A 144,179-nucleotide genomic window follows, 5' to 3' on the forward strand; every position below is an offset into this window, starting at 1 on the left:
AATCAAGGATGTCAAATCCTGCACTCAGCTATGCAGCACCACGCACTCTCCTTCTCAAAGGCTTGCTGAGCATTACCATGTTGTCGCTCTCCAACAATCTAGCAAGTAACACCTCTAGAATTCCAATTTAATGTTCTAGAATTCTAGAAAGTCTGAATGAAACTTATAAATGCAGGACATAGTTTTCCCTAGCTTTCATTTTTCCACCCACCCAATATAATGTAAATCTGTAACCTTTAAGGGCAGGCATGTTCTTTTACAGTTCCCTAAAGTGTTGTAGCACAGTTTTCTGGGCTGCAGCTCTCCAGATTTGTGCATTTCGGAGAGTTTGTAAAGTGCTGCATTGTGATCTTGAATGATCTCATCGTTGTTTGGTCTGCTTCACTTTTCCTTCAGGAACATACATAGGAGAAAGTGTGTGAAGGCTGGTCAGCTTTCCTTGCTGCTTTTTCCAGATCACAGAGGTCTTAGTCTTCAGAAAACCCCATACATCACAGTTCATCCTAAAGAGATGGTCAAAGATTTTCAGTAGTGGACATTGTCCATTTGAAAGTGAGAGACATGTGTTCATAGTCTCTCCAAACACCCATATGCCACAGTATGATGTCATCCCATGGCTTGTCACCAGCATGGCTAGTCACCATTTTTGGATGCTGGTCCAGATCAAACTGTGAATTTGTCAACAGTAACAGTAGGTTGAAATTTTGCTGCTAAAATCGATCTGTGCTTACCGCAATTTGAATCACTGCCATACAGTGGACAAAGCTGCAAGTGTTGTTGAACATATGGGCACGTGTATGTGCCAGTGTTCAAAGGAAATATCCACAGAGTGGTGCCAAAAGCGAGTTGTACACTGTAAAAAAATAAAAAATGAAAAATAAAAAATAAATCTGTTAACTTTATGGTAAAATATCGGCAACTGTGGTTGCCAGAAATTTACAGTAAAAAAATACAGCAACACTTTACAATAAGGTTCCATTCTCTAACATTAGTTAAAGAGCACCTATTATGGTTTTTAAATGTGCCTAATTTTGTTTTAAAGGTCTCATACAATAGATTTACATGCATTCAAGGTAAAAAAAACACTTTAATTTGCAGCATTACCTTTTTTCCCAGTGTCAAAAACGACTCGTTCAATGATCCGTTCTAAAGGATGCATTCTAAACTCCTCCTTTCAGAGAGACTATTCTACTCTGATTGGTCAGATGTCCCAGTCTGTTGTGATTGGTCTACCACTTAGTGTAGTGTTTGAGGGTGGGTCACAGCTATATAACACACTACATGAAAGGTAATATTTGAAAAACCATAATAGGTGCTCTTTAATGCATCAGGTATCATGAACATAAACAATTAACAACAGATTTTTTCAACCTAGAGATCAGGCTGGATTTTTTTGCATCATTTATTAATCTTTGTTAATGTTACTTAATAAAAATATGATTGTATAAACTTATGTTAACATATTCAACTTTTCATTTTTAAATGTATTCCTATATGTTGAAATTAACATTAACTAAGATTATTAAATGCTTAATAAGTTTTGTTCATCGTTAGTTCATGTTAACTAATGTTGTTAACAAATGAAACCTTATTGTAAAGTGTTACCAAAAATACAATGACCATGTTTCAGGCATTACGGGATGCCATTTTGATGGATGTTTATTTTATAGTTCACTACAGTTTATATTATTAAATAATACAAACTTAATATACTAACCTCCTGGAACTATAAAAAAATCTACTCTTCACTTTAATATTTAGTGTTAAACACTGTAGTAACTACAAAAGGTATGGAGCAAAAATTAATACACATGTATAGATGTTGCACAATGTAACTCACACAAACACAAAATACGATCAGGGAAACACATGTCACACTAAAATAATGCAATAAACATTAACAAAACTACATAAAATATAAACTAGAACACCCCGATATCAAAGAAGAAACATACCTATTTCCATGAAATATAATGAAATGCGATGGGTCACGTAGGGAATTCTGAGAATGCATGATTGCTGTTTTTGATACCAGAACTTTAAAAAAGTTTACTGTAAAAGTACATGTATTCTCTTGTTAAACATAATATGCATTTTTACTATTAATTATAAAGTCATACTTTTCATAGAATCATACTTTTTACAACTAAAATATATTTTATATACACTCACTGAGAACTTTATTAAGAGCACCTATACACCTACTAATTTATGTGATTATCTAATCAGCCAATTATGTGACAGCAGTGCATAAAATCACGCAGATAGAGGTCAGGAGCTTCAGTTAATGTTCACATCAACCATCAGAACGGGGAAAAATATGATCTCAGTGATTTGGACCATGGCATGATTGTTGGTGCCAGACGGGCTGGTTTGAGTATTTCTGTAACTGCTGATCTCCTGGGATTTTCACGCACAACAGTCTCTAGAGTTTACCCAGAATGGTGGCAAAAACAAAACAAAAAAACATCCAGTGAGCAGCATTTCTGTGGATGGAAACACCTTGTTGATGAGAGAGGTCAAAGGAGAATGGCCAGACTGGTTCGAGCTGACAGAAAGGCTACGGTTACTCAGATATCCGCTCTGTACAATGATAGTGAGCAGAATAGCATCTCAGAATGCACAACACGTCAAACCTTGAGTTGGATGGGCTACAACAGCAGAAGACCACGTCAGGCACTTTATTAGGACCATAGTGAGTGTATATCTGTATTTTACTGTAAAATGTATTGTCTTATTAAATATATATATATATATATATATATATATATATATATATATATATATATATATATATATTATATTTACTGTAAATGTTAAGGTAACTACCTGTTAACCAGTTAAGTTATTTTTAGTTTAATTGAAGTAATACAGTCAACAGAAATACATTGTTTATTAACCATATGCCATAAACTAAACCCTAAGCCTAACTGTCAGTGGAGTAAAAATGTCATTGAGCAAAAATGTAAACTTTGAATCACACTCACCATCGTTTATGTGAAACCAATTACTTCTTGGTTCCCACGGGACCAGAACCCATGTCTCAGAGGTTGCTCACACTTAGAGGGAAATGTGTTCACACTTGAATTGATGCACAAATGTATGGTGGGGTATGACACTTGTCAGTTATTAAGCTGAATGGGGTTGATTTCAGTTTCGGAGGCAACATGTCAATTCCTTGTGATTATGGTGTCTGGTCTACAGGTATTCCTGGATGCTTGTATGCTAGTGTTTCCACCGAGCTTCTTAACTAGCTTATCCAGCAAGACCTCCTTTGTCAAAATGCTTCACCAGAAAGACCAACCTGGTCTAAAGCTAGTCTTTTCAGCAGGGATATTGAAGAGTTGGATGTAAAACAGGCCATGTATTTATGTGGGAGCTGAGATTTTATCCAAAGCACTGTAAATGCTATAAATCATTTTGTCAGGACAAGTAATTTTGCTCAGCTGTGGTATATTCCACAAATTTACCCACCTGCACTCCCACCTACACTCACGTGTTGTTCTTCTCCCTCACAGACTATGTTGTTCATAAGAAATGTGCTTTGATGAAAATATTTAGAAGGGAGCCAGGGCAAGTTTGTACTCAAGTGATGTAATCTAAAGAAATGGTTTTCCAAGTATGCAGCATGCTATACAGGCACATGTGTTAGCTGCCAGACAGCAAGAGCCAGAGGTATTTTGGCTCAGGTAGTTTAGCTTGTTGCCAAATTATTCAATAAGACAAGCCAGATTTGATTTATTCAACTGTACACACACACCCCTACACACACCAACTGTAACAGAACTTATCCACCAAAAGGTTGCATGTTAAATTCTGTGGTTAACACAAGCTTGACTCTTAAACCTGCTCTTAAACCTTTTTCAGATAAATCGTTCTGAGGTCAGACTTGTCTAATGTGTCTATAGGTTGTAAATAAAATGACAGTGTAATGCATATTGAAAGTAGTCACTGTATAATGATTTCTGGGTGTATATGACACTCTCTGTCAATGCGGGCAAATTTAAATGCACAATAAAAGCACTGCTATCGGCACCTTGAAAGGCCAAATCAAAGACTAGACTTATGTAGATAAAATGATCCTTTATTTTCCTTTTATGGCATATATAAAGGATGTAGCTATAAAGGACTATATGAATTTATGGCTATAATATTTATAGTGTGGTTAGTTGACATGAAACACATGTGATTTCACAATATGGGTAGTGACAAAGCGATAACACAAAAGTTAGTAAAAATATGATGTGAACCACAGTTTCCACTGGTATATCATTGCTGATAAAGCAAGCAAAATAAAAGTTGCTAAGCGACAACATTTGATATCTTACACTCGTCTTACACAAAGAAAATGACACCAACACACTTCCTTCTCTATGCTTCTTCTTTCGAAGAAAATATTTGCAGTAGCACTCTGCAAAACTGCATATAGCAAGCAAATGGCATAAAAAATGTCAACCATGAAAAGCAATAGATAAAAATAATCACTTTAAAATAAACAGAAGGTTGTCTGAATTGCATTGACATGTGAATGCCGTAACAAAGCTATTATTCCAACCAAATTAATCTAACTATTCACTTGAAACAGGTAAAGTAAGTAAGGGATAAATTAGTGTCAACCAGTTATTTTCGCAAAATAAACCCCCGTGGTTTGACTGTACATTATCACACTTATTACATGGCTACTTATCAAGTAAGTAAATAAATGGAGAGGAAATATTGATTTGATTTACTATTATCTTAGTATGAGAAGAATGAGACTGTGAAGTGCTACAAGAGCTAGAACTAACACAGTTAAAGGAATATTCTGGGTTCAGTACAAGTTAAGCTCAATCGACAGCATTTGTGGCATAATGTTTATTACCACAAAAATAATTTTTTATTTGCCCCTCCTTTTCTTTTAAAAAAGCTAAAATCTGGGTTACAGTGAGGCACTTACAATGTAAGTGAATGGGGCCAATCTGTAAACGTTAAAATACTCACTTCAAAAGTATAGCCAGAAGACATAAACAATATGCGTGTTAACATGATTTTAGTGTGATAAAATCGCTTACTAACCTTTTCTGTGTAAAGTTATAGCCAATTTTACAACTTCGTTGCCATGATGATGTACTGTCAACAAACCCTATAACCCTAAAATGACTGTAAAATGATGATTTAAATAACTTTACAGCTCAAATAATACATGAGTTTTAACAGAAGAATTAATGCTAGTGCTTTTATACAATTATAAGCTTCACATTTCTGCCTTTAAATCCTCCAAAAATGGGCCCCATTCACTTCCATTATAAGTGCCTCACTGCAACTATGATTTTTCAAAATGATTTTTTGTGGTAATCAACATTATGCCACAAATGCTGTCGATTGAGTAGGTCAGTCCGGTGGTGCCCCGGCCTGAAGTGGGCAGGTGAGCAGTGGGACAAGGAGGAGGGCATGGCCGGGCCGTGAGGGTGCACAGCCAGCGCTGAATCAGCTGATCAGCAGGAGAGCGAGATAAAGGGGAGCCGGAGACGGCAGTTCAAGAGAGAAAAAGACACACGTGGCCGCATTGTGTGTGTCTGTTTATGTTTGTTTAAGTTAAGCTTGATTAATTACATTTTATGCTGACTGTTCAGCCAGTTCCCACCTCCTCCTTGTCCATCCTTTATCTGTTACATTCATATTCAGTTCTCTGAACACATGAGGTTGAGATTCACCCTGACTGACCCCAAATTAACTCTCACAGTAATTAACATAGGCAGTGATGTACAGTATACATCTGTTTTAGAACAGCACTTCATTTTCATATGAATGTGAGGAGTCAGTTTAGCAAGTTAAAGAGGCAGGCCTGTGTGAGCTTTGCTATCTCAAAGCTTAGAGCAGAATAAACAGTAGACAGCTGGGCTGGGACAATGGCACCTCAGTTAATGATTAATGCTGTTAATGACCAAATCAAGAAAGCTTGATTCTTTCCAGAACAGTTCACCCACAGCCAGCGATGTGCTGACCCCTTAATGGTCCTTGTCACCGGTCTATGGTAGAAGTGCTTAAAGGGATAGTTCATTCAAAAATGAAAATCCTGTCATAATTTTGTCACAAGGTACTTTTAACTTTCCCAAGGAGGAAGCAGGAGATGGGTAACAATTCAACATGCATTTTTATTTCCCACACAAATTTCCGAATGCTTTCCAGATTCAACACAATGACCACACACGAACACACTGCTGCTTGCAACTCTCCCCTCGAGCGGTCCGGATTGCTCTCAATGCAAACACAAAACAGCTGTTAGAGGTGATTTCCCACAGGTGTCAATCCTTACCATACTCACTCTCTCTGCCTCGCTCTCCACAGACGTCACTCGGCCATGCCCCTATCACCACATACCCCCATTCCCTGACTCAGGCATGGAAGCCATCCAGCCTCCCCACCCATTCCTGGAGAGGAAATCCAAAACAGCTATCTGCGCCCCTGGCCTGTGGACCACCTCAAACTTAAACGGCTGGAGAGCTAGATACCAACGGGTGATCTGCGCATTGGAATCCTTCATGCGATGGAGCCACTGGAGTGGCCGTGGTCTGAACAGAGGTTGAAAGCACATCCCAACAGATAGTACCGGTGGGTGAGGACCGCCCACTTGATGGCCGAACACTCCTTGTCGATTGTGCTATACTTAGTCTCTCTCATCGAGAGCTTGCGACTAATATACAGAACATGGTGTTCCTCCCCCTCCACCATCTGGGACAGTACAGTGCTCAACCCCCTGTCCGATGCGTCCGTCAGCAAGATAAAAGTCAGGAGAGTGCAATAACAGCCCGCCGCAAAGTGTTGCCTTCACTTGCGTGAACGCCTGCTGACACGGCTCCGTTCACTGGACTGGATCTGGTGGCCCCTTTTTAGTAAGATCAGTCAGCATGCCGCGCGGTTGATGCCCGTACAATAATTCAAATGGGGAGAACCCCGTGGAGGCTTGCGGGACCTCTCGAACTGCAAATAATAGGGGCTCGAGCCACTTGCCCCAATTTCGAGCGTCGTTGCATGAACTTACGAATCATATTTTTTTATGTCTGATTAAATCACTCGACCAAGCCGTCCATTTGGGGGTGATAAATGCTGGTCCGAATTGATTTAATCCCCAATAATTCGTACAGTTCGTGTAATGTGCATGACATAAACGTTGTGCCTTGATCAGTGAAGATTTCTTTCAGAATCCCCACTCGTGAGATTATTCTGAAGAGTGCCTCCGCAACACTATGTGCTGAAATGTTGCGCAGAGGCACTGTTTCCGCATTGCGTAGTACACCAGAACCAATACAAAGGGTTTCCAGCATACCATCCGCTCTAATGGCCCGACGAGGTCCATACCAATTCATTCAAAGTGGACCTTGATCAACGGAAGGGGATGCAGTGGTGCTCTTGGGGTGGCCAGCAGATTCACCAGCTGACATTCACACCTTTTGCGAACATCCCTGTGAATGCCCGGTCAATATAAATGGGCCATTAGATGGTTCAGTGTTTTTTCGTGCCCTAAGTGACCCACAATTGGTTTATAATAAGCCGTCTGGAATAACATTTCCCGATGGCTCTTCGGTACTAAGAACTGGGTTGTATCTTCCTTTGTCTGAACATCCTGTATCACTTGATACAACCGATCCTTGATCATTTTCTGGCTGGACGTTGACCATTAATCACTGTCACTTGATCAAAGGCATGCCTAAGGGTCTCGTCTCGTGTCTGCTCCAGAGGGAAATACCCTGCATGGAATCCTCTAAGGCCTGGGGAAGCTGGAACTTCCCCCTCCCTTACGTCATTCTGACGCGGAGCTGACATAGACAGCCCCGGCTCCGCCTCCCCAGCCAGTGAATCGCAAAGCACACCGAGACACTTTGTTACAGGACCGATCCACACAAATTTCCCTCAATAAAGCAGTAAATTCCCACCAATTCATCCCCAAGATTAGTGGATGGGTGAGGCGGGGACTAACCGCAGCCCCTACACTATGCCTTTGTCCCCGAAATTGAATGATAACTGTCACTAACGGGTAATCATGAACATCCCCGTGCACACACCTTACCTTCATCCAAGATTGAATCTCGGATTGAATCAAGCTTTGGTGGAGGTTTTATTGCAACCTGAATCTAAGGTTTGATACATGTACCTCACTGGTATCCGGTACACTCCTGCTCAATCGTGGGTGGCCTTTGGCTCGACGGGGACCTGGACCAATGTCTCCACCTTCATCGTGGGGCATCGGTCCTGGAAATGCTCCAGACCCCCGCAGCTCCAGCAGACCATCCCAGACTTCAGGCCCACACCTTCACCAGCCTGTGGGGAAGAGTGGAGAGGGTTAGGGAAAGCCAGCAGGACGAAAGGCCCACGGGACCGGGGAACCATTTTTGGGGAAGGGATTCCCCGTTCAACGTGTGTTTTTATTTCCCACACAAACTTCCGAATGTTTTCCAGCTTCAACTCAATGACCACACACATGAACACATTGTTGCGTGCAACCCTCTCTCCCCTCTGGTGGTCTGGATTGCCCTTTAAATCCCTCTCCGCTCTCACTGCAAACACAAAACAGCTGTTAGAGGTGATTTCCCACAGGTGTCAATCCTTGCCGCACTCACTCTCTCTGGCTCGCTCTCCACAGATTTCCCTCGGCCATGCCCCCCATCACCACACATTTACTCAACCTCATGTTTTTCGAAACCCATATGGTTTTCTTTCTTCAGTGGAACACAAAGTGAAAGTGAATGGTGACTGAGGCTATCATTCTGTCTAACATCTCGTTTTGTGTTCTACGGAAGAAAGGTTTGGCTTTTTCATGTATAGACATTCACAAAATCATTACAAATAATTGATGAACAGCTGGGTGGCTGATTCTGTATAGCATCGACACAATGCAATTTCATGGAAAGACTGCTAAGAACGTCAATGTAAAACAACAAAAAAACACTATGTTAGCATTGATTATCCGCAATGACAGCTAACGGTTTAAGATATGTGTGATATCCTTGTAATGTTTAGTCCGTGAATGCACAGTCCCCTCGCAAATCATGGACAAATGCCTATTCATGTAAGCGATAACAGATGTGAGGGTCTTATTGAGAGCCAGTGAAAGTGTGTTCTGTATGATGTGTAAAAACACTGTGTTTAGCCGTCCATTTGCAGAGGTGGCAGGTGTTCCTCCTTTCTCCAAAAAGGTTTTTTATGTTCCTCCTCAAGTTAGTTACTTGGTTTCCATGGAAATGCTCAACAGAAAGAGTCTTGTCTTAAGGGGCCTGTGCTGGGAAAGGCTTTCCTAGCTGCATGGACTGGACTTTAGTGAAGAGGGGGAGAAAAAAAAAGATGAAAAATCAATCCAGTATGGAAAACAACAGAGCATTGTCTTTGTGCCTGATGCTAAGATTGAATAGAGATGTTCAGCACAGATGTTTCATATGAGGGATACTGGGCTTTGAATTGTTGTGCTTGTCCTCCATATAGGTTCTCTTTATAAACAATGATAGAAAATTAGTGGCTTATACAATAAACACATGCATGCTTTAGATCGACTTTGGTAACTTGATATATATGAAGTTAAATTACATTATCATTATTTATTAGGTACATTAAAGACACCCACACACAAGCGCCATTGCATAACATGTCAGAGCACATACACTATTCATGTCTCCAACCCAATTTGACATTTTTATGAAAATTTGCAGGAACACCAATCCAGGGCAACAAAGCACTTGAGCTAAATTGCATACAGTAGAATGGACATTGCAGTGGTGGTAGTGGGCTGGATATAATGGTCGTATGGACATTAGCAGATCAGTTTGTGTGGTGGAAGCAGTTAATTTGGCAGATAAGAAACGGTTCCCACCCTTTGTGATCAATAAATTTCCATGTTTTTTCAAAACTTTTCCAGTCGTTTGTGATTTCTAGAAACCAATTTTTAAAAATCATTTTGATTCAGACTGATTCGTGATTGATTCTAATGAATGATTCAGACCGATTGGTGAACCATTTCGAAAGAACGATTTCCTCACAAATCACTATGGCTTGCAAGTTCTACTTCACATAAGCAATAGCTGATAAAAGATTCTAGAGCAGAGTGTAACTAGGCCTGGAAAACAGTTTTTTTTCATGACTATGGGAACCCTGTAGCTTACTTAACCAAATGGGTAATTTGTCTGTCTGCTGTCTTTGGTAGTTTGGTAGTATTAGCCGATCTAGCAAAGGAATAGTGGAAAAAGATATATTGATTAAGGTGTGTGTGTGTTAATTGGTATGGGGCTCCAGTGGTGTGGGTGGATGAAGTCATAGCAGCTAATAAAAGGTGTGAAGGCAAATCAATCATAAAGCACCCTTATGTATTGGTTAACTGTGAATGGGTGAACAAGTGAGTGAGATTGTTGACAGCACTTGCATCTCAGTTTACTTAAACTCTCCGTTTTAGGTACCCAATCCAGCTCTGCAACTTTGAGTAGTTATCGCTGCACTATGTATAATTTGACCTAACTGTATGTTTGACTAACCTGTTTTTATTCACAAGTTAAATAGTGGTTGGGAACAGTTGAAGAGATTTTTAGTATTATTTATTACGTACATTTAGAGTACTTAAAATTATCTGCATAACCGATAAGAGACTTCCACTCTGTGACTGGAGTAGACACTGTGGACAATGGTGTGATAAGAGATCTCTTAAACATGGTTGTGCTGGACCATTTAGAGTTTTGTATGTTAATAGAATAAACATAATTTATAGAAGCTTATGTTTAGCTGACTTAATGATAATGAAATAGGGATGGTGTGTTTAGACATTCTTGTCATACTCTTGAAAACTCTAGCTGTAGCACTGCAAACCAATAAAATTAACATCCAGCCATCAAATAAAGTATTACTGTCGTCTAATGTAGACGGTATAAATGCAGACACGGGAAACATTTTTTCTACAGGTTGATCAATTCTGCAGGTAGGAATTCGATGCCTACAGGTAGGAATACATTTTAATGTCAAACATTTATTTGATAGCCATGCAAGAAGATGCAAAGACACAATACAAATCAAGGATACTGACTACTGTAAGTTAAGTAGTATACCTCGTCTGCATTTCATAACAACTAATTGCATTTCAACACATTAGTAACATTCATACTCCCTTGATGAAATTAAGCTGACTTGTATAGTATGCCATCAGCATAGCAGTATATTACATGCTATTATGTGATGCTTATTATCAGGTTAAAATGTGGAGGTCCTAAGACAGAACCTTGCGGAATGCCATACTCAGCCTTTGTAGGACACTTAATTTGTAACTTTACAGAGATCCAATATATTGGATAACAGGGTTTCCACACCATTTCAACAATACATTTCCATGACTTTTTCTGATTGTGATCACTGGATTTAAAAAATATTTTTTAATAGATTGGCCTTACAAAAATCAATTTCTAGTCTTTTAATATTTATAGTAACTGGAATTTACATGACTTAAGATTTTACTAATTTCCATGACTTTCCAAATTTTCCATGACAGTTTGAACTCTGCCAAAGAGAATTACACCCATTATTTTAGATGTGTTGTATTTTATAGACAGTGTTTTTTTGTTTGTTTTTAGCTAAGTTATTGATAATTTTTAGTGTAGTATTAATTTTCTAGCAAGACCCATTATCCATCAGATAGCATGTTTTAAGAGTAATGCCTTATGATACAGTATGTAATCTCCTTCATTCATAGACGTATGCCAAACATAAGGTTGTTTTATCAATAACCAACCACACGGACACTGTTTGGGTGTGGTCGCCATTTGAAAGCAGTTATTCTGTGCAAGGAGGGGACAGTGAATCAGCTAAGAGTAAGTGAGGGTAACATGAGGACTATCAGGATCACTGTCACAAATGCCGCCTCCATATGTGGCTGAATCTGATTTGAGAAAGCCGATCTGAGAGGCTGCTGTCGGGCCGACTGGTGTCTGGTTAGAAGTGTATGGGGTGGAAAGGTAATCTGGCAGAATGTCACCTGTTCTCCTCTGACCCAACACTGAAAAGAGTGTCTCTCTTACATAGACAGACTGATCCCCATCTGCCACTCACGCTTCTCAAATAACCATAGAGATTGTCATTTAAAAAGCAGTCTGGACCCTTTCATCCAGACTGTGGCGAACATTCTTGTCAACCAGCAATCATCGACAAAGCATATGCACAAAGACACATCCAGCAATTGCACGCAACAAATGACTTATCCAACAAATGAATAGCCTAATGCAATTTTATACAGTCTTGAAATCTACAAATCAACAGCCCAAAGCTGTGGGAAAATAATCTTTCCTAAAGTAATTTACCTGCGTATATTGAATAATCAGATTCAAGATCAAGCTTGCAAAGGCTTGTGTAAAAATGATGACTCAATATGAAAATTATTTGAAAAAAGTAACAAAGACAGGAAAACTTAGCAAAATGTACATATTTAGGTGCTTTTACTAACTTCATTACCACTTTTTCCTTTAGAGTTGATTTAAAAGCATGTGTTTGTTTTCATAAACCATTAAAGCTTTTACTGGGAGACAATTAAAATGCCTTGGTAAGTGATAATTATCTCGACCACAAAATTCCCTTTCATCCTTACACAAAGAGACAAACATAAAAACAGCACACCACAATGCTGTACTAAATCTATCCAAGCATTTCATTTACTCATTCCTTCACTACCTCATAGACATTTAGGCTATCTCTGGGTGTTTTTTCTATCATATTTGATACTGGATCTCCCCCCCCCCCTTTTACATATACATTCACACTCATTTGTATCTTGTTATTTTATGACATCTGTCTCGCACAAACTTTGACCAGAATATGTGTGACTTTCTACTTTTTCAAAATGACTATTTTGGCATGTCTCAAAGGTGAGTTAGCATGCCACACACAAACCAATTGAATTGTTTTGTTTTTCACTGCCTTATAAGCATGTGTATGCATGATAATGTATTCAATCTGGGAAATGGCTCTCAGAGCCCATTTAAAATGAACAATCATGATGCATAAATGTACAGGGAAGCCTTTGCACTTATTGGTTTAGACCCTTTTGTGTGTAATGTGTGTGCTTTGTGATGCAAAAAAGTTGACAAGAGGGGGCCACTCATGGGGAAACTGTATTTGGCAGACAAACCTACTTCAAACTCATCATCTGCCCCCCATGCTGAACGGCTCTCACTCAAATCAACGAGTGTTCATTTTCTCTGATACTCAAGGCAAGTAGATTAATTCACCTCGCCAAACTACAAAGCCCTAGTGTGATAATTAAACTGCAAATGGATGTAATTTAAATAAATATACAGTCTGCAAGTACTACGTGCTGCAAATTGAAAGAGTGAAGCTGCTCATTGAAAACACAGACTGATTACAACACTTTTTATATAAGCATCATATTCTGTGTTTATGGATGACAAAAGAGAGCGCTGATTCAATGTGACATGCACAGCACCTGCAGACTTAATATTTATACAATTAAATCACAGTATTATGGCTTCAATAATCACACAAATATATGTTTGTCTCAAGATGGCGCCGAGTATGGCTGCTGCGTTGCGAGCTCCGACACAACATAGTAATGTTTTGTTTGTTCTGTTCACAATTCTTACATTTTTTGTCTTGGATGTTGTCTGCCTTATTGTCTATGACAGACAAACACTTTTGGACATTGGTTCAGCAATTTCACACCGTAAACCGGACTTCACATTCCTCAATGCCGACCCGCTGTTTACAAACACGCAAGCGGAGCCCTTTGTCTGGGAAGCACGCCCGCGGAAACGCAAAAAGAAAAGGGGAAACAGAGCCAGCGTTCTCATCAGAGTAAGACGCCACGCAAATCGACCCCTGCTACCCACTATTCTTCTGGCAAATGTTCAGTCTCTGGATAACAAGCTCTGCGAGCTGAAAGCGCGGATCTCTTTCCAACGAGATACAAGGGACTGCTGCATTATCTGCCTTACAGAAACTTGGATGTCTGCGGAGATTCCAGACTCAGCCATTGAACCCGCGGGGTTCTCCGTGCACCGAGCGGACAGAGCGAAAGACCTCTCAGGTAAAAGTAGAGGTGGTGGTGTATGTTTTATGATCAACAAATCCTGGTGTGATCAGAGGAACGTTCATTCTATCAAGTCTTTCTGCTCTCCTGATCTGGAATTTCTTATGCTTCTGTGTCGAAAATTCTGGCTACCGAGGGAATTCACAGCGGTCATTATCACTGCTGTGTACATTCCCCCACAAGCCAACACAGACCGGGCACTCAAGGAACTGTATGGGAGTATAAGTGAGCAGGAAACCGCGCACCCTGAGGCTGCGTTCATTGTGACCGGGGACTTTAATAAAGCCAGTTTAAAATCAGTTGCACCAAAATATCACCAGCACATTAGTTTCAACACGCGAGGGGACCAGGTTTTGGACCATTGCTACTCTCCCTTCCGGGATGGCTACAAATCCCTCCCCCGCCCACCATTTGGCAAATCGGACCACTCTTCCATTCTGCTTCTGCCCGCTTACAGGCAGAAATTGAAACAGGAAGCACCCACCCTCAGAACGATCCAGTGCTGGTCGGACCAATCAGACTCTACGCTACAGGACTGTTTTGGTCACATGGACTGGGAGATGTTCCGGTCCGCCTCTGATGACGACATCGAGCTTTACGCTGATAGCGTAATGTGCTTCATCAGAACGTGTGTAGAGGACGTGGTTCCGACCAGAACAGTATGGATCTATCCGAATCAGAAACCTTGGATTAATAGCGATGTTCGCGCGGCACTTAATGTGCGGACCTCCGCTTTTAATTCCGGGAACGCGGAGGAGCATAAACAAGCCAGTTATGCCCAGCAAAACGCCAGTACAGGAGCAAGACTGAAGGACAGTTAACACCAACTCTAGAAGCATGTGGCAGGGAATTAACATCATCACGGACTTTAAAGGGAAAAAAAACTCTGCCATGAACACCGCTGCCTCTCTCCCGGATGAGCTAAATACTTTTTATGCTCGTTTCGAGGGAAATAACACCGCCCTCGCAGAGAGAGCTCTCGCGGCCGAAGCTACAGAGGTTAGTTCACTCTCCGTATCTGTAGCGGATGTAACCCGATCCTTCTGACGGGTGAATATCCGCAAAGCCGCGGGCCCAGACGGCATTCCAGGCCGCATCATCAGAGCGTGCGCGAACCAGCTGGCTGGTGTTTTTACGGACATTGTCAACCTTTCCCTCTCTTTGTCTGTAGTCCCCACATGTTTTAAAACATCCACCATTGTGCCTGTTCCAAAACAATTAAAAATAACTTGTTTAAATGACTGGCGTCCTGTTGCTCTGACCCCCATCATCAGCAAATGCTTTGAGAGACTAATCAGAGACTATATCTGCTCTGTGCTGCCTCCATCACTGGACCCATTGCAGTTTGCTTACCACAACAACCGCTCCACTGAAGATGCCATTGCATCTACAATACACACTGCTCTCTCCCACCTGGAAAAAAAGAAGACTTATGTGACAATGCTGTTTGTAGACTACAGCTCAGCATTCAACACCATAGTGCCCTCCAAGCTAGATGAGAAACTCCGGGCTCTGGGCTTAAACAGCTCGCTGTGCAGCTGGATCCTAGACTTCCTGTCAAGCAGACGCCAGGTGGTTAGAATAGGCAGCAACATCTCCTTATCACTGACCCTCAACACTGGAGCCCCACAGGGCTGTGTTCTCAGCCCACTACTGTATTCCTTGTACACACATGACTGTGTGGCAACACATAGCTCCAATGCCATCATTAAGTTTGCTGATGACACGACAGTGGTAGGTCTGATCACTGACAATGATGAAACAGCTTACAGAGAGGAGGTGCACACTCTGACACACTGGTGTCAGGAGCACAACCTCTCCCTCAACGTCAGTAAGACAAAGGAGCTTGTGGTGGACTTCAGAAGAAAAGACAGAGAACACAGTCCCATCACCATCAATGGAGCACCAGTGGAGAGAGTCAGCAGCTTCAAGTTCCTGGGTGTCCACATCACTGAGGAACTCACATGGTCCATCCACACTGAAGTCGTTGTGAAGAAGGCTCATCAGCGCCTCTTCTTCCTGAGACGGCTGAGGAAGTTTGGAATGAACCGCCACATCCTCACACGGTTCTACACCTGCACTGTAGAGAGCATCCTGACTGGCTGCATCTCCGCCTGGTATGGCAATAGCACCGCCTACAACCGTAAAGCACTGCAAAGGGTGGTGCGAACTGCCAGACACATCATCAGAGGTGAGCTTCCCTCCCTCCAGGAAATATATACAAGGCGGTGTGTGAAAAAAGCTTGGAGGATCATCAGAGACTCCAGCCACCCGAGCCATGGGCTGTTCTCACTGCTACCATCAGGTAGGCGGTATTGCAGCATCAGGACCCGCACCAGCCGACTTCATGATAGCTTCTTCCCCCAAGCAATCAGACTTCTGAACTCTTGATCTCCCACGATCAATACATCAGCACTGCACTTTATTACCCTTACTCTTATATCTCACACCGGACTGTCATAAATTATATTATTATATATTATATTCTCTCTTAATAACTGACTATCAACCGACAGCTGAATGTCAATACAGTACAATACTGTACATTCTATATATACTACATATACTTTTTTATATATTTTATTTTTTATTTTTATTGAATAATGTGTATCTATATAGTGCGTATTGTATACTGTACAGTGTATGTTATTATTTGTATATTGTTGTGTAATTATGTGTATATCAGATGTTGAAATTGTGTTGTGTTAATTTGGTGTTATTGTAAATTGGTACTGTCTCATCACTGTCATGACTGCTATGTTGATCGGAACTGCACCCAAGAATTTCACACAACATTGCACTTGTGTATATGGCTGTATGACAATAAAGTGATTTGATTTGATTTGACACTGAGGCCGAGTTTGAAATGGCATACTGCTCTTACTATTTCTGTGATAGACAGATATGGCAAAAGTAGTAAGAGTAGTATGGGTAGTATGCCATTCCGAACTCAGCATGAGTCATATAACCAAGGTCTTATCCGGAAGTGTGAACTAGCAACCTGGTCTCATAGTGAAAACGTGACTCTATACATTTTTGCAAAACTTGTTATACATGTCTCTAGTTACAGTTCCCTAGAGGCGCTACAACAACTGTGTGTTTTATACACTTTCACTCAAGTCATGATTTAAATGGCTGATTATGACTTTATAAACACTTATTTTTCTCTCTATTACTCAGACCCTGCTATGTTATGATATCGAGACACTTTTACTCTAACACATCTTTTGAAAAATTATACATTTTAATGCTTGTATTACAGACCCATCTACATACGTATATACACTTATTCCAATATGATTACCTCATTGAGCATTGAACTTTGGACTCGGAGGACCGCTGTTCAAAACCAGACAAGAACTCAAGCTGACATGATAGAGTCATAGAAGTGACACAAATTGACGTGGTTGCTTCAGAAAATGTGCTTTTCACTTCGCTTCTGCATTTTAAAACACTATCGGTTAAGGTTAGGTGTTGGTTATGGGTAAGGATGTGTGTTTTGTTAAACTCTCATTTCTCTTTTCGGACACTATTGGTTAAGTTTAGGGTGAAGTTTTAGGTTTGGGAGGTATGTTTTAAAACCTCCATCTAAAATGAAACCTTAAAAATCTTGTCTGATTACAACCTCATTTCGCAAGGTTTTATGCCCCCTGCTGGACATTTCACTTGAAAAGCGCAGACAAAGGTATTATTAAGCACATAATTTCAGTTTTGAAAAAGCGTTGCAATGCTCAAATAAATTTCATGAGACCAGGCTGGAAACTATCATCAAAACAAAGAACCGGAAATGCCTTCATGTCAAAATAAAGCTTGACATGTGAAATTTAAGAAATTGCTACAAAAATGTAATAAACTAATGTTTAGTAAAATGTATTTTATTATTATTATTTTGAACCATATATTACAAGCAAGAGTCATATTGTACTAAATGGAAGTTTTCATCAATGTTTTCATCTATACAGTGATGCTCTGTTTTGCAGCAGTTTATTTGACAAAATAAGATGTTGTGTTTTAGATTATGTTGTGAGGATATTTACTAAAGCACCTCATTAAAAAAATTTTTTTTGTTTTGTTGGAAAGTATCTGTTCTATTTTCATTTGATTTAAATTTGTATTCATTTGATTTGACACAATTTTGATGAAGAAATTGAATTAAACTTCAAACATGGAATTCTGAATAAAATTAAATGGGAAAACTTGGAATTTTGGAATATTAAATGGAATTTAGAATTTATAAAATAAAACTGATTTCATTAGGTCCTACTTAAAGAACTTGAAGCACTCAAAGGAAACATGCTGTTGTTTTAATTGATTATTTACATTGAAATGTTACATTTTAATAGGCTAAAGGAGTATGTTCGATAGCATATCACCTTTTTCTGTGGTATGGAAACTGGTATTGATAATCGTGAAATTGTACTGTATTGGTACCAACTACTGACATTTTGGTATCTTGACAACCCTACATGAGAGTGTACACATCTTAATTATTCATTTAAAAAAAGCTTTCAAACATATTTTTTGTAAGGTAAATGTTTACTTTTTTGAGTCAAATATATCAAGAAGTGTTCTCAGGGTTACTCCATATGACCTGAACAAAAGGTGCCTTTTCATAAAATGTCAGAATATGAATATTTAATGATATGACATTGTACACCGATCAGCCACAACATTAAAACCACCTGCCTAATATTGTGTAGGTCCCCCTCGTGCCGCCAAAACAGAATGCTATTCGGAGATGCGTTACCACCGTGTGGAGACCCACGCTATTTTCCGTGGCATCCACGCACAACTCACCATGCGCCCCACCAAGAGCGAGAACCACACATTATAGTGAACACGAGGAGGTTACCCCATGTGACTCTACCCTCCTTAGCAACCGGGCCAATTTGGTTGCTTAGGAGACCTGGCTGGAGTCACTCAGCACACCATGGATTCGAATTCGCTACTCCAGGGGTGGTAGTCAGCGTCAAAAGTCGGTGAGCTACCCAGGCCCCCTTGGAATTACATTTTTATTTTATTTTTGTTGTCCAAAAAAATGGGGCTTCACTCTTTTTAGTAGAACATAAGCATGTGCTTTGATCCTGAAGGAAAGCGCTGCATCAAACATTCCTTTGATTACATTCCTTGACATGCTAAATACCTTTTTGGCATATATTTAACTATAACATATACAGTTGAAGTCAGAAGTTTACATACACCTTAGCCAAATCCATTTAAACTCAGTTTTTCACAATTCCTGACATTTAATCATAGAAAACATTCCCTGTCTTAGGTCAGTTAGGATCACTACTTTATTTTAAGAATGTGAAATGCCAGAATAATAATAGAGAGGATTATTTATTTCAGCTTTTATTTTTTCATCACATTCCCAGTGAGTCAGAAGTTTACATACACTTTGTTAGTATTTGGTTGTATTGCCTTTAAATTGTTTAACTTGGGTCAAACGTTTTGGGTGGCCTTCCACAAGCTTCTCACAATAAGTTGCTGGTATTTTGGCCCATTCCTCCAGACAGAACTGGTTTGTAGGCCTCGTTGCTCACACACACTTTTTCAGTTCTGCCCACAAATTTTCTATTGGATTGAGGTCAGGGCTTTGTGATGGCCACTCCAAAATCTTTCTGATGGCCACTCCAATACCTTGATTTTATTGTTCTTAAGCCATTTTGCCACAACTTTGGAGGTATGCTTGGGGTCATTGTCCATTTGGAAGACCCATTTGTGACAAAGCTTTAACTTCCTGGCTGATGTCTTGAGATGTTGCTTCAATATATCCACATAAATTTCCTTCCTCATGATGCCATCTATTTTGTGAAGTGCACCAGTCCCTGCTGCAGCAAAGCATCCCCACAACATGATGCTGTCACCCCCTTGCTCTGCAGCTGGGATGGTGTTCTTTGTTGTGCAAGCCTCACCCTTTTTCCTCCTAACATAACGATGGTCATTATGGCCAAACAGTTCAATTTTTGTTTCATCATACCAGAAGACATTTGTCCAAAAAGTAAGATCTTTGTCCACATGTGCACTTGCAAACTGTAGTCTGGCTTTTTTATGGTGGTTTTGGAGCAGTGGATTCTTCCTTGCTGTGCAGCCTTTTAGTTTATGTCGATATAGGACTTGTTTTATGGTGGATATATATACTTGTTTACCTATTTCCTCCAGCATCTTCACAAGGTACTTTGCTGTTGTTCTGGGATTGATTTGGACTTTTCACACCAATCAACGTTCATCTCTAGGAGACAGAATGCATCTCCTTCCCGAGCGGTATGATGGCCGTGTGGTCCCATGATGTTTACAATTGCGTACTATTGTTTGTACAGATGAACATGGTACCTTCAAGTGTTTGGAAATTGCTCCCAAGGATGAACCAGACTTGTGGAGGTCCAAAAAAAATGTTCTGAGGTCTTGGCTGATTTATTTTGATTTTCCCATGATGTCAAGCAAAGAGGCACTGAGTTTGAAGGTAGGCCTTAAAATACATCTACAGGTACACCTCCAATTGACGTTATTAACCATTCTTTTATTTCATTTTAACTAGGGATGGACCAATACCACGCTCATGTACTCGTGCTCGTAAAAATGCTATGATACCAAAAACCGATACTATCTGACGTACGAATGTCATTCCGTAAACATTCAGCACACAAATTAAAGTCACGTCATGTCCTAGTAAGATTATTTAACAGCAAAAGCTCAGATTTCATTAAATAAATATAGAGTTTGCATGTGCAGCACTTTAAATGTGAATGCTTGTGAATGTGTGGAGCCGGTGTTGTGCTGACATAAAGACACAAAGTGCTCATACCTTTAAGAGATCCTTGGCTCATACATGGAAAACACCATCATGAGCATCCAGAGCTCTGTTTGTAGCAGATGACAGCGAGCAGAGCACTAATTCCCTTTGTAGTGTGAGGCACATACAGACTACATATTTATTTAATCAAATAGCAGCCTTTCGCAATTTAATGATCACTTTGAGTCATGTAGCAACTGGCTTTTCCAGATTGAGAAGCTACTGTCATAACATCAGAGCTACTTTTTCAACAACACAAACACTTAAAAATAAAAGCTCCACCAAAATAAAAGCTCAGTTCAAAGGGATAAAAGTACAGCAAAATTAGATCACTACTGTATAATTATGTAATATTCACTATAATACTACAAATAATAATAATAAATCAATAGTAATTGTATTATATTTAAGCAATATCTCACGCTTATGGTCTGTTATGCAGCACTTTATTTGTCAAAAATAACTCCAATGTTGTATTTAGGATTGTGCTGTGAGGTTCTGTATAACAGCACTTCATTTGATAAAAATAATACAATATTATGTTGAAAATTAATTATTTAATTTGATTAAAGTTTTAATGAATTCATTTATTTAAACACCATTTTAATTATAAAATTTAAATAAATTGTTGATATGGAATAATAATAATAATAATAAAATAAAAAAACAGATAATGGACTCGGTATCGGCAAGTACCAAAAAAGAAAGTATTGGTACTCGTACTCATTCTCAAAAAAATGGTATTGGGACATCCCTAGGTCTAACCAGTTACCAACTTATAATCAACAACCTAAAATCAAAAGTTGTATATATTTCCATCGTTTTTTATTCAATGACATCCTTTGCAATGCTTCATGGGATTATAGTCCATGCCTTCATGAAAGACGGTAAGTACACAGTCTTGTACCTTTGTCTTTTTGTCTGATTTTCAAATTCTTTTCTGCCCCAAAACCAAGTTTGTGATGTGATTCACCTCGGAGCTGATTGGATTGGTTCATGGCTTACAACTCTTTTATGAAGGATTTTATTAAAAGTCTATGGAAGAAATGAATGGGAAAAATACTTCCAGAACGCAGGCGGCTGAACAAGTGGGCGGGCACGGTTGGAATGGACCCAACCTTAGCACAGAGTACTGTCACTTTAAAAAGAACGTTATTAACCGTTCTTTTATTTCGTTTTAACCCGTTACCAATTGGAAACGAGGCAGCGGAGCGCCGGATCCGGAAAGAAAAAATTCTGCTCTGTACAAACTGAAATTAAAATTCGTTTTTATTCCCTGTTATTGATCAATAATGTCAACACTGATCAGGTGATCAATTATAGAGCTGTTTAAAAACTAGCCACAAGAAAATCACAGCACAAAACATCCATTGGCACTAAACCACTAAGGACATTGAACATGATCTTTATTATGATACAGGAGCGAGAGCTTATCACTCTACATTCCAAATGCTTTGTTGTTAACAGTTTTCACAGGTTAAACAATATCAATGCTACAAGATTCAAGATATTCAGGTATTGATATGGTTATACAGTATACAGTATTTATAAAAAAAAGTTTTCAATGGATGGGCTAATGCATCTAATAACCTCTCAGCTTCCCACTTCTTTCCCCCTGCGGTGATCCCGTTTTGACACCGAGACAAAAACAAAAAGCAGTGTGAATGGTAAAGAAGCGAGCAGGCAGTGAGAAAGCAAGAGGAGGCGGTGAGCCTTTGTAGTCGGCGAGGAATGCGGAAACGCTCCTGCTCTGTGTCAAACTGCTCTGAAGGGGGTCAAGGCACATTCAGCCAGCGTGGGAAAGCGAGGAGGAGACCGAGCACACACACAGACACACACAAGCACTGCATATTCTTGCATAGATGGGAAAAACATAAAGGGGGAAGGACGGCTGTAGGGGATCGATGAAAATCCGCCACATTTGATCCACTCGGCTTTCTTGAGAGAGTAATCAAACGACCCCTTTCACTTGTTTTGCCCGTTGAGTTGCCGTTGAAGTGGTGTGGTACCGCTGGAAGATGGGGGTTAAACCGTGCACCATCCGACTACCTGTGTGGCCCATTGCAAGGACACTGCGAGAGCTGTGATGTCTGTGGAGACACTGGGAAAGTGAGCGCCGCGTTCTGCAACTTTATGAATGACGCAACTCTCCAGGCGGAATATAATAAACTGGGTAACTATACTGACAAAACGTGTCTACTTTTATCATTTGTATGTTTGTAAATGCGGCTTTACATGCCTATTGGATAAAGGGTTATTAGAGTAATATAAATGAGTGTTGTTTAGATAACGCTGCATAAGTGAATCACTTTGATTTGTGCAAACAAATGCAGGCTGCGAAAGTAATTTAGTTACAGCGATTATTGATATGCCGAGTTAAACAATGAAATCAGTAGACAGCCACGTGCTCGTGTGGTACATAGAAGAGAATGGACAATCTTTGACAATCTTGTCATGAGAATAGGTAATTACAAACACATTTAGCGTTTTCTTATATATATATATATATATATATATATATGTGTGTGCATGTTAGATTCATAATTTGCGCCTAACACAATCGTTTACTGAATGGAAACAAGCTACACCAGACGTACCTGCATGTGTTGACTCGAAGGTTAACAAGTAATTGTGCTTTATTGCTGAGGATTTCAGATGTTGATATATTAACTGCAGTTTACTTTATATATGGTTATAAGGTCGGCAAAAGTTAGACTCTTGAGATTATGAAGGTTGTGATTATGGTGTACGATTCGCGTCTATTATCATTAATTTATATTCAAGTTTTGGTTTAACTCTGATCACATTTGTGTTTACCTCTACTTCCTTTTGTGCTCGCGCTCTACAGGCAGTGCACGTGCCAGCGCCGCTCTCCCAATAATGCCTTTGTGAAATATCCGCGCGCTTGTCACGTTTCGGGATTCCCCGCTGTACCTCGCCTGAGAGAGGAAAATGGACAAAGAGAGCTTGACCCAACAATATGAGCCGGTGGCTGAGATCGGCGAAGGTGCGTACGGAAAGGTGTACAAAGCACGGGATTTGAAGAACGGGGGCCGATTTGTAGCCCTGAAAAGAGTTCGCGTGCAGACCGAAGAAGAGGGAATGCCCCTGTCTACCATCCGCGAGGTGGCAGTATTGAGGCAGTTGGAGTCCTTTGAACATCCCAATGTGGTCAGGTAATAAACAGGGAATGGTGGTCTTGCCGATAAGTGATGCATGGGCGAGGATTTCTACAGTTCATACACACTCAAAGTGTGGGTTGGTTAGTTTATGGTTGAGAACTTCACATGCTTCCTCATGTTGTATCTACTTCCTGTAAAGGCATTTTGCTCTCATAAAACCTTGTTAAAGGGAGATCCCCTACAAAATTTTGAGGCACATATTTGAAGATAACTGTAGTATGTATATATTAGGTGGATTTGCATACATTACGTAGCATTAGGCCCACTCAGTTCTCAGATATTGAAATAGCTCAAGTGTGGGGTGCTCGTTATAAAATATACAAGACTGCGCTAAGAAATTGTGAATTTCTGAATGAAGATCAGCCCTAATTAGTCATAGACAATATATTGGCTATGCCAATTAGTCAGCCAGTATTTGGCCATTTTGTAATGATCTGCATCTCCATCATGCCCACTTGGCCAATTAAAGGTGCACTAAGTAATTTTTTGTTTATGTTGTATTGGATTTACTGACACCTGGGGGCATGGATGCTGCATTATTCAAACGCCATAGCTTTCAGTTATCCATGTCATTGTAGAAGCTCACTATTTACAGATTATTTTAATCCAAGTGTGAAAGTGTCCAATAACAGGGCAGTTACTGAGATTAAAGTTGCTGTAAGCGGTTTTAGCCATTCTACTTCCATGAGACTGAGCCGTTAGTTTAGCCACACCCCCTCTTTCATAAACCCTGTACTCCAAAGGTACCAAATGAGCTTTATTGATACCAACAACATGCAGAAACGGTTGTTAAAAACAAAAGATGCAAAATAGCGCCCTCTGACAACTGTTATGAACAACATGACTTAGAAATGTCAGTAAGTCTCAATAATTAGATGCAACTACAACACTAAGGGAATGTGCAAAATGATTGACAGGTCAAAAGCTTCACTGTCCGCAGTTCACGGACATATTTTTGTTTGCTGTTTATGGAGTCTAGAGCTGTCACAGAGACAGGTGAGATATCTTACAACACTTATTTCATGAATATCTCTCTGGGAGTAGGAACATTTTTTGTGTCCCTTTCCATGAAAAAAATCGCTTACAACACTTTTAAGCGAGTAGAATTTGGCTGGTCATGTGATCCCAACATGGCAGCACACATGAGGGGACTCTGTCCATGTGGAATAAAACTTATTTTATAAGGTTAGTTTTGTGTTTGAAGTCTGGCTGATTTTATACATATGTTTTAAAATTATTATTCATTTCTTAACCTTTGTTAATGAGGTAAAAAATGACTGAGTGCACCTTTTAAGAGTAGTGGTATTATTACCATTTTGTCATTTTCAAAATCTACCAAGTGCTAAGTCTTTAGACCTTAGAACTTTATTCGCTAGGTATATATACAGTTGAAGTCAGAATTTCACATTCACTTATGTTGAAGTCATAAAAACTCATTTTTTAACCACTCCACAGATTTCATATTAGCAAACTATAGTTTTGGCAAGTCGTTTAGGACATCTACTTTGTGCATGACACAAGTAATTTTTCCAATAATTGTTTACTGACAGATTGTTTCACTTTTAATTGACTATATCACAATTCCAGTGGGTCAGAAGTTTACATACACTAAGTTAACTGTTTAAGTTAACCTTTAAGCAGCTTGGAAAATTACAGAAAATTATGTCATGCCTTTAGACAATTAGCCAATTAGCTTCTGATAGGAGGTGTACCTCTGGATGTATTTTAAGGCCTACCTTCAAACTCAGTGCCACAGGTGTGGGAAATTAAACTTTAAATGTCATTTAAGCCTGTGTGTGTCACCTTGTGTGTTTGTAACAAGGACAAACATTCAAGGGTATGTAAACTTTTGATCAGGGCCATTTGGGTGATTTCTGTTATCATTATGATTTAGAAAGGAGCCAAACAACTATGTGATAATAAATGGCTTCATATGATCACTATCATTACATAAAAGACAGTTTCTTTGCATGATCAGTCATATTTTCAAAATCAATGCCAAAATTTCACAATTTCTGCCAGGGTATGCAAACTTTTGAGCACAACTGTATATATATATATATATATATATAAGGATTTTTTTCTTGGTGCATATGAAAACAATACAGACAGTGGTCAAAACACAATTTATCAGCAAAACATACAATTTAAGCCTCTCAATTGAGAAATTCACAGCCAGGTATTGAGAAGTGCAAGAAAGTAACAATGTGCAAGTAAAAATATGTGCAATTATAAACAATAAATACATTTGCAATATGTCTGAAGTACTAATACGAGATGCTACAGTTTGGAAGGTATAATGAATAATGTTCAGAACAAGTGAGGTGATGAGGTCTCCAACAGAGATGACAATGGATAATAAATCTTTTCTGTTTTTGAATATTTTATTGAATTTTGAGGAAATATGTAAAACAACATTGTGACGAGGAGGGTGGGGCTGGTCCATGAGTGTGCACACCCTGACCTCAATCGGGCTAATCAGCCGAGGAGAGGGATAAAGACGATCCGAATGCGGCAGTTCGAGAGAGAGAGCCACACGCAGCTGCCGTGTGTGTTTGTTTGTCTTTTTTTTTTTTTTTTTAACCATCAAAGTAATATTTTAATGAAAAATTAAACAAAAAGACACAAACATAAACACACACACACGGCAGCTGCGTGTGGCTCTCTCTCTCGAACTGCCGCATGCGGCTCGTCTTTATCCCTCTCCTCGGATGATTAGCCCGATTGGGGGCTGGGCATGCACACTCACGGCCCGGCCCCACCCTCCTCCTTGCCACAAACATATTTAAGCTATTTTGTGCATCTCATTTGCTATCTTTAAAATCTATTTGTAGATATCTGCATTATATCGGCCCCCTTGATGTCTGGATGTCAATATCAGCATTGGCCAGTGAAAAAAACATATCTGTCAACCGTTAGCCCAAATCTTTTTCAAGCATAAACATAAGAACTGAGCATCTCTTTAAAGGAATATTCCGGGTTCAGTAGAAGTTAAGCTCAATTGACAGCATTTGCGGCACAATGCTGATTATCACAAACTTACCCCTCCTTTTCTTTAAAATCAAAAATCTTGGTTACAGTGAGGCACTTACAATGGAAGTGAATGGGGCCAATCCGTAAATGTGAAAATACTCACTGTTTCAAAAGTATAGCCACAAGACATAAACAATATGTGAGTAAACATGATTTTAGTGTGATTAAAATTGCTTACTAACCTTTTCTGTGTAAAGTTATAGCCAATTTTACAACTTCATTGCCATGACGATATAATGTCAACAAACACTAAAATGTCAACTTTACAGCTCACATAATGAGTTTTAACAGAAGAATTATTGTAAGTGCTTTTACAAAACTATAAGCTTCACATATCTGCCTTTAAACACTTTAAACAAAAATTTGCCCCATTCACTTCCATAGTAAGTGCCTCACTGTTACACTGATTTTTCTTTCTTCTTTTTTTGTTTTGTTTTTTTTTATAGAAAAAGGATGTCTAAATAATTTTTTGTGGTAATCAGCATCATACCACAAATGCTGTCTATTGAGCTTAACTTGTAACCTGGAATATTCCTTTAATAAGATTATCTAGTTAACCATGTTAGTGTCTTCTCTTTTTGCATTGAAGATGAGTATGTCTCCAAGGAACAGCCATGCGTGTCTGATTGTGTTGATAATTAGATTGTCAAATGCAAATGGTGCCATTGACTCATGCACTTCTCTGACAATTCACCTTCCTGGGTCAACTGAAACAAGAATGATTGTTGACCTTTATGTGCAGATGTCAAACCATTGATGTGCAAATATCAGAATAGTTGGTCATCTTTTCAGCTAAATAGATGCATTTAAATTCCTCATTGTCTGTGTCTACTAGGGCTGAAACGATTAGTCGATGTTATCGACAACGTCGACAATAAAAAAAATTGCTGATAAAAATTTTCGTTGTCGAATAGTTGTTTGATCTCATTTAACGTAACATGAGATCATTTGAAACTAATAATGCTGCGTAAGAGGAGCACGGCAGCTCACGCCTGACTTAGGCGAGGAAGAAAACACAGCTCACAGTCCAGATGTACTCTAAACTTTCCAAACAGCTTCAGGTGATGTAGCTTGCAAAGTATGAGGTAATTATAATGCAAAAATACAAAATAACTAAATACAGAAGCACTCTCGTTGTGGAATAAGCGGAGCCAGATCTGCCGCTCCGCTGAAACAAAACATACCTGTTGAGCATCTTTAAAGGAAACACCCCAGAGTTACATCTTTAATACAGTGATATTTAATGCATTATAGCTTTATTAAAGTTCAAATAATATGGAAGCAGTTCATGTAAATAACTACAAACTCCAAAACTGGCATTTCTCTGTGCAGTCATCGCCGCTTCTATGTCTTTACTGCAGTCGCAGAAGTATAACCAAGTGAAAAAATACACTTATATTTAAGATACATTCTCTTAAAGCAAGTCTAAATGTCTTATATGTTGCTTCTCAAGTAAATATATCTTGTTTTAAGGATTTTTAGACAATTTTAAATGGAAAAGAAGACAAAAACACTTGATAACAATAGGAAAAGTCAAATAATCGTTCTAATAATCATTAGATTAATCGATTATCAAAATAATAGTTAGTTGCATCCTTAGTGTCTACCATCAAGGTCATCTTGTATTGTTTGTGCAGTGTCAATTGATATTTTTAGCTTGGTAACATATGTTAAAATGACTCCCCTGGGTAGGTGGAAAATCTTGTTGTTAGATCATTTTCGTTCTTGCAGCTAATGGATTGATGGCTCAGTTTTAAGAGCTTATCTAGTTCATTCAATTGATGACAGGACTCGTGTCAATGGCTGGCCTTGCTCAAGGCCTAACCTTGCCATTTGCAGTGTGAGAAATGGAGCACTGTGCACTAAAAAGCTGTAGAACATGTACACTTAATTTTTTCATGACTAGTCCAGACAAGGTCTGGATTGCAATTGCAAATTGTTTCGTAATTTGTCCATGGATGCAAATGGATTTGAATCACTATTGTTTGACCATATGTTTGTGAGTGCATATATCTGGGATTTTATCTGCAGAAGAGATATTTTCATAGAGAAAAAGGCAGAAAAGTAAATAGCTCTGAATGGAACACTAAATGGAGTCTCAGTGCTGTGCTGTTAAGGGATGTGGGGCCTGAGAATCCAATAGGGTCAGCAACCTCTTAACCTCTTATAATGAGTATATTATTCATGCCATGTGTTTTGTTTGTTAAGAGGCTTCATTGTGGAAGCACAATCTGGATTCCAGGGGAAGCGCTTCCTGAGAAATTCTGTTTATGATGTCATGGGATCAGATAACACTACTATGAAAGATTATCATCACAGACTAGGGATACCTGTCTTTGACTTCAACTGAACATCAAGGATAATTATCTTTGCAAGAGACATCTAACAATTAGACAGCTCCTCCCATTTTATCTTATTTTGTGATGGAATAAAAGGCACAAATGTGCTTATGTGTTATGCATCTTTGTCCTTGCAGAATGGGTAGTAAACAGTGGGCTTTGGCCCTCCAACATTCAGTTGTTGCTATAATGAGAGATCTTCAGTTATCATGAAACATCATGCCTGTATCTCATTGGTGCTGGGGCAGTGGCTCTAACTTGACTTTGTTCAGAAGGTAGGTTTTGTTAAACTCTTTCGTGCAGGTGTATCATATCATAAAATTGGCTTGTTGGTTTGAGACAAAGTTACTTGGGTCCAGATGATAGAAATGGTCAAGTATGGCATCAAAGGATTACTTTAAAATTAAATTGATTCTTTATGTTGTTCCTAAGGGTCAATGAGGAGGGTCTACTGAAGAGTCAAACTTCTTTCATATATTAATGTAGAAATGTTTGGTACATCAGTGTTACATTATCAGAAGAGTAAAATATGTTTTGGGTCAAACAAGGAAAGATCGTGGAAAGAAGCATCCCACTCTTAGAACTGAATGGTCAGATTTTACTAGAACATATAGAGGCTCTCAAGCAGTCAAGAAGTTGAGGGGTTCAAGCTGAATTTACTGATTATGCCTTTCTTTCATCTAGATTGTTTGACGTATGCACAGTTTCCAGGTCTGACCGGGAAACCAAACTAACTTTGGTCTTTGAACATGTGGACCAAGATTTAACCACATACTTGGAGAAAGCACCTGATCCAGGAGTGCCACCTGAAACTATAAAGGTATCTTCATACCACTGCATTCATCTCAGTATTTACCAGCAATTTAGATTTTTTTTTTGTGTGTGTGTGTGGATTTTCTCCCCTTTTCTCCCCAATTTGGCATGCCCAATTCCCAATGCACTTTAGGTCCTTGTGGTGGCATAGTAACTCACCTCAGTCTGGGTGGCAGTGGACGAATTTCAGTTGCCTCTGCGTCTGAGACCATCAATCCACGCATCTTATAACGTGGCTTGATGAGTGCGTTACCACGGAGACTTAGCGTGTGTGGAGGCGCACGCTATTCTCCGCAGCATCCACTCACAACTCACCACGTGCCCCACCGAGAGCGAGAACCACATTATTGCGACCACGAGGAGGTTAACCCAACGTGACTCTACCCACCCTAGCAACCGGGCCAATTGGTTGCTTAGGAAGCCTGACTGGATTCACTCAGCACACTCTGGATTCGAACTTGCGACTCCAGGTGTGGCAGTCAGCGTCTTTACTTGCTGAGCTACCCAGGCCCCTAGCAATTTTGATTATTTAAAGAAACTGTAACCTCATGCATTTAGATAAGATATGTATATGTACATATTAGATATGACCGCAAAATTGATCAAAGTGTAATACTTGCTCCGGTATGTAATGCCCACTTTTCAGTATGCAATCAATTTACGATTGATAAAACCTAAGTCCTACCCTAAATTTTTCTAATAAAATATGCTAATTCACTTGGAAATAGGCCAGATAATGGAAGTAAAATGGGTTTAAAATATAATTAAATAAAAGAACACCCATTACAAACCGAGTGCAACCTTTAAAAATCAAAACTTGCATTAATTAACGTTTGAAAAAGGTAAACGTTATATTTTGTGCTTTAAATGAGCATCTATCCAAATATTGTTTTTCTATGCTCCAGTTCCTCTTCAAACGACTGTTTAAAAAGATAAAAATAAAGCGAGATTTTATTTGTACTTTAAGGCCCATGAGCAAAAAATGAGTGGTTTGGCCTTCTAAGCAGGCAGATGAAGGATAGAACTCCCTCAGATCACAGAGTCTTGTCCTTTTGATGGGCAGTGCATGTGGTGGATGGGCTTCTAATTAAAGGGCTTGGTGCTTGTGTGCCTCTATTTTCATTCAGCTTTGGCTTTCACCAAAGATTGGCCAAAAGAATGTTGTTTCAGTGTGTGTGTGTGTGTGTAGTGGCTTCCCTCTCAGTGGCTTGCCTGTACAGAATAAACCTGTGAACTGCAAGGGCTTTTCTTCCTTAATGGTTAATAAGTCATTCAGTCCAGATATCATTTTCATTAGTCTAGAAATAATCCTGCAGGCTGACTCTTGTCCTTTTACGTCTATCCGAAAAGGTTTGAGCGGAAATGTTGGATTTTTTTTTGTCCTGATCATCTACTCTCCAGGTAATCTATTTTGATTATTTCCCACATGCTAGTCTTACAAATCCATTCATCATATTTAGCTACCTCTCCCCCTAGGACATCTTACATTGAATGTTGGAATGAATAATATCTCTCTCTTTGTCAGTTGTGCCAAATTGAAATTGAAACAGAAGCTAAGAAAAGTTTTCAAAAGTTAAAAAAGTGACACCTAGGGGGGTTCCTTTGCAAGTTTTGAATATCAGTAAGGATTGTGTATCGAGAGGGACTTTTGAACAACGCAGTCTTGGTTGGAGTCTTTGGTTTGCATGTTAGAAATAAATAAGTGGTTTCTCTGCATTCATCTCAGTAACTGACCTAATCAGACATAATCTTTGGAGTTATAAATAAAAGCATCTCATTTTCTTTTTCTTTCATTAAAATATGGGGAAACCTTAGGATCAAGTCACCAATCAGTGAATATGGATGATAAAGAAAAATGGAAATGGAAACAGTGGCAAAGAAACATTTTTAAAAGTAAAAAAAGTGACACCTAAAAGTATTAGTAAGGATTGTGTATAGAGAGGTTGGAGTCTTTGGTTTTCATTTGAGATTTAATATGTGGTGTCTGTGCATTCATTCCAGTGACTGTTTGTTTGATCTAATCAGACAAGTTTTTTGAGTTATAAATAAAAGACAAATTTTCTTTTCCTTATCATTATGATCAGGTAAAAAAATTGACAGATAATTAGGATCAGGTCACAAATGAACAAAAATAGATGACAAAGATTAAAAAATATATATTTAAAGCTGATGTCATTTTTTTAAAAGTTAAAAATCTTAAAATGCAGAGTCAATCATAAGTAAGCCATCTGTAGGTTAATATTACTTAAAAGTGTAACACTGTGGCTCTGTTGTGCTATTAAAACGAACCGTTTGTTTGAACGGCTCGTTGAGCCGGACATAGCAACGCAGCTCAACCAATGGTGTGAGTTTGGGGTGGGACAATCTGTTTGTTCAACCAATGGAGGACGGGTGAGTTTTCTGGAATCTGCAAATCCATTTGGTGATGCTAGAGGCGCAGAAATAACACACTTCAACTTTGATAGTCATTTCTAATTAATTTATTCAATACACAATATAGTCTTTTTGAGTCAGAATATGTCTGTATGTGCAACCGAAGAACACTTGAATATGCATTAGTGAGTTTTCATTTTGTCAGGCCACACAGACTGCAATTCCCTTTGGGAAACCAGATAACAGACATCAGATGTAGATTGTGGACTCTGTGCGGTCCTCCCAAAGATGCCCAACTAGCTCATTCACCACCCTCCTAAGGACACCAGATTGCAGAGGTCCCAGCCTCCACCCCATTCCAGCCCCCATACTGCCCACTCCTGCCCCATTTCAGACCCACCACATGCTAATTGATGAGAGAGGCCCCGGGAATCAAATGAGCTGGAAGGAGATCAAGCGGCTGGCCCTGTGTTGGGGAGTGCGGCTAGGCTCTCCGGCCCCGCGCCTTCCTGAGTCCTGTCTCTGGTCCATAAAGGAGAGCCTAATGAAGCATGGGGAAGGAATTACACTAACGCTAACTGGCAGATGTCCTGCATTGTGCCTGGGTACAATAAACAATATGGCTGCCTCTCATGAATTAGCATGAGAAAGGGGGGTGCCTTCTGGAAGCTCGGATTTGACTGCTGTTTTTAGGGAGCTTTTTTCTTACACTCTTTCCTCCTCGGCTTTATTTCCTCCTTTTCCAAGAAGAGGTACTTTAGGACAGGTGCTATCAAATCTTTCCTTTGTTTAGAGCCTGAATGCCTCTCAGCGAAGCCTGGTTATTTCTGGTTGGTATTGTTGGTTTAATTTGAGGCATTAATGTTTTAATAGTAAATTTTGGTGGTCCTGTTTTACGAATAGCATGTTCCAACAAAGAAGCGTCTTTTAAAATTAATTCAGATTCCACATGTCGGGTTTGGAGATTCAGATTAGAGATTTCAATTAAAGATTGTGTGACTGGTATGTCAAGGTTGATTTCCACTGAACTAACATTCTTTGTAGAGTAAACTGAAACATTTCAAGCATAATAACCCTTTAAATACCAGCCATTAATCATCTGTAGGTGTGAATGGAATCTGCAACCGCAGAATTCTTCAGAATTTCAAAGAATTCCACAGAATTCGAATGTCCTGTATTCACAAAAATTCTACATGAACCTTGTTCCTTGCATATTTAATGAGGCTTTCAGCTATCATTAAAATTATAGTTCTCTCAGCTCTGTTTTGCCATACTTAAATCTATTCCAAAGATTTTGTCCCCCACAGTCAGTGCAGAAGTCTATGCAGACTCTGTTTGGCCCTGATAATTATATACATAACACATATATAAAAGGTACAAAAGATACCTAATATGTGTTTGGAGTAAGGGAGGAGTGGGTGACATATGTGTGATTACCCTTAGGTCATGCTTAGGTGGTTGTGTACCTTTTCTTTTCACTTGAGAAAAAGTGTGCCAACCGTGGGCCACTTTACACCAAGACCCAGAATAACTGCTTGTTCCACGGCTTGTCTGGGAGGTCATTGCTGGAATGGTATTCAGAAAGGGCACTTGTTTATGCTGGCTACCAGGCAAACAGGCCTCATCTAAAACACACGCGTTCCCTAGTGTGGGCCTCTAGTGGGCATATTGTGAGGACCTCCATCCCCTTCCCCTCGCCTGGTCTGACTTGTGCCATTTGCAGATTTCTGCTTGAGTGTGCGCCCCATTTTTTTTAAGTGGTTTAATCACTCACCAGCTGGTTGGGGAATGAACAGTGCTGTGGGCTCAGATCCATGTCACTTGTGAGGCCTTGGCAGCAGGTTTCTCAGGGGTAGGCTGCCACCGCTTGATACCTCTGCTTTGGAACGAGTCGAGCAGCAACTGGGAGCAAATGCTTCTCGCTCTGCACCCACTCTTAACTTCATTTTATCACCGCGTGTTTGTGTTAGCCCCCTATTTTGGGGGGGGGTCAATATTTCAGAGAATTGCGATATTTTACCTAACAATACCATATTGATATTCTAACATCAAGAATCAATATTTGTAGTTACATTATTCTCATTGATATTGTTGGGATTAAAAGAGATGGACCACCATTAAGAGCAAGTGTGTGAGCACTCTTACAGACACATAAACACTCAGTTATTTCTATTCATTCAAAATGCTTGCATGGAACAAGCTTGTTCTGAGTTAGCATTTTGGATGAATAGTCTATAACTGTTAAGTTGTAAGGATGTCTGAACAAATCCTCCGTACAGCTAGGTTGCAAGGGATTTTGAGTAATTGCGAGCCCACTGACACCAAAGTACGCTATTCCTTTACGTGATTTATTTTAACTGACACTAATGTGCCTATGCTCAATGCCTCTTCTATGGTTTACAAAGATGTAAAGCAGGAAGGTAAGCACTTGTTGCCCAAAGTCCAGTGAAGATGAATGAGAAACAATTGAGTAAAAGGTCACAATGTATTACAACATTGAATCACAATACACAAAAAATAAAGACTCACAAAATAATCATATCACAACCCATATGTCAATATAATATTGTATTTCCAGGTTCCTACTGATTCCCATCCCTAGATCCCAGCACAGCTGCAGTCATTCTCCTGTGTATCTGTATAGTTTCTACCAAAGGAAATGGTATTTAGGCCATTCTCTGCCCGTCCTCTCTTTTTTTCCCCATCCTCTCCTTTTCTTTTTTGAATTAGAAGAATCATGGGACGATTTTATCTTGGCCCATACACTGAGCAAGTCGATTCACAATTAGCAGTGATCCTGGGACAGCTGCAGGGAAGTGGAGGTCTACAGGAATGGAGCCTTACGGCAACATATATTTCCTGCTCTGCCATTATGTTGGTTATCAACATCTGTCCTGCTTCAGCTTTAAAGGGACAGGCTCACTTTTTTTCCCCTGCCCAAGCAACTGGATCTCTAATTACTGGTCAACCATGCAAATATACTGTATGTTAGCTGTTCCTCATAGTTTGTCTTAATCGGTCTTCTTGATATCAATACTATTGCATCTGTTTTGTTCACTTTAAGTTATTAAATGTATTTTGGGCTTATGTATTTGGAATGGCTAAGGTCTTCTGGTCTTGTCTTGGCAGGATATGATGTACCAGCTGCTGCAGGGTCTGGATTTCCTCCACTCTCACCGTGTGGTTCATCGAGATCTCAAGCCTCAAAACATTCTAGTCACCAGTGGAGGACAGATCAAACTGGCTGATTTTGGTCTGGCACGGATCTATAGCTTTCAGATGGCTCTTACTTCTGTGGTGAGTAACGGGGTTGCACACGTTTGTGCCATAGCTAATAGAGGATCAAAATTTTTTACAAAGAGGCCAAATACACACTGCAGCTAAATCCAATTGACACTCTTGACATCCCCACATTCTATTCCATCCTGTTGCACTCCGTATAGTGTCTTGTTTGAACAATACCGTGGTGAGGCAGAGTCTGAACTGCCAAAGTCGTTCCACAACAGAGTTCAGCCGAATACCACAATCTGGGAATATTACTACAGTACAAATAATGTAATTACTGTATTGCCGTAAATACGGCACTACCATTTGAAAAACACTATAGGTACCGCTGGCATTTTGAAACTTAAGTTACGCGGTAGTATCATGGGACCAATATACTATGCAACACTACTCTCCTGTGTGCTTAATCCCATTTTGTATGCACAAGAGTTCAGATATTTACAGGAGTGACAACTGCATTCTGCAAGCAAAAAATTTGAGATCTATCTTTCTCCATCATAGTTGTTCCCTAAATCCCTGTGGTCTTGGGGTAACCCATACATTACCGTCCAGAATGAGCATGCTTTTTAGAATTAACACAACACTGCACCTCTGTTCGACGGCGGGTTTATTATATTTTGCTGGACATAAAGTCTTTGTTCACACTTCAAGGAAAATCAGATTTTGTTCAAAGAGCAAGTTATATGTGGCCAAATCTGATTTGTTTCTGTTCAGACTGGAGTCGCTTTTGCTAGCACATCCACATTAGCAGTCATTGTAACTAGCAAACTTGTGTATGTTCACCATGTGTGAGAGTTTAGCAATAGATGTTTTCATGTGGCCAGTATCCAAATATGAACACATTCGTCACAGATAATGGCTTAAAAAACAGGAGAGGTGGCATATTTACATTTACATTTATGCATTTGGCAGATGCTTTTATCCAAAGCGACTTACAGTGCATTAATTCTATGCATTTTATCAGTTTGTGTGTTTCCTGGGAGTATATTCAATGTTTGTTGCTGCTAGGGTTGACAACTGTCCCATTTAAGCTGTGACGCCCCGGAATTTGGCCAAAATTGCGACGTTCCATTGTCCTGTATTTTAGCGGGCAGTAAAATAGCCCATATTGAAGAAGAGGTCAGACAGCGAGACACTTAAAAGGGGATTGCTGTCCTGTATCTAAGTGCACAAAATGCAAAGTGTCCGGTATTCGCGTGAAACATTCAATACCTTATTGCGTTGTGGTGGCTCACAACCAGTGTGGGTTACCGCACCTTAGCAAATCTCTTTGGGTAGGAAAAGCCACTGTAAAAGAGGTTTGCACTGCTTTGGCTGTCCTGTAACATTTATATGACATATGGGTGCATTCCATTCAGAAGTTATCATTCCTATGCCCTGTTTCCCTAAGACTTTACCTTCCACTGTGACATTTTTTGAGGGCTTAAAGGTGTAGTAAAACGGTCATATTTAACACACTTTAAGTAATTCTTATTGAAAATTAGGTTTGAAACGATCCTACAGCATAGCCATCATTATTGTTTTCCCATCCGAAGTGCCCTGCGAAGGCATCATTTATGCCGTTTGGAACTTATTGTAGGTCTTCTCATCGCAAAACCTGACGTAACAACCCATCGCACACAAGAAATGACAACAAAAAAAACCCACATGAAATCTGATTTGACTGTTCAGACTGAGACTCATTAGCAAAAATCTGATTGTAATCGGATTTCAAACCACCTACAAATGTGGTTTGGATCAGGCTTGTAAAAATCAGATTGTATGTGTTTTTGTCCTGTTCAGAGACAGACTGTAAAAACCTATACTGATTTGAGTCAGATTTTTTTTTCTGCCTTTGTGAACATAGCCTAATACGTCTAAAGTAGCTAATGTTATTTTGGTCAAAAATAGCTAACACTAGGGGTCACATGATGCCATGCAAGAGGCAGACGTGTGAGCGACGAGCTCTGCACACTTTGCTAAATTTTTTATTATTTTCATGTTATAATCTGGTGAATTTTGATACACCCAGTTACACATTTGCTCTTTGATGCAAAACATGGCAAAGAAGTCAAAATCCTCGGGCTCTGGAGACATTAAAAGACACTTACGTGTTCAGGATGAAAGCCCCGACAGGCCTACAGACCGGGGACTCGATTTGGATGGCGCGGCGGGAGAAGGAATCGCATGTCGGTGATGTTGACAAAGATTCTTGCTGACTTGGAGGATCTCGCTGTAATATGTCGATCAATTACGGCGATGGAAATAAAATTCTCTGAACTAGTTACAAAAGTGACTGATGTTGAGAGACGAATCGATTTTTTTTTTAATCTTCGGAGAGGGAATTAACCGCTAATCCGCCCGTGACCAAAGTTGATTTGGAACATCTCCTTGAAAAGCTTGAAGATCTAGAGAATAGAAGCTGCAGGAATAACGTTCAAATTTTTGGAATTCCTGAGCATGAGGTGGGCAGAGATATGGTGAAATTCCTAAACAAGTTTTTCCTGAGTCTGCTCAAAATAACAGACCACAAGCTGGAAATTGAGTGAGCTCACAGAGTCCCAGCTCACAAATTTGCTGAGGGAGATAGGCCCCGATCGATTCTGGCCAGATTTCTGAGATCATCCGATAAAGATCTTGTGTTGCGCCAGGCGAGGAGCAAAGGGAAGCTTTCTTGGAAGAACCATAATATTTTCTTGTTCCCGGACTTTGCGAGTTCGACGAGAGAAATGCGATCGGTTCAAGGAATGTAAGAAACTCTTACATCGGCGAAAAATCACTTTTGCTCTGATGTTTCTGGCCAAACTGAGAATAGAAACGAAGGACGGTCGCAAAGTATTTACATGTCCCAATCAGGCAATGTCTTTATTGAATCAATGGGTGAGTAAAACATTGGGTGTTTCTCATGTGAGTGGGTCGACTCGCTGTACTTACTCTTGAGGAAGCTGGGCGTCATTTTGGCTTCTTTTTTCTTTTTGCGTTGGCTCCGCCTAGCGGCTGGAGCTTGTTCCATTGAATAACACTCCTTTGGAACAGCTGTGGATTAATCTGTTCGTTCTTCGTGCTTATTCCTCCTGCTGGCTGTAGTTTGTTTTGTTGAGTATTTTTACGGAACACTGGAATGACTATGTCATCCATTGAACTCATAACAGCCAGCTCACTGAACATATCTGAACATTTTATATCAGCTGGAATTTGTTTTGTGGAAGATCACACCTTTGAGACAGTTCTGTGAATGAATCTACACATTCTTTGTGTTCATTCTTCCTTTTGGCTGTGTTTATTTGACAAAGTATTTTCTGTTATGTAATTTTGCCTCACAAATTTGTGAGGCAAAATTGTGCAAACTGATGGCAAAGTTGTCGTGGGGGCTCGTGGGCATTCATGGACCTTTTGAGTTTAGAGGGATTGTCGCCGGTTGGTGCTTTCGTGCGTGGGGTTAATGCGCACATTTTTCTTTTTTCTGTTTGTTTTGTTCAGGGGGAAGTTCGGGGTTTGATTGTTTCACTAATGGGGAATGTGGTCTGTATAATTTTGTTTTTGACACACAATTTATTTTTTCTACTATATCAAAATGTCAGATGTTAATATGAGTGTACCATCTCTCTCCACATGGAATGTAAATGGGTTGGGGCACACCATAAAAAGAAGGAAGGTTATTACTTTTCTTAAATGTAAGAAATATGATATAGTGTTTCTTCAAGAAACACATCTCTCCCCGCAGGAAGCTGAAAAATTTGGGAAGATATGGGGTGGACATGTTTTTTTTTTAGTGCTGGCTCAAGTAAGTGTAAGGGAGTCATTATATTGGTAAATAAACATTTACAATTCAAATGTCTCAAACAGACTAAAGATAAATTAGGGAGAGTCATTATTGTTTTTGCTGAAATTCAGGGGCAAAGGTTGATTTTGGCTAATATTTACGCACCTAACGCTGATGATCAGGGCTTTTTTATAGATCTTGAAGGGATGCTGCAAACCGCTGGCACCCCTCATGATATAATATTGGGAGGAGACTTTAATCTTTTGATGGACTCAGTCCTTGATCACAGTGAAGCAAAAGTGTGTATACCGCCTAGAGCAACACTGACGCTTCACATGATGTGTAAAAATCTTGGTCTTATGGATATTTGGAGACTTTTGAACCCATCTGGTATGGACTATACATTTTTTTTCATCAGTCCATAAGATTTATTCTAGAATAGATTTTTTTTTTGATATCCAAATCCCTCATTTCATCTGTTGTGGATTGCTCAATTGGAAACATTTTAGTCTCGGATAACGCCCTGGTGAGTTTAGAGGTGATGCCACATATAGAGAAAAAGAAATCATATAGTTGGCGCCTTAATGTGTCCCTTTTGCAAAATCCTGATTTCAAACAAATGTTAAAGACTGAAATCAATGTTAATATGGAGACCAACTGGTCCTCAGTATCCTCTGTGGGTGTGGCTTGGGAGGCACTTAAGGCGGTTCTTAGGGGCCAGATCATACAGTATGCCTCATTCATCAAAAAATCCAAAGCACGAGAACTCGTGGAGTTGGAAGGAAATATTAAAAGTGCAGAGGCAGAGCTGAAGTGCTGTATGTCAGCTGATGGCCTCAGAGAATTGACCCAATTGAAATATAGATATAATACTATTTTGTCGTGGTAAGTGGAGTTTTGGTTATTCAGGGCTAGACAGTCATACTTTGAGTCAGGTGACAAAGCAGGGAAGCTTTTGGCTAGATATATACAGCAGAGAGAGTATCTTTCTATCTGTCCCTCAGTGAAATCTGCTGGTGGTGAAATTTTTACCTCAGCCATTGATATTAATAATGCCTTTAAAGAGTTCTATCTTGATCTTTATAGTTCCACGTCTTCATCTATTGATGAAGATATTAGAAACTTTGTGGTATGTGTGTATGTATGTATGTGTGTGTCTGTATGTATGTGTATAATTATTTTTTATTTTTTATTATCATCTATGTCTTGATGCTGTTTTTGTATTGTTTTTGTATGGTTGTACACTGGAAGCTCCTGTCACCAAGACAAATTCCTTGTATGTGTAAGCATACTTGGCAATAAAGCTCATTCTGATTCTGATTCTGAACCATTAGATCTTCCTAAACTGACGATTGAGCAAAAAAACTCTCTTGATTCTGAGATAACCTTGGAGGAGCTTGACGAGGTAATTAAGTCCCTACCTACTGGCAAGGCTCCGGGGACAGATGGTTTTGCCGCAGAATTTTTAGATCTTATGCTACAGAACTGGCTCCGCTTTTGTTAGAAGTTTATACTGAATCATTAAAGAATGGAAAACTTCCTCCAACCATGACACAAGCCCGGATCAGTCTGATTCTTAAAAAGGACAAAGATCCAAGTGAGTGTAAAAGTTACCGTCCAATCTCCCTGATCCAACTAGATGTAAAAATATTGTCAAAGATTTTGGCTAACCGATTAAGTAAGGTTATGACTTCTCTTATACATATAGATCAGGTGGGATTTATTCGGGGCCATAGCTCTTCTGATAAAATCGGGCGTCTCATCAATATCATGTGGTCAGTGGTGAATGATCTCGGTCGCTGCCATCTCACTTGACGCCGAAAAGGCATTTGATATGGTAGAATGGGATTATCTTTTTAAGATTTTGGAAATGTATGGATTTGGGAGTACATTTATTGTTTGGATTAAGTTACTTTATAGACACCCTGAAGCAGTGGTACAAATAAATGGATTAATTTCAGATTATTTTACTCTGGATAAGGGCACGGCTGCCCTCTTTCCCCTTTATTGTTCTGTCTTGCCCTGGAACCATTTGCAGCCGCGATAAGAAAGGAGGATGATTTTCAGCAAATTTGTCTGATTTAGTTGGTGTTAATTTTGACCCTTTAATAATAAGATTTTCAAGCGATGTGGGCAGGTGGGCTTCATTACATTTATCAATGATTGGGAAGGTTAATGTTATTAAAATGAACTGTATTCCAAAATTTAACTACCTGCTACAATCTCTCCCGGTAGATGTCCCCCTCTCTTATTTCAAGCAATTTGATAACATAGCGAAGTCCTTAATTTGGAATGGTAAACGTCCCAGATTACACTTCAATAAATTACATTGGCCGATGGACAAAGGTGGGCTAGGCCTACCCAAGATTCTGTTTTATTATTATGCATTCGGTCTCAGACATTTGGCTCATTGGTCGCTTCCACCTGAAAAAGCCCCTCCCTGCTTCTGCACTGAACAAGAACTGCTTGCCCCTATTTTGCCATTGCAAAGCTTTTCCATCAAACTAACCAGAGAATTTAAATCACACCCCATCATTTCACATTTGCACTCAGTATGGACAAAAGTGTCCAGAGTGTTTAACTCTGATAATTATCTAAATGTTGCCTCGAGCCTATGGCTAAACCCCAAACTATGCATTAATAAGTCCCCTTTTTGTTGGTCAGAGTGGATTGCGAGGGGGGTTAATACACTCAGTGATCTTTATGAGAGTGGTGTGATGAGATCCTTTGAAAATTTGGTTCAATATTTTGGGATCCCCAGATCTCAGTTTTTTAGGTATCTTCAGTTACGCCACTTGCTCTGTACTATTTTTGGGAGTAGCATACACCCCCCTAAAGCAGCAGATACTCTAGGAGAGATGATTTCTGCTTTTGGAAAAGGTCATGAGGGATCAGTGTATTACTCCCTGTTAATTCAGAGTCTTGGGGACAGAACTTTGACTTCTCTCAAGAGATTGTGGGAGAAAGATTTGAACTTGGTATTGGAGGAGGGAGTGTGGAATAGGATTCTTAAAAACATAAAGTCTACATCTAGAGATGCAAGGGTCCGTCTGATGCAGTTTAAGATTTTGCATCGATTATATTGGATCCCCTCTAGATTGTATAGGCTGGGTTTAAAAGACACACCCAGCTGTTGGCGTTGCCAGTTGGAGGATGGAGATTTATTACATGCCTTCTGGTCTTGTTCGAAGATTCAAGAGTTTTGGTTGAGAGTCCAGAATTTTGTTTCCGAGGTACTGGGCACTCAGGTTCTGTTTTGTCCCAGACTTTGTCTTGGGCGAAGGGGCAGTTATGGATATAGCTGATGGGTATGTAAAGAGGTGGGTCCTCACCGGCGTGATGATCGGGAGACAGATAATTGTGAGGGGATGGAAGTCGACAGGCGCTCCCTATTTTTATGAACGGTGCACCGAATTGGGCATGGTAGCGTCGTTTGAAGAGATGTCATATAGACGGCTTGGCAATTCGGCTGCATATGATAAGAAATGGGGCAGGTTTTTGGCCTTTTTGGGGGTTGCTCGGTGACGGGCTGTGGAGAGAGACATTTTGTTTGGTTTGGATTGTTTTTTATATATATATTTATTCTTAAGTGTTTCCTTTTAAATGTTTTTTATTTTATTTTTTCTGTATATATATGTGTGGTTATTTTAATTTTGTGTCGGACCACTGGTTGTGTGTAGCGGGGTGGGGTGGGTGGGGGTGTTCAGGGGAAGGGACATATAATTTTATAAATTGATTCAGTGTGTGTATGCTCTGTTTGTGTAATCCTGTTTGTTTGAATCAATAAAAATGTTAATAGAAAAAATAAAAAAAATAAATAGCTAACACGAAATGGGTTAAACTGTTGGCATCCATGTTTCATGTTTAGACCCATGAGTTGCAAATACATCATCGCAATTTCTGGAGTAACTTGTGTATTCTGTACACACGTGGATTGATAATTTAACGGATTCACTCCGTATTTAAATGCAGTTGTCAATTGAAAAACTTTTTAGTGTATACATGGCCAAATAAAATGCCACACAAGTTTATGATATGATGCATTTTGGTTTTCAGGTTGTGTTCACTCTTTTGTGTCTGTTTATCCTTTGTTTTCATCTTGCAGAATCCTTTCATGTATGCAAATAACACATGGCAAGCGCTTTTCAATGTCTACTGTAGCACAGCACAGTACAGTTAATTTTATTATATTTGATATCCCCTTAGTAGGTTTAAGAACATGACATGCAATCATAATGACAAAGAGATCCCTTGAGATGGATATGGGCGATGTCCAATCAGATGTGGTAGTGTTGGAAGGCCACCCATCTGACTTGTGCCTAAAGCAAGCGGATAATGTGTAAAGTGAAACCAGCAGAGGCTGTTCCATGTCTTTGGCCTCGCAAAGTGGTCTAGGCTGAGATGAAATGGATGGAGCGATTGAGTCCGTCAATTCCCTCCTGCCAACCTTTGAAATCACATTCTCTTGAGAAGGGCTCTGATGTCAAAAGAAAGCACATAGCCTTTCAATGGAGATTGTGTCTTTTCTCTTCTTAGAGATCTTTTGGAAAGATGTGCAAATTGTCCTTCCCTATGCAAGTCAGTGCACTGCAAAAATAAACATAATCAGTATTTTTGTTTTCTTTTCCAGTAAAATGTATAAACATCCTTAAAACAAGATAAATTTGCTTAGAAGCAATATTGCATTCGATGTTAAGATTTGTTTTGACAATATTTCTGTGTAATTTTTAGGGAAATGCCAAAAATATTTGCCAATTGGGTGCTGGTAAATTTAAACTTAATTCAATTAATTATGATTCTTATAAAATTTTGCTTCTTAAAGGAATATTCTGGGTCCAATCCAAGTTAAGATCATTCAACAGCATTTGTGGCATACTACTGATTACCACACAAATTTATTTTGATTTGTGCCATTTCTTTAAAAAAAAAAAAAAAAGAAAGCAAAAATCTGGGTTCCAGTGAGGCACTTACAATGGAACTGAATGGGGCCAATCCATAAACCTTAAAATACTCACTATTTCAAAAGTATAGCCACAAGACATAAACAATGTGTGTTAACCTGATTTTAGTGTGATAAAACCGCTTACTAACCTTTTCTGTGTAAAGTTATAGCCAATTTTACAACTTCGTTGCCATGATGATTAAATGCCAACAAACTAAATCCCTAAAAAGACCTTAAAAACGACTATTTCAAGAAATGTATAGCTCAAATAATACACAAGTTTTAACAGAAGAATTAATGTGTGGTGTTATAAAATTATAAGCTTCACATTTTTGTCTTTAAACCCTCCAAAAATTGGCCCCATTCACTTTAATTGTAAGTGCCTCACTGTAACCCAGATTTTTGCTTTTTTTAAAGAAAAGGAGTGACGAGTCAAAATAATTTTTGTGGTATTCAACATTATGCCACAAATACTGTAGATTGAGCTTAACTTGTATTAAACCTGGAATATTCCTTCAAGTCTATGTATCTTATTTAAAGGGTGTTTAAATATTTTTACCGGAAAACAGGACTGAAATACTGATTAAGATAAATGCTTGTGGCTTTTTTTAAATTACATTTGTGTAGGCCAATATTTTATATAGCTGATAGACGATATAAGTTTATACAAATTTTAAACATTTTGTCTAAATGTTTGCAGCAAAATATCTGTCTGTCTGTAGAATCACTCGTATCTAATTATAGTTGTTACGTACCATAGCCTATATCACATGCACGAGAGTGCAAGAGTGTGCTACATTAAACCTCTTTTTTTCACAACTCATTCAGTTTGCAGATTCTGAATGACTACCAGCGCCTTCTGACAGTTGTGTGGTTTCGGTGGTTTAGTTGCTGTGCAAAAAACTCTGTTTCAGTTCTTTAATAAGGGGACTACTGGCTGTTAAGTCGTTAGGCGGTTGAGCCTCTGTAAGTTCACCTGGGAATCCACCACTAGCAAATCTCCCCTCCATCTGAAAAAAAGAGTAATAGATAAGGAGGTGGGGTGAGGGGGGAGGCTGCTTACAGTGAGCATTGACTCTGACTTTCCTGATTAATTTTCCTGTGCTTGCATGGAATCCCCCATCACCCGCCCTTCAAGCTGCTAAAAAAAAATCAATTTCCTCTCTCTCTTGGCAGTTACAGGAATGTCGTTATTGTGTATGTAAATCATTCATTCATTCATACACATGCTGTTATAGCTTAAAACAGACTACTGTTTTAGACACACAGAGGCTGAATCAGGCACCATGCATGAATCAAATATATGTATATGTTTAGCATAAAGGAATATCCCTTTTGAGGGTTTTCTGTGAAGTGCAGAGTTTCATCATTCCTCACTTGATGTTATGGAACTTTTTCACACCATGTACATACGTTAGCACTGCATTTTACCGTATATTGGTAGTTAACATGAAATACTTTTGGGAAGTTGACATGACTTGCGGTGTGACAGACTATACTCCATTTAAAACTGTTTTAAAAAGCATTTTGCTCATATTTTTATAATTATTATGCATGCAGTTTTATGGACTATTTGGAATATTTGTATTCATTTGTCACTGCAGGAATATTTCAAATTTACCAGTGAAGGCCAAAATTTGATTTTTAAATTTGGGCTGGGTTACGATGCAGATTTCCCTATTTAATATGATTCCGATTCACAAGCTCTGGATTATTTTTAATTCCGATTTGATGAGGGAATAACCATTTTTGGGTAAACTTTTCCTTTAAAAGGTAGCATCTCAACACACAAAGCAAGGAGACTTTGTGCACACCAATACATTATACTGTCTGATTGTGTATTGTGGACTATGAAGCTTTACTTTAGTGGCGTCCCCCTCTGTGTTACCCCTCTTCTTCCAACCTGTAAATGAGAAAGAAGCCGAGTGCCTGAGAGCTGGATGGACCACTCATTTGGTGCTACAAGAGGTGGAGATTAGCTTGACCCCAGAAATCTCATGGGTCCATAGCATTGTTGATTGTTCGAATGACTCTGGTCTCCTGGTGGCATTTGTCCACCTCTGATGGACAGCTTAAAGCTGTTGGGCAAAGACACAAAACACAGTAAAAAAAATTGTCCCCCTTTTGGGTGCATTAGCTCCCTTTTATCTCTCCTCTTGTACAGTCAGAAGCCAGGGGAAGTTGCACCTAATACTATGATACAGCGTTGTGAGACATGTAAACTGATACCGTATGAAGCACTGCATCTCTACAGAGAGAGAGAGAGAATTTAATCAAAGAATGTTTAGCCCAAGATGGACCACTTGAATTAAAATGAATGGAATGGAATGCCCAATATGGTGGATGTAGAAAAGGAAGTCCCGCCTTACAGGTAAAAGAGCCAATCAACTCAAAAACGCACATTAGCTGGAACAGCCTGAAAAATAGTGTTTTTTAGTGTGATCTGAGCTAAAGAAGCACAATTTATGATGCCATTGTAGTCAGATTTAACTGCTGATTTGAAGTATGTTTTTTTTTATCGTAATCTTGATCAACCATTTTGGAGATTTTGCTCTTTCCCCATTCAAGCAGAAAGGAGCTGTACAATTGTGCCGCTTTTATCCATAAAAAATAGCTGCCCGGGAGCGTTCCCAAGATGGCAGCCGAGTAGACTGACTTGCCTTGAAAGGGACTTTGATTTAATTGTAATGCTCTGAGGTTGAAATTAATTGCAGCTTCTTCCTTCATACCAAATGGAGTTATTATAGACATGAAGGCAGCTGGGATAGTCCCATGAAAGCGATTACGACTCAAGCAAACATCATGTGCGCCACATTGCGCATGAAATTGGATTTATGAATGCCAGGCAAATGGCTCAAACCATTTATCCGAAGGATTGTTGTAGAGTTTTAAAAACTTTTAAGTGCAAAAGAAACACATTTTGGTCTATTGATTAGGGGTGGGAGAAAAAAAAAAAGACTAAATCATTAAAAAAAAATTTTTTTTAAAAACTATACTGGTTCATCATCATGTATAAAAAATAATATTCATATTTTTTTAATGAATGAATAATTCTGTATATTGATAAAGCATACGCAGGACAAAACATTACAATTAAATAAGTGTTATGCTGTCTGCAACTGCAAAAATGGCATATAGGGCACATCTGCAAGTGGAGGTTATACAAAACAAGGTATACTGTGCAAACAAACATATATTGGTGCCTTAACAGCAAGGCTGAAACAAATCTAAAAACAACCTCAAGATGCATTGAGAATCGTATTGTAATTGCGTCTTTGTGACTCCCTGAATCTAAATCGAATCATGGGGTAAATAAAGAATCCTACCCATACTATTTTTATACTGCATGATTCTAATGATATCAAGTTGAACTTAAAAAACTTTCCACTGTACAAAGCAGAAGGGGTTCTCAAGTCCTTTTATCAGCTTATATTTACTTCCCCAAACCATGTGTAATGGCCTTTCAGAAAAAGCCATCTGCACATTGTATTATCCAAAAGTGCATGAGAACCCACAAGTCTTTGCTGCTTTCACTGGGTTGGAGTAGATTTGCTGTGCAAGTGGTTGACGTGCCTCAAGTTATGCTAAGATAAAAAAGAATCGCACTTTTCCGGCAACCGTTTTCCTACATACCACAAACTTCATAACAGTCTGTGCTGTACGAGTCTTGTGGGCCCTGTCACTTCCTTCCACTCTGATGGTAGAATGAATCCTTTATGTTTGCATCACCTAGCAACCAAAGCTTAGGCTCTTGTTCTCTAACCTAAACCATCCCAGAAGTCAATGCTGATCAAGTTTCACTTAATGTGGATAACAGATAAATTCAGATATGATACAGATAATGTTATTTCTGTGGCTAGCTACGCAGGGGTTACGAATTTGACACCTAAATGGTTGGGGCTCCTATTTCCAAGATGGCACAAACTATTCTATTTTTCAGGAAGCTGATGTTTTTTTCCCCCTTCAAAGCAACTATTTACCAATACCCGTGAGACGCATGCGTTAATGCTGTAACTTCAGCATCACTAGCATCACCAAATGGAATTGTGAAAATAATTGTTTTCAAACAGGTTTCCCAAACAATACCCCCTTCTGATATCAGTTGGGCAAACAGATAGAAAACGGTCCCTAAGGGTCATTCGTTTGTTAATCAGACTACACTGTCTTTCGTGCAGTAGATTCAAACGAACCAGCCCATAAGAGACATTTGTTTGGGAATCGAACTACACTGGTCACCCTGTATGTTTTGTGTTGTTGATTAAAAAACAAAACCGCCCATGAGAGACATTTGTTGGGGAAACATATTATACTGGTGGCCCTGTGTGTTTTGTGTTGTAGATTCAAATGAACTGGTTTGTAAGAGTCATTCATTTGGGAATCAGACTACACTGGTTGTGCTGTGTTGCGTGCTGTAAATTCAGTAGAGGAGCAGTGCTGCAGCTGAACAGTATTTTAGTATGGTTCTCTTTCCGCATCGGTGGAAAAGTGCATGTTTAAGAACCTTTAATTGAACCAAAAGTCATGGAAATCATACAATTCTGGTATTTTATTTATTTTGAAAAATGGAACCAGTTCTGAAAAGAAACAGTTCTTAGTTCCCAACCCTATTAACCACAGGGCTACCACGAATTTTGGTCAACTTACTCAAAAATCGATTGGCCCTATTCAGTGTTTTCATATAGCAGCTTGATCGTGAATAGTAGCTACTTAGGCTGGCAGATGAATGAGATGAGCAAGGCTTTTTTTGACAATCCAAACAGCTTGACAGACAAGGGCCACTGTCCAACAAAGTGATAATGCAATTAACGGTCTGCTCCATCTGTCCTCCCATTAAGCATGTCTGGTCAAATTTCCACTCGGAGTATCATGCATCTTCTAATCTGTCCTGGGTGAAGGCTGTTGTAGATGATGATCATCGTGATGTGAAGACTCACAGATTCACAGCAGATCTTTCATGTTTAAAAGTCCCTGCTCTGACTGAAAATTAAGCAAGGCATCCCTAAACGAGTTTGTAGTTGTTTCAATACACGTGTGGGCAGGGGAAATGACTCATTGTTTGACAGCAGAAATTATTCAAGACCTTTCATGAAATGAGTCTGCTTAATGGGATTTCCATTTTGAGCTCAGCTTCACTGTCCAGTGTAACCAACAGTCACCGTGAGGCTTATCCAATCAGATCTTCCCCTTAAACCAGCATGTAGCCACTTATATTAAAGAGGGATAAGTATGAGTGATTCCCAGAAGAAAATTCTAACAGAAGTGTGACAGATGTCTGAAAGAAGCTTAAAGGCATAGTTCACTCAAAAATGAAAATTCTGTCGTAATTTACTAACCCCTATGCTGTTCCAAACCCGTATTACTTTTTCATCCTCACAAAAGGAGATTTTAGGCAGAATGTTGAGTCACAGTCACCATTGATTTTCATTGCATTATACAATGAAAGGGAATGGTGACTAAGATTGTCATTCTGCCTAATATTCCCTATTTTGCTCCACAAAAGATAGAAATCATATTGTTTTGGAACGGCATAGGGGTGAATTTGTGAGTAAACTATTCCTTTCGTAGTATAGACACTTTTAAACTGTGCTGAAAAGAGAAAATATCTGCTTCATCTGCATCTCTCAGTTGATATTTCAACTTCCTGTCTGTTGTCACAAAACTAATGTTTTGTTTGAAATGTTTGTTGTGTCATGGCAACATAAAGCTTGAATAGTCAAGACAAGTACTCAAATATTTCTTAACACATTGATTAAATTCTCACCAATACTTGGCAGGACCCTCTGTCCCACTCCTACACTTCAAAAGAGCTTCTTCAGTGCTTCTACTAGTTCAAAAGTAGTTTTGTTCATAATAAAAAATATATATATATATTACGTTTTCCAGTAAATATATCTAAACATCCTCGTAAAGGAAAATGAGATTAGATATTACACAGAGTATAATTACCCACATTACCCAATGGCGTAAGAAAAGAAACATTGTTTTCCCTTTGAATTAAGTTTATTTTTTCTACCCTAATGGCAAATAGTTTTTTCTTGTTTTAACCTCCTGAGACCCAAGCGTGACTGCTATGTGAATTTTCCATTCCCCTTTTTGATTTGTAATTAGTAGCCCCTAATTAGTTTTCCTAAAAATGTATGTCCACGTACGTATGTGGACAGTGGGACTAAGTTGAGAAATTTTGAATAATACCAAGCTATAGAAAGTTTTTTTTAATAAAATTTTTTATTATGTTTTCAGGAGTGTTGGTTATTCAAGTTTTTTAGATGATACAGACATTACATCAGAAATTAGCATAAATAATTTTGATTCAAGGTAATGGCAAACATCATCTGCAGCCTGAAACTGAATTTTGACTGGATATTAGGAGTGAATGCACTTAGCTGCATAGGAAATCTATAAGATGCTCCCTTGCTCCTTAATTAGGGAATGACTTAACCTCCAGTGTGCTGTCTGTCTGCACTGATCTCATAACAATTTGAAATGCACCTTATTTTCATCCCAACTCTGTATACAGCCTGTGAAAGCAACATTTTCCAGCTTTTGGATGCATCCATTGATTCTCAGTGTATGGTTCTCAGTTGATATTTTAAGGAAAATTAGCCTATAGTCCACGTACATGGTCATTGTGTTTAACAGCATGCCGTTTTGTGATACATCGATGAAAATGGCATGTCGGATGAAACTAGAGTTTCTACTCTTTTGACTCAAACAGGTTTTAATGTAAAAACTTAATGAGGTTTCTTACCAGATTAAGTTTTGTTGGTGTTTCTTCCAAAGACAAACTCAGCTGAGATCTGTGCCATGTTGTTTTGTCACATGATTCGGTGTGTCAAAAGTTTTACCCTTTAATGACAGCCTAGAGTCTCCTGAACTGAGATCAGTCAGTTTAAAGGGGATATATTATGCAAATCCACTTTTTCATTTTTTTTTTTTTTACATAATTATGTGTCCCCAGTGTGTGTAGACAACCACAAAATATGGTAAAAGACCATCCCTTAATTTCTTTTCCCTATCAATAAAAAACAGTGTCTCAGAATGAGCCGTTCAGGTTTGCAGCTCCTTATGATGTCAAAAGGGGAAAGGTATCGCCTACGGCTGGCGAAGAGATCCGCCCGAGTAGCTTAGATCCACCCTCATTAAAACCTGAGCGAGCAGCACACAGTCCACCATATTTATCTCCTCGCTAGAGCTGCTTGTGCTAACTCGGACTGCTTCATCAATGATTGTCAACGCAAGGCTGGATTTGCTTCAGAGCTAAGGATCAAGGATGGATTGATACCAACTCTCCATGACCCAGCATCAGATTTGCAAGTTGTAAGTTTCGCACTTTATACTTTTTTAATGTTTGCAATTTGGCTTTCTGAATTTGCTTGTTTGTACGTTGCACGAAAAATGCTTGTTGTGAAAACATTGTGCTTTGTGTAACGTAGCAACTAGTCCCTAACTACCTTATTCCATAACAGTGTAGCTGTAGCTCTGTTTCGGTTACGATATAAATTGATTGGTGTCCTCCACAGTCCCGCTTGAGTGGTTATGCAATGAAGATTTTTCGTGTAATAAAACCGGTCATTATTTCAAAAACAATTATGATACGATAGTGGTATTTTCGCTGTTTTTCATATTTCATAACTCGACCTTTGTTATGCACAATACAGTAAGATGATTGACTTAGTGTGTTCTCCGTGTTATTTATACATTTTTAACTGTTTAAGTTCTCCTGCATTGTTGTCACCAGGGTATCCATGGCACCAGCAAGAAAGGCACAGCCCACTTCCAAAAAGGGGTGTGGGGAGCAGCAGCTCCTACAGACTGCTAAAACACTAAAACAGCCCGTTTGGAACAGGGCTACAAAACAGGGGTATTAAGGCATGGTAGAATAAACGATCTGTGAGGTATTTTGAGCTGAAACTTGACAGACACATTCTGGGGACACCTGAGACTTATATTACATTGTGTAAAAAGGGGCATAATATGTCCCCTTTAAATGAAATAAAATTATGCATACCCTATAGCGAATCCAAAATGTAATGTTCACTTATGTGGATGCGCGGGACTCAGGAGGTAAAGCATAAACCTCACTAAAATTTAAGTAAATGCTTCGTGTTTTAAGGATGTTTCGATATTTTTACTGGAAAACAAGACAAAAATACGGAGTAAGAAAATTATTTTTTGCAGTGTGCGTGTTTGATCAATCTTGTGTTCTCCGTTCAAACACAATCAGTTAAGTTATTATCAAAAACAAGACACATTTACTTGCAAAGCACAGTTACATAAGGTATCAAGTCTTGCTTTCAGAGAAATTCCAAAAAAAATTTGTGAGGTTTATGCTTAAAACAACAAAAAACTATTTGCCATTAGGGTAGAAAAAAATAAACTTAATTCAAAGGGAAAACAAGGTTATTTTTCTTATCCCATTGGGTAATGTGGGTAATTATACTCTGTAATATCTAATGTCATTTTGCTTTCCATGTAAATGCATGGTGTTTTAAGGATGTTTAGATATTTTAACTGGAAAACGAGACAAAAACGTTGAGTAAGAAAATGCAGTGTGCGTGTTTGATCAAATAGTTTGTTTCTTAGCAAGACATTCATTGTCCAAATCATAAATATTAATGATGAATTTTTTTTTAGGTTCAGTTGAACTTTGCCAGATTTGCAGAAGAGCCATCATTTGAGCTCAGCGCAGTGGCTTGTTCATTGCCAGACAATGTGTTTCTGCTTTGGACAGACTCAGAGGCAGCGGCATGTCTGGAAAAAGGAAAACATGGCACACAGGAGAGCACGTGCGGCACACCCTGGGAATGTTTAGATATCTCCCCCGGTATTCCAAAAAGGAGAAGGGTGAAAAAAAACCTGCCCTGTATGCTCTAACTCCAGCTGAAAAAGTGGCGGCTTCCAAACACCAACAGACACATAAAGAGTGCCGCAGTCCAATACACGGTGCGAGTCTTATTTGGTATCTGCTGTGTAACCTCTTTTTTTAGCTGTCCTCAGAGAACGGTGAACCCTTGCTCCAGGACATTGTCAGTATTATTTGTTGACGTGCCGTTGGCTGCAGGCCATCCAGGAAAGAGGACTGATTTGGGGGTGCATTGCAGGATCCAATGGCATCTGGATATTAAAGCCTTGCCTGTACCAGAGCAAGAAAAAAAATTACAGCATATATCAGGAATTTTCCAACTAATGATGTGCGGATGTGGTAGCGCTGGGGAAAAGGAGTCTGACTGTGCTTTCTTTGTTCACTCAGAGAGGGCCCCATACAGCATTCCTGTAAGCTCTGCATACTTTGGCAACAGTTGTGGAGGGTTTTTTTCATTACTGTATACAGTTTATGCATGCTGCTTTCTTGTGCCTTTATATATCTTGCTCCAGTCTTGGTCAAACCTGGTAGTATTGTTGCTATTTTAAATGGACCTTTAAAAGAGCAAGGGGAAAACCCTGAATGACTTTCAGGCTTCACAATAATAGTGTTTACAGCCCGTTTGACTGGGAAGCAAAGAATGGCTCGTCCCAAGACAAAACATGGCGGGTGGTAGGAAGGACGGTTTGTTCAGTGTGCAATGGAAGTGTTGCAGTGTGCAAGAACAGCAAACAGTAGTGCAAGAATAGCCTGTTTTTTCAGTCCAACCGGGAGTGTATAATTAAAGGTGAACTCTGTAACTTTGTTGCGAGGACACCTAGCGGCATAGATGCAGCATCATGCAAAAACAGAAGTTACCGACAACTTTTTACAAATACACAATTTGCAGGCAGCCATGATGATATATGTTCTGTGGGTGAAAGCGTCCAATAAAGGGGGTTACAAGATAAAGCGAGTACTATTCGGCTGGTCATGTAATCTCAAATTAATATTTATTTCTGTTTAAAAGTTTAGAATTTAGCACCATTAAGGTAGTGCACCATTAAGGTATTTACTTACCGATACATTTCTGCATCTAAATACAGCTAATAATTTTAGCGGTTTGGTCATTTTAGCTATTTGTTCTATGTCATAGATAAAAAGCATGCAAAGACTCATACGGACATGGCCAATACATGATGTTTAAAGAGAGCTATATAGTCTACACAGAGCTTTCAATAGCTAGCTAATGATATCACTCACCGATCCATTACCAGCTGAATAATGGGTCATCATGGAGACTCATTTTTAGCAAGCAGCATTGTCCTTTGCCATGTTACTGGACTTGCCCCTTTAAAAGTGTCCGGGGGTGGCCTGAAAGAATGCAGATGAACGACTTGTGTTGAAGGGGCTTTTCATCCTTCGCTTCCTTTGAGAGAAACCATGTAAACAGAGGCTCCTAGCCAACTCCATCAGCCAGCCTTATTCTGAGTCACATTGTGTCTCTATTGTTTTAAATCTATTGGAGTAAATCAAGAGGAGGGGTTTGGGGAATGGGGACTGAGGGTGCATTAGTTGGGGTGGGGTACAGTGAAGTGCATGGTGGCCCAGTGCAAAAGTTGAACTGCTGGACTGTTGTGTATGTGCTTCAGTGGCGCTTAGAAGAGCTGCTAGAGTTTCTTGGTTTCCCTCGTGCTGAGTGGGCCCACACTGTCTCACCAGATAGGAATGCTCAGAATGCTCTCTTTTAATCTGGAGCCAGCCGGAGCTGCTTTATCTGACCGATTTATTAGTGGCCAGTTTCAGAAAACCTTTGTAGGCTGCCCTGTTTTACACTCACTAGCAGAGTTAGAAAATTAGGGACAGAAAAAGAGATACTGAAAATTTGCATGTTAACATGCATTCATGTTCGATCAAATCAAAGTACACAGAGTGGCATCGATTTACTGAAAGCACCTTCTTTTTAAAGCAGCTTATTATATGTAATCAAATAATGTTAAGGGTTCACCCAATAATGGAAATTCTGTCATCACTTAAGCCCAAAGTATACTTCGGTCAGACACGAACGCTAGGCGTCTGCATACAGGATGCAAATTTCGTTATCAGTAGCGTGCTAGAGCAAAATGTTTGCGGGCCAATTTTTCTAACCATGCGTACTCCAGAACGAGCAGTGTGCGCCATGAATTATTTGCACTTATTAGTGGATCTGCAAGGTGGCAACACTCACAGTTGAGCCATTGCTGTCATGAAGAAGCACTAGAAGATGTAATCACCGCTAAACATCAGGAGACAAAAGTGAAACAACAACAGTGGATGTGGATGTCAAGAGCCTGTCCTTGTGTGAGTAGGTCAGGAAATACCTGCATTTGTATAACTTGAGTCTGAAGGAATATAAAGACATATGCATCAGTCTGAACTCCTAAAGAGAAATAGTCCAGTATCTCATAGCAGTCGTAGCACGCATGCGCCAACCGCCTGTGTATGCGTGCACAGTCAATACTTTGAAAGGCTAGCGTTGGACTGTACGCAGATGCTAAGCATTTGTGTCAAAACCGAAGTATACTTTGGGCTTTACTTACCCTAATGTCATTATAAGACCTTTCGACTTTATTCCATGGAACATAAAATTAGAAATTTTTAATGTACTGGTCGCTCTTTTCCATGCAGTTACTATGAATGAGGATTGGAGCTTTTGAGCTTCAAAAGGATACAAAAGCATTAGAGATGCACATATGCATCGTCCAAACAACGGTATCGGCCGATAAAAGCAATTATCTGCACATACATCGGTCAGTTGTTTAAAAATAGCTGATCAGGGCTGATTATTCCTTGTCAAAAGGGTGCGGGAAAACGCGTCGGACATTTAGCCTACAACTTGTGTGTGAAAAAAAACAAATGATCTTGTATGGAATCACTTTTGAATTGGGTAACAATGACAGCAGAGTTGCGATTTGCAATGCTAGAATTTCACGAAGTGGAACAACCATAAAAACTTTTAATACAATTAATCTAATTACTCACCTTGGAGTTCGACACAGTAAAGACTATGGCAAGTTTGTTAAAGAACATTAAAAAGAATTGAGAAATCTTACCAATTTAATTTGAGCCTAACAAGAGGCTATTCAGAATTCAGTTACAGGGTATTCTAATAATAAAATTAACTTTTCTTTGGCATTGTCACATCAGAAGCTATCTGCATGTTCTTTGTGGTAATTTGTGCTGTATGATATGAACTGTGTGTGGCGTATTCTATGTTTGCCCTGAGCCCGAATGACGCGAGTACTCTGTGCAGTGTGCACTACCATTGGTATTGTGATGCAAATTGTGGCATGTGTCGTTTAATAGAGGAACTCTGTGGGTAAATGTCAAAGAGGCCGTTGCCATCTTTTTATGTTACCCATGACTGAAACATAGAAGAACACAGGGTTTTACATGCATTCTAACATTTTCTGAGTGCATTTTGAGTTTTAGCACTTTGATGTCATTTTGATGCACCTTGCCACAATAATTTATCATAAAATGCACAACTCATGCAATTGTGAGTAAGATTTGCAGATTTGAAATATCGGTTTAAGTGTCGCACATAAGTTTTCTCATCCTTCTAAGAGTTTACAATGATTGATCAATGCAGTGTAACTTAAACTTTACTAACCGGAGGAATTTCTTAAAACCAACTGCCGCTCTTACAAGTGGGATGTTGTGCGAATGACTTTGTGTGTATGTTTGTGGTGTGGCCTTTTATTAACACTGTCATACAAGCGGATATACTTCAACTTGAACATCAGTTAGCAGTGGTATGTGGTTCTTCCTAGAAGTCATGCAGTGTTACCCTCTTTTTTCTACTTTTGGTAGTGTAGGTTTAGGTAAGACAACAGCTCAGGGTTTGTTCCATTGCAGTTAACAAGCTCAGCTGGGCCAGAATGTTTGGATTCTAATTGATAGAGTAAGTTTGGGCCAGCAGACTTGGATTAAAATTGACTGTAGTCTGAAATGGCTTTTCACATTGTAACTTTTTGCTGGGACTCAATGGAAACTGGCTTTTAGATTTCACAGTCTGACTCAAATCTGGGATGTTACAGTATTGTCAAATACAAAATGGTCTCTTAATGAAGTCAAATTCTTAGTGATCACCAGAGGAGTCTATTTTAGAATGTCATGTGCCTTTTCTGTGGTCACATGGTGACAGAGGTCAAAATGTTTCATCCTTTTATTTCACCTTCAACTTCCTCCCCATTTCCACTAAACCAGGAAGAGTCGAATGAGAAAGTGTCAACACAGCACATAAGGCCCCATTGTTAAAAATAGGCTGTAATACATATGAAAAACGTAAACCTACTTGTGGTCATTGATCACTCTCATTTCGCCATTAGAACATAAGTTAGTCATTTGCTTTTACAGTTAGATTGATTTGCATACTGTACACTATGTACGATATGCCTGTGGACCAATCCAAATGATTTACATTCATTTAGAATGATTTGGGGCTGGATGTAGGATGTAGTCATAATCTAAAATTAAACTGAAAAAATAGTGTCAGTTGTTGGGCTGGTTTCCCAGAAACTGTTTGACCATAGCCTTGAGACCCTGCGCCATTACAGGACATGAAATATTGAAAGCACATTTCAGTATAGGATTAGCCTTAATAAATTCATGGGAAAGAAAGTATGTTTGATCACTTAAATCGAAACAGTCTAACCCCATTCCTTGATGTAATGTTTTATATAATGCAAGAAATAGAGGAAGGGTGTATATTAATTTCAGTGTTTCCCAGCATGTTAGGGACAGCCCTCCATTTCTACTCTTTCGTACTCTTGAGCATTGTGCATTTTAGGATACAAGTCACTGATATATGCTCCAGGCTTTGCTTACAAACACAGGCATGGTTGATTTGGATGATAAGCTTGGGGGTTTCTGGGCCCCGTGCCTACTGGGAGGAGAAAGAAAGGCAAGGAGGGAAAGCACCTGGAAGCTGTCCACCCTTGAGCAGGGTCACTGAGTTTTGCCTGGAGGCTCTCCCTACTGTAGCTGTTAACAGCAGTATCCTGCATACAGAGTTGTCACAATGGATCATGTTGGTCGACTTGTCCAACAACTGACTGGTTTATTAGTGATTTTTTTTTTCTTATGTATATTTTATATTTTAGCAGCAATGCTTTAATTAGCATGATTTAGCTGTCAGCTGTTTTGCACGGTAAAACCCTCTCTGAAAAAGTGGCGTCTTTATTTTCATCCCCTTTAAGCCATGGCCGCTGAAAATATGTAGTTTTGCACACCTTATTAAGTTACCCAATTGTCATTGCTTATGTAAATACGTGTGTCTGCAATTTACTGTCAGTTTTCACCTATAGAGGGGAAATGTAAATCAAAATATCTGGTTGTTAGAGGTTTACATTGTTATTGTTAAATAGTTTTTGTGTATAAATTTTATAATTATCCTTGTGTGTGCAGGTTGTCACATTATGGTATCGAGCTCCAGAGGTGCTGCTTCAGTCCAGCTATGCTACTCCCGTAGATCTGTGGAGTGTCGGCTGTATCTTTGCAGAGATGTTCAGACGGCGGTAAGTTTACACTGCATAACTATCACTAACAAATTGCGTAATGTTCAGACGGAAGGATGGAAGACTCAGGATTCAGGGGTGCTGCTTAGTAAAACAAGACAAGCATGGATGACCTGATAGCTCGCATTGTACTTTTAACAGCATAGAAGCAACAAGAATATTGGTATTACAAAGCTGTTTGGAATGCGAAATTGAAAGAGCATTTTAGGGCCCTATGATTTCACAAATGGCGTTGCAGAATCTGGACCTTAACATGGAAATCTGACATAATGAAAATATTGAAAACCGCTGAACTTGCCTAGTTATCCAAAATAAATCTGGATATTTCATAAATAAATAAATCAGGATTTTTCTTATAATAATATATATTACATTAGGGAAAGTGTCAGTCACTGTTGTAAAGGAGTGGTGCCGTTTGTCCTATTGCAGATTTGTAAGAAAATATAACTGACATGTGAATTTACTGTTAAATGAAGCTGAACAAGCTTGTTGAAATGATCATTTACTGAATGCTGAAAAGCCTCTAAAAACTATATTTGAAGCTATTATGTATCATTTTAAAATTGGTTATAAATATGAACGTTTTTTTTTTTTTTGTAATTGTTTTTAGGAATGTGCACAAGTAATCGACTAATTGAGTACTCGTTCAGCACCAACTAATCGACTATTCAAAAATACTGCCTGAAAATCGCAAATTTATTTTATTTTGCTCATTTGCCTGTGGTAGGCAACACTGAATTATACTATACCTCTGAACTTCTCATCAAATCTTGCAGTTACAATTGAGTCATTAATGCATTAAGAATTTTAATGAAATGTAATGAGAAATAAATGAATGCATATTTTTCATTTCATTTTGTCCAAAAGAAATGCAAAATTTGTTTAAGTTAGCTTATTTTGAAACCGTTCTTGGAAACAAAATAAACATTTCACACATATGTCATACCTGTTATTTTTACATTTAAATGTACAAGTAATCGATTACGTGTTTTTTGTGGGTTAAGGTACTTGACTAGAAAATGACTTGATGATGCCCATCCCTAATTGTTTTATAAAACTGTACTTTAAAATCTTATTTTATGGTTAAAATCCACATAACGTTTTAACCAAAATCCCATAAAATAGAATGAAATTTGGAAAGAATTTAAATGGACTTAGAAGGGCCACACTACTTATCATGACCACATTTTTGCAGGAGGCTGGGGTTATTAGAACGTACATGATAAAACTGTTATCATCGCTGTGGTTGAGACAGGCACTGCAGACTTGGAGTGATTTGTTCATCTGTGTGCGGTTTAACGAACTCAACAAAACATATGTTTACATCCAGGGTTTTTTTTTTTTGTGACAAAAGGTGTGGTGCATCAAAAAGTTTAGCGATATATCTGATGGAAACGCAAATTGTCGATATAATATTTTGCTGTTTAACTCTAGCGCATAAACTCTTGAAAAACTGGTTTGGAAACACTTATTGTCGAAAAAATTGGCATTAATGCAAAAATATAGTGTCACATGACAGAATTAACCACAATCGTTAGCCTGTGTTAATCATGACGACAACGTATACATCCTTGAAAGCTAATTTATTGTATGTGAAGCATTACTCACACTGTTATGGATTGGTCTTAACAGCATACCTGCACAGATCCGATGCTGCAAACACATCTGCGTCATGACACTTCCAGGAGTGCCAACACAAAAATCTTTTATCATGCACCTGTCAGTATCGACAAGTGCACAGAGAACAAATGAATGACCACTCTTTGCAATTTAATCACAGTAGCCATCCGTTTATTTATTAAAGTTGCTTTTCCACACCATTCAAAATAATAGACGCCAGTCATGGAATTAGCCCACAATACAAAAAACATTTCTATGCACAAAGATGTTTTAAATTAAAAATAAATACACAATACTAGGAGAGAAGCTTCAGTGTGATTTTTTTGGAACACTAACATATAGCCCAATTCTATAAAATTATTGTTTAGCTTATTTTTTGAATAAATGCCAGCAAAATTCTCTATATTAAATAAAATAAATTACCAAACAAAAAATAATATTGTTAGGCCTATATAATTGTCTTTTCTTTACACAAACTTAATTAGCCTTACCCTTTTCTGTAGATGAAAAAAGTCGGCTGAATGACATTCTCAGAATGTTCTACCCTTTCAAGACTATAAACTATCAGAACTATTTGTCCAATTCTGAGTTCACTTTCAGAAAATGAGCTTTTGAACATTTTAAAACTAAAATATTTTAAATCTAACCCTCTTTACCTTGGATCGCATTTGCTGAGCTTCTTCAGAAAATGTAAATTGCATTATGACGCTAAAATTAATTTTAGATGACAATCAAGTTCAGTTGGTCGTTAAAAGTTGCTGGACAAATATGCAGGACATAATGCAGTTGAGATGGCAATGCTTTAGATTAAATGATTGTTCAAAATAGCCTATTGAATATCAGGAATGTATCATATGTAAACCCTGATATTACACCGCATACATTTGTCTTTAATAGCTGTGCACACAGCATATACACATTGATGGATGGTCCTTATACTGAGTCCGAAAGTTTCCCCCACTACTTTTTGCAGGTTGCCAGCTTAAACAGTGCCATGACAATTTGCTTTTGGGTCGGAACCGGTGGCAACCTGTGATTACATACAACATCAGGACCAATATTACAGTCCTGTCTGAAGGGCAACTGTTCCTTTTTTGATTGCAGTTCCTCCTCTTCTGATTGCATTTATTTGTGAAATTAAAATGACAGTAAGCTGTCTAATTTCAATGAATTGTCTCAATACCCCCCCCCCCCCCCATTTGACAAAGACTTCGGGGAAACAAAATTAGGGACATCTGGGAGGCGAAAGGTACACAATTAGCGATATACACACATTTCTGTATGGAAACGGCTGAAGGGCAGATTTATTTTGCGATAAACCAAAACTTATGTGACAGTGTTTTTTTAAGCATGACGTCATCACGCACATAATTTTTATCGATAAAAGGCCAAGGCTTAGCTATATGGCATTAGAAACTTATGGTTTTAAATTCAGGATTTCAAAGGGGGACAAAAACAAAGGCAGTTTTTGTGATACCATTGGGTCCACAATAAGTTGGACTGGTCTAGGAACCTGTTTGGTAATGTCTATGGGGGGTCCCATTGTTCTGTGAAACAATTTCTCTTATTAAAGGGGTCCCTGGTTAAAACATGTGTGAGAAATCCTGCCTTAAGCACCAGAAAGATGTGAATTTCAAGACGGAGTGAGAGGTTCCGTTTGATGTGATTAACTGTATATACCCGATATAAATGCATTGTGCTCACTGTAATGTGTGTTGACATTTCATTCCTGCCTGTCAGAGAAGTTGATAATTTTGGGTTAATTGCCCCTCCTTTGGCTGGTGTGTGTGTGGGGGGGGGGGGGGGGTCTTGCGTGGGCTGATGTTTTCCTCTCCTGGCACGTCATAACAAGTGCAAAATCTGATGAAGAGGGAGCGATTTGTAAGGCAAAGCGTGGACACACTTTCACACACATCCTGTATTTCACATTCTAATGGGCCCACCTGTCTGCCCTTTCGGCATCCATTGATGGTGTTTGCTTTACAGGAGCAGTAGATAAACATTAGCTGACTTGGTGTTCAATACAATAATTGAATACTTCAACAGGATATAATTAATGGGAAGTTTATAGTTGAAGGTTTGAAAGCATACACAAAAATGATATCTCTGTATTTTTTGATAAATGTAGGAACCTCATTACACAAATTTTATCTAATTAAGTGTTTGGTCTAATATATTCTTATCTCTATTCCTCTCTAACCAGGGTTATCAAAATTTTGATTTGAATTTTTAGTTTTTATCTTATTTTCAATTAGTCCTTTCAGTTTAATTTAGTTTTCACTTTATGACCTTTCGTTTTCTTAGTGTTTTTCTTGTTTTAGTTTTCCGGGATATTTAGTTTTAGTATTTTAGGGCTGTTTCAACTGATAATATTCAAATATGTTTAACACTGTCAAATTTCTCAGGGCCATCTAGTGTTATTGCTCTCTTGAAGAGATGGACCCATGTCTAGGTCAAACATTGCTAATGGCCGAGCAATTATCTGTACTATTGGACATCGGCAATTGATTAAAAACATCCGATAATCAAGGTTGATTGTTTCCTGTCAAAAGTGGTGGAAAATAATTCCTCTTATGTAGAATTACTTTGAATTTGGTGACGATGACAGTTAACAGGGCCGGTACTAGGATGCAATCTTTGGTGGGGCACTTGTTTTTTGTGGAGGGGGGTGGGGGGGAAACATTGATAGTTCCCTTTCGTTGGAACTTGAGCTGCATATTCGCTATTGGACACCGTCTGAGTGTCACGTGGTCTGAAGCCCTTATACAATCACGTCAATTTATTGGCTGATGGCGCTTAAGCGATGCTCCTAGGGAGCCAAGTCATGGGCTCCATTAAGGTGCTCGCTTTTTCACCATCAATTCAGATTTCCTGCTCCTCAGTGCACGATTTTGTCTAAGCCCATGTTTGTTTCTAGCGACTCGTGTCGAAGCGAGGATTATTCATTCTCCCTTTTGAGTGGCGAACACGTAAGGACGTCGTTTATACAGCATCAATATCAGAGCAATTTTAATTGTTTTTCCAAACATTACAAGGGTCCGATGGGGACAGCGGTGCTTTTCGAGGCTCACAATTTCTCACCACGAGGCGTTATCCTCACTCGTTCCAGTTCCACGGCCTCCAGATTTGGAGCTCAATGTGCGGGAGCTGTTCGGAATTTTGGCTTTGTGTCTGAGAGGATTGGAGTGCGAATGGACATCGGATCCTTCCTTGTGTTTGTCGCCCTCCCCCTGAGCAGAAGCATGAGTCTTGGCTTTCAGCTTGAATTTCCTTCTGCCTCCAAGACCAAGGGTCTCGGGACACGCGAATATAACTCAATGTACAATATAAATAGGTCTATACATGAGCCAGACGGGCTTGCTGTGTAATGAAGTATGAGCCCCCATTCAGTGAATGGAATTGGACTGTATAAACGTATCCGTTTCTCTCCTGTTTGCCCTTCAGTCAGTATTGGGATGAGTTTGCCATTGTACACACCTCGAACGTCTGACAACCAAAATATGGTTCAGTTTTCTCCTGCAGCTTGCTGGGGAGTGAACATTAAAAAAACGCTTCCCGAATTCAGCCTCTGGCTCCATGACAAAGGGTCTTGAGACATGCAAAACAGAATTCGATGTTCATCAAGCACAAGTGTACACAAAACACACAGTGAACATAAGCACCACATGTCGTCCCCTCATAAAGAATGCTGGGGCCATTGTGGCGAACCTGCTTGCTCTCAGTTCCCTCCATGTTCACACATTCTTCCCCGTTCTCTGCTAGGGGTAGATGATTTATCTGATGTTCTCTGCTGTAAATACATTCAGAGTGACTGCTTTTTATAATTGCCTGACTGAATTCGGCCTCTGTCTCCATGACCAAAGGTTTCGAGACATGCATAACAGTGGAGTGGTGGTAGCGTAGTGGAGTGGTGGTGGCGTAGTGGGCTAAAGCACATAACTGGTAATCAGAAGGTTGCTGGTTCAATCCCCACAGCAATCACCATTGTGTCCTTGAGCAAGGCACTTAACTCCAGGTTGCTCCAGGGGGATTTTCCCTGTAATAAGTGCACCGTAAATCGCTTTGGATAAAAGCGTCCGCCAAATGCGTAAATGTAAAGCAGTTGGCAGTAGCTGAAGGGCGTTTTGAACTGGGTACTTTGAACGATAAAGCATGGTTATGTCATTCAATTCAGGTGGCTTGTGTCCCATTCTGGTTTTGGGATGTTTGAATTTCACTCTAATGAAATGTCAATTCAGAATGCTGACAATAATGTCAAGTGCAGCCGGGGGACTGGCTTGTGACAATAGATTTGAAGGACGCTTAAAAAAAAAAAATCCATATTCAAATTGTGCAGAAGCACAAGCGTTTTATCAGATTTGCTTTTGGGGGCAAAGTGTACCAATTTTGCGAAATTCCATTTGGACTTGCACTGGCACCATGCATTTTCACAAAATGTTTGGATGCAGCGTTGATGCCCTTGAGACTTCAAGGCATCCATGTTTTAAATTATCTCGATGATTGGTTGGTGTAAGCCCACGTGGAGATTTTGACTGCCCGGTATCGATATGTCGTTCTCAGCCATTTGAGCAATCTAGGGCAACCAGGGCTACAGACTAGTTTCTAGTAGTGGAGCTTGACTCGTGGGTGATGCCCATTAAAAATGTTCCTCCTGGAGATTCAGGACAGACATTTCCTCATCCAGTTGGACAACAGGACGGTGGTGTCCTACATCAATCGCCAGGGAGGAGTGCGCTCTCATGCCATGCTGAGGCTGGCACGTCCCATTCTTCTGCGGGCACGGGACAATGTGCTGTCTCTACGAGCCGTACATGTTCTGGGCTGGTTGAATTTGGGGGCGGATCTCCTGTCCAGACAGTTTGGGCGCTGCGAGTTTATGTTGACTGTACTAGCCAGTGGTGTAAGTCAGAACAGTTGTTTGTGTGCTTTGGTGGCCACAATAGTGGTGTTTCGGTGTCCAAGCAAAGACTCTCATTGGCTTATGCAATTTCAAGTGCTTACGATGTGTGCGGTTTACCTTCACCTTCAAGTATTCAAGCCCGTTCTATGAGGAGCATGGCATCCTCATGGGCTTTGGCTAGAGGTGCGTCTTTGGAGGACATTTGTATGGCAGCAGGGTGGTCCTCTCCGCATACATTTGTTAGATTTTATAATCTGGACAAGGGTTTGACTCTTGCTTCCCAGGTTTTCTCTGTTGGAACAGGAGTAAACTCATAATTCCTTATTTTTATTCAGATGCTTTAGCTCACTTGTACGCCGTTATATGCTTGCCACATGGGCTTAGACAGTTGGCAGCTACTGTTTGTATGGCGTGAATGTATATTGTTCCCATTGCGAATATACAGCTCGAATTCCTACGAAAGGATACATCTCAGTTACGTGGAACGTAACCCTGGTTCCCTGAGTGAGAACGAGACGCTCCATGTAACCGAGACATTTCACTGTCAGTCCAGGGGGCGGAGTGCCCATTCATCATTTCACTGTCAGTCAGGGCGGGGGCAGCAGATGCTTCTGGGGAGCTCAAGCCAAATCTAGCAGGGAAATGAATTTCTACAATGGCATTGGTAACTGAAAACTACTCTGTTTGAATGATGCAGCATTCAGGCCACTAGGTGTCAGTGTAAGCCAATGTAAGCCACTTCGACATACTTAAAAAAAAAAAAAAAAAAAAATTACTGGTTGCACCTTTAAAGCTCGATATAGCAAGGAATATGATGAGTTAAAGCTAAAGCAGAGCTGAAATGGGACAATCTTCATCATTCAGAATTCAGTGTGAGTTAAGAATGTGCTTTTTGTTTTAGTGTTTTGTTTATAACTGAGGCCAGTAATGCTGAAACATTGAATACATGAAGAGACAGAGAATAAAGTTATTTACATTTGTTGTGAAGTTGTGTAATTTAATTATCAGTGAGTTGAATCAAGGTACCATAAAAAAGCAGAACCACCAAACGATCGGTTTTAGCAGATGTTGTTTTAAATAATTAGATATCGATATTGGCAAACATGAGTTTTTTATCATGCATCCCTGCTCCCTAGTGGCATTTTCATGTTGTAAAAGGGGTTGTAAAAGTTTCAAATTTTATAATATGCCATGTATCTGAGACTAATTTGTTGTCATTTTTATTTTAGTTCATGAAAAGGTATTTTAGTTTTGTAAAAAAAAAAAAAAATCCAATTATGGTAGTTTTTATTTGTGTTAACAAAAACGTTTTCATGTAGTTTGTTTTACTTTTTGTTAATGGCAATAAAACTGCTTTTAACACCATATGTCGTTAAAAAAAGTCACTTTGCTGGGCTCCTGGCACAACTCCATGAGTTCCTGGGGGTGGGAGGGTCAGGGGGCACTTTCATTGCTGCTACCAGAACATCTTTTCTCCTCCTGCAGGTGATTAAGAATGCTTTTTAAAAGGCCACCTGTTGCAGATTAAAGGGCACCTGGGACCAGGTTTCTCCTCTGATGTCTAAGAAGTGCATGGCACTATAAGAGCCAACTCCAGTAATGGAGGTTTTGGATTCACCTGAGAGTTATAAAGACATAGTGCGCCTCAGCCAGCAACATATTGTATGGCTTTGTTTAAGTAGGACGTTTAACTGTTGAGGGAGACAGCATTTTCCTGGAAAGACTTGTGTTATGTGGGCTAAAGGTATGTGGGCTAAAACTAAAGATATTCGAGGTTTGCCAGCCTACTCATGTTTTCTTTGCCTCATTGTGTTAATTGTCATGTTGATAGTTTATATAAAAGGTTTGATCTTTAAACTTGTTCGACTATCACGATGCACCATTAGTTTGTGAGGATATTTCAATACATTTCATGCAAGTCTGTATACGTATCTCTCGGAGGGTGGTAGCGATCAGTCACTGTGCTTCTGAATGACATAAAAAGTGCTGTTGACATTCTGCTTCATGGGTTAAACATTTTACATGAACAGTCAATTCGCAGTTGCATTCAGAATCAGATCCTTGTTTACTTTCTTACAATGGGGAGACATGCATTCTGTTCTCAGATACTGACTCGTTCAAATGTACACCTTTTCCGGCGAACCAGTTTTCAAAGATTCTGTTCCACACGCTTGCACGGATACACGCACAGAAGCATTCCAGAGGTTGTCTGGGTGGAATGTGGATCGGGAGAGACACTGGCACTTGAAGCGTGACTTAACCGTGGCTTACTGGCCTGGCTTGAGCGCTTTGCGTGCCCACTCACTCAGGAAGCCTCTGCCCTGGCATAATGTCTGCCTTGTGCAAAAAGCCCCTAATTCATTCAGACTAACAAGTAGCCCAAGGGAAGACAGAATGTGCTCTAGAGATTTTCAACCATACTTGTTTTGGCATTACACTGCTTTAGGTGAGAGATTATTTCCGCTGTTAGAAAATAGAACCGCTTTTGTCTGATTTGACTGTTCAGGACCGACTTTGCCTTTGAGGGTTTCACATTTCAAACCAGCAGAATTCTGTTGATGAGGCATGTGAAAGGCATGGTAATGGCAAATTTCTTTAAACAAGCCGGTTCAAAGTGAAAGGGAGTGAGCATCCAAAGTGTTCACCTCACCTGCAAAGAATGTTCTGCATTTTAACTGTTCAAGGACACCTCTCTATTTGGAGCTGCAAGTCAGTGAATGGTGTAATTATGCACTTTGTGAAAGATATGAAGAAGTCATTGTCTGCCTGTTTTTGACTAATCCTTAAATGCTTATAAAGTCTCCTGAAGGCTTTTGAACCTATGGCTCACGAAATAATGGAGGTTTAAGTAAATGCTCAGGGCTTGCACGTGCTCAGTACAGGCCCTTTGTCTGATAACAGTTCAGTGATCAGTTGATGCTCGACTTTGAGTTGTTCGGGCTTGTCCTGCTGCAGGACGACCTCTGGTGGTGGTGTTGGAGATTGCATGTACAGCATTTCTTATCCTATGCATGTTTTTTAACAAGTAATAAGTTATAATGGTAGTTCCGTAGTCTACTTGAATTATGAAAGTGAACTTAGTCTAGTTCATAATACACCAATAAAGGAAATGGAAATTGCCCTTTTCCTCTATTCTAGAGAGTAATCAGTCTGTTCTTTCACACGGTTCCATCCTCATTTTTCTAATTTCTGTTCCCTCACATATAGGGGAGCTAAAGTAAATGGCAGGGATACATTTTTTTTTTCTCTTTTACTCCTTGTGGTGTGTTTTGGAGACTCTGCCCTGTGCTTGTGGATGCTGGAATTTGTGTGCATGCCAAGAGAAGCATGCCCACCCACGGGTGTCCTAACTGGCCCAAAGCAACTGGCCCCCGCAGCGGTGCAGGCGGGTGGACTCCAACGTGTGTTGAAAAAGACCTCAGATCTCCTCTCTCCCCTTCAGACCAGCTCAGCCTCAGCCTGGCCAGGAAACAACACATACACAGTTGAGCAATGTCTGTAATGTGGCTTTAGGACCTCATTTGTACAATGCATAAGGGACTTTTTTTCCTCTTTCTTTCTTTCTATTTTCCTTCTTTCCCTGTTGGATGACAAACTCACAGACTTTTCTTAAGAGATTATTACAGCAAACTATACATCTAAAAATTAGTATTTTTAGGTGATTAATTTTTTTTTAATTGCGATTAATCACATAATTTTTATATTTGATGGCGTTTAATCGCAGATTTTGAAAGTGCTGAAATTTGACAATATATTAGGGGTGTAACGGTTCGAATTTCTCATGGTTCCGTTTGTATCACGGTTTAAAGGTCACGGTTTTGGTACAGTTCAGTATTTGCTTTAAAAAAATAAAAAATAATAAATAAATAAATAAATATAAAATATATTACTGCCAAATCCAAAGAATAATCTATTTGGTAAACACTTCAACAGGTTTGCCCTTAAATAACAATAATTATTTTACAACAGTAACCATAGTTTAACCATGGCATTTGTAGTAAAATCATAGTAACCACAATATAAACATGGTTACTGTCATGGTTACAATATATAGTATAATCATGGTTACTATGTAGAAACTACAGTATTACTGTTATAAAACCATGGTTAATTGTATCAAAACCATGATTTCTGCTCCGAAAACCATGGTGACAGCAGTCATGGTTACTACAATATTACTATAGTAAAACCATGGTTAATTTTTGTCAGGGTTCTTAACTAAAAAAACAATTTTCTCTAATTACTAAATCAACATTTTAACTTAATACCTGCACTAATACGCTACATGCATCAACATAAAGTACACTTAAAAATGGAAGGGAGTGTGTGCAGTTTCGGCTCACCTGCGGCTCTTTCCCTGGGTGATGTCAGCGTAAATGATTAATCATGTATTGCAGAACAGTGATGTCATCAAGTTGATCCACGTGAAACACAGGTGGAGTGTATCCATTTACAGATCCATTCAGGTGCATTAGAGGAGGTTGTAATTGTGCCTGTCTGTTTGACATTTTGTTTTCTTGACCAAAACTTGTGCATCAGATGCATCATTAAACGTGAGGTGAACCGACCGTGGTGCCAATGCTTCCCGAACCGTGGGTGGCGAACCGTACGGTTCGGTTTTTTACCGAGATCCATTACACCCCTACTCATATATATATATATATATATATATATATATATATATATACATATATATATATATATATATATATATATATATATATATATATATATATATATATATATATATATACTTCTTTTCCTGTCAGAATGCATTTATTTCCATCTTAGGCAATATAACAAAACAATATGAAACAATATAATGCTTTATTAACATTTTCAAAGCCTTCCACAGTATAAAGATAGAAATGCACTAAAATAGCACCAATTCAAGTAACATTAAATGTTTCCCAAAGTCTAACTGGGAATTTGACTAATTGAAACTACTATTTTCCCCATAGGTTGCATATTCATTGCAATGGGCATTAAATCTCTTAAATTCTCATCCTCCACAATATTAATCAGCCGGCAGACTGTGGCTATCCACTTTGTTACAGCAATTGTAAAGCTGTATTCATGATTCGTGTCAGGATGGTAACGCCAGTGTCAAGCACCGCTTTGAACTCCACATGAAAAGCGCTTGTAGACAAAAACCTCTCATTCTGGGTTTTGGTGATAGTTAAGACTTGACTTGCTTCAGTGGTAATTCAAATGTGCCTTAGGCTGAGCAATACTTGATTTCTATCACAAGTCCCATCTGGGCTTGTTTTGTACATCAACTAGCATTAAGAGCTCCTTTCTCCATCATTTTCACCCGTTCTGTTTCTGACGAGCTCGCTGCACCACACGTTGCTGTCTGAACAAACCCAGTCGTGACCAAGTGACTCTTTTGAAACGGATCTTTTTCATGAATCACCCGAAAAGAACTGAGGGTTTGAACTCAGGAGCTCAGATTACCTTTAGCACTTTGAATCAGATTCACTTTCTCAGCGAATCAGCCATCAGTGAACTCACAACTGGGAGTGCAGACATTTCAAAATAAGAGTCCCATGCATATTTCGGGCTTCTTTATAATGAAAAGTCCCGTATTGTGTACCACTTTTTTTCTTCTGGTAATTGTTTATTGGGATTGGAGTAGCACAATAAACTGCATCTGGGATAAATTATATTTAAATTGTTGTATAATTTTTTTTGACACTTAGGACAATAGACCTTTTTCACAGACTGTGACGCGTTTCCACCTTATTTAGCAGTGTAAATCTGGCAAACTTTTTTATAAATGATTTTTTTATTTTTTTTTATATTGAGTGTAAGTTTATAACATTAGTTTTAATCCACCACTCTCTATTTTTTTCTTCTTCTAGAAAGCTCTTGGAGCAAATGGGTAAGTGAAAATAAGATTTGCTGTGGTCTCCCATTCACTGTCGAAGTTTACTCTGCAAATGTTTACTTCCGCATTCCAAAACCCGGAGTGTGAAAAAGGTCTATAGAGGGACTTGTACACAACTATTACACAAGGTACAAACATTCATTGATGCTCAAGAAGACAACACACCACTATATGCATACTATACTTTATGTAAACATCTAATGTAGATTCTGAAGAGCAGTACTAAATAAAATAAAAATGATCTCTTATATTTGTATAAATTATAAAAGGGGTGTGAACATTTATGAGAAAAAAGGGAATGTAAACTTATTTTCTCAACTATATATACGGTTTATTAAACCTTCGATGAATGGGTTATCAGCTGTCGTACTTTTCTTCGGCTTTCCAACTTGTTTCTGAACAACAATCTAAATCGAGCAATTCTGTGATTTGGCGATTAAAAACAGCCATTGGGCTGTTTCAGTTTAGGAGCCAATGGCTCCTAAGTAACATGTCTGGAGCCATGTAAAAGATGAATTTCTCAGTTGTTTCCAAGTATTCACTGAATGATTATTAGATTCATCGCTGTCAGTTTTGGGTTGAGACGGGTGAGGCATGTCCTCACCACTTTTTGAAATAGCTTTCGTCAGGTATGTGTATAATCCAGATAAAACATTTCTATTTCATCTGTGTGTGTTTTGACTGCGATCTGGCTCTGCAATGTGTTATTTTGAATGTTATGATAAGTGTTCGATGTGGCTGTTATCAGTGTCATTTAGCATCAGCAGTTTTTCCACCCCTTGCGCTCTTTTCCTTGTCCCCCATTGTGATGGCCTTCTCAGCCAGTAGCGGTTCTAGCTTGTATGGTGCCCTGGGCGAAACTCGCTTCACCACGCCCCCAAAGTTGTTGACGGGGGGGGGGGTCTGTGTGGGTGCCTCGTGCCACCCCCCCCGCAAGATGCCTCCCTGGGCAACTGCCCATGTTGCCCATGCCTAAATCCGCCACTGTTCTCAGCTGTATTGTTTGTTTGTGTGTATGTAGTGTGTGTGTGTGTGTGTGTGTGTGTGTGTGTGTTGTAGTTACTCTCAGGTGTCTGGTAGTAACCAAGTGAGCTGATTGTTAATGGGGCGCACCAGTGTGCACCGTGTTTCCTCCCTATAGAAACGCAGTGTTTCATGGCTGGGTTGTGCTATGGGAGAGGGTTGTTCGTGAACTGTGTCATCTCGTTCACGGGCGCTCAGGCGTATATTGATTTTTTTTTTTTTCGGAGTCCCGCTGCTGGAGCAGAGTGTTTGTGGTTGTTGCTGTCTGAATTTCAGAGTTTGCTGTATTTTCATATACAGAACTGTCAATAAATGTGTCTGTGTTTCCGCTACTCTCGTCTCCCCTCTTGCATCTTTTATTGCATTTGATTTATTAAACATCCATCCACTGATGTGCAGATGCAATCTTGTTTTATTAAAATTAAAAGTTATATTTGGGTGAATTAGAATCCAAAACCTCTAAAAACTAAAGGCAAAAAGTTACCACTAGATCTATCAGTCATGTTTTTAATAAAAGTGCTGATCTATGTATTCATCTACTGACCAAAAAAATCCCAAAACTGATAGTGGCAGATGTAGAAATGAAATTACCATATTATGTGAAATATTTATTTGGGTGCTTGAATCGGTCATTAAGAATGACTGCTGATTTAAAATAATCTTTTACTGTGCATAACATAATTTATTTCATGAGTTTTGCAGCACTGCCCCCCACAGTATAATTTTCTGTACAGTTTATTTTTATGTAGACCTAATTTTGTGTTAATCTTCACTTTCAAATGGATTATTCCAGATGTTACAAAGGTGATAGGAATTTAAGACTTTATTAGCAGAATAACATGGGATATGCATGCATTTTCCTTCTATGGGTACACTTTACAAAGGTAGTGAAGTTTAGTCCAGATTGCCAGTTCTAAATGTCAAGCTAAGGACCATTTAGAATTTGTTGATGTATTCAATGGGCAATGTCTTGATATACATTTTGATACTTAATTTTTATTATGCAAATGTTTGTTTTTTTGGAAGGGTGGGGGGTGGGGGGTCATGTTGGCAAATCAGTAGCAAAATGGTTACTATGTGGTTCCTGTGGAAATGCAGTTGTATCACAAATTCATGGACATTTGTAATTTGTTAGTGACTCCAATTAAGGAACTAGTAATTGTTGCAATGAAGCTTGGTAGCTTAATCCATAAGAACTACGCATGGGCGCTTGCTTTGGTGTTGCCAACCCTCATAGTCTGCATGCCACCCCCTTGCCACCCCATAAAAAAAATTCTAGATCCACACTTGTGCAGTGAGGCGGACTGGGGCTGGTTTGAGGCGCTGAGAGTCTCAGACACAAACACTATCATTTGCTTCATCTTTAATGTGTGTGTTAACCAGTCTAAGCACTAATATTTGTGAATCAATGTCTTGGAATAAGTCTCACTCTTTTCTGATGCTGATAACTGCATTAGTGAAAAAAAGTTGAGTGACTGGATCAGACAGTTTCATTCCCCCTTCTCTACTCCGCTGCTGACCACACCCACTTTCCCTGGCATTTTTTGAAATTGTGGTGTGAACTCAACTGTGCTGAAACAGGGGGTTTCATGACTCTTTATTATCATGATTTGAACCATGATTTGTTTCTTGCTAGTCAGTAGCAGCTGGTATTGTGGGGAGGGATATTTTCATTCTAGCGCAACATGATTACACAGTAGGGCTGGGTATCGTCTGGCACCTCTCAATACAATACGTATTGCGATACACGTCACAATTTGATATATTGCGATACATCACAATATCATAATTTGATTAAGAATCCATTCCAATTTCAATTCCAATTCATTTGGGTATATTTCATTTATACTGATGTCTGATGAAGAGCATGTAGCTTGAAACATCACGTATTTTTGTCTTGGTGAGCCCGATTTGGAAGTAACAGTGTGGTAACTTTGTTTAAATGATATAAACATAAACATCGATACATGGATCTGAAGTATCAATAAAATATCATGAGAAAGAGTATCGCGATATATTGATATTTGAATTGTATCGATACAGCCCTATTACACGGGAACTCAATATGTTGTTACTGAATCTCTGATAACCTGACCAACCTCATTCTGCCGAGTAATGACAAGCACCATCTCCTATCAATTCAAATGTCTTTACATTTTCGTGCAATGCAACTGATAGCTCATTGCACAAGCAGCCTCAGAAACACAGGTTCTGATCCCACGGAAACCAGGAAGTAATGAATCAATTATGAGGTTACATTTTCACTCTAAGATTGCATTTTTACTCAGTAAGGTTTAGAGTTGGGGTTTAGGTTAGGGTGTTTGGTTTACAAAACATGCATTCCTGTTGACTGTATTACATCATTTACAACTAAAAACAACTCGCTCTTTTGCGCCACTCTGTGAATATTTTACCCAGAAAAACTAAAGCTCACGCTTGCCCATATGTTCAACAACACTTCCAGCTTCAGCCACTAGTGGCAGCGGTTCTAATTTCAGTAAGCGCAGACCAATTTCAGCTGAAAAACTTTCAATCTACTTCGCCAAATTAACAGTGAGCTCAGTCTGCCTAGAGAGCATTTGATTCAAAAAAATATCTTTGAAGTGCAGGTTGAGTCATTGATATTTTTGGTCAGTTGTCCCGGAAAAGGGACGTTTTTTTTAAAATGTGTATATCTGTGAATAAGCCACAAAACTCAAGTGGTTGCAGAACGTAATCTGTTTCCTGTCTTGCACATGGCATTCTAATTTATTCATTTATCGTTAAGTTTACCTAGGATGAGTAAACAATAAGGGGTCATTTAGATATTGCCTCTGATATGAGCCATACAATTAACTGCAATGTTTCACCTTTCTTCTTCAGCCCTCTTTTCCGTGGGAACTCCGATGTTGACCAGTTAGGCAAGATTTTTGAGTAAGTACTATTAATAGTCAATGGATAGTCAAACTTGTCTTTACTGTATTTAAGTATACAATAGTAAGCATTAATGAAGATGGCAATATCTCAAGACAGCAATCATGATTGTTTTCATTATGATATTCCAGCATGGTGGGGGTCCCTTCTCCAGAGGACTGGCCTCAGGAGGTGGGCTTGCCGCAGAGTGCCTTTTCCCCTCGCCCTCCTCAGCCCATAGAGGACCTGGTGCCTGACATGGATGAGCTGGGCAAATCACTTTTACTTGTAAGTAGTAGATGTTAGTGATACACCGAAATGAAAATTCTTAAAAATGGCCCTAATTTGGAATAACTAAAGAAATTCTATTATGAATTATGAAAGTGATTACATTAGTTTTTCCTTTAGGAAGCAGTACTACAACATCTAGGCTTCAACAACTTTTAAAATATTGTTTAATTTTATTAGTCTATTCCAAACCAAGTATATTTTTCGACACACACTATAGTGCACAACAGTCTGGTTCTGGAAGTAAAAATCCCATTAATGTTTTTCCATAAACTATTTGATTTTCAACAATACAGACCTACCATGACCTCCAAAGTTGTTCATCGATGGTATATGCTTCTGTTGAAGCCATCAGTCTGCGTTATTTTAACTTCATTGTTTAAAAACCGTGTTTTATAGTGAAATTCCTGGTAAACAACTATATTACCCATTGTCCAGCAGAGAAAACTTTACCAATCAGAGTAATTCTATACTTATATTAAACAACCTAATATCAATAGTTTTTTAATATTCCCATTGTTTTTTATTTAATTACATAATTCGCAATGCTTCATGGGACCTTTGTTTTTTTGTGCAATTTTCAAATACTTTTTTGCCTCAAAACAAAGTTTATAATGTTGTGATTCACCTTGGTTGGTTTGGTTCATGGCTTACAACTCTTATGGAGGATTTTATTAAAAGCCTTAGCAAAAAATGAATAGGAAAAATTCTTCTGGAACCTAGGCAGCTTAAAAAGTGGGCGGGCTGTGAATGCAACTTCTTTTCGTCCAATTAGTCCAATATATTGTCTACCGTCATTTACATTAGATTCCATTAAATTCACGTGCACACTGCTTTTTTTACCCCCATGTCAAAGTTTCTATTATTGGGCGATAAAGTAACCCAATATCAGTTCATATTTTCTGACTTAAATGAAAACTTTAATATCTCGATAATACTTTTAGGATTTCTCAGGTATAGACTGTATTTACTTAGCTGTTCTCTTCTTTTTTCTCCCTACACAGCGTTTTCTGTCATTTAACCCCTCCAGAAGGATATCAGCTTATGATGCACTGTCCCACCCATACTTCCAGAGTCTGGACAGCACCAGCAAGAGTCTGTATGCCCAACCCTTCCCCAATAAAAAGCCCTCCCTGGAGGAGAGAGCTGCTTGAAAGACATGAATTTTCATTTTAGACATTGACCCCGATCCTGTCCCCCTTTGAACTAGTCTTCCACAGCATAACATCACATGCTGCTTTTAGAATTCAATGAAATATCAGCACAACTATTGGTTGATCCTCTTTTGTCTTTGCTCTCACTACTGCCAGCTAATACAGACCAACAACAGAAAAACATGCTGCCTGGAATAACATTCAAAATGTCAGAAGCTGCTCTTTTCTGCTCAGAGGAAAATACGCTTCTCTGAAGCTGCATCACAACACTGCCAGGGATCATCTGTTCAGTTTACATGGACAGATCTAAAATGAGTCTTAGTTGCATATCACTGCCATGAAACAGCAACGTCTTACGTGGGATCATTTTAGTTTTACTTGGATATAGCAAATAATAGAACCACAACTACTGCAAATTTGGGCCCGTTGAACGGAACCTCTTATTTTACACCATAAGATATAATCGCTAATTCACATTTTTTTGCGCTCACACTTCTGAAACCCTCTCGGTCTCAGGCCTGGAGGATTTGTTTTGTTTTCTGTCATTTTGTGACAATTTTGTTACCGTGCAGTCCAAGCAGAAGTATGTGGACACATCTCCTCATGTGACTTGGACACTATGTGTAGCCGTATTAATGACTGCATAAATAAAGACACGCAGAATCATTTTGTGTTCTATTGATTATGGCATTTTACTATTTCCCGTAAACTTCTCGCAAGTCTCCCAAGCATCCTGGTATTCTTGTCGATGAATCGGCCAGGACAGATGCCATCAAATGCTTTGACTTCAAGCACTATTTAACACCACATTTCCTTGACAGTATAATGTTATTTTACATGTATTGTTTTTCATTATAAATTCTACATCTTGTTCACTTATTTTATGTCGGTGTTGATTGTTGACAACTTTTGTTTTTGGCATTGTGTTATGTCTTAATTTTAGAGAACTTGAAGGTGTAGGTTGTTTAGAAAGCTATACATTGTTGACTTATACCAAACAGTCTACACCCTGTTGTCAGGGATTAAGTGCTGAGACAAAGTTGAAGGCTGACCTGCACTGGGTTGTGTGTTGACTTTAGTGTTGGATTAGAGCAGAAAGAAGCAAAGATCGGAAATATAGAGAATAGTTTTGAAAGTCTAGTAAAAGTAGCTATAGAGTTGGTGAGTGTTATGTTAAAGGTCAGGTTGTGAGATATGTTAGAGGCTTGAAGAGTAATGTATTATCCCATTATTAATCGATTCAGTCCAGGTCCTTTTACATTTTGTTACTTTTCATCCTTCCATTTTCCATTTCACTGTACAGATAAATGATCATAAAATATGTGGCAAGCTGTAATGTTGGCTATAGGGCTTGCCATTGCCCATTCAGTGCCTTCATATTTGGTTTGTGGCCTACGTATGGCGAAAAAGTGAGGAAGGAAGGAAGGAAGGAAGGAAGGAAGGACGTTGCTTCAGGATATATGATTTAGCCTGGAGTTCTGATCCAGGTGAAGCTGTTTAGAGAGACTAAAGGAGAAGCTATACGCAGGCACTGTATTACAATTTTACAATGTAATGTTCATACAGTTAAGCACTGATGCTTGATTCATACTCTCAGGATCAGTATACTCATTCTGTCACATTCCATACTCAGGTCTATTTATGGCTATAGTTTTAGATTCAACAAGGGTTCAGGTTGTGGCTAAACCATTAATCTAACAGTGATTCATATTAGAATGTGGTCTCAAATCTATCCATTGCATTGATTCCATATGAAACTGTAGCATAATAGGTGTTGTTGGTTTATTTATGTCACTGTTCAGTCACATTTCCTTAAATTCGCTTGCATTGTTTTGGACCCAATTTGGAACCGATAATGAAACATATACATAGTCATTTCAGTTTTTATACTTATACATTATTATATTAATATTATATTTTATGAATCCGATCACTGTTGTGCAGCAACATTTGTACTGCTAATTAATTATGATTATTATTATTTTTTATAAATATCCCCTTTGATCAGTCATTAACTGTCCTGATGAAATGTGCATCAGCGTACAGTCTAATGCACAACGATTACAATGGTTTATTGCTGGTGTATAACACCATCATATTCAAATCCTCTGCTGAACTGACATTATGCTGGCACAGCATTCCCTTCCTCCAAATGAGTCTGTGATTGGATTTGATGTTTTCAGAGGGCATTAGGTATTGAGCAATGTAAACCAACGTAACTGTATGTCTTTTTGTTTGTGGGTCTAGGATAGAACTAATCCGTTTTTTGAGCTTGGTTAGTGTGGTGAATAATTCATAGTGTTTTAAAATTCTAAATGTGTTAATTGTTAGGCTTTCGAATGTACGACTGTTCTTGTTAGTGATGGGATTTGAATTTTGATGTGATATATGTACATATCATGGTGAAAAAATGGCACCTTTGATATTACCCATCTCAGTGCTTTTCCCCTTGAAATCTTTTTTTTTTTTTTTTAATTTAATTTAAATTTTTTTTTAGTGAACCTGTTGTGGATTTATTACATTTATGTTTAACTTTGATTTAAAGGAAAATACATATTTTGTTGTTTTAAATGATGTGCTTTAGTTAGTCGTTTCTATAATCTATTTGATTCATATAATCAGATATAATTTTATACAAAAATTTTAGTGGAATTGCTGGACATTGGTACATGTTTTTTTGTTTTTTTGCTCCCTACTAAAATTTCCTTATCACTTTTTCTTATTTATTGAGATTACATCTTTATGATGATTGTAATGCTTTTGAAGGCATTCTGTCATTTTTAATTACAATACTCAAATTTGTGTGTAATTGGACAGTGATGAGCTAATGGTGCTACACCTCATGTATCACTGCAGACTTGAACAATTGTAATCAATTTGGCAAAATTGTTCCAAGGAGAACAGTAACAAAAAATATATATATTTTAAAACATTTAAAATATATATATAAAAAAAAAATTTCTTTTTTTTGTTATACTTTTACCATATTTACATGGTTTCATTTGTGATATGTTTTCCCGATATGACTTATACAAATAATTTATAAGACATAGAATACTTTGAATTTAAATCCGTTAAGCTGGAAAATTCTGTGCATTAAATCACACACACACACACACACACACACACACACACACAAATGTAATATGGTAAATCTCCCACAATGAAATACATTTTCTAATTAATGTGCACAATGTTTTCATTCTGCTGCATAGATACTGTGTATAAAACTAAACTATTATCATTATACATGTATAAGACTCCTATATGGTATTTTATCAGCAGCACAGTTATAATATTTTTTATTAATTGATAACTAAGTGTTGGATCACTTTAGACTGCATTATATGTTTGATTTATTCTACTTTTTCATTGGAAAATAAGGTAAACTGATCGGAAGGGGTTCTAAGGTTTTATGATATGTATTTGTCCATTTTCCACCATTTCTTTTATACAGTATCTGTTTTTTCATAATGTGTTGCTATTTTGTGTTACGGATTTATGTAATTGTTTTAAGTAATTATTTTAAACTTTGCCATCTTTAACTGTGCACACTGATTAGAAATTGAATGTTGATTAGAAGTTAAACTGTATGGGTTCTTTTTTTTAATTTTTTATTTCACATTGGCTGGAGATTGGTAAAGTGTATTTTGTTGGCACCCAATCTTGTGTGGTGTACTTTTTTATTTTTTTATTTTATCAGTTTGTTGTCAGCTTTCTGCATTCATGTAATTCTTTTACTATGGGGATGGAAAAATGCATATGAAAATTTGCAAAAAAAACATTCTTTATCAACGCTTCAATTGTTTTGTTCAACTGAGTATGTAATTATAGTGTTAAAATAATTTTGCATTCTTCTGCTTTTACCATCTACATTTTTTTTAGGCAAGAAAGGCAAATGTGGACTTAGGTCACCAAGTTAAAGTTACTATCACGTGCATGTGGAGTTTTAGTTTTGTTAAAAAAGAAAGTCTTGTCTGGTTTATCATCTTGTCAGGATTAGTCTATCATACATAAAGTAGAATGCATTACATTTTATGATGGAATACCTAATATCAGTTTTTAAATACATTTCTTTTAAGCTATGTTTATATTAAAACAGCACATTTTTAAATTTAAAGCAGATGGTTTATTTCTTAATTCATTTCATTTAGTAACTCTTGTCAGTAAAGTGCAAAGAATTGTATGATTTTGCAAGAACCAAATTGAAATAAGATTGTTGGTCACAGTGCCCTTGTATGACCATATTAGCTTTTTTGTTTTGTTCATTTGTTTGAAGAAGGGTGAATGAGATATGATAGTGTTTTGTATCTTTTTTTTCTCTGGACTGGTTTTGCTGCTAATGGATGTCTTAGGCTCCTTTATGAGTTCTATAAAACTGGCCCACCTAAAGATGATTCCAATTTGTTGCCATTGAGAAAAAGCTGCTTTTGCGTTTGTTTTGTATCTGTATCTGCCTGACGTTTTCATATTTTTGTAAAATAAATATTCCAGTGTGTAAAACTGGGTTGCAAAATTGGCTTCTGTGAGATGAAAGAAAAATGCTTTCCTTGCTTGCACATATAAATCAGTTTGTATTATTTCATTGTGATCAAATTACATTGGAGGTAATGGCAGATCTTCAGACATAAGAATGTCCATTATACTTTGAAGTTACTTTGAGTTATTCCTATATTGTAACTACTGCATCTATTGTAATGTTAAAATGTTTAACAGAGTAGAATGTGGATATTCTAAGTTAGTAAGTTAGTACAAGAGGTGCAAGAGCACAGCATGTAAATTCTTTAGATCAGGAATGCAGTGCATTGCAGTAATAAGTAAACGCACCGATATTTTTCGGCCAATTATTGGCCAAATTAAAACCATTGGCATATCTGTAATAAGCATGAAAATGCTGATATGAAAAAACAAACAAACGATGGTTTATTTATAATTAGTTTGTAACACACTTCATAAAAACTCTGTGAATTCAAATGCACAATCCTGAAATAATGATATAAACAATATCTAGAAGGGTTGGCACTCCTAAGAACATGTAATATTTAATTTGTATTCTGTCTCGTTCTCACGTTATTGCTGGAAAAATACACCAGTTTTGAAAGCGGCACTTACCTAATGGCTACATGATGAGGGAAACCATTCAAAACACTTTGAAATATGTCTCTTTGCATTCTCGTGTTAGGGAAACATTGCACTTTTTCCTTTTTTGCTGTAATTTCTTTCCAGTCTTTACTACTGTATTTTTTGTGCTGTCATACTTGGGTTCAGTCATCTGTTTAAAAACAGTAAGTATTTTTGTAGTTATTTTTTGTGACAGTAGTGGTGCAGAAATTACACTCTTCAGCTTTAATAACCAATACCCAAGAAACCATTAACCTACAGATGGTTATGTTTTTCCCATACTAGTTAGGTTACATTTATCTTTAGTGCTTTTTGCTGTGAAAAGCCTTAATATAATATAATATAATATAATATAATGAAAAATAAATGGATTTGATCATGCCATGGCATGTTCCCCTCAGTGTCAATGCTGGTGATCCCCTTAAAGGGATAGTTCATCCAAAAATAAAAATTCTCCCATCATTTATTCACCCTCATGCCATCCCAGATGTGTATGACTTTCTTTCTACTGCTGAACACAACAAAGATTTTTAGAAGAATGTCTCAACTCTATAGGTCCATACAATGCAAGTGAATGGTGACCAGAACTTTGAAGGCAAATAAAAAAGCAAATAAAGGCAGCATAAAAGTAATCCACATGACTCCAGTGGCTAATCCATATCTTCTAAAGCAATATGATAGGTGTTGGTGAGAAACAAATCAATTTAAGTTCTTCTTTACAATACATTTTACTCCCTGCCCAATAGGTGGCGATATGCAAAAATAATGTTTTTTTTCCCCCTGAGAAAATAAAAAATGAAAGTGGAGATTTATAGTAAAAAAAAAAAAAAAAGGACTTAATTATTGATCTGCTTCTCACCCCCACCTTTCATATCGCTTCTGAAGATACAGATTTAACCACTGGATTCATATGGATTACTTTTATGCTGCCTTTATGTGCTTTTTGGACCTTTAAAGTTCTGGTCACCATTAACTCGCATTGTATGGTCCTACAGAGCTGTAATATTCTTTTTAAAATCTTCGTTTGTGTTCAGCAGAAGAAAGAAAGTCATACACATCTGGGATGGCATGAGGGTGAGTAAATTATGAGATAATTTTCATTTTGGGGTGAACTAAAATGAAAGTGAGTAAAAAGCTCCATCTAGTTGTCATGTTAAGCATGACATGTTGCTGAGGAAACACAGGGTGGCAAATTCAGGAATTTGTGTACTAAGAAGCTACCGCAAGCGACTGAGACATGTAAACTAAAGGCGGATTTTCTTGATGTTGGCCTACAGGAGTTAGGCAAGATATACAGAAATGGGGAAGCGAGATAACAGAGTGGTAAGTGAAGACTGAATTGGAGAACTCATGTTTCCCAGATATTTCAAAAGGACAGAAGAAAATGAGCCAAAGAGACCTTTAGGCCGCAATGCTAACGCGTCAAAACACTGAGCCAAACATTAGCCACGTTCACTTACATAATGAATGAATGAATGAACAAGCCCACAGAGCGTTAAAATATATTATGTTTTCTGTTTTAATCCTGAAACAAACAGTTGTGAGACGTGGCTAACGTTTAGCATGTCGTACGTGTGTGTGGTTGTCAGGCTCAGACATGCTAACTCAACTAGCACACCTAGCTCTCCCTTATATTAACGCTTTGCTGCTCCATTTCTTATTGGTCATATGAAATGCATCCAATTATTATGCTATGCATATATACCTGTTTCTTAACCAAAGTAAGATTAAAAGGATCTGTTGGTAGCCAGCTGTTAGTTTAGCATTCATTAAATAAAACATTGATGCTTTTGGTTGTGTTTGTTAAGCCTGTCTGTTGTGATCATTAGGGGTGTGTTGTCTGGATTATGGATGTTAATTATGTAATTGTGTTTCAGGCTTACGTAAACCCGATAGCTGCTGCCAGAGCCCGAGGACCTGCACCCAGCTCTGGTCCCACCATTCAGGATTATCTCAGCAGACCAAGACCATCATGGTGTGGAGAAATGAATATGATAAAAGATCAGTAATGGTTTTATGTGATTTTGTGAGCCTGTTTGTTTATATGTATGTCTATTTGGTTGGTGTATAAGGGAGGAGGTAAAAGAACAGCTGGAAAAGAAAAAGAAGGGCTCCAGAGCCCTGGCTGATTTTGAGGACAAAATGAATGAGGTATAGTTATGTTTTGGATCATTTTGCCTATCAGTATTGTTATTTGATATGTTAGTGGTGTTCATGTATGTTGTCACTTTTTTTTATTTATTTTTTAACCAGCGGTGGAAGAAGGAATTGGAGAAAAACAGAGAGAAAGTACTGGGTGCAGGTGACAAGAAAGAAAAAGAGAAAGAAAAGGAGAAGGACAAGAAAGAGGTAAAAGTTTGCATAGTGAGCTGGTTTGTTACATGTAAAACAAAAACTTGCCTTTGATTCCATGATATTGATCTTTGTCTGTTCCAGAAAAAGAAGAAGGAGAGAAAAAAGTCCAGCAGGGTGAGGAGAGTTATCCATTTTTATATCTTGAGCAGTTTGGCACATCTTTCTCTGCTTTTCAGTGTGTTTGCAAATAATGTTAGAGGGTTTAAAGGGATTTGCCTTTGGAGTATTCAGCTTTAATCTGGCCTTTAATCTTCTGATGGCAAGATTGGTTTTAAATGGCTTAAAATCTAACAAACTCTGCTTTTGTTGTGTTTGGTCAAGCATTCCTCATCTTCCTCTTCCTCATCGAGTTCTGATTCCTCTTCCAGTTCCTCCTCAGAATCTGAAGATAATGTAAGTCATGATGTAAGTATGTTCTTGCTACTTGTAGGTTCACTTATTCACATGTATTGTTAATAAGACCACGCATTTTCACTTAATGTTCTTTGTTCTACTTTTGGTTTTTCTTTTCAGGATGAGAAGAAAACCATGAAAAAGAAGAAAAAGAGGAAAAAATCATCCAGGAAACCATCTGATGAGTTTGAATCAGAGTCAGAAACTGATAGCAGGGTATTGGTGGTTGTTTACATCTGCAGTGAAAAACATGAAATAGTTATCTGACTATCTACAGCAGATTGGAAACTTGAATGTGCTCCGCTTTTGCAGGCCATGAATATTTATTTCCACTGCTGAATTAAAGGGGTCATGACATGCCTTTTTATTATTATTTTAATATGTTCCTTGAGGTTCGCTTATAATATACGTAACGTTTTTTTGCACAGAAAACAGTTGTGAACAGTAAAACACGATCCACCCTCATTCTGACACTCTCCCAGAAACACTTGACAGTACACGGCCACTGTAATGTTTGGCTCTCTGCTCTTGACTGACCTGCTCTCTCTACTTGTCATCTCACTGCTCACAGTTGCTGGGTGGGCTACAGAAGTGATAAGGTAAAGTAGGTGACGATGTGTTGTTGTGGAGGCGGTCAGATGTAAATGTCTACCACAGTGTGACATCACTATAAGGAGAAAGTAGAGAACGAGTCGTTTTGGCAGCTTGGTTTCAACAAAAGCTCTTTTTGCAGCGAGGAGGAAGTTTTGAGTTCTGAAGCATACAGTATGATTTATAGTACAATGACATTTTCTATGTCAAAAGATCAAGGAAATTAGGATTCCTCATGTCATGACCCCTTTAAATAAACAAAATGCCTAGTAAGAAGTAACTGCTAGTAAGAGACTTTTGTGAGTGGGACTGAATCTTGATGTCATCTCTAGGAGTCATCCAAGAAAAAGAGGAAGAAACTCAGGGAGGATGGAGAGAAAGATAAGGTACTCAACACTAATTAAAAAGCAATTAATTCCAGGTTCAATACAAGTTAAGCTCAATGGACAGGCTCTCAAATAAAAATTCAAAATTAGAATATTGCCAAGCACTGATGACGACTTACATTCTTGAGCTAAAACAGACTCAGTACAACTAATAAAACAGAACGTGGCTGTCTTGAGACGCATTGTAAAGGTTAAATTACCTTTTAAATTGACACAGCAGGGTTAAAAAAATGCATCGCTCCTGCAGGAGACGCTAAAAAAACACAAAGACGTCCATCTAGCACATGACTACATGAAAAAGACGGACGTGTTTGGCCCCCATTGGTGAATGGCCCCATAGGTGGAGGTATTTGGTGGTTGTGTCTTGACTATGCCTCGTTCTCTTATTAGCATCTCACTGTATAAGTATTAGGTACTTACATACAACTGTATTAAATGAAAAACACTGTGGTAGTGCTGGTGTTATGATCAACTGGGGATCCTGTTAACTGGGGATGTGCGTGTGCACGTAAATAATTTTACTTGCCTTTTCAGCAGATTCGTTCAATGTGAATTGTCAATGAGTAAAAAAACATTTAAAAAAATGTTGGTATCATTATTAAACAGAATTGTTTCATCGATGTTGGTTCTAATGAATTTGACAGTTTAAGAGCGTTTTAATGGTTTCACAGGGTAACATCTGGTTTCCCATGTTGACATGGGACATTGATTTGAATGGGAACTGGCGATTACACTTGTCAGAGCAGTAAATTGCAAGTGGAACTCTTTTATATATAACACTAAAGCATCATAGGCTGATGTGTGTCAATAATATATTTTCAATTGCTTTTAATTTTCTTCTTTATACTGAATAATGGCTTAATTAACCATGATAGTTTGAGTAACTTTCTCCTACCATTGAAAATGAACAAAGTGATCCACTAATTAGAGCTGGTATGCTGGTTCAGCGGTAAGTCACGCTGATACATCACTCAGCGACCTGAGTTCAAATCCTGGTTCATCAAATGCAATTGTATCTTTACTGCAGGTTATGATATACTTTTATTAGGTCTATTGAAAACTATTTTGTAAAACACAGACACAATTCATTATATTGTTTTAAACAAATCTATAAAAATTTCAACTGAATCTGACCGCCAGTAATCACAGTATAACCTACTGATTTTTCTGAGAATGGTTGACTTACTGAGAAGAAAGTTATGAACTACGCTGTCTATAGTTTACAGACTTTTTTTTTTTAATTGTCAAACTATTTATTTAAGATAAAATCTTAATATCTTAAAAAAATGGCAAAAAAAAATAAAAAAAATGAAATCATTGTTTCTGAAGAACTTTCTCATGCTTTCTCAGAGTATCATTTATCATTAGTCAATTTGGCCTTTGTACATGCTCTCCAGTCTCCACACAAAAACAAAATTGCACTTCTGAAAGATTATGTTTTGGCAGTGTCCTGGGTAATCATAAATATACAACATTGTCATGCACAGAACCTTTGAAAAGTAAAGGATATTATTATATCAGTTTAATTAAAATGACAGCTGGTTACTGGGGAATTGATCCCAGGTCTATTTGTATGGTTACGATCACGCTACCGCTATAATAATAATTGTATTTATTTATCACATGTTATACATTTGCACATATACAGTGAAATTCTTTTTTTTCCCACATATCCCAGCTAAGCTGGGGTCAGAGTGCAGGGTCAGCCATAATACAGCACCCCTGGAGCAGATAGGGTCAAGGGCCTTGCTCAAGGGCCCAATAGTGGCATCTTGGCAGTGCTGGGGCTCAAACCCCTGACCTTCTGATCAGTAATCCAGAGCCTTAACCGCTGAGCCACCACTGCTAGACCAACCAGCTTTTTTCAGAATTTTCTTAAACTTATAAAACTATTATTATTGTTTTAATAAATGGAAGTAATTTAAGAGCATATGCCTATTATTGACACATTTCAGCCTATGATGCTTTAGTGTTGCAAATTAAAGAGATCCACTTACAATTTACTGCTCTGACAAGTGTAATCTCCAGTTCCCATTCAAACCAATGTCCCACGTTAACATGGAAAGCCAGATGTTACCCTGTGAAAACGTTAAAATTGTGTCAAATTTATTAGAACAGACATCGATGAAACAAAGCGGATTAATAATGACATTTTTTAACCAACATTTTTTAATGTGCAAAATGTATTTTCTTTACTCATTGTCAATTTACATTGAACGAATCTGCTAAAAAGGCAAGTAACATTATTCACATGCATGCGCACATCCCCAGTTAACATGATCCCCAGCTGATGCATAACGGTATTATGAAACTTGTCCGTGGTAGTACTATGGACTACTGTGCAAACATTAAGTTAACATAAAACCATCTATTGAAGTGTTTCTTTTCTTGTTTTACTATTTTTAGTTAATTATTGAAAATATGAAGTGGCTAAATCTTCATAATTTTACGCACATTTGTTAACAGCCAGATATGTTCTTTGTAGTGCTGTCAGTCGATTAAAATTTTTCAATCACGATTAACCGCATAATTTTTTGTAGTTAATCGCGATTAATTGCAGATTTTAAAATTGCTGAAATTTGACACTATATATAATTGTCAAAATTCATTTATTTATTTAACATGTTAATTCTGACAGCTCTAGTTCTTTGCAATGTACAATCACTACAACATGGTGCTGATTGGATAATATTGATTTGTTGTGCCCTCTTGTGGATGTGGGAGACAACTTCAATTTAAAAATTTGATGTCTTGTGAATTTTCCTTCCTACCTGCAATAGTGTAATTACAATTTTATTATAATTCTGATTTTGGTAAAATTTCAGTGGCACTGAGCATTGTCCTGCTGGAAAAACAAATCCTCAGAGGGGAACATTGTCAGAGCAGAAGGAAGACTAAACTGTCCAATTCCAGCCTTGCTGAAGCACCCCCAGATCATCAGCGATCCTCCACCAGATTTCACAGTGGGTGTGAGACACTGTGACTTGAAGGCCTCTCCAGGTCTCCGTCTAACCATTAGATGACCAGGGGGAGGATCAGTGATGAGGTGCTTCAGCAAGGCTGGAATTGGGCAGATTTGTCTTTGTGAAGGACGTATGAATCAAGCCACGTACAAGGTTATCCTGGAAGAAAACTTGCTTGCTTCTGCTCTGACAATGTTCCCCAACTCTGAGGATTGGTTTTTGCAGCAGGAGTGGCATAAAGTCACCCAACAGCAATGTAAACGACTGGTAGAGGACATGCCAAGATGCATGAAAGCTGTGATTAAAAATCAGGGTTATTGCACTAAATATTGATGTCTGAACTCTTCCTAAGCTAAAACATTATTGTGTTTAAAAATGAATATGAACTTGTTTTCTTTGCATTATTCAAGGTCTGAAAACACTGCATCTTTTTTATTTTGACCAGTTGTCATTTTCTGCAAATAAATGCTCTAAATGACAATATTTTTATTTGGAATTTGGGAGACATGTTGTCAGTAGTTTAAAGAAAAACACAACAATTTTCATTTTGCTCAAACACATACCTATAAGTAGTAAATCCAGAGAAACTGACAATTTTGCAGTGGTCTCAATTTTTTTTCCAGAGCTGTGTATATATATATATATATATATATATATATATATATATATATATATATATCACACACACACAGTTGAAGTCAGAAGTTTACATACACCTTAGCCAAATACACTTAAACTCAGTTTTTCACAATTCCTGTCATTTAATCATAGAAAACATTCCTTGTCTTAGGTCAGTTAGGATCACTACTATATTTTAATGAAAGTAAAATGTCAGAATAATAATGGAGAGAATGATTTATTTCAGCTTTTATTTCTTTCATCACATTCTCAGTGGGTCAGAAGTTTACATACTATTTGGTAGCATTGCCTTTAAATTGTTTAACTTGGGTCAAACATTTTGGGTAGCCTTCCACAAGCTTCTCACAATAAGTTGCTGGAATTTTGGCCCATTCCTTCAGACAGTACTTGTGTAACCAAGTCAGGTTTGTAGGCCTCCTTGCTCACACATTCTTTTTCAGTTCTGCCCACAAATTATCTATCGGATTGATGTTAGGGCTTTGTGATGGCCACTCCAGTACCTTGACTTTGTTGTCCTAAAGCCATCCTTGCTGTCCTTGCTGAGCAGCCTTGCAGGTTATGTCGATATAGGACTCGTTTTACTGTGGATATAGATACTTGTCTACCTGTTTCCTCCAGCATCTTTACAAGGTCTTTTGCTGTTGTTCTGGGATTGATTTGCACTTTTCGCACCAAACTACATTAATCTCTAGAAGACAGAATGCGTCTCCTTCCTGAGCAGTACAATGGCTGCGTGATCCCATGGTGCTTATTCTTGTGCACTATTGTTTGTACAGATGAGCGTGGTACCTTCAGGCATTTGGAAATTACACCCAAGGATGAACCAGACTTTTGGAGGTCCACAATTGTTTTTCTGAGGTCTTGGCTGATTTCTTTTGATTTTCCCATGATGTCAAGCAAAGAGGCACTGAGTTTGAAGGTAGGCCTTAAAGTACATCCACAGGTACTTACATTAGCCAATTAGCCTATCAGAAGTTAATTGCCAAAAGGATTGACATAATTTTCTGGAATTTTCCAAGCTGCCTAAAGGCACAGTTAACATAGTGTATGTAAACTTCTGACCCACTGGAATTGTGATAGTTAAAAGTGAAACGATCTGTCTGTAAAGAATTGTTGGAAAAATTACTCGTGTCATGCACAAAGTAGATGTCCTAAACGACTTGCCAAAACTATAGTTTGCTAAAATGAAATCTGTGGAGTGGTTAAAAAAATTAGTTTATTTACTTCAACCATATATACTGTACATACATGCATAGATAGATGGATATTTTTTTCAGCTGATGAACATTTCTTCATCCTGTGTTGATGTAATGAAATGAGCATGCATCCCGTCATCATCAAAACACCAGGTAGCCCCGCGATTGCTGTGGTTCCCTGTGAATGCCCCCTTTTTTCTCTGCAGTGAGTGCACATCCGCTGGAAAAAGTACGCTATGAATTGTCGGACGCTGTGTGGTCTGGAGAGGGTATATATAGTTTGATAGATTATTCTCCTGATGAATGACAGAAATTCCCAATTCATCCACGCTACACAGTTTCATTTTGATGTGGCCAGCGAGTGCAGAGTTGTCTAAACCTTTACCTCCAGTTTAACTGGGTTGTTTCAGTTTGTGGGAGAGGTAAATGCATCTGTAAGTTTACAATATTGAAAACACCCTCACGATTCAGGCAATATCTTTTTTTAAAGGTCAGTGTTAACATTATAATATTATAGTATTATATTGTTAAAATGCATTGACTCAATTGTGATTCAGGCGATACCTTTTTAAACAGTGAAAGTCATAATAATATTCTAATATATTGTTTTTAATGTGGATTGACGTCAGCAGTCATGCTTCAGATGGTTTATGAGTCACTCTTAGGGAGTTAGAAGTCCTCATCACGATACTGTTGTGGGTTTAGGAGCTACTTTTAGCATTAAAATGCATAATGAATTATTCTTAGATTTGAAATTTTAAACTTTACAAGTCCTAGAATTAGGAGTGACGCCCTTAATTTTTAAGAGTTGCTCCTAAATGTTCACGTTAGGTGCTACTTTTAGCCTTAAGATGTTTTGTGAATATGGGCCCTGATTTTAGTGTGACAAAATCTTTGAAAATTTATATTCAATTTTACAACTTTGTTGCCATGACAACGTAACACTGTAAACCCTAAAAGGATGATTTAAACAACTTTACAGCTAAAATAATATAAAAGTTTTCAAGGAAGAATTAATATGTCTTTTATAAGCTTCAAATTTCTGCCTTCAAACCCAAAAATTAAAGTGCCTCACTGTAACCTCAGTTTTTGCTTTCTTTAAAGAAAAGGAGGGATAAATCCAAATAAATTTTTGTGGTAATCATCATTGTCACAAATGCTGTCGATTGAGCGTAACTTGTATTGAACCCGGAATATTTCTTTAAGTAAAGAAAAAAATGTATTTTATTGGTCTGTTTATTGGTCTTTATGTTTGAATGTATCATAATCTCATACATGATTTGTTTTTGCTTCAAAGGATGAAAAAGACAGTCGAAGGAAGAGGAAAGCTGAGAAGAGTCACTCTGGGTCCTCCGATGAACCCTCAGATATAGACAGAGATGTAAGAGTGTATTCAAACCCGGTGACCCTAAAGGGGATCTGTGTAATTGACAATATTAAAATCCTTTGGCTGTGTTGTCAGCGCGAGTGCTATGACATATGAAGCTGTGATTCTCATAGGAGATTCATGTTCAATTCCAGCCCAGGTCATAAAATGTGGCCAAAAATCCTGTTTGCCGACCAAAGGCAGACTGGCAGCGTTTGAGACCTTGTTTGAAAACAGTCATTTTTGCAATTCTGTTTGATCACACTAGTATTTCAGAAACTACACACCATTTCAACTGTTTATCATTTTTAGTGCAACAAATACCAAATGATATTCAAAACCCATTTTAAATTTGTTTTTTTTTTTTTTTTTTTTTTTTTTTTTAAGGCTGAGTCCAAAAAGAAGAAACTCGGTAGTGAAGAAAAGGAGAAAATTACAGTGAGTCTTTTTATGTCCTAGTTAAAGGGGCTTCTCTGTTATTCAGAATTATTTTCTGACAATATGAGGGCCGAAATGACTGAGCTGTGCTACAAGCATCACTTCCAGAAATGAATTGTGAAGTTGATTTGCAAAACAGAACTTAATAAGGGCTATTCATCACAGAATGAATTAGAGCAACATTGTCTTTATGTTTACAGGACAAATCCAAGAAGAAAAAGAAAAAGAAGAAGCATAAGAAGCACAGCAAAAAGAAAAAGAAGACTTCTGGATCCGAGTTGGACTAAAGGGCTTGTGTGGGGTTCTGCACACCAGGCAGCTGGAATACTGAGTGGGAATAGAGACGGAATTCTTGCCAGACTGTGGGGAAAACCCATTAGATATCTGTACAAGTGACTCTTAAAGCGTGTGCTTCTTAGCACCGTGTGGCTGTGTGGCCAACCTGGATGAGAGGATCATGTGGAGGGGGAGTTGAAAGGGGGCATGGGGTTCATTAGGGCAGGTTTGTGTGTGTGTGTGTGTGTGTGTGTGTGTGTGTGTGTGTGTGTGTGTGTGTGTGTTTTTTTTTTTTTTTAAGCAGATGATTCTCAGTCCAAATAAAGGTCATGTACACCACTGGTGGCCCTGTGTTGTACAATATGTTCGTTCTGATGTGGAGCTGCATAAGGAAAACTGGTTTACAGTTTGTAGAGGTTGGCGATTGGCATGAAATATTTTTAGAAATTGGTTGCTTCTCAAAAAGCTGACAAAGGTTGTCTGTCTGATGTCAGACTGCACCAAAGATGTCTTTAAACGTGCCTTATTCCTGTTTATCACCTTTACTTAAAAAAAATAATATTAAATACCCATTTCTAAAACACAACATCTTAATCAGAACATAACAGTATGGGGGAAAATTAAATCTAAATTTATGTTAGACCCAGAATATTCATTCAGGATTCAATACAAGTTAAGCTCAATCGATAGCATTTGTGGCATAATGATAATTCCCACAAAAATTAATTTTGAATCATCCATTCTTAAAAAAAGCCAAAATTAATGTTGTAGTGAGGCACTTACAATGGAAGTGAATGGGGCCAATTTTCAGAGGGTTTAAAGGCAGAAATGTGAAGCTTATAATTTTATAAAAGCATTTGCATTAATTCTGTTAAAACTCATGTATTATTTGAATTGTAAAGTTGTTTAAATCATTTATTGTTACAGTCATTTTAGGGTTTGTTGACATTACATCATCATGGCAATGAAGTTGTAAAATTGCCTATAACTTAACAGAGAAAGTTAGCAAGTGAGTTTATCACACTGAAATTATGTTAACATGCATATTTATGCCTTGTGGCTTTACTTTTGAAATAGTGAGTATTATAACATTTACAGATTGGCCCCATTCACTTCCATTGTAAGTGCTTCACTGGAAACCAGATCTTTGCTTGTTTTAAAGGATGGACAACTCAAAATGATTTTTTTTGTGGTAATCCATATTACATCACTAATGCTGTCGACTAAGCCTAACTTGTATTAAAACCAGAATATTCCTTTTAATTGTACATTCTGTGTCAAGTATGTGTAAAGTAGCCTTTATTAAATGCATTCATGACTTTTAGAAACAAATATATATATATACACTGGCAGCCAAAAGTTTGGAATAATGTACAGATTTTGCTGTTTCGGAAGGAAATTGGTACTTTAATTCACCAAAGTGGCATTAAACTGATCACAAAGTATAGTAAGGACATTACCGATGTAAAAAAAACAGCACCATCACTATTTGAAAAAAGTCATTTTTGATCAGATCTAGACAGGCCCCATTTCCAGCAGCCATCACTCCAACACCTTATCCTTGAGTAATCATGCTAAATTGCTAATTTGGTACTAGAAAATCACTTGTCATTACATCAAACACAGTTGAAAGCTATTTGGTTCATTAAATGAAGCTTAACGTTGTGTTTGTGTTTGTTTTTGAGTTGCCACAGTATGCAATAGACTGGCAAGTCTTAAGGTCAATGTTAGGTAAAAAATGGCAAAAAAGAAACAGTTTTCTCTAGAAACTCATCAGTCAATCATTGTTTTGAGGAACGAAGGATATGCAATGCTTGAAATTGCCAAAAAACTGAAGATTTCATAAAAAGGTGTACACTACAGTCTTCAAAGACAAAGGACATCTGGCTCTAACAAGGACAGAATGAGAAGTGGAAGGCCAGATGTACAACTAAACAAGAAGATAAGTACATCAGAGTCTCTAGTTTGAGAAATAGACACCTCACATGTCCTCAGCTGACAGCTTCATTGAATTCTACCCGCTCAACACCAGTTTCATGTGCAACAGTAAAGAAAAGACTCAAGGGTGCAGGCCTTATGGGAAGAATTACAAAGAAAAAGCCACTTTTGAAACAGAAAAACAAAAAGAAAAGGTTAGAGTGGGCAAAGAAACAGACATTGGACAACAGATAATTGGAAAAGAGTGTTATGGATCTTAACCCCATTGAGATTTTGTGGGATCAGCTAGAATGTAAGGTGCGTGAGAAGTGTCCGAAAAGACTACAGGAAGCATGGGGTGAAATGTCACCTGAGTATCTGGACAAACTGACAGCTAGAATGCCAAGGATCTGCAAAGCTGTCATTGCTGCACATGGAGGATTTTTTGATGAAAACTCTTTGAAGTAGTTTAAGAAGTTCTGAACATTTTTTTCAAATTGTAATAGTAATTTTTCACGTTATTAATGTCCTGACTATTCATTGTGATCAGTTGAATGCCACTTTGGTGAATAAAAGTACCAATTTCTTTCCATAAGAGCAAAATCTGTACATTATTCCAAACATTTTGCTGCCAGTGTATATAAACTCAGCAAAAAAAGAAACGTCCTCTCACTTTCAACTGTTTTTATTTTCAGCAAACTTAACATGTAAATATTTGTATGAACATAAAAAGATTCAACAACTAAGACATACTGTAAACTGAACAAGTTTCACAGACATGTGACTAACAGAATAATGGAATAATGTGTCCCTGAACAAAAGGGGGGGGGGCTCAAAATCAAAAGTAACAGTCAGTATCTGGTGTGGTCACCAGCTGCAGTAAGTAATGCAGTGCATCTCCTCTTCATGGACTGCACCAGATTTGCCAGTTCTTGCTGTGAGATGTTACCCCACACTTCCACCAAGGCACTTGCAAGTTCCCGGACATTTCTAGGGAGAATGGCCATAGCCCTCACCCTCCGATACAACAGGTCCCAGACGTGCTCAATGGGATTGAAATCCGGGCTCTTCACTGGCCATGGTAGAACACTGACATTCCTGTCTTGCAGGAAATCATGCACAGAACGAGCAGTAAGGCTGGTGGCATTGTCATGCTGGAGGGTCATGTCAGGATGATCCTGCAGGAAGGGTACCACATGAGGGAGGAGGATGTCTTCCCTGTATCACACAGCATTGAGATTGCCTGCAATGACAACAAGCTCAGTTCGATGATGCTGTGACACACCGCCCCAGACCATGACAGACCCTCGACCTCCAAATCGATCCCACTCCAGAGTACAGGCCTCGGTGTAACACTCATTCCTTCGGCGATAAATGCGAGTCCGACCATCACCCCTGGTGAGACAAAACCGTGATTCGTCAGTGAAGAGCACTTTTTTTGCCAGTCCTGTCTAGTCCAGCGAAGATGGGTTTGTGCCCATAGGCGACATTGTTGCCGGTGATGTCTGGTAAGGACCTGCCTTACAACAGGCCTACAAGCCCTCAGTCCAGCCTCTCTCAGCCTATTGCGGACAGTCCCACAGATGGAGGGATTGTGTGTTACTGGTGTAACTCGGCAGTTGTTGTTGCCATCCTGTACCTGTCCTGCAGGTGTGATATTCGGATGTACCGATCCTGTGCAGGTATTGTTACACATGGTCTGCCACTGCGAGGACGATCAGCTGTCCTTCCTGTCTCCCTGTAGCGCTGTCTTAGGTGTCTCACAATATGGACCACATCTGCAGTCCTCATGCCTCCATGCAGCATGCCTAAGGCACGTTCACGCAGATGAGCAGGGACCCTGGGCATCTTTCTTTTGGTGTTTTTCAGAGTCAGTAGAAAGGTCTCTTTAGTGACCTTAATTGCCTACCGTCTGTAAGCTGTTAGTGTCTTAACAACCGTTCCACAACGTGCATGTTCATTAATTGTTAATGGTTCATTGAACAAGCATGGAAAACAATGTTTAAGCCCTTTACAATAAAGATCTGTAAAGTTATTTGGATTTTTACAAAATTATCTTTAAAATACAGTGTCCTGAAAAAGGGACATTTCTTTTTTTGCTGAGTTTACACACACACACACACACACACACACACACACACACATATATATATATATATATATATATATATATATATATATATATATATATATATATATATATATATATGCATGGATCTTGCTTGCTGTTCACAGCTCTAATGTTCATAAAACAAATAATGAGTCAGTAGGAGAGACTGTGGAGTAATATTCCCCTGAAGTTCATTTGTCCTTCAACTAAGATGTCTGATTAGATATTAGTCATAATCTGTTGTCTGTGTAAATACTTTATTAATTTTGTATGCTTCGGTAACCCATGTGGATCTATACCCTATCAGAGTAGTGTTATATGGTAGCTGTGAACCTAAATGACACATTTAAATTCACTTCTGGCTATTTATCTTAAGGTTCGCTTTGAGTTTTTATGTGTGAGCATCACTTTAAGCATTGTTTGTGTTTTGGGCCATGCATGGTTTTAGGTGAAACTTTGCATGTCTATGCATTGTGTAGATCAGTGACCCTGTGTCTGTCATGGACTTGAATATCAGTCTGCACTGGTTTTACACCTGTAGCAGTCTATGCCTGTTTACTAAAACGTTTGAAAAGGAGAAATTCCCGTCTGTGATCTGACACTGTGCGCTTAAGCTGTGTATATCTCGCTTTGAATGTGTATCGGTGAGTCTGTCTCTGGCCCTCAGGGTGACAGCAATCTTTTGGAACCTCAGCCAGGTGTATGTGTCCTAATGGCACGTGGGAGGGGCATAAACTAGCTTCTCTCATTTCCCTGGCAAATACTGTCACCATTTCCCTTTTCATGTCACAAGCCAAACAGCATCTAGAGATTATATTGCAGAAATGGAATGTGTTGGAGTCACCATGTTTCTTCTCATGTGCACCTTATTTCTCGCTGTTCATGGTAAGGTAATTTTTAATTGCCCTTTAAAATAAGTAAGGTAAAAGTAATATTACATACCAAAACCTGAAATACAATTATTATTATTATTTTTTGGACAAAATTCTTAGGCAATGTTCTAGAGCCAATAAGAGAAAGGTCATATTTTTGTGACGTCATTTAAACAAATTTACAGAGTTTGAATTAACGGTATGAGTGAATATTGGCTATTTCTTCAAAATGTTGTTCAGTTGTGCATACATATACCTTATATTAACACTTCAAGAGAAAGATGGAGAAATACTCTGTCTGGAGAACCTGTTTTAAAATACTTTTATTTTTCATATTGATGACTGTTCCTTTTCTGAACACAACCATAGATGGTTCTCTGCACACCAGTGTGATACAGAACTAAGATCAGTGAAACTGTGGATTGATTTTAATTCTGTTATTCGGTTTTAAATCTGTAATTCTGAAATAACATGGAGATTACTTCCTACATGAGATTTCCATTTTGAGTAAATGGAATATGTTCACACAGTTACCTCATAGCATTTGTACTTATGTTGTTTTACATTACATTACAAATTAGTATATTTTTCAATGTTTAAATAATACTTTACACCTTAACAATGAGATCTTATTAGTTAACATGACCTTAGGCTTTTCAAGGCAATCGGTTTGCTTGCTTTTAAAGTAAGTTCTAAGTAAACGTACTTATTTGGCTCAAGTAAACTGAACTTAATATTTTTAAGTGACTTTAGCTCATCTGTACTTAAAGCCAAAGTTTAAAAAACATATATGTTTGAGTTATGATTCCAAAATGTGACATTTCAAGTGCAGTTTAAATAAGGCCACTTAAATTTTTTTATTAATGACAACTTTAGGATTTAGAGAGTAACGGTAACTTAATTTAAACAGCAAGAATAGTAAAAACTTAATCTTAAATTGAGTTAACAATTTCTTTTTTTATTATTATTATTATTTTATTTTTTTTAAATTTGAGATAACTATTAGTATGTGGTAATTAGTAACAGTGGATGAACTAACAATGATTTTTTTTTAAGCATTTATTAATCTTAATGTTAATTTATGAAAACAAAATTGTCTATTGTTCATTTATGCTAGTTCATAATGCGTTAACTAATGTTGACATGTACAACTTTTACATTTGAAATGTATTAGAATATGATGAAATTAACCAAAAATAATAAATGCTGTAAAAGGAAGTTAACTAATGAAGTTAAATAATCTTAACAAATACAACCTTATTGAAAGTGTTACCAATAATAAAATACTACAACCATATTAGTACACATGATAATATATACAAACTATAGGCATAGGCGTGACTCATACTCTTGTGGCAGACACTTAATAAGTTCCTATATGTCATTTTATGTATGTCACATGCTGCTTTAAATATACACAAGTACAAACGTTCAGTGCTTAGTGGATTAGTCATGGTCAGGCATGGCAAGTTTATATGTGTGTTTTGTTGGGAGCTGATTATTTTAGGTGTGAATAGTCTGGTGTTTGTTTGTGTTTGGGGATGCATAAGGAGCAGATCATTTGTTTGTTAGTGGGAATAGCTCAGTTATTAATGCCTGTTGTCTTTCTGGTGTAAGTGCACTGTTGCTATCACCACTATTATTGTTTGGAGGCAATAAGACCACAACAGGCCCAACACACTTTATAGAATTCATAGCATAGCTTATAGTGTGGAGTAAACAGAGGCACACTTTTAGCTTCCACTGAACTTGCCCTCTGGTCATTTATGCATGCAATAAGGGTGTCCTTATTTATTATTTAGCACATAACACGAGCCACACAGTTATCTATTGTAACGCACAACACTGGCTGTCAGCAGGCCAGTAGAGGCGTAGGGGGTGGAGATGGCCGTGTCCGGGTAGTTGAGGGCACAAGGCAGATAGAGAGGGAGGAGACTGTTTACCTGATTACTGCCTACCTGCCTGCTGTCACACAACTTTGCCTAGCAACGTAATGCAGATTAACAGCTGTTAGTCCTATATAACATGTTTTTTAACCATGCTGGAAAAGAAATCTTATCCTTAAAGGGATAGATCGCCCTGAAATGAAAATTCTGTCATCATTTATACAGACTCATGTCATTCTAAACCCATATGAGTTTCTTTCTTCCATGGAACACAAAAGAAGATCTTAGGCAGAATGTTAGTGTTACTATTTTCTGAGTCTGATCTCACAAAAATCATGTGACTTCGTGGCAATTTTGCTAAATTATATTGCGTGCAGCGTGAAGCATTTCCCATGTTTCCATTAATCATGGTATAAATAATGGGGGGTTGTACTTGCTTGTTTTGATTATTGGGGTTACCTCCCCCCACCTCCCCCATAATTTACACCCTATGCCAGGTTGTTTTTTCCATGTGAAAGGGGGACGGATGCTCTCAACCTTTAAAAAATAAAATCATAAAAAAACACTAACAAAACCATCATAAACATAGTCCATATGACTTGTGTGCTATATTTTGTATATATAATTTATAATTTTTCCTCGCCATTTACTGAAAATTTTCCCCTTCGCTATAGAGCTCTCAATTTTTTTTTGCATCTATTTTTCGAAACATCTCCATTTGTGTTTCACTGAAAAAAGGAACTCATACAGGTATGGAACAACATGGGGGTGAGCAAATAATGGCATCATTTTCATATTTAGGTGAACTATTAAGTGTGAAAGGATGAAGTGTATGGAAATAAGAGATGTTAGTTTACATTGCAATAGAGGCTAATACGTTGCCTTGATAGCATAATCTTGGGATGCTTCTTACATGCTTCCCTGACAGTGTTTTCTCTTTTATCACTGTACAAACTGATGTCTCGGAGTGATCTCAATGTCTTAACGTAATGCGCAGCAGCTATTCATCACTGCCTGAGTGTTTGCTCACAGACCAGTTCAGACAAATTAGAGAGAACTTCATGTTTGACCACTATCATTCTGAGAAGCTGGTAAATATTTGCCCACAGTAGAGCACTGTGGGAGACAGCAATGGTGATTAAACTGCAGACCTGTGTGTATGAGCTAATTAACAACGTGGATAAATCCAGTGTAACGATCTAATGAGTTACCGAGTCAGATATTTGGACTGCAGTTAGAGGAGACATGGAATTTTGTGGCAGCGGATTATGTGTGGATAGATTATGTCTTACTCTGTAAATTTCCCTATCGGCTATACAGTTAAATGGAATGTCCAAGTGAAGCAAAGGGGAAGGAAAATTGGTCTGATTAGCGGATGATTTAGATGAATGTTTTAATCAGTAAAGTCACAGTTAATGAGAAGCATTGCTGGATTTTAGGTGATTCTGTTCTGCCCAAATGATCAGAAGCATGAACATTGAGCATGCAAGGTTTGTCTAGTTGAGTAAAATCTGAATATTGGCTTTTTACTTACTGAAAAAAATTGACTCGTCCCCCATTTTTTTAACCCTTGTGTTGTGCTCGTTTGTGCTAACACCTTTTGTGTTCCCCGTCAAATGTGACTGGCCCACTAAGATTGTTAATAAATCTCTCATATTGCATATATTATCCCAAGATATTGCATTAGATCTTTTTTTGTCAATTTCTTTTTTAGTAATTATGACAATAAATTTTTTTGAACATATATTTAAAAACAAAAATTATTGGTAGAAGGATTCATTGAACTGAGCTTATACCGGGCCAGTAGGGGCCCCTCCTTGCAGAAAAAGTTACAAATAATAACAATTATGTAATAAATGAATCACCACTTATTAATTACCACTTTTTGATCTAAACAAAATAGGTGTCATTTTAAAGCTTAGAATCTGGACTTTACAATGCATATAGCTGATCTTACCAATTCTTAAATAATGTTTTTCAATTTGCTGACAAATTAGAACTGTTTTGTTCTCATAATTTGCTAAATTTTTATCAAAACAAATATAGACAGAGTTGGTAGAAACAGAAAAAAAGAAAAGATGAGATAGCTATGTGTAATATATTAGCAAATATGTTTCACTCAGAGGCCAAACTGCAGTGAGTATTAGTGTATGAAATTCCCACTGGCACACATAAATATAATAAACATAAGTGTCTTTTTGTCACGTTTTTCCTTATTACTTCCTGGAAAATACATATAACATAGACAATGACATATCATAATTTACAGCACTATCCTGATTCAAACGAGCCCAAACACAACATAATATTGAAATATTTCTCAAAGAGTGTACACGGAAAGGCGATGCACAAAAGGGCGCTTAACACACGTTTTGTGTGTTTGTGTGTGTGTGCCCACATGTCCAAAGACTTTGTGTGTGCAAACACACATCCACGTACTGTATGTGCTCATCTAAAGGATTGGGATGCTCCTAAAAATGTAATATTTCTGTATTTTGTAGTCTAATCCATTCATTTCCAGTGGCCGACCACTTTAGACCGGGAACACCACAGGTGAAACAAAGTGAAATAAACCCAATAAAATTTTATGAAAATGATCTAAAAAATATTGTGTGTTCAGATGCTCTGTGTGAACAAAGTCATGGAATTTTTTTCCAACTGACTGGATGAAATAAACTACAGTTAAAAAAATATTTAAAAAATCACAATATAAGGGTTAAAAATATACAAATATAAATTGCAGTTACAGTAAGGCACTTAGAATGGAAGTGAACTGGGCCAGTTCAAAAACATCAAAATAAACTTTTAAAAAAAATATATCCACAAGACGTGTATCTGATATGTGTTAACATGATTTTAGTGTGATGAAACCACTTACTAACCTTATCTGTGTAAAGTCATATCCAACATTAAAACTTCATTGCCATGATGATGTTACCCCAGTAAACCCTGTAATCTGATAAATTCTGTAACGCTGGTAAATCCCTGATTTTATTACACTTAAATCATGGTAACACACATAATGTGCACGTCTTGTGGCCATACTTAATAATAATATAATTAACAATAATCCACAAATGCTGACAAATGTGCTTAACTTGTATTAAACCCGGAACATTCCTTTAAGAACAGCGATATCGACAAACCACAGTAGTAAACAAATTGATACTACATAAAGCAGTTACTTAACTTAGAATCACTGTTTGTTTTTTCCCCCACTACACTAAGCCATTTAACATCAAGTCATGCCACAAATTTCTGATGCACAATCTCCGTTGAACAGGTACGGACTCTGAATACATTTCGCTGGAGCCCACACAACATGGGAGAAAGGGGGACTCTATGCTCCTCAAAGTGGAGACTCATTTCAATTCCCAGAATGTGACGTTCCAGGGGACCTGGTACAAGACAAAGCCCATTTACACTCATTTGGCCACTTTCACCAAGAGCAATGTTATCCTAAATATGCGCCTAAAGAGCAATACAGTAATCAACCTGCCCAATGTCTCACTGTATATTGAGCACCTGGATGAGGTTGCAGAGGGGGAATACCAGATGGAGATTAATCTCATTTTCCCAGGAAGCTCCAAGCCAGTGCCTGTCACAAAGACAGTGACAGTCACAGTCAGTGGTATGAACTTTTTTGGAGTGTTTTTAGTGTTATTATCTTCTACCCCGATACAAGTAATGTAGAGCATTGCATATCTCTTTTTGTCTTAGTTTTTTTATGATTTCTGTTTCCAGTGCCTGTATCCATCCCCATTATTAGCAAGACCCCAGACTCAGAACTCGTGGAAGACAGGGACAATGTGACACTGACTTGCTCTGTTGAAAATGGGACAAATGTTCATTACAAATGGCTGAGGAACAACAATTTGGTAGGCCTTAGTGATCGGTATACTTTCTCACAAGACAATGGCACGCTTGTTATAAACCCTGTCAAGAAAGAAGACATCGGCCAATACGTCTGTGAGGCCAAAAACCACATCAGCGTTGAGCTAAGCAAACAGACTGATCTCAGTGTGTTCTGTAAGTATCTTATTTATCTATCTACTTACTGTAGATGAGCAGGAATAGCAAACTCATTCATCATCCGTCATCGCCCTATGTGTAAATCAACGCAGCCTTATACACTGTCCAGCAAGTTCCTGTTTCTGCCAGAGAATTAACTGCTATTTGCATTGTAACTCAGATGATAAATGTGATCTGACATGATGTCATGCCTTACAGTAAAGATAGTTTTCAAAGGTTAAGCTATTTATACAAATAAAGTAGAAAAGGAAATTCAAAATTTGGTGTTGGCTTGACAAAGCCTTGTCTAAAAGTTTAGAAAAAGTTTTAAAAACTATGAAGATTGAAGGTTTGAATACTGACTTTGAATACTTTTAAATCTAGACAGTTTATAGATAGATAGACAGACAGACAGACAGATAGACAGATAGACAGACAGATAGATAGATAGATAGATAGATAGATAGATAGATAGATAGATAGATAGATACAATTTATTACAAAATTATAAAAATGGATGGATGAAAAACAGAAAACTGATATTTTTTGTGTGTCTTTACCAAATGTGTTAGATGGGCCTTATAACCTGGCAGTAAATTCTGACCAGGGTCTGAAAACAGGAGGGGTGTTCACAGTGAACCCAGGGGAACTGGTCTTTTTTGAGTGTCTTGCGGATTCAAACCCTCCAAACACCTGTGTCTGGATCTCAAAGACAAAGAACGGCACAGAGGTTCTTATGACTGGGCCAAGGTTTGAAGTGACATCGTATGAGTTAGCTCAAGCTAAAGAGTTCTTGTGTAGAGCATTCAACAATGTGACAAAGAAGCAGGATGAGACTAAGTTCACGCTGGTGGTGGCCAGTCTTGGCAAAGGTATGTATGTTGTCACCTATTGCTTTGGATCTGTGGAATAGTTTACCCCAAAATGAAAATTCTGTCAATTACTCACTCTCATGTTGTTTCAAACCCATGTGTGATGAGGAGGAGGGTGTGGCCGGGCCATGATGGTGCGCCAGTTCAAGAGAGAGAGAGAGACACATGCGTGTGTCCTTATGCTTTATGTTGATTTAAGTTAATTTATATCATTAAAGTTTGTTTATTGTTCAGCCGGTTCCCGCCTCCTCCTTGCCCACCTTTAACTGTTACAGTGGTGCTTAAACCCAGAAGGGATGAGGGATGCGCTGTCGCGGAGTCCTCTCCGCTGCCATCCGCCAGGGGAGCAGCCGTGGCCGTATGCCTGGGGATGGAGTGGTTGCTGCCGGCCACCGAGAGCCGGAGGAACCGCTGCCATCCACCGAAGAAGGGGAGGAGCGGTTCCGTCTGCCAGAGGCCAGAGGAGGAGCTGCCGTCCACCAGGGGAGGAGCGAGCTGGGTCCACCAGAGGGTGGAGGAGCGGTTGAGGACCGGGCGACAGTGTGTCCGGGAGCCGGCCACACTGTCTCTCTCTCCTATCTCTCTCTCTCTCTGTGTGTCTCAGCTTGCCCTTTCTCTCTCCCCATGCCTCCCATCGTCTCTCCCCCAAGTTCACAGGAGGCGGGGTGGACCACCGGTTGACGGAACGGCTGAAGGGCAGCATCTCCCCTCCAGAGGTGGGGGGGAGTATGTCAGTCCGGTGGCGCCCTGGCCTGAATCAGGTGGGGGAGGAGTGTGACGAGGAGGAAGATGTGGCTGAATCAGCTGATCAGCGGGAGAGCGAGATAAAGGGAAGCCAGAGGTGCCAGTTTGAGAGAGACGCACGTGGCCGCGCTGCATGTGTGTCTGTGTCCTTATGTTTTATGTTGTTTTAAGTTAATTTATGTAATTAAATTCTGTTTATTGTTCAGCCGGTTCCTGCCTCCTCCTTGCCCACCTTTAAATGTTACACCATGTTTTTATTTTTATGTGAAGCTTCAGAAAAGACACATAAGCCCATGAAATAAAAGCAGTCAATAGGATTTGTGCACTATATTGCTAGTCTTCTGAAGCCATACTATAGCTTTGTATGAGGAACAGACCGAAATGTAAGTTGTTATTCACTTCTCCTCCAGATCCGATCAAATTCATGAACAAATCATTCAGACAGGTTTTGTGAAATGGATGAACCGATTCATTGAAAAGATCTGGCTCAAAATAAATGAATAAATTTAAATTTGACAAATTATTAATTTTTGGGTGAACTATTCCTTTACATGAATATTCTGGGTTCAATACAAGTAAAGCTCAATCAACAGCATTTGTGGCATAATGTTTATTACAACAAAAAATAAGTTTGACTCGTCCCTCCTTTTCTTTAAAAAAAAAAGCAAAAATGGAGGTTACATTGAGGCACTTACAATGGAAGTGAATGGGGCCAATTTTTGGAGGGTTTAAAGGTGAAAATGTGAAGCTTATAATTTATAAAAGCACAAACATTAATTCCTCTGTTAAAGGTCATGCATAATTTAAGCTGTAAAGATTTAAAATCTTCATTTCTAGAGTAGTTTTAGGGCTTTAGGATTTGTTGACATTACATTGTCATTGCAACAAAGTTGTAAAATTGGCTATAACTTTACACAGAAAAGGTTTATAAGGGATTTGATCACACTAAAATCACGTTAACACACACATTGATTATGTCTTGTGGCTATACTTTTAAAATAATGAGTATTTTAATGTTTATGGATTGGCCCCATTCAGTTCCAGTGTAAGTGCCTCACTGGAACCTTGATTAAAAAAAAACATTTTTAAAGAAAAGGGACAAGTCAAAATGTATTTTTATATTGATCAATATTATGCCACAAACGCTGTCGACTGAGCCTACCAGTGGTTGTTTACCAGTGGTTACACACTGAATTTTGGTCCAGTGTGGACTTAGAATAGAAAAACACAAACAGTTCTTGATTGTGTCTTTTTGAGAAATAGGATAAAGATGACTGACCAGAAAAGATATATAAAAATATATGGCTTGTAACACTTGTATTTTAATCTCTTTCCAGGAAGAGAGAAACATATTCAGGAAGGGAGTGCGCTGTCTCCCTTGTCTTTTATTACAATCGCATCAGTGGTCATCATTGTGTGTATGATGTTTGTGCTCCTAAGGAAGAGCTGCCATCCAAGAAGAAGTATGAAATGATACCTCTGTCTTTTATAGATATTCAAGCTTTTCCTCAACAATGTGTCATTTGACAAAATAATGTATTAATTAAAGTGCTACAAAACTTATATTCTGTATAAAACTATAAAGAGTTGTTTTGAAAAGTTTTGTTTAGCTCTAGTGCACTTTTTAAACAAATGTAATCATTGATTTGCACGTAATCCACGCTCTGTTTTTCAGGCTTTATTCAAATCAGTCATAGTCATTGAAACAAGGAAAATTCTGAACTTTTTTGCATAAAGATTTCTGTTGAACTTGAACCCATCTTTTCGTAGCAATAATATGTAATTACTTTTTATACTGTTTCCACAGTTATAAAGACTATGTACAGGCGGTAAGAAAAAATCTATTCATCTATTGAAATATTTGCAAAATACATTCCACATTTTTTCATTTCTATAAGATCATTAATTGATTGATGCTGTTCTCTAGTCCTACGACAGAGCAGAGAGGACTGCACCGCTCTGGTAGGTTTACTGCATGCCTCAGACTATAATATACCCGTGTTGTGAAGCAGTAATGTGTACATAGCCTCTCTGTACAAACAACCTCCCCAATCCCATTAACATTACAACTACTATAATCATATCTTCCTGGTTTCTGTCAGCATACACGATAAAAATATTTTCCACCTTGTTGGCGTGGTTTCACCTGGCTACATAGTCTCTCTCTAAATAAAAATTATACTGTTTGTTTTTTTTATAAGGATACATTACACCATGTGTTCCTTATAAAATAGAATTTTAAATAAAACAAAAGTAAAATAAAATAAATAGGATGTAAATTCTGCTTGCAATGAGCAGTGCGTTAGTGACCTAAAAATACTTAAAAATATATCAAGATTTATATGTTGTCTATTTTATAGTACATATTGAGAATATATCGCTTTCGATACAGTGCAGAATGAGTCTCTCTATAAGTTTAATTTAGTAGAGAGGCGCATAAGAGATTATGTCATAAATAAACATTGTCCTGTTTATAGCTCTGACATATAGAATATATCTAATCTGAATAATGTACTTGTAGGTCATGAAGATGCAACTGAAGACTTTGGCATCTATGAATTTGTCTCCGTACCTGGGAAAATGGAATCAACACAGGTAAAGTCACTGGGATGGAAAGATAATTGTTTGCTTTTTTGCATGAGCAGTTTTGCTCCCGAACAGTTTTAATATCTTTTCATTGTGTTTTCCAGGCATCCTGCAGGTCTTTGGCACGGTTCGATTCAGTCAAAGATTTGCATACCACCATCTATGATGTCATCAGACATGTGCCTGAAACTCCGACACTGAGTCTGTTGAAATGAGAGAGAGAGAGATGGCTAGTCATGTGTGCTGGATATAACAACGACTTAAGTCATATCACAATTTTCTAATTTCCGTCACATATTTAAGCAATTCTTTTTTGTTTTACATAACCGTTTAATTTATATTCTATTAAACAAAATCAGCAATTTTCACAAGTGCTGGGCACTGATGTTTTTAATATCTTCAAAGGAATATATGTAAATGAGAACTATGAATGTTTTTTTTTTCTGTAGCATCTGGCATAATGAAAATAATAAGAGTATTGAAATATAAATACAGTCAGCAGCTAACAATATTGTTTTTCTTGCATTATTAATGTAAATATGATGTAAATATTTGTACGTTGACACTGTATTTTTGCACACTGCAATGTATTCTGTGATATTGCTCATTACATGCGAAGATGCCACATAACCGTTCCATACATTGCATAGGTAGCAGTTTTTCGAATTTAAAACAGACATCTTGTGAATGTTTGTTTACTATGCATTGCACATGCACCTGTTAACATTTTACACTCGGACTCAGATAATTTGAAAATAAAGATTTTTGGAAATATTTTAGTAACGTTTTCTTCATTATTTTTTTTATAATCCATGATATTTCTTTATAAATCTTTATAAATCCACCTTTATGTTTTTGAGGGCTTTGTCTGATTTCAACTATTTTGTGTCAACAAAACTGTCATCTAGTGTTTCTGTTTTTGTTTATTCGTGCATGCAGTGAAAATAGTCTAAAAATGCGAAATTCATTATCGATTTCTAAAAGAGATGATTTTCAGTAAGCTAGTGGTCACTGACTAGTGGACAATTTGTGTAACTATGATTTATGATTTGTAATACTCTACCAAATTCTCTTTAACCTGATAAATGCATTTTTTTTTTTACTAAGCATTGACTGGTTTTTACAGCTTAGTAAGCTGGTTCGATAAGTATCAGATGCATTTCCTAAACAAACTAAACGTATTTCATTAAAGAAAGCTTTATAAAATGTCCATCTGTTCATTTTCTAGGTTTCACAGGAAGAGTAGAGGTATTATATCAACAGCTCTGCTGCCCGGGAGAGATGCCACTCCCTCATTTGACAGGGAAATCATCCAGACTGATCTTGAATTATCAGTGATATCACTGGAGCCAATACTGATGACAAACACTAACTCAATTGTGCGTGCTCAGAACAGCATGCACACAAACACGCACCCAGAATGTTTTTGCCTCTGCATGGTTTCAGATATTTGCTGTAATCTTTTCTATGAGCTGTGAGACATAAACACCCAAAACAAATGAGGTACTGAGGCAGTTTTCTTGTTCCAAGAATCCTGGATTCGTCTTACGTGTCCATGACTGTGTCTGTCATCTACTAAACTGTTTAAAGAAACTCAAGCACAACACAGCACAAAACAATCTAGAGCAATGTTTAAGTTTGAATCCAGGGCATGCTGAGTGACTCCAGCCAGGTCTCCTCAGCAACCAAATTGGCCTGGTTGCTAGGGTGGGTAGAGTCACATGGGGTAATCTCCTTGTGGTCGCTATAATGTGGTTCGCTCTCTGTGGGGTGCGTGGTGAGTTGTGCATGGATGCCGCGGAGAACAGCATGAAGCCTCCACACGCACTATGTCTCCACGGTAACGCGCTCAACAAGCCACATGATAAGACGCGCGGATTGACGGTCTCAGACGTGGAGGCAACTGAGATTCGTCCTCCACCACCCAGATTGAGGCGAGTCACTACACCACCACGAGGACTTAGAGCGCATTGGGAAATAGGCATTCCAAACTGGGAAGAAAAAGGGGACAACAACAACATCAACAACAACAAAAAAACTAAAACAAAGAACTGGAATAACTGTTGTAGAACAAAAAGGTGTGCAGTAATTATTTGAAAAATGGGTTCCATTAAGGCTTTCATATTTCAAAAGTTATCTTGTTAAAAGTGGGGAGATAAAAGTAGAAATTTCTAATAATGTTTGCTACGCTCCATTAAATGAGTGTAGTTGCTGTCCCAGGGGCTTTCTCATGCCTACTCAATCTAAAACTAGTTGTCTAGTTGTTCCAGTGATAAACAGCTGTGTCTAGAATGTAGTTTATAAATGTACTACTTATTTATTAACTGTACATTAATGTGATGTACAAAGAGTGATGTTGTTACAACATACTCCTACCAGGTGGGTTGTAACATCAGTTTAACTGTTTTACATTAATGTATTGTGGTAATAAGATTTGCTTGTTCAAAATGGTAGGACAAATGTTAATTCAAACCAGCAAAATGTGAAAAAAATTCAGAACAAATGCATAAAACATAGCAGACAGTTTGTGTGTGTGTCATTCTCACAATAATTGAAAAAACTGACATAGTCTTATTTTGTACAATCTTTGTGGGCTAAGTTAGTACTTTGGAAAGTAATAGTACAACCCTTCCCATCTCGCCAGCCATGATATTGCCTTTTTTTTTTTTTTTTACATGTAGGTGAAAGGTTTGTGTGGATGATTTTTAAGGAATAGTTCACCCAAAAAATGTAATTCTCTCATCATTTACTCACCCTCATGCCATCCAAGATGTGTATCACTTTCTTTCTTCTGCTGAACACAAAAGTTTTTTAGAAGAATATATCAGCTCTGCAGGTCCTTTCAATGCAAGTGAATGGGTACCAAACCTTTAAAGCTCCAAAACGTACATAAAGGCAGCATAAAAGTAATCCATAAGACTCCAGTTGCTAAATCGATGTCTTCAGAAGCTATATGATAAGTGTGGGTGAGAAACAGGGCAATATTCAAGTCCTTTTTTACAATGACAAATTTTACAAAAATTACAATCTCCACTTTCATGTTCACAATCTTCTTCTTTTTTTTTTTTTTTTTATTCTAATTGTTTGTGCATATCGCTGCCTACTGGGCAAGGAAAATGTAAAGTAAAAAAGGAAATTTTTATCTGTTTCTCATGAATATGAATATGACCAAAACGGCAAGCGCTAACAATTAGCTGTATTTAGAAAAATGAACAAAACCTGTCATTCATTACAGAAACTGTACTCTCCTCCGCCATGTTGGAAGTTTAGGAATCCTCCCATCTCGGCAACTCAGGTGTCATCTAGAATTCCGAGTTTCCCACTTGAACTTCCGACTTCGCTGGTTCATTCATGTTCTCGGAATTCGTAATTTTTCCAAGTCCACTTGAAGGGCACATAAGTCTGGATTATTTATATTCTTTCTTGATTATTCTTGATTATATAATTTTTTTCTCCTCATATTTTCGTAAAGAGTAAAATCATTAAATTGTTGTCATAATCTTTTTCTTGTCATCTTTGTTATTGTTTATGAAATAAAAATACTCCTATATATTTTCATTACTTTCGCTAACAAGATTAACACAGAATACGGTGGTTTTCAAATAACATGAATGAATTGCAGCATTTTTTTCATGCATACTTTGTTTTGACAGCACTCCACAGGGTGGGCTGGAACGCCGACGGGGGTGCTGCAGCACCCTCAGCACCCGTACTTCCCACGGCTATGCATCTGGGATAGCCTGAGGGTGAGTAAATGATGAGAGAATTTGCATTTTTGGGTGAACTATTCCTTTAAATTATGCATCAAGTTATTTTTTTTAGCCTTGTAGATAATTGGTTACACTGAAGGTGTTACAACATCGTGTTACCGCATTCCGTAGGCATAATTAAAATAATTAATAATAAATAATAATAATAATAATAATAATTATTATTATTATTTGTTGAACATAAGATAAAAGGGCAGAACGTGAAAGCCTAGGTCCCTCAAAAATGATACTTGTCATTGTGCAGGCAACGGTACAGAAGAACAACATATCCCATGCTGCACTTCTCACAGTGACCTGTCACGTGAGCACAATAGTAAAACATGGCAGCTGTCTAATACTGCAGGAACTAAATCGCTGTTTGACAGAAATAATAGAAGATCATAGGATAGGTCGCGCTTTTACTGCTTAGCGTTTTAACCTATACGATGCAGAAAATCAAGTCTTTGATGGCCCGTCAGGTGAGTTATTTCTTATTTTATACTAACCAACTTTTTGATCTCATTGATGAGCCCGGAAGCATTTTAATAAGCTAGCCTGTTAGCTAAAATATAAATAAATATAATATATTAACAGCATATATTAACTGGAGATATTCATATTTATTGATACTGTCAGAATGGTTTGAAACAGTGCATGTGGAATCATTTGCGAAAATCAGTGAATGGTAAATAAAAACGTTCAGAGATGATGAGCTCTTGGGCATCTTGGAATAACAAAGATCTGCGGTGTTCATTTTGCTCATACTTGATGGCTGTGCTTTGAATTGAGTTCAAAACAAAACATATTTTTCTAGTCAATCAATTCACAGATCAGACTCAAATCAATAGCGACATTCCCATTTAAAATGGCTATAAATAAATAGACAGTCAGACTGACTCGTTAATAGATTTGTTGTTGTTAATACATGGTCGTTGTGCAGAACTGTCACTAGATAGGCTGTTTATTGCTCATTTTTGCTTTGTCCTTTCATTCAATATAGAATACTTATTAATAGTACGGTTTAATTTCTCTACAAGGGTCTGAAAAGTCCTCAGGAGAGTATGGCTGACATGAGCCCTGTGGAGAACTTCAGGACCCCCAGCAAGGTGACTAATGCAGATTCATAATATTTTATTATATATTTTTTTTTTTATTGTAGTTTTTTTTCTGTCATTGGAGAGCCTGCAATATGTCCACAATTGAGGCTATAATTCATTTATCTTTTTAGGCAGGGTAAAAGAGACACACATCTTTCAAGACATTTAAAGTGCCTTGACGAGTCCAGTTTTCTTTGGCCTGTTGACGCATTTCCTGCTGAAACATGATGTTACGGCTCGTACCTTTTTCGAAAATAGCCAATAGACTTCAGTTTAAATTGCAGCCCGGCAAAGACACACACACACACACACACACACACACACACACACACACACACCTGCTGCTTCTCATGCCAGAGCTGGTGTTCAGCCAGGGAAACCGAGAAGCGATCTCAATGCAGAGTTCGACTGCTTTTTTCACACTTAAAAACCAAACGATATCTATACTACATAACTAGTCCACAAACACAACAGTCCTTGCCTACGATGAGCCTGGAGCCATTGTGCAAGTCAGTGCAGATGAACGAGCATAGAACGACCCTTCAGCATGGTTTGGTAACGTTTAGACGTACACTAGCATATGTAGATTACCGTAAAGCTAATAGATATGGACTTAAAGCAATAAAAGCTCTCTGCATTCACTGTCTGCCATCAGACTTGTTGTTTTATTCACACAGACTAATCCATATTTCTAACAAAAGGGTAATATAGAAAGAAATTGCCTTAAAGGGTAATCAGACTTTGGCTGAACCTTCACTGTTCCACTGAGTTGTGACCTTCATTGAGTTTGATAAATGTAGCTTGGCCTTAGCCCAATACATTAGTTCTAACACTACTTCACAGGTCCATTAAATCAGCAGGAACTGATCTGTTATTATTCCCCTTACAAAAAGGTTTCTTAGGTGATTTTAGTCCTATGTAGCTTTGTAGCTACAGCGCTAAAAATTTTACTTGTATTAAGATCCCTTGCTTCAGACAACATAATAGGAACAGTTTACATAAAATGAACCCCCCCCCCCCCCGTGGAACACAAAATAAGATGTTAGGCATGATTTTAGTCTCCGTCAACATTCAATTTCATGGCATCTTTTTTCAGTACAATGAACGTGAATGGTGATTGAGGCTTTCAGTCTCTTAACATTCTGACTGACATCTCCTTTTGTGTTGCACAGAAGAAAGAAAGTCATATGGGTTTGGGTGAACTGTCCCTTTAATAGCAAAAATCAAACACATTCATTGTTGCCAGGAGAGAGAGCTTGTTTTATATTCTGTATGAATAGTATTTTGAATGTTAGACATGCTTTAGTAAATGATTTTCACCACCATCCGGCCTGAATCCCCTCATGGGATTTGTTCCAACACTTTTTAAACTTTTCTGAAACAACCAAGGCAAGGAGAAAGTGTTTGATCATTGAAACGAACAGTCTGTTCATAGCGGGTACAGGAAAATGATGGATTAGCTCCCTCGAATAGTCACTTAGTGCTTTTGTGCCATTAATGAGGGTTGTGTGCATGAACATTAGACTCTGTTTCAAAGTTTTTTTTCTGAAAGTGTAAGTTCTAAAAAGACACACACTACTATTTAACCATTTGTTTTAATGAAAAGACAGGACATATTTCTATCTTTTTATTACACAATACAGGTTCTACCATAAAGCTATTTGCTGCTGGCAGTAGTTCAGATTTTTACTGGTCTTGCTACAAATATGACAAATGGCTATTTTCAGCAGCATGCTTTACATTTTAGAAATACACACACACACACACACACACACACACACATATATATATATATATATATATATATATATATATATATATATATATATATATATATTTCTTATTAAACATTATGTTTTTTTTTACACACACGTTGGTGCGCTATCCTTATGAGGACTCTCCATAGACAATGATTTTTATACTGGATGAACTATAGGTTCTGACCCCTAACCCTACCCCTAAACCTAACTCTCACAAAAAACGTTCTGCATTTTTACATAAAAAAAAAATAATAAAAAAAAATCATTTAGTATGTTTTTTTTTTAAGCGATTTAAATTATGGGGACTAGAAATGTCCTCATAAACCACATTTATAGCATAATACCCTAATTACCAGTTTGTAACCTAAAAAAATGTCCTTGTAAGTGTCAAAGGCTTTGGAGAGATCAACAAATGCCATGAAAAGGTCCTGATGCTGTTCACGGCACTTTTCTTGAAGCTGTCTTACTGTGAAAATCATGTCCACAGTACTCTGGTTCATCCTGATGCCGCACTGCGACTCTGGCAGAAGATGTTCTGTTAGGTTTTCCACCAGCCTGCATAGTATGACTTTTGCAAGGACCTTGCCTGCAACAGCTAGCAGCGATATGCCACGACTGTTGCCGCAGATGGATTTGTCACCCTTTTGTAGAGAGTGACAGTGTTGGCATTGCTTCATTGTTGAGGGACACTCTCCAAGTCCCAGACCTGCAGGGAGTATTGGTGGATCATTCTGGTACACAAGTAGTCACCTTGTTTGATGAGCTCTGCTGGGATACCGTCACTGCCAGGGGACTTGTTTCTGAGTTGATGGCTGCTAGCACTTCTTAAAAGGTTGGTAGGTGGTCAGTGACTTGAATGGGTAGCCGATTAGGCAGCTCTTCCAGGATGGAGAGATCAGTCAGTGAGTGTTGGTTGAGAAGGGCTTCAGAATGTTCAGCCCACCTTGCCAAGATCTGTTTTTGGTCTTTCAGGATTGACAGACCATCTGCTGCTTTTAGGGCTGTGATGGATCAGTTCCTATATGGTTTTTATGGAGTTGTAGAAATGTTTTTTTTTTTTCAGCATATGATTGAATTTCTTGAGCTTTGTTCATGCACCGTGTGTTTTGTAGAGTGTGTAATGTTGTTTGTACCTCCTTTCGTGCTGTTTGCCACAGCTGCCGGAGGATGGTGGATGCAGGTCAATTGAGAGTAGCCCTGTGTGCTCTGCGCATGGTTTTCAGCAGGGATATGATGGTCTCTGAGTTCTCGTCGAACCAGTCTTGAAGTTTTCTGGCTTTATAGCCTATAAAGTCGACTGCAGCTTTATGTAGCACTGTGGTTATGGAGGCCAATTTCTGATCCATGGTGTTATCAGAGCACAGAATGGCCTCAACATCTGGTGCCCTCAGACCTACAGAACAACAGTACATGTTCCTTGCTGGGGCTGACATTAACTTAGCACAGTTCAGCTGCTTTTTAGTAGATTTCCTGAGATGCTGTGGGGGGCGTACTTTGATGTGGAGCTTAGTCATGATCAGGCGGTGATCCGTCCAGCATTGTGCACCTCTCATGGCCTGGGTCAACAAGACGTCGCTTGTGTCAACATGTCTTTTTATAATGTAATCGATCAGGTGCCAGTGTTTGGATTGTGGGTGCATCCAAGATGTTTTTTATTTGGTCATCTGCTGAAACAGTGTGTTCGTAATGCTGAGGTCATGCTCTGTACAGAGTGTTAGCAGCCTCAGGCCATTTGCGTTGACCTGCCCAACACCGTGCCTACCCATTACTCCATATATCGCTGTTTCTTCCCACCCTAGCATTGAAGTCACCCAGAAGAAAAATCTTGTCGTTCCTGGAGATACAGTGAAGACCGTCATCTAGTTTCTGGTAGAAGCTGTCCTTCACACTGTTGTCTGTTGGCAGTGTTGGTGCATATGCTCTTAGCAGAGTAGCATAACGTGCCTTTGCTAGGGTGATATGGAGGGTCAACAGCCTCTCACTTATTTGAGTGGGTGTTTCAGTGAGGTTGGTTAGAAGGCTGTTCTTGATTGCCAGTCCCACACCATGCTGATGTTGGCCACCAGGGGGGTTGCCTCTCCAGAAGAAGGTGTACCCTCCTCCCTAATCTTTCAAAGAACCTTCACTAATGAGCCTTGTCTTGCTAAGAGCAGTGATGTCCAGGTTGTAACATCTCAGTTCCTCAGCAATCAGCATGGTCCTTCGGTGAGGTCTATTTCCGTCGCTATCCAGGAGAGTCCTGACATTCCATGTGGCCAATTTGAAGGGGATACTTTTCTTATTTTGACCGCAGTGTGGAATTGCTGGTAGGCGCAGTAACCTACCTAGATCATGGTAGAGTGGGCAATTTTTTCAGGCCCTTCCCCTGTTGGGGGTGAGCAGTGTGGTCCCTAAATAGGGTTGCTCAGTCACACTGGGGTCTGCCGAAAGCTGCCACTCAACCCCAGCTGCTAACAACCATACACCCCATGCAGCTGACATGCAGGGTTCTAACTAGGAGCTCCCAGGCCATTCTTCCCTGCTCCCGTCACCAGGCACCCCATCGCCACCAGACTTCAACCGGATGTAAGGTCAGAAATTGTACACCGTGGTCAGAGGTGGAAACCTATGCAAAGAGGTTTTTTAGATTGCCACAGAGGGTGCGCAGTCCCCAGTAGCACTATCTTCGCCATGATGAGGTAAATCCCGGTGGCAAGTGGGAAACCCAGGATGACCAGTCCTCCAACATGGCTGCAGGAGGCTGCCGGAGCTCCAGTCTGTCGAAGGACTGCATAACGTGCTGCCAACACATTGTTTTTCTCTCAGGGTGTGCTCCCCTAGCCTTTGTCTCAGTAGACTTACTCACAAGGAAGCAAGGCAGTGGCTGGCCATGAAGAACCTCTGGGGACCGCTGCAGCTCCGAGATCCCTCACCAAAGTTAGCCTGGGGCTGCAAAGCACCCAGTTACCGTGTGTGGCCACTGGGAGGCCTGGCAGGAGTCTTGGTAAAGGAGAGGCTGTGTACTGGCAGGGGAGACGTACGCACAAGGCTGCTTCCCTGTTCACCACAAGGGCTAGCCAGCGGCAGCAGGCTGTAAGCGGCAGAGGTTAGCAAGCAGGAGGAAAGCATGCATGCAGCTTCCCTCTAATTACTGCATTGCTGCACTAGACGCATACAATTGTGTTTCTCTTCTAAACTTGTTTTCTTTGCTTTCGATTAATATATATATATATATATATATATATATATATATAAAAACTGCACTCTATTAGTTTACATTATGTAAGGTGAATGTGAACCAATCAAGTATGTTTAACAACATGGGCAAGGGGATTTGAGCAGGGGATTTCTAGTTCCCAGGATGCTTTGCATGGGACTTCATGTGAGAGTAAAAATTTTGAATTTAAGTGTTATTTGATGAAGTTTTGAGCAAGCTGAGAAAACGGGGTGACTTAATATTGTTTAATGTTATTTTGGGATTTAGAACCGATACGGATATGCTGGATTACCATTATAGTGAAGAATAGAGCTTTTGTTTCGAATCGGTTGAGGATGGGTACACATAAAACATGTATGCTTTACTCAAGGAGCCATACTACTTGACACTTAGCACATTAATGTATGCTGTTGCTAGCTAAAAGTTAGATAATGAGCATAACCTAATGACATAAATCAGTTATGTGAGTTTTTTTTTTTTTTTTTTTTTAACTTGAAATGAATCATGTTAGGGGCACATAAAAGATTATTTGAGGCTTGGGTCATTTAAAAATAACTTTATAACATTGTTAAAATAACATGAACAAATGACGTTTTCTGACAAATAATTAATGATCTAAACCAAGAGGAAAAATATGTTGACACAACTTAATTGATTCATGTGGAACCCATGTACATTATTAAATCGTGTAAATTCAAAGCATTTTTTTTCAGTGTAAATTATGCTCTCAAGATTATCACATCCTTGATAGCAAACGTACATCTCCCAGACGTCTATTTGATGTGTGTGTTTACATCTGGAAGACATATTTTTTCAATTGCTTATCTGCAATACGTCTGTAAGACGTATGTCAATAAGACATTCAGTAGATGTCTTTGAGATGTTTATGACTTAGAATGTTTGTAAATCTGATGTTTTTAAGATGTTTAGCAGATGTTAATTAGATTGTGATGCTTTCCAGATGAAAAGATCTAAAATGGACATCTCGGAGACGTACGTGTGCTATCTGCGAAATCATTCTTGCAGTGTCAACAAATCCACATCTGTATTAATGAGGTAGATGATTTTACCTTAGTGACATTAAATCAACACAGTTCACAACAACAATGATCAGTATAATCACAGAAATCCAATTGTTTAAATTTTGCAAGGCATAAAAACACATGTATATGAACGCAGCCTTCCTTATAGCCCTGCATTCAAATCTTTGCTTCTGGACATTTGTTATCTGTTGGTTCTCCTGTTGTGGTTTTCCAGGATATTAATCTCTGTGTTGAGGAAACAGGAAGACCCAACAATGCACCTTCGTATTCCACTATTCACCTGACAGTCGTCTTATTTCCTTCTCCTGTGTGCCTTTGGAAAGCAAGAACATTTTAAAACATGACAATGTTTTTGATTGGTTACTCTTAAGGATGCACCGATAAGGAATTTCTGGGCCGATACCGATAACCGATGCCTAAAGTTGGCCTTACAATATGCAACCAAACTTAAAACAAATAAAGAAAACCCAGCCTATTCAGCAGTTTTCCCACTTCAGCATTCAACAATATATAAAAAAAAAAAAACATGTTTAATTCGTCCATTTGGCCTACGTATAAAAACCCATCTGGAGAATCTGAAAGTGGATCTAAACAGTGTGGAACAGACACATTTCTGCAAAATTCCTCCATGGGATCTCAAAAAGCCTAAAATCCATCTGGATTTAACAAGGAACCAAAAATCCAAAAGGCATCCGAATGATTTCCATCAACAATTTCTGGACATAAGAGCAGTATACCCACAACATATCCCAATATACACTGATAGATCTAAATCTGGAAATAAAGTGGCAGCAGCTTTTGCAACAAACCAGCTGTGTCAGGGTATCTGCGTCCCTGACCAAAGTTCAGTTTTCACTGCAGAGGCAAACGCTCTACTACTGGCACTGAAGTTTAATGAGACTGCTCCACAATTTTTCTTTTTTTAATAATAACTGACTCAAAATCATGTCTTGAAGCATTGGAAGCTGCTAAAACTGATCACCCAACAATCGTGAATATTTTAATCAAACTGTCATCTCTAGAAGCAAAGAGTTTTAATATTATTTTCTGCTGAGTACCTGGACACTCAGGAATCTCCAGTAATGAACAAGCAGACAGAGCTGCAAGAGAAGCACTATCTACTGAACCAGTAAAATGCCCTATACCTTCCACAGATCTGAAACCAACTCTGAATGTATATATCAAAAACAAATGGCAGTCGGAGTGGGATCAATGTTTAAACAACAAATTACGAGAAATAAATCTTGTTGTTGGAACAAGATATGTGTTCCCTTTTAATAATCGCTGGGATCAAGTCATTTATACACGATGCCGGATAGGACATACAAGACTCACACACCAATTTTTACATTCAGGAGAAAATTCACCAAAGTGCTCATCTTGTCAGAACCCACTATCCATTAAACATATTTTACTGGCCTCTACACATCTGAGGAACCTGTATTATTCAGTTGATTCTTTTGAAAAGGTTTTTAATCAAGTGAATCCAAATTTAGTTTTAAGGTTTTTAGGAAAAATTAATCTTAAACACCTCATTTAACTTATTTAACTATTTTAAATAACTAAACCTGGTTCCCACCTTGAGTATAGCCATAGAAGCTGGCATGGTGTAAAAAATGAAAGAAACAAACAAACAAACAAACAAACCGATAACTGATAATTCACAGCTCATTGTGGCCGATACCAATGTTTTAAAAAAGTTAAAATTTTTAATTCTTTAACCTGGAACTGCTAGCTAATTCATTAAAAGCTTCTCATTTGAAAAATATGTGTATTTTTTCCCCTTTTTCATCCAATTTGGAATGCCCAATTCCCAGTGCGCTTTTAAGTCCTCGTGGTGGCGTAGTGATTCGCCTCAATCCGGGTGGCGGAGGATGAATCCCAGTTGCCTCCGCGTCTGAGACCATCAACCCGCGCATCTTATCACGTGGCTTGTTGAGCACATTGCCACGGAGACATAGCGCGTGTGGAGGCTTCACGCCACCCACCGCGGCATCCGCTCTCAACTCACCACGTGCCCCACCAAGAACTAACCACATTATAGTGACCACGAGGAGGTTACCCCATGTGACTCTACCCACCCTAGCAACCGGGCCAATTTGGTTGCTTAGGAGACCTGGCTGGAGTTACTCAGCACACCCTGGGATTCGAACTAGTGAACTCCAGGGGTGGTAGCCAGTGTCTTTTACCACTGAGCTACCCAGGCCTGGGACTTGCTGCTATTTAAGGTTTGGCTGATGTAACATGAACCAGAAATGTGCCTATAAAACAAATGTATGCTGATTTGAATGAGAAATAAATGAAAATACACTTTCATAAATTGTATGGTGCCCATTTATATGAGTGTTTACGGTAATCCTGATGATTCTAACAGAGAGAATATTGAACTTCAAAGAGCTGTGATAATGCATTAAACCAAAATGAGGTGATAAATAGCATGTGGTGATAAACAGCATGTAACGAACATTAATACAACAAATCACACAATACAAACCCTAAACTCTGTATACATGGTGTACTATTTATGTTCGCAGCCAGACTGTGTGTGCAGCGGTGATTTGTGTGTTTCACAGACTCTTACTACAGCGCTCATCCTTAACAGTCAACACAACAATCCTAATGGGAATAGATAACATTATAGAGATCGAATAGCCATGAGTCAGAACGCTCTAAATGTCTAAACTTGTAAAATACATCAAGCACATTAGTTTCACTCACAAACTAATGTTTTTAGCCATCTCTGTGACACTTTTTTCAAGGTCTATGAACCGTGTTAGGTTGTTTTGGGGTTTCATGAAGTAATAAGCGAAAATGATCGCCCCAATTAACATACGTACATGTTTTTGTCACGTTTTTGTTTATTGCCTCATTAAACATAAACAGAATATGGGAAATGGCATGTCGTTACTCACAGCAGATGATCCCAAATTAAAACCAGACCCAAAACAACATACAGGTGCAGAGATGTTTAAATAATCCACACAGAGTGACATGAGCTTGGCTCTCACCTACTCTCACTCACACAGACACGCTGTGTGTGCACGCACACTGTCGCTTGAGGCTGTCCGAGTCTCTGCCTGAAGGAAAGACTCTGCAGGCAGTCAGAGATTCTCAGCCGCAATCAAATAAACTGTAACAAATTATCTGTAAAAATGCCGGCAGTAATTCCATTATCAGCGCGATAATAACATTGAGATTTTCCCAGTTATCGGCCTATAATATATCGGCCACCGATATATCGTGCATCCCTAGTTATTCGTTCTGGCTAGAACATTGCCAGTTTTGCCACGTTTAGGGTGGTAGTAGCATATACAATTGTTGTTAGCCATGAGAAAGTGTTGTTGATTAATGAGCCTGATATCTGCATCATTCATTGTTAGTGTTGTAACTGCAGCCTATCAATGTGACTTAAGTCCTCAAGTATCAGCTGTCATTTTTAAGGCTTTGTCACTGGGGTGGGCTGGAATTCACTTGTCTTTCTTTATAAGTTGTACAAGCAGGATCCAAAATTAGGTTTATGCCACATCTGCCAATGGAGGTTGAATTGAGAAAATGTCCATCTATAAAACTGTTTAGCATTATTTCTTTAAAAATATTTTTGCTTATGTGGCAGTGGGATTTTTTGCAGTGTTTTGTTTGAATATTAAAGACTGTGAGAGAAATTGGTCCAATCTGGCATTCTGAGCACCTAAAATATCCTAAAGGCACAACTGGAATTATGACCATAAAAACCTTAACTCCTGATGGAAGTTGTCAGACCAGCTTTTTTTTTTTTTTTTTTTTTTTAAGATAATCTGTATCTACTTGATTTGATTTGTTCATGTTATGCCAAATTAAACTTAAAAACGGTCAAATCATTTTAAAGTTGTGAAGTAAGCTCCCTACATTGTTTTGCAATGAACCCTTTTCTATTTCCAGGTTTGGAAAGTGGAAGTAAACTGTAGCTTGGTAAGCTCCTAATACGGTACATGGGATACCATAGCAAATATAATTTTTGCATTCCCATTTGCTTTAACAGCAAAGGAAAAATCCACTGTATGTTTCCATGACTTTCTTTCCAAAAGAGGAAAAAAACAGAGAGATTGATTATGACAGAGAAAGAAATAAAGATGACTGATTTGCTGTCAATCCCTCAGCAGCTGTATTTGAAACTCCATAGCTGCAGTGTTGATGTTTTTGGCAGGGTAATATGACACAAAGTACAATGTTATGCATTTATAAGTAATGTTATAAATAAAATAATATATATATATATATATATATATATATATATATATATATATATATATATATATATATATATATATATAAATTTAGATTTGTACTAAATTAAGGCGGAAATGCGGCTTAAGTCTGTGAAAAGGGTCCATTCTAAAACTGTTACCAGTCGGTTGGCCGGTGTCACTCATATAGCTCATTGGCTGAATTGATTCAATCATGGACAGTGGTTCCACGTGTTTCAAATGAGTTTTCTTAACTTAAAATCATAATGTAAACTCAACACAAACACTTTGTGTAGAAAGAACCTAGTTGAATTAGGTAAACCCAACAAAATTAGACGTGTCAATGTAACACAAATAAATCTCTTTTATTTCTTTATGTACTTACTAGTGAAAGTAAATGCTAGCATGCTAAGTACATGTGTGACATCTACCTGTCCTCATCGTTAGCTCAAACTCCACTCTTCACCAAAATGGTAACCCCCAAAACTGCAACATAACAGAAACTTAACAAAACTTTTAAACACTAACAAGTATCCCCTGTTATACTCATCTTGCACAAAAACACAAAGTAACACTTAATTTGAACATTTGCTGTGACTATGGAGTCCTGTGCTAAACATGCTGGGAAATGGAAATCCTTTGCCCAGTTTCAAACTATGCTACAGTAACACCACCGAAAGTATTCATGTAGTCCCAAATCAAACTGATTAAGTAAACTTCCATTTTACAAATTAAAATGGATAGAATGCAGTGAAATCAAATTGTGACAAAATGTTCTAGAATTGTGTTGCTTTTAATTAAGTAAAATAAACAAGCAGCAAAAGTAAAACACTTTTTTTGTGTGTTTGTGTAATCCCATTTTATTTATTCTACACAGAGTCAAAAATTAACTCTCGCCAAGTGCCAAATGCGAGTAAAAAGTAGCTTTGGCAGGTGTCTATTTCCTGCCTAGTACTAACAGGACAAATGCTAAGTCACTTCCCTTGTACGTCATTGTGGTTCATACAGAACTTTAGTCATTTGAACTTGGTAACAGAAACTGTGTGAAAAAAGGTGAACTTTAGCCTAAATATCTTTAATTATGCTTTTGGGATATTTCGAGTGCTCAGAATCACTGAACTGGTCCATTTCTCTGGCTCAGTCTCTGATGTCCTCTAGATGGCACAATAATCACATAATTGAGAGGTTCTCAGGCTGTTTTGAGAACATCTCATGAAGAATGGCTGTGCAAATTTGAGAATCTTGATGCAGTTCTTTATGTCGTTAGACTAGTGTCATCATCATCAATATTATATTTGCATGATTCATTTGCAAGAATGGGCTTGCTCTTACATAGATGTCACGGCTTCAGTGGAGAGTTACAGTCATGTGTTATTTCAACACAAGCAACTTTTCTTCTGATCACACATGACGTATTGCAATCTTAAATAATTGATAATTATTGACATTGGGCTTTGATAAGTGATCTCATGGATGAAGTTTTAGCAAGTACAGAGTCTTGCAAATGATGAGTGTGCAGACGAAGTGCTGTGACTAATCTCGGAATGGACGTGACATCAACATGACAACAGCTGTCCATCTCTTACATCGCATCTCAGTCCACGTGCACAAATGCTTATTGTTATATTTAATACACCTCTAAATAACGTTCTGTTCTGCTTTTGATCAGCATCATTCAATAACCCTTCAGTTCACTCATCTTATGCTTGGATTGATATACAGCACGTTGAGTCACACAGTTTTATGTGCAAATAGACTCACGTTCGTCTCCGTTTCTGCATACAGGGAATAAATGGATGAGAGGTGTTAATTTAGAAAAGCATATTCAGTCGAGATAGGATGGAAAGATAATTAAACAAAGGCTTGGCAACCATTTTAATTAGCATGATAGAGTTTTAGTTTCCAAGTGACCGTTTGAATAGAATTTGATTATAGACTTCACACCTAATTTGTTACTATAATTTGTTTGTAACAGTTTATAAAGACAATAGACTACAGGACTCAACAATACAGATTTTTCTGCTGGCCCTGTCAGGACAGTAATTTAGATTTGTTCATTTGATCATATAAACCAAATGTTTATGTGTACAAGATTACCCCAAAATAAATGGTATTAGGGTAAGGGACATTCTTATTCTATAGAGCATTTCATTTTGCAAAAATGTTTAATGTAAGAAAGTAATACATATTTTTGGTCTGTTTTGCCAGAAGAGAAGCGCAGTACATTTTAAAAGCATATCGGCTTAAAGTTGTCAACTTTTATGAGTACGCTAGCATATTGATGGACTAAAAGCGACAAAAGTCCAGTTTTTATAGGCTCTTTAAGTCCTAATGGTAATCACTGAGCCCTTAGATTGTCTTTTGTTCTTCCTGTGCATGTAGCAGTGGAGTATGACTCATAGAACCACACCCCCTGCTGAGCGTGGGTGATCTCAGCGAGTTCACCCACGCTCACAACACTGCCTGCATCAGCTCAAACTGCATACACACCGCACAGAGAGTCTTTGAGATTAAAGGCTTTCAGGCCAAATCATTTCTCAGCTCTGAATGACATCAAATTTAGGTCTTTATGGGGAAAAGTGTCCAACTCTGGGCTCCTTCAGTATAGCATGTCAATTTTCAAGGGATAGTTCACACAAAAATCAAAATTCTGTCATTATTTACTTGTTCCAAACGCATATGCTGTTATTTTTTAGTAGAACACTAAAGTATTTTTTTGAAGAAAAAGTTACAAGGGGTTTTAAGACTCTACAAATGTACAAAAAATAAAATAAAAGCACCTTACAAGTAAGCTTTGTTTGAGGAACAATCCAAAATGTAAGATGTTATTCACCGATAATCTTCACCTCCACAGAAGCTCGCATCTAGACTGTGTCCGGATTCAAAAATTGCATACTAATGTCATTGATGCGAAAACAGGATTTGTAATGAACCGCCTTTTTTTTTTATTTTTTATTTTTTATTCTGGACACAAATGTGGGATAGACATACTGTAAGCTTTTGGGCAGATTGCTGATAGGGAGAATAACGACTTGATTTTCATTAGGGCTAGGCATTGATACAGATTTCTCGATTCGATTCTGATTCACAAGCTTTCGATTCGGATTTTGGTTTGATTCAATATCATTCATATAGATTTCAGTTCTAATGTTCCTTTTGTTTACATATGAAAGAAATTCTCTCAGGGAATCTTCTAACTAGGTACATTACATAGCTTTTTAAAAATGAACAAATCAATGTATTCAACTAATTAAGTATGATTTTATGTTGCATATATTATATTTTGTTACATGTTTATGTTTAATTGCATAATTTGTTATTCATATGTATTTACATTGATTTGAAGAACACATGCTAAAAACCGGTACTGTCTCTTTAAAAAAAAAAAAAAAGCTTTTCTGTAAAGAGTGCCTGTAAACAAGCGCATGTTATTGAAAGAGACTCTAATGGCTTTATCTCATCCCTGCTATGCGTAATTAGAATTCAGTGTTTATTTTTTTTTATTTTTGTTTTACAACTGACTATCTATTAGATCACAATGCATCGGAAAATCTATATTTTTACCCACCCCCAATTTTCGGTCTGTTCCTTAGACATAAAACATATGGCTTCAGAAGACTTGAAATATAGCGCATGAGTCATATTGATTACTTTTATGATTATTTTCTTTTTGGAGTTTGGAAGTGTTGTTATATGTCAGGAGCTGCTTATCAATTATTCAGAATTGTGTCCATTTGTGTTCGATGTAATAAAAGCATATGGGTTTGGAACGATCTAGGGTGAGTAAATAATGACAGAGTTTTAATTTCTGGTTAAACTATCCCTTTAAAAAACAAGGTTCAAAAATGAATAACCAGTTTATTGATGTGAACCACTTTGTGTGAATGTCGCTGATGGCTGTAATGAAAGAGTTTTAAAATGCTCAACGCCTCAACATCTGCTATTGTAATTCAGTATGGCTCAATAAGTTTATCTCCGTCTTGGTCGCTGAGCTTTTTTAACCACATTTCATCATGTCATGTGAATCATGTGTGATGAGGCTCTCAGCAACTCTCTTCAAAGGAGAAGGAAAGCTTTGTTTCTCCAAGCTGATTTTAGTGAAATTGATGTTCTATGCTGATCCTCATTAAGGTTCATGAAGGTTATTCCTCAGGGATGGAAGCTTAGACCACTTAATCTTTGGACTTATCTGTGCTGTAAGCCAAACGCAAGAAAGAATGAATGTTCAGACACTGTTTTTAGGACATCGGCTGTTCTTCTCCACAACGGTACTTTAGATGTCAAGAGATTTCACTGCTGATACTCATTCTCATTTCTCTTTTTTTCTTTCCACAGGAGGAACTGAGGGAGCTGAGAGAGCAGCCCACCGATCCACAGGCAGAACAGGAAATCATTGAAAGCATAGAGGAAGTGTACTTCTCCAGTGACTCCTTTGATATGGTGCAATACGAGCTGCAGGTATGTATATGGCCTTGATCACGCCTTACATTAACATCCAACATATGACTGTTGACACTTTAGTAGTAACATGCGTCCAATTTCGCTTCACCTTTACAAAGCATGATAAGCTCATACTTGGAGCAATTCTCCTTTGACCAAGCGCTTGTGCATCACGCCCCTGTGAGCATCAGGGCACAGGGTTTGGACAGCCAGGGGCCTTTACTGTTTGCACAACTTGCAGCCGACCCCAGATTGATGGATTAACGGCATACTGTGGATGTGAAATCTCATTAGATTTGGTGGTGCATTGCAAAATCTGCACGAAATGATAATTTCAGCAAAGAGGAAAGTAATTACTGTTATGCAAGCTTTTCAGTTTTTATTGTTTCTTTGTTTGGGTATATGGCATTAGGTGTTGTTTGTTTATTTCTTTATAATTAAAATCAGCAAATGTCTACAGATGTATCATTCTGCATTTTAATCGAGGAAAAAGTTCGTTTGAGCATTTCTGCTTCTATTATTTAGGGAGCTTTTTAAAGGTGGACAGATTATTTTACCAGTATTTGCGATTTAAAAATTAAGCAAATATTTAAAAAAATATTTTGGCACAGTGACTTTTGACACCCGATAAAATGTATGAACTTACAAATAGTACCATTAGAGTACAAATTCCCTAATGCATCTAACCTTATTTGAAAATTATGTGGTAGCCTAATACTTTACAATAAGTTTTTTTTGTTAACATTAGTAATCTACATTAGTAAACATGAACTAACAATGAACAATAATTTTACCACACTTATTAATCTTGGTTAATGTGAATTCGAACATGAACGAACAACATTTTTGTAAATTAACTATGATAAGACAGTTTCAGGATACAGCGAACAGTTGAGGTGCGTCTTTATTGAACACACACACATAAACAAAAATAGGCTCTCAGTTGCCAACTCAAATAGGAATGTAGTCTCTTAATATGGCACTGCCAGACACACACACATCACTTCCTTCGGCCACTCTCTCCCCCACACTGATGCTCTGGTGTGCCTTTTCAGGTCTCCCTCTGCCATCACTATAATTAGAGACAGGTGTTAGAGTACTCACAACCCAGGTGACGAGCCCTACCGCTCTCCCTCTCCCGCAGACCAACACATGACCACGCCCCCCCCCCCCCCATGCCACATTAACTATGATTAATAAATGCTGTTAATTTTTTTTTGTTTATTGTTAGTTCATGGTGCCTAATATATTTACTTATGTTAAAGGTATAGTTCACCCAAAAATGAAAATTCTCTCATCATTTACTCACCCTTATGCCATCCTGGTTGTGTATGACTTTCTTTCTTTAGCAGAAAACAAATGAAAATTTCTGAGCTCTTTTGGTCCATACAATGCAAGTGAATGGGTGCCAAAATTTTTAAGCTCCAAAATTCATATAGGTCAGCATAAAAGTAATCCTTATGACTCCAGTGGTTAAATCATTGTCTTCAGAAGCAATTTGATAGGTGTGGGTGAGAAACAGATCAATATTTTAGTCAATTTGAACTATAAATTCTCCTCCCTGCCCAGTCAGGCTCCATTTTAACTTTCACATTCTTCTTCTTGTGTTTTTGGTGATTCACATTCTTCATGCATACCACCCCATACTGGGCAGGGAGAAGAATTTCTAGTAAAAATCGACTTAAATATTGATCTGTTTCTCACCCACCCCTATCAAATCACTTCTGAAAATATGGATTTAACCACTGGACTTTTATGGATTAATTTTAGGCTGCCTTTTATGTGATTTTTGTAGCATCAAAATTCTGGTCACCATCTACTTGCATTGTATTGACCTACAGAGCAGAAATATTCTTCTAAAAATTGTAATTTGTTTTCTGCAGAAGAAAGAAAGTCATACACATCTGGGATGACACGAGGGTGAGCAAATGATGAGAGAATTTTCATTTTTGGGTGAACTATCCTTTAACAAATAGAACCTTATTGTAAAGTGTTACCAATTATGTTTCACACTGCGATCGGTTGCAGTTCGTAACAGTAACTTTCCGCAAACCTATTCTGAAAGTCTGTGTTTTACCTGGACATATAAATTAGCCTACATCTTATGTTTCTGAATTCTATAGTAATTCTTATTTTTTCAGTGTTTTAGTTTTCTGTCTGTTTTTGCATTTATATTGTATTATGACACATTAACATTACAGCCTTTTAAAAAAACTTATATGACTGGGCTCCTAAACAGAAATGTAAATACATTGCCCTGACAGAAATTTCATAAGTTTTTCAGTTCTCAAATTCACCCTTCGTGTCTGTGTGCACCCAACAGAAACTCCCCTCGGATCTGAACCTTCAAGAACTGGAGGAGTACAGAGATAAGCTGAAGAGACAGCAAGCTGCTGTAAGTATCTTATTTGTGGATATCTTTAAAATAAACATCTCTCTGCTCTCTCAAAAGCTGCTCAGTTAAATGGCGAGAGCGCCCATTTGTCATATCACTTGACGGATGATGTACTGCTGTATCTGCTGCAGTATAACTGACACTCTTTCATATCTCACAGCCCATATTTCATCCTACTGCACTCGTTGCAGTTTATTAGTGTGTTTACAACATCCCTGGTCCATGCTGTTGTGGGTTTGTTTGTGCGTGAGTACATCCTGCCTTGATCTGGGGTGAGCCTCTGTTCACTCCTTGCAGCTTTGAAAGCGTTGCTTTAAAGAGGAATGTCATCCTCTCTTTTTTTTTTTTTTTTTTTTACTTGAGAGACTTGCTTACGCACAGCTGTCCTGTCAGCCCAGTACAGCGTGAAGATGAAGCCCTTGGGATTCTTCCGGACACCAGATGACTGTGGCTGAAGCTGTCTGTTGTTGCCTGCCATAAGCAGACTGTTTGCTGGCAATGCAGCGGTCCCATCGCCGATTCTGGGTCATGACAGACAGCTGCAGGCATCAGCGGAGGAGCTCTGCATGGGGTGGACTTCCCACTGAATGCCATTACTTCAAATCTAGCAATGCATGCTCAGATGGCATGATATTTTATTCATGATTTATAAAAACACCTCCGGTGTCATTTACATGAGGGAACATGACCTAATGGACAGTAATAGTGCGTTTTCTCTCTCTCAAGCCGTGGTTGTGTCCAAAATCTGAGAAATTCTTCCTTTGCAAGTAGTATACGAAGGTAGGAAGGTGACAAGGCACATCCGAATTCAATGTGTGTTTAACATTTTGCTACTAAGATGCCTTCCTGTGGTCGGTTTTTGAAAAGAATAGATGTATCCTTCATTGTCAATGTCAGGGGTCAGCGACCTTTGGCACGCAGAGGAGTTTTTACTGGTATGTGAGCAACAGCGAAAGAGAGGAGTATGTATTTTTTTACAGTTTATGAAGTCCCTCACACCTGCATGCCAGTCTACGTCTTGATGTAATCCTTTCCTCATAATCACACAGTCAGTTTTATGTAGTAATAATAGGAAGCTAAACACTATTAAAGTGTGGCGATACTGTTGTAGTCAACAGACGAGCACAGCGCAAGCAAACCATTTGCGCATCACGAACTGATGCCAAAGATCAAATCAGGCAGTGCTTCACTTTTGATGGATCGTGCGAGTATACGTGTCCACTTTCCTTCGGTCACACATACACCCTCCTCAAACGGATAGTTCATCCAAAATGTAAAATTCTCTCATCATTTACTCACCCTCATGCCATCCCAGATGTGTATGGCTTTTTTCTTCTGCTGAACACAAACAAAGATGTTTATCTCAGTTCTGTAGGTCCATAAAATGCAAGTGAATGGTGATCAGGCCTTTGAAGCTCCAAAAAGGAGAAAAAGTCAGCATAAATGTAATCCATAAGACTCCAGTGGTTTAATCAATGTCTTCTGAAGCAGTTCAGTTGGTTTTGGGTGAGAAGAGACCAAAATGTAACTTTCACCGTACATCTTGACAGCAGTCTGTAGGCACGATCATGATTTCAAGCTCGATTAAACTTACTAGCACTTCACGCATGCGCAGAGTGCCTAATGGTGCTATAGGAAGTGTAATCGAGCTTGAAATTGTGATCACCAAGGAGACTGCTGTCTAGATGTGCAGTGAAAAAGGAGTTCTATTTTTAAACCTCAATGACGGTGATTCTCAAAACTATATTAATAAGGGAAAAGAACCAACATAAACACTTCATGGGGTAATTGCACAAGTAATGGATTACTCGTTCAGCTTTAAATAATCGACAAGTTAAAATATTACTTGAATATTGCAATTTGATACCATCCCTAGTGGGGATCCAAAATCGATTCTGTTTCAAAATCTAAATACCCCTAAATCTTGAAAATTTGTTTCAGGATTTTGAAAATGTTTAAATTAATAAGAAATATTAAAATACAAATTTTAAATAAAGAAGAAATATTTTAGATTACTCACAATTTATAGGTCACTAATCAAATAAGAAAGTTTGTGACATTAACTGTTAATTTAAAAGGTCAGGTTTGCTTCCATTTATGCACACAAGATGTTTTGTGGAACATTCACAAATCATGCTGGATAACATAATCATCAGGCTTTGCACAGACTTTTTATTCAAACTGTCTGATTAACAGTTTTTATCGATTCATACAATTAACAAAGAAAGCAAAACATATATCCCCCACTATTTCCCCCACATCCCCAACCCCACCCTGACCCTAAACAAACATCCCTGTGGTCACACACACACACACAAAAAAAAAATTAAAAATGTATATATATATAATAATCACACACATTTAAAACTATACTTTTCTCTCCACTGCCCCTCCCTGAGAGCCCTCCAAGAATGCCAATTAGCTGCCCCATTTCCTATCAAATAAATCTAAGTTCCCCAGCCTTCTGCATGACATTTCCTCGAATGCCGCCACCCTCCCCATCTCTGTGCACCACTCTTGACATGAGGGCGCTCCAGCCGACTTCCATCCCCTTAGAACAATCTGTCTGCCAATCATAACACTGGTTAGGACCCAATTTTTTATGTGTTTATCCCCTATATTGATGACCGCTCCATCGCCAAAAATACAGAGTCTGGGGCAAAATGAAATTTGAGTGCCCAATACGTCACATAAAACTCTGAACCTTCAACCAAAATTCTTGGATCTTAACACACCACCAAAAAACATGGGTTGTGTCTCCATCTTCTGATTTGCATCGCCAGCAGGTGGGTGTGTCTTTAAGACCAAGCCTATACAATCTAGAGGGGTTCCAATAGAATCAATGTAAAACCTTGAATTGCGTAAGGTGCACCCTTGTATCTCTAGATGCAGTCTTGACGTTTTTAGAATCCTAGCCAACACTCCCTCCTCCAATAATGAATTTAAATCTTTCTCCCATAATTTCTTGAGAGAAGTTAAAGCTCCATCCCCAGACTCTGAATTAGCAGGGAGTAATACACTGATGCCTCATGACCTTTTCTAAAAGCAGTAATCACCACTCCCAGAGTATCTGCCACTTTAGGGGGGTGTATGCTACTCCCAAAAATAGCACAGAGCAGGTGGCACAGCAGTAATTGCCTAAAGAACTGAGATCTGGGAATCCCAAAATGTTGAACCAAATTTTCAAAGGATCTCAACACTCCACTCTCATATAGGTCACCGAGTGTATTAACCTCCCTCATAATCCACTCTGACCAGCAGAAAGGGGACTTATTAATACATAATTTTAGGTTCAGCTATATGCTCGAGGCAGCATTTAAATAAATGTCCGAATTAAACACTCTGGACACTTTTGTCCATACCGAGTGCAAATGCGAGATAACGGGGTGTAACTTATCTTCTCCGATTAGTTTGATAGGCTTTGCAATGGCAAAATAGGGGCAAGAACTTCCTGTTCAATACAAAACCAAGGAGGGGCTCTCTCAGGTGGAAGTGACCACTAAGCCAAATGTCTGAGACGGAATGCATAATATTAAAACAAAATCTTGTGTAGGCCTAGCCCAACTTTGTCAAATCGGCCTATGCAATTTACTGAAATGTAATCTGGGACATTTACCATTCTAAATGAAGGACTTCTCTATGCTATCAAATTGCTTGAAATAAAAGAGGGGGACATCTATTGGGAGAGATTGTTGCAGGTAGTTGAATTTGAAATACAATTTATTTTAATAACATTAACCTTCCCAATCATAGATAAATGTAATGAAGCCCACCTGCCCACATCGTTCAAATTTTTTTTTATTAAAGTGTCAAAATGAACTCTAACTAAATCACACAAATTTGCTTGGAATAAAATGCCCAAATATTTAATGACCTGTTTGGGCCACTGGAAGGCTCCCGGCTGAAAAGCTGTTACCAGGCAGTACGCTGTCAGAGCCAAAACTTCGGATTTAGACCAATTGACTCTGTATCCCGAGAATTTAGAAAAGGAATTAATAATTCTGTGGAGGCGTAGATCTAGTAGGTTCGGAGACGAATAATAAAATATCATCTACGTAAAGCAAAAGCTTATGCATCACACCTCCCGCCACCACCTCCTTTCTTATCGTGGCTGCTAATGGTTCCAGTGCAAGACAGAACAATAATGGGGTAAGAGGGCAACCCTGCCGGGTGCCCCTATCCAGAGTAAAATAATCTGAAATTAATCCATTCTTTTGTACCACCGCTACCGGGTGTCTATAAAGTAACTTAATCCAACCGATAAAAGTATTCCCGAACCCGTACATTTCCGAAACCTTAAAAAGATAATCCCATTCTACCACATCAAAGCCTTTTCGGCGTCAAGTGAGATGACAGCTACCAGAGTCTGATCATTCGCCACTGACCACGTGATATTGATGAAACGCCTAATGTTATCAGAAGAGCTACAGCCCTGAATAAACCCCACCTGATCTATAAGAGATGTCATAACTTAATCGGTTAGCCAAAATTTTTGGCAATATTTTAATGTCTAGCTGGATCAGGGAAATTGGATTTTAACTCTTACACTCGCTTGGATCTTTGTCCTTTTTAAGAATCAGTCTGATCCGGGCTTGTGTCATGGTTGGTAGAAGCTTTCCATTCTTTAATGATTCAGTATAAACTTCTAGCAAAAGTAGAGCCAATTCTGTAGCATAAGATCTAAAAAACCCCGTGGCAAAGCTGTCTGGCCCCGGAGCCTTGCCTCTAGGCAAGGCCTTAATTACCACGCCAAGCTCCTCCAAGGTTATCTCAGAATCAAGAGAATTGTTTTGCTCAGTCATCAGTTTAGGAAGTTCTAATGGTTCCACAAAGTTTCTAATATCCTCATCAATAGACGAAGACATGGAACTATAGAGATCAAGATAGAATTCTTTAAAAACATTATTAATATCAATGGCTGAGGTAAATATTTCACAACCAGCAGATTTCACTGAGGGAATAGTAGAAAAAGACTCTCTCTGTTTTACATATCTAGCTAGAAGTTTTCCTGCCTTGTCCCCCGACTCAAAGTATGACTGTTTTGCCCTGAATAGCCAAAACTCCACCTTCCGTGACAAAATAGTATTGTATCTGTATTTCAATTGGGTCAATTCTCTGAGGCTATCAGATGATATTCGGCACTTCAGCTCTGCCTCTGCACTTTTAATAGTCCCTTCCAACTCCACGAGTTCTCGTGCTTTGGATTTTTTGGTGAATGAGGCATACTGTATGATCTGGCCCCTAAGAAACGCCTTAAGTGCCTCCCAACCACGCCCACAGAGGATACTGTGGACCAGTTGGTCTCCATATAAACATTATTTTTAGTCTTTAACATTTGTTGGAATTCAGGGTTTTGCAAAAGGGAAACATTAAAGCGGCAACTATCTGATTTCCTTTTATCCATATGTGGTAACACCCCTAAACACACCAGGGCGTGATCTGAGACTAAAATGTTTCCAATTGAGCAATCAACAACAGATGAAATGAGGGACTTGGATATAAAAAAAATCTATTCTAGAGTAAATCTTATGGACTGATGGAAAAAAATTTATAGTCCCTATCAGATGGGTTCAAAAGTCTCCAAATATCTGTAAGACCAAGATTTTTACACATCCTGTGAAGCGTCAGTGTTGCTCTAGGGGGCTTGCACACTTTTGCTTCACTATGATCAAGGAGTCCATCAAAAGATTAAAGTCTCCTCCCAATATTATATCATGAGGGGTGCCAGCGGCTTGCAACATCCCTTCAAGATCTATAAAAAAGCCCTGATCATCAACGTTGTGTGTGAATATTAGCCAAATTCTGAATATCAGAATCAGAATCAGAATGAGCTTTATTGCCAAGTATGCTTACACATACAAGGAATTTGTCTTGGTGACAGGAGCTTCCAGTACACAACAATACAAAAACAGCAACAAGACTTTTAAAAAAATAATTCAAATTGAATAAAAATAGATAAATATTGAAAAGAAAAAAGTATATATAGAATACACAATAGACTACATATATATATATCTATATATATATATATATATATATATATATATATATATATGTATGTATATATATATATATATCTATATCTATATATATATATATATATATATATATATATATATATATATATTCATATATATACATACTTATACATACATGCATACACACACAAATATGTAGTGCAAATCTAAATACAAATCGGTTATAATCGGTACAGTGCAAGGGAATGTAATGGCAGAAGAGGTAGGATGTGTTGGATAATATAAAAAGACTAAGCTATGTATTGCACATTAATTATTGCTCAAGGGGCAGTTTTAACTGTTCATGAGATGGATAGCCTGGGGGAAAAAACTTTTCCTGTGCCTGACGGTTCTGGTGCTCAGAGCTCTGAAGCGTCGGCCAGAAGGCAACAGTTCAAAAAGGTAGTGGGCAGGGTGAGTGGGGTCCAGAGTGATTTTCCAGCCTTTTTCCTCACTCTGGAAGTGTATAGTTCTTGAAGGGAGGGCAGGGGGCAACAAATAATCCTCTCAGCAGTCCAAACTGTCCTTTGTAGTCTTTTGATATCCGATTTCGTAGTTGAACCAAACCAGACAGTAATAGAAGGGCAGAGGACAGATTCAATGACTGCTGAGTAGAACTGTATCAGCAGTGCCTGTGGCAGGTTGAACTTCCTCAACTGGTGAAGGAAATACAACCTCTGCTGGGCCTTTTTTGCAATGGAGTCAATGTGGGTCTCCCACTTCAGGTCCTGTGAGTTGGTAGTGCCCAGGAACCTGAATGACTCCACTGCTGCCACAGTGCTGTTTAGAATGGTGAGGGGGGTCAGTGTTGCGGGGTTCCTCCTAAAGTCCACAATCATCTCCACCGTTTTGAATATCTGCTAAAACAATAATGACTCTTCCTAATTTATCTTCAATCTGTTTGAGACATTTGAATTGTAGATGCTTACTTATCAGTGTAATGACTCCCCTGCTCTTACTTGAGCCAGCACTAAAGAAAACATGTCCATCCCATATCTTCCCAAATTTTTCAGTTTCCTGCGGGTAAAGATGCGTTTCTTGAAGAAACACTGTTATATAGAAATATAACATATTTCTTATGCTTAAGAAGAGAAATAACCTTCCTTCTTTTTATGGGGTGCCCAAACCCATTCACATTCCACGTGGAGAGAGACAGTCCACTAACATTTGACATTTTGACATATGAGAAAAAATAGATTGTGTGTCAAAAACAAAATTATAAAGACCACATTCCAACATTAGTGCAACAATCAAACCCAGAACTTCCCCCAGAACCAAACGTGTAGACGTAGGCGTGTAGATTCATCCACAAAACTGTCCTGAAGGTGTGTTACTCCACAAAACTAGGCGGAACCAGCACAGAAAGAAAAAAAAAAGGCGCTCTGTTTCCTCGAACAGTCAAACGAATGTTCAGTGAGCCGGCCCACTCGGCTGCTACATGAGTGCAGCAAATATCCTAATCACTCCAATATCTTGCAATAAATACTCCACAAAACAAACTCCAGCCAATAGGAGGCATAAGCACAAAGCGTGTGCAGATTCATCTGCAGAATTGTCCCGAAGGAGTGTTACTCCACAAAACTAACTCCAGCAGCTAGGCGGAACCAGCACAAAAAGAAACAAAAAAGGTGCTCTGTTTCCTCGAACAGTCAAGTGAATGTTCAGTGAGTCGGTCCACTCGGCTGCAATGTGAGTATCACAAAATAACTTAATCCATTGAGTTTATGAAGGACATTGCTTCAACATGTGAATGTTTTACGGCCATCCTTAGCATCTTTTCTCAATTTGGCCAGGAATATCAGTGCGTAAGCAAACTTCCATTGATGTAAGAGTGTCTTGCATTTCTTGAATCGATCACGTTTCTCTCTTGTCGAATACGCAAAGTCTGGGAACAAGAAAATGCTGTGGTTCTTCCAAGAAATCCTTCGTTTACTCCTCACCTCGCATAACACAATATCTTTATCGGATAATCTCAGAAATTTGGCCAGAAATGATCGGGGCCTGTCTCCCTCAACGGATCGCCGAGCCGGAACCCTGTGATCTCGCTCGATTTCCAGCTTATGGCCTATGTCAAGCAGATTCGGAAAGAGCCCATCCAGGAATTTCACCATATCCTGACCTTCTTCGGCCTCAGGAATTCCAACGATTCGGACGTTATTCTGCCGGCTACGGTTCTCCATGTCCTCCAACTTCTCCCAGACATGCTCCAAATCCACCTTGGTCGCTAGCAGAATAGCAGATAATTCCCTCTCCGATGACTCCAGATAATCAATCCATTTCTCGACATCCTCCACTCTTGTAACCACCTCAGAGAATTTCATCTCCATGGCAGTGATCAATTGACATATTACAGCAAGATCCTCCAAGTCAGCAACGACCTTCGTCAGCATTGCCGACGTGTTCAACATCTCTCGCCGAATTTCCCTAATTTACCTGACCAAAGCTGATACCCTTCTCGGGGGTGTCAGCTTGAGCACGTAAGTGTCTTTTAATGTCTCCAGAGCCTGAGGATTTTGAATTCTTTGACATATTGTCCTCCTAAAACAGTTATGGAACAGAGTGTATCGAATCTCACTGTTATATGTCATTAATAGTGTTAAAACCAGCAAAGTGCACAGAGCTCGCCGTTCATACATACGAACATCGCATGGCGTCACTTGACCACAATAAAGCACATTTTAAATGAAAAAAAAAAAACACTGTAGAAATAAATTATAAAAATGCAAAATAGAAGCATTTTCACACGTGGACTCAAACGGCATAGCCATTAACAAGGAAAATTAAAAAAGCATTCCATGTCAAAAAGGTTGCTGACCGCTAGTCTATGTTATTCCACAATCCTGTCAGTGCATTTTTTACATTTTATCAACATGTGACTTTTTTGTTTTTGTTTACTTGGTTATCTCTAAACAGGGTTGCTACAGTCATGGAAAACCTGGAAATATCTGAGAATTTGAAATGTGTGTTTCCAGGTCTGGAAAAATCATGAAAAGTTCTATAGTGAATATTTATGGTTTTGTTTATAGTTTTAGTTATATATATATATATATATATATATATATATATATATATATATATATATATATATATATATACACTGTATATATATATATATATACACTGTATATATAAACTCAGCAAAAAAAGAAATGTCCTCTCAGTTTCAACTGCTTTTATTTTCAGCAAACTTAACATTAAGACATAAACTGAACACGTTTCACAGACATGTGACTAACAGAAATGGAATGATATGTCCCTGAACAAAGGGGGCGGGGTCAAAATCAAAAGTAACAGTCAGTATCTGGTGTGGTCACCAGCTGCATTAAGTAATGCAGTGCATCTCCTCCTCATGGACTGCACCAGATTTGCCATTTCTTGCTGTGTGATGTTACCCCACACTTCCACCAAGGCACTTGCAAGTTCCCGGACATTTCTGGGGGGAATGGCCCTAGCCCTCACCCTCCGATCCAACAGGTCCCAGACGTGCTCAATGGGATTAAGATCCGGGCTCTTTGCTGGCCATGGTAGAACACTGACATTCCTGTCTTGCAGGAAATCATGCACAGAACGAGCAGTATGGCTGGTGGCATTGTCATGCTGGAGGGTCATGTCAGGATGAGCCTGCAGGAAGGGTACCACATGAGGGTGGATGATGTCTTCCCTGTAACTCACAGCGTTGAGATTGCCTGCAATGACAACAAGCTAAGTCCGATGATGCTGTGACACACCGCCCCAAACCATGACGGACCCTCCACCTCCAAATCGATCCCGCTCCAGAGTACAGGCCTCGGTGTAACGTTCATTCCTTCGACGATAAATGTGAGTCCGACCATCAGCCCTGGAGCACTTTTTGCCAGTCCTGTCTGGTCCTGCGAAGGTGGGTTTGTGCCCATAGGTGACGTTGTTGCCAGTGATGTCTGGTAAGGACCTGCCTTACAACAGGCCTACAAACCCTCAGTCCAGCCTTTCTCAGCCTATTGCAGACAGTCTGAGCACTGATGGAGGGATTGTGCGTTCCTGGTGTAACTCGGGCAGTTGTTGTTGCCATCCTGTACCTGTCCCGCAGGTGTGATATTCAGATGTACCGATCCTGTGCAGGTGTTGTTACACATGGTCTGCCACTGCGAGGATAATCAGCTGTCCTTCCTGTCTCCCTGTAGCGCTGTCTTAGGCGTCTCACAGTATGGACATTGCAATTTATTGCCCTGGCCACAATTGCAGTCCTCATGCCTTTATGCAGCATGCCTAAGGCACGTTCACGCAGATGAGCAGGGACCCTGGGCATCTTTCTTTTGGTGTTTTTCAGAGTCAGTAGAAAGGTCTCTTTAGTGTCCTAAGTTTTTATAACTGTGACCTTAATTGCGTACCATATGTAAGCTGTTAGTTTCTTAATGACCGTTCCACAGGTGCATGGTCATTAATTGTTTATGGTTCATCGAACAAGCATGGACATCATTGTTTAAACTCTTTACAATAAAGATCTGTAAGGTTATATGGATTTTTACAAAATTATCTTTAAAATACAGTGTCCTGAAAAAGGGACGTTTTTTTTTTTTTGCTGAGTATATATATATACACCGATCAGCCACAACATTAAAACCACCTGCCTAATATTGCTGCCAAAACAGCGCCAACCCACATCTCAGAAAATCATTCTAATGTGTGTGTTATGGAAAGACATAAAGGTAAATGACCACCAAATTTTCATGTTTGGCCAAACTATCACTTTAACTAACAAAAAATAAAACCGATTTTTTTTGTACACCGAACAAACAATATATAAAAATACTGAAAATGTTATTTTAATTTTAATCCTATTGTAAAATGCTGGATTGTAGTTAATCATATTCTATTGTGGTGTTCTGTTAAAAAAACTGCCCAATTAGACAGGAAGGGGCCCTTTGGAAGACACGTACAAACCACACTGAAAACCCTAATAAGTTGACTTTACTCAGTAGTTTACAGAGTAAACTAATTTCCTCAATTGAATAGAGTAATGGTGTCTTCAAAACTAGTGTAATTAAGTTCATTTAACTTGGTAGTCATGTAGAATGAACTTAACATTTTAAGTTAAGGTAATTAGATGCAAGTAGGCTTTTTAAATGTTGTTGTTCCTACTTAATAATTTTAATTTAATGGCCTCAAATTTAGGTCATACAATAACACGGCTTAAATAAAGATTATAACCGATTCTAGGTCAATAAACTCCACAGAAATGCGTAGACAGCTATACTTCAGGTGCACATGCACAAAGAGAACTGAGAGTGTTGCAAAAGGGTTCAACTTGACCAAAGGGGTCACAGATCACCCTAATGGTGACATCACATGAAACAACCAACAAAACAACAAATACTACAAAAAAGCTAAAACCTCTATGAATTCTTAAAACCAACTATTTAAATGTCCGCATATATTCCATTTGACCATGGAAATGTAATTAAATAATTCAAGGGCAAGGCATTATGGGTATAGCCCATAGCCTCAATGTTTTTAAGTTATTAAGACTTAAAATCTTAAGTCTATTGATTTTGACGAAAAATAAGTTCAAGGATCATAGATATTTCAGTTGTGAGCCCAAAACTTGACATTTCAAGTAATGTTTAATTAAGACAACTAGATTTTTCCAGTAATGACAATATTAGGGTTTACAGTTCAAATGCAGATTTATTTTTGTACTTGATGTTTGGGGGCGGGTAAACCTAAAATCAATGACACTACAATAATAAACCAACATGTAGCAAAGTGATTACAGCAAATAATGGCATAACCATCTCCACTTTGATATTATGAAATTGACAAATATTTTGAGTATAGTGCAGTTTCTGATAAAGTGTAATATGTTTTAAGGGATGTAAACTAACACTGTACTGGAACTAAATAATAATTATAATATATATATTTATATATATATATATATATATATATATATATTATTATTATTATTATTATTATTATTTTTTTTTTATTTTTTATTTTTTTTTTCTCCAGAAATTACAAGTGAAATAAAAACTATTTAAGGGCAATTAGGACTAATTAAAACTGTACTGATATTGAAAACCAAAATACAAACCAAAATAACAATAATGCTAGTTAAATTTTCAAAACTATAATAACCCTGGCAGGAAGACATACAGAGAAAGGTCTTGTGCCATGCTGACAGTCTGCCATGCTGGTTGCCATCAAATTCGCTCTAGCTCTGTTAAATTACAAGTTCGACAGAGTGTGATCCAACATAGTATGTCGACCACCCGTTCTCTGACACTATATTTCAGAGGCTTTTTCCTCAGTTTTTACTGCACCTTACAGGTCTCCTCACTGCTGGTTTTCTCATTCTGGCCTCTATCTGTACTTTGGGGTCTTATATGGAAATGAATGACCAATAGGTGGAGCAATGAGCTTTCTCAAAATCATGAGCCCCTCTCCTGTGTCGAGGTCTCTTTTGGTCATCTGTGCACAATGTGAAAATTCCTTCAGTCATTCAGTAAATAAATTACAGGTTCTCCCAGCATTAATAACACTGTACTGTTCCATTTTTACCCTCAGCTTGTTGATGTTAATCATAGCTGTGATGCATTTTTCAAAGAAAATGTGGCTTAAAGGAATAGGTCACAAACTGAGGTGCTTTTGAAAATGTCACTTCCAGTTGTCTTTATCACCCACCCACACACGTGTAAACACACACTCCCCTCTCCTGCCAGTCAGTCGCAGCTTTTCACACAGTGGTTTCGGCTAACATACCCCACTGCTCAGCTGAGTCTGCCATCTGTTCAACTCTCACCGACACGCTGGCATTTCACAGCCGTCCCACCCTCTCACTCCTGACAGCCCCACCATGTGATGCACATATCGATCTGAGCGTGCCACAGCATGCCTTAGATTTACGGCCTGACCTTCTGTGGAGCCATTATCACCCACTGGATGTTTTATGCAGCAAACTTTTTATTACATTGTTAAGAAGTTGCTGTTGCAGATGTAAAGGACTAAAAGTCTTGTTTTCCCTTTTCTACTTCCAGCTTCAACTAATGCCTCAACTGATTAAGATGTTAAATTAAAGGGATAGTTCACTGTAGCCCCCTTTAAAATTCAAAAATGTTATATCAGCAATATCAGTAATATCAGTGAAATATTAAAACATGAGTGAGAGATTGTCACCGCCTTCATCTTAAGACCGTGGATCACAGATAAGCTTACAGAGGATCACATATAGAAAGGTACATGTAAACTGAACTGAGAACTATACAAATCTACCTGGGTAGTGAAAGAAACGGAGAAAAAAACAAAATTCAAATCTGAAACAAATTATGTGGTTGCAATCTAAAAAATAGAAACAATGGATCCTTGTATTAAGAAGAAACTGATTTTAATTTTGAAAAGATAAAAATGGGAACCATTTTGTATATTTGTATACATTTATTTATTTACAATAATTTATATTTATTCCTTTATTTGATTTTTGTTTCTTATTTATTCTATTCAATTTTTTTTTTCATTCATTCAACTTTTTATTACACTACTTTAACTTACCTGCCATTGAAGACGTAAGTGTTTACTTCCTCCTCCATTCGATAAAAGCTGGCTGTCCCTTTTACAAATTTAATTTCTTAAAGGGATAGTTCACCCAAAAAAATTGTCTCATCATTTACTCACCCTCATTCCATCCCAGACATGCATGACTTTCCTCTGCTTAACCAAGCTTTCATTTTTGAAGAATATTTCATCTCTGTAGGTCCATACAATGCAAGTGAATGGTTTCCAAAATTATGAAGCTCAGAAATGCACATAAAGGCAGCATAAAAGTAATCCATAAGACTCCATTAATTACATCTATAGCTATAGAAGAGATATGATATGTGTGTTGAGAAACAGATCAATATTTAGTCTGTTTTAATATAAATTCTCCCCTCAACCCAGTAGGTGGCGATATGCATGGAGAATGCAAATCAGCAAAAAAAAAAAAAAAAAAAAAAAAAGAATGTGAAAGTGGAGATTGATAGTAAAAAAGGACTTAAATATTGCTCTGTTTCTCACCCACACCTATCATATTGTTTCTGAAGATATAGATTTAACCACTGGAGTCTTATGGGTTAATTTAACACTGCCTTTATGTCCTTTTGGGGCTTCAAAATGTTGGTAACCATTCACTTGCATTGTGAGGACCTACAGAGCAGAAATATTCTTCTAAAAATCTTGTTTATGTTCAGCAGAAGAATGAAAGTCATATACATCTAGGATGGCATTAGGGTGAGTAAATGATGAGAGAGTTTTCATTTTTGAGTGAACCATCTCTTTAACCCTTTTTATACAAACCTAGATTGGGTGTGTAAAAGTGAACCCGGCTCAGAAGATCTTATTTTCTAGTGGTGTTGTGGAATAGATGATTTTATCTTATCACTATTAACACATGCCAAAAATTTAAAATTACTTTCTTTATTCCATGGAACACAAAAGGTGGTATAAGGGAGTATGTTATTCTCAATCACCATTCACTTTCATTGCATTTTTATTCCATAAAATAAAAGTGAATGTTGACTGAGATTAACATGCTGCCTTAGACCTTCTTTTAGACCTGGAAAAAAGGAACACATGTGTGAGAATGCTGTCTGTAGACTACAGCTCAGCATTCAAACCATAGTGCCCTCCAAGGTTGATGTGAAACTCCAGGCTCTGGGCTTAAACTGCTCGCTGTGCAGCTGGATCCTGGTCTTCCTGTCAAGCAGTCGCCAGGTGGTTAGAATGGGCAGCAACATCTCCTCATCACTGACCCTCAACACTGGAGCCCCGCAGGGCTGTGTTCTCAGCTCACTCCTGTATTCCCTGTACATAC

At 38.3% G+C, this 144,179-nt stretch overlaps 4 protein-coding genes across 11 annotated transcripts in view; all 4 read left to right on the forward strand.

Moving 5' to 3' along the window:
* Window positions 1-22,342: 22,342 nt before the first annotated feature.
* On the forward strand, window positions 22,343-81,231 carry LOC127425300 (cyclin-dependent kinase 6-like). Of its 2 annotated transcripts, none has more exons than XM_051671108.1 (8): window positions 22,343-23,010; window positions 23,686-24,013; window positions 30,076-30,211; window positions 35,707-35,874; window positions 58,837-58,946; window positions 75,242-75,292; window positions 75,424-75,559; window positions 76,564-81,231. In XM_051671108.1, the coding sequence occupies exons 2-8, from the start codon at window positions 23,790-23,792 to the stop codon at window positions 76,711-76,713; spliced, it is 975 nt and encodes a 324-aa protein (XP_051527068.1). In that variant the 5' UTR covers window positions 22,343-23,010; window positions 23,686-23,789; the 3' UTR covers window positions 76,714-81,231. The 2 variants fall into 2 exon arrangements, with proteins under 2 accessions (XP_051527068.1, XP_051527069.1); XM_051671109.1 differs by lacking the exon at window positions 22,343-23,010 and adding an exon at window positions 23,027-23,301.
* A 1,766-nt stretch (window positions 81,232-82,997) lies between these two features.
* LOC127425303 (protein FAM133-like) lies at window positions 82,998-92,785 on the forward strand. Of its 4 annotated transcripts, none has more exons than XM_051671134.1 (11): window positions 82,998-83,157; window positions 83,712-83,809; window positions 83,907-83,985; window positions 84,088-84,183; window positions 84,271-84,303; window positions 84,511-84,582; window positions 84,703-84,798; window positions 85,506-85,559; window positions 91,655-91,738; window positions 92,111-92,161; window positions 92,362-92,761. In XM_051671134.1, exons 1-11 carry the CDS (start codon window positions 83,134-83,136, stop codon window positions 92,446-92,448), a joined length of 774 nt encoding a protein of 257 aa, XP_051527094.1. In that variant the 5' UTR covers window positions 82,998-83,133; the 3' UTR covers window positions 92,449-92,761. The 4 variants fall into 4 exon arrangements, with proteins under 4 accessions (XP_051527094.1, XP_051527093.1, XP_051527095.1 ...); XM_051671133.1 differs by having other exon boundaries at window positions 84,511-84,594; window positions 92,362-92,760; XM_051671135.1 differs by lacking the exon at window positions 92,111-92,161 and having other exon boundaries at window positions 84,511-84,594; window positions 92,362-92,785.
* Window positions 92,786-96,639: 3,854 nt separating this feature from the next.
* hepacam2 (HEPACAM family member 2) lies at window positions 96,640-108,290 on the forward strand. The gene is made up of 9 exons (XM_051671097.1): window positions 96,640-97,349; window positions 102,506-102,853; window positions 102,967-103,251; window positions 103,806-104,105; window positions 106,187-106,312; window positions 106,657-106,678; window positions 106,777-106,811; window positions 107,371-107,444; window positions 107,540-108,290. The coding sequence occupies exons 1-9, from the start codon at window positions 97,289-97,291 to the stop codon at window positions 107,648-107,650; spliced, it is 1,362 nt and encodes a 453-aa protein (XP_051527057.1). The 5' UTR covers window positions 96,640-97,288; the 3' UTR covers window positions 107,651-108,290.
* A 3,227-nt stretch (window positions 108,291-111,517) lies between these two features.
* LOC127425293 (syndetin) overlaps window positions 111,518-144,179 on the forward strand; it is a 217,980-nt gene continuing 185,318 nt past the window's right edge. For 3 of the 4 annotated variants that reach the window (XM_051671084.1, XM_051671085.1, XM_051671088.1), the window contains exons 1-4: window positions 111,518-111,663; window positions 112,222-112,290; window positions 126,839-126,961; window positions 129,267-129,338. In XM_051671084.1, coding sequence (XP_051527044.1) covers window positions 111,631-111,663; window positions 112,222-112,290; window positions 126,839-126,961; window positions 129,267-129,338 — 297 coding nt within the window. In that variant the 5' untranslated portion in view covers window positions 111,518-111,630. Of the gene's footprint in view, window positions 111,664-112,221; window positions 112,291-118,198; window positions 118,294-126,838; window positions 126,962-129,266; window positions 129,339-144,179 lie in introns of all 4 variants that reach the window. The other variant, XM_051671087.1, reaches the window with a different exon arrangement.

The sequence above is a fragment of the Myxocyprinus asiaticus genome, chromosome 34 (genome assembly GCF_019703515.2).
Source record: "Myxocyprinus asiaticus isolate MX2 ecotype Aquarium Trade chromosome 34, UBuf_Myxa_2, whole genome shotgun sequence".
Lineage (NCBI taxonomy): Eukaryota > Metazoa > Chordata > Actinopteri > Cypriniformes > Catostomidae > Myxocyprinus > Myxocyprinus asiaticus.

Bases quoted from the DNA above. Each gene is read 5' to 3' on its own strand.
- LOC127425300 (XM_051671108.1), top strand. From the start codon at position 23,790: ATGGACAAAGAGAGCTTGACCCAACAATATGAGCCGGTGGCTGAGATC. The intron at 24,014-30,075 runs GTAATAAACAGG...TCTTTCATCTAG, and splicing joins GAACATCCCAATGTGGTCAG to ATTGTTTGACGTATGCACAG. The intron at 30,212-35,706 runs GTATCTTCATAC...TTGTCTTGGCAG, and splicing joins TGCCACCTGAAACTATAAAG to GATATGATGTACCAGCTGCT.
- LOC127425303 (XM_051671133.1), top strand. From the start codon at position 83,134: ATGGGGAAGCGAGATAACAGAGTG. The intron at 83,986-84,087 runs GTATAGTTATGT...TTTTTTAACCAG, and splicing joins TTGAGGACAAAATGAATGAG to CGGTGGAAGAAGGAATTGGA. The intron at 91,739-92,110 runs GTAAGAGTGTAT...TTTTTTTTTAAG, and splicing joins CCTCAGATATAGACAGAGAT to GCTGAGTCCAAAAAGAAGAA.
- hepacam2 (XM_051671097.1), top strand. From the start codon at position 97,289: ATGGAATGTGTTGGAGTCACCATGTTTCTTCTCATGTGCACCTTATTT. The intron at 103,252-103,805 runs GTAAGTATCTTA...CAAATGTGTTAG, and splicing joins GACTGATCTCAGTGTGTTCT to ATGGGCCTTATAACCTGGCA. The intron at 106,812-107,370 runs GTAGGTTTACTG...ATGTACTTGTAG, and splicing joins GAGAGGACTGCACCGCTCTG to GTCATGAAGATGCAACTGAA.